Here is a 144,179-nt window from a genome sequence, read left to right on the forward strand (position 1 = left end):
GATAACACACATCAATAACCTTCACATAATATACTGCATGAGAAAATGTCAGTACTTCCTTACCTACGTAATTATATGAAACGATCTACACCTACATCTACATCCATGCTCCGCAAGCTACCTGACAGTGTGTGGCGGAGGGCACTCTGAGTACCTCTATCGGTTCTCCCTTCTATTCCAGTCTCGTATTGTTCATGGAAAGAAAGATTGTCGGTATGCCTCAGTGTGGGCTCTAATACCTCTGATTTTATCCTCATGGTCTCTTCGCGAGATATACGTAGGATGGAGCAATATACTGCTTGACTCCTCGGTGAGGATATGTTCTCGAAACTTCAACAGAAGCCCGTACCGAGCTACTGAGCGTCTCTCCTGCAGAGTCTTCCACTGGAGTTTATCTGTCATCTCCGTAACGCTTTCGTGATTACTAAGTGATCCTGTAACGAAGTGCGCTGCTCTCCGTTGGATCTTCTCTATCTCTTCTATCAACCGTATCTGGTACGGATCCCACAACGGTGAGCAATATTCAAGCAGTGGGCGAACAAGTGTACTGTAACCTACTTCCTTTGTTTTCGGAGTGCATTTCCTTAGGATTCTTACAATGAATCTCAGTCAGGCATCTGCTTTACTGACAATTAATTTTATATGGTCATTCCATTTTAAATCACACCTAATGCCTGTTCCTAGATAATTTATGGAATTAACTGCTTCCAGCTGCTGCCTTGCTATATTGTAGCTAAATGATAAAGGATCTTTCTTTCTATGTATTCGCAGCACATTACACTTGTCTACATTGAGACGATATGCGGTTTAAAAACGTAAAGATGCGAGTGTTCTCGATATTGAGGCTTTGCGATTATATTGCGTCATATTTATGAGTAGTTCAAAACTGCACCAGGTGTAGAAGTATGAAACCGGAATTTGGTTGAAATAATTGCTAATTACACGTTTGTTTGATACTGATAAACAATATTTTATTCAAAATAATCTCCACTACTATTTTCGCATTTGTCCCACCTCTCTGGCAGGCTACGAATGTCATGTTAGAAAACAGTTCTTCTTTCAAAGCGAACCAGTCAGCGAGCCATTTTCGTACATTTTCATACGAACTGAAGCGTTGATCACCTATAGCGTGACCTAGTGAGGCAAGAAGATGATAATCGGACGGAGGCAAGTCTGGAGAATAAGCCACATGCCCTAGTATTTCCCAACTGAACGTCTAGACCGTTTCCCTGACCCCCTTTGCTGGCGTTAGTATGGAGCAATACGCCTATGTGTTGCCTTTCTCCACATTTCAGTCGTTTTTCACGTAATGCTCGATTGCATTCGATCATTTGCTGTTGGTAGCGGTCAGTGTTCAAGTTTTCACTAGGTTTTAGCAGTTTATAATAGAAGACACCCTTTTGATCCCACCAAACACAAGCGATTTGGTCTTGCAGTGGATGTGGATGGTTTGCCTGGATTAACCCATGATTTACAACGCTTAGGAATCCAAAATATTTCCATTTTTCATCACCTCTCATTCCTCGATGAAGGAATGACATTCTTTTTTACCAGGCGAGCAGCATTTCACAAGTGGTCTTTGGTTTTCTTGCTGACCTTCATTCAGTTCATGCGGAACCAATTTTCCCATTTTCTGCACATTTCCCATGGTTCTCTACTGGAGAGAATTGACTTTCTGAGTCACATTCAACTGTTCCGCGAGTTCCTGTTGAGTTTGAGTATCATGTTCACGCAATAAGGCCTGTAATTCGTTGTCTTCGACATTTTCCGGGGTTTTCCCGCGTTCATCGTTTCTCACGTCAAAATCACCTTTGAATTTTTTTACCACTCGAAACACTGTGTTTTCCCAAGAGCATGGTCGCCGAAAGCTTCGACGAGCATTTGATGCGGCTTTGCAGCAGTTTTCTTCAAACGATAACAGAAAACCAATGCTGTCCGCAAATTTTAGTTCGTAGGCACAGAACTCCGTGTGTTTACGGGTTTCAAACAGATACCGATGTGGGTTACTGCTTGTTGACATTCGTCGTCAGCCGTTAATGGAGCAGATGGCGCTGCAGACGCGGTCTCAGGAGCCCTACACTGACAGCTAGTACCAACTATAGGGAAACTACGATTTCGTACTTCTACACCTAGTACACGTCAATACAGAACCACAATTGGAAAGCAAAACTTCGTGTGGGAATTTACGCACCCTACTGTGTTGCCAGTTCATGGAACTGGCTGTTACTTGGTTTTATTTCAGTGATTATAAAATCGAGTAATCGCACACCCTGGGTAGCCAAGTCTACTAGTGAGTACTGATGTGAACTGACAAGGAAATGAATGTTTCGAACAGATTGTACGCAACATGGAGGGAATCTCAATTCTCTTTCAGTGTGGAGCATCCTTGTTTACGACACCAACACGAAAACATGTCATGTGTAGGTTGGTGATCTGTGGGAATGATTACTGTAGGTTGGTGGTCTGTGGGAACGATTATAGCAACGTGTGTTTAAAGTCTGGGTTCAATTCTCACATTAAGCCACCAATTTTAACAAGCACAACCAAACCCGTCGTTTCCTCTGGTAGCGCCAGTTGAACAATGTAGGGTTCCACCGTGATTTCCAATCCCCACGACGTCCCTTCGCTACCTACTGTAGGTGATTCGATGTATGTTGGGTCATGACACAGGCGGAAATCACGCCCACCTGAAATTCTGTCACCAGTAAGATTTCTTACATGAGAGCTTTTTAATTAATCAGCCAGTTGTCATGTAAGGCCAGAGAGCACTTATGTCCTATTTTATGAACTTGAGATGTTGGAAACATTGGTGCTGGGCTGGCATTCAAACTCAGATCTCCCCTTTCGCCAGATTAGACCCCTTTGAGTTGATGCAATTACGCCGTTTTATTGTTTCCTCATGATTACAAAATCCTCAATATCTGCACGAAAGCTGCTTCTTTGGGTTCGAAATCACATCTGGCACAAAGATTCTATAGTATCATTTGAAGCTGTAGTGAGCACACCAAACCGTAGGCGACAAAATTTGAGGTTTTTAATACCTCTCGTACTTATTCAACAATAATGATTGATGCCGGTTGTGGCTCCCAGTCAGACGCAGAACGTTTCGTCATATCATGTCAGGTACAAAAATGCCACTCCAAGTAACTGAAAAAAATAATTAGATATTCAATATCGCTTTGTGTTCTGTCAACAACGACGATAGTGTATGTTTCGACTTGCATTCAGCATACAAATTTTCGTCATGTCTTTGCAGATCAGACATGTGCACATCTTGCCACTGGTGAAATAAACCGGTATTTGACGTCTACTCGTGCCTAGAAATCAGCGACTATAGATACTGGGTTTGAAATCTGGTAAGACAAAACTTCTTGCTCTCGTAATTTCAGTTTCAGTAAACTTGCTACTGGTGACAAATTATGATTTCTAACATTTGATGCTGCTTAGTTAACAATATCGTTAGGTGTTTGGTTCGAATCTACGTCCAGCGCAAAATTGTATCATATACTCGTATATAAATTTAAATCAACACTTGTTTCTTGTGATTGAAATAATAATTTAATATCTTTCGTGATTAATTAACAGGAACAATTGTTGCAGGATCCCAGTGCAGTACAAAAATTTTCGTCATATAATTTCAAGTTGAATCCTGCTTTTTGAGTAATAAATTCAAGTTTACAAGCGTAATTGTCTATGCCACCTCTAATCATCTGTTTTGTGATACTTACATAATCGTGTTATTAATTTTCATCTGGATTGAAATCCTTACACAGCAGTTATCTCTTTTGGGCTCTTGCAGTAACGATTTTGAGTAGTCAAACGAATGTACCGAAAAGAGAGCAGAGGAGCTACAAGACATTTACGTTAGCCGGCCTCTGTGGACGAGCGGTTCTAGGCGCTTCAGTCCTAAACCACGCGGCTGCTGCGGTCGCAGGTTCGAATCCTGCCTCGGGCATGGATATGTGTGATGTTCTTAGGATAGATAGTTTTAAGTAGTTCTAAGTTCTAGGAGATTGATGACCTCAGATGTTAAGTCCCATAGTACTCAGAGCCATTTGAACAGTTACGTTATGTGGGTTCATACAGATCAAGTGAAACGCAGTTCAGGTAGATGGAATACTTTTGAGCTTGTTAGTAAATGTGCAGGCAAACAAATGATAACACTTTCAGAAAAATTAGATGACTTAATGATGAGCAAGAGCTTCACACATCAGGGAAGTCTACAGCGCATTGGTTCATCTCTTGTCTGGGTGCGTACGGTCATGAAAATCTCAAGCTGATTGAAGACCCTTCCTAAAATGCTCCAATCTTTCTCAATTGGGGAGAGTTACAGCAACCTTGCTGGCCAACGTAGGTTTTGTCAAGCACGAACGCAAGCAGTACAAAGTGTCGTTGGGTGCGAGTGGGCATTATTTTGCTGAAATGTGAACCAAGGACGGCTTGTAATGAAGAAGAAAAAAAAAAAAAGAGCGTTGAATACCGTCCAGGTACCGCTGTGCTGTGACGCGGATGATGCCCGAAGGCTTCTTGGTATGAAAATAAGTGGCACAACTAAGCAACATTCCTGGCTGTTGGACCCCTCGGCTGGTGACAGTCAAGTTGGTATTCCAAGGCTGCCTGGGGCATCTCCGGACACCTCTTCGGTCTGTAATCTCGTCGACTGGAGTAGAATTATCGTTAGTGGTGAGTCCTGTTCCGAATTGAAACACTGAGAGAAGCGAAGAACTGTCTGGAGACGTCCCAGACAGCGTTGGGATACCAACATGAATGCCGCCCGCTACATGGCCCAACACCCGGAAGTCATGGTCAGGAGTGCCATTTCTTTTCATAGTAGGATTTCTGCTATTATCGACCGCGGCATACTTACAGCGCAGCTGTACGTCGACGACATTATACGCCCCCTATTGTTGACCATCATGGCAAGATAAAGCACGATAATGCCCGTCCGCACACGGCGAGAATTCCTACTCCTTGGGTTGGGCTCTCGAACCAGCTCGTGATTTTTACAATACAACGCACAAATTGAGAGAATTTGGCGCGATATCTCTCAGAAGGACATCCAAAAACTCTATCAATCAACGCCAGACCGAATAACTCATTGCATAAGGGCCAGAGGTGGACCGAAACTTCATCGTCCTATTTAGCTTGTGCAGCTCTTTCACTTCAATAAATTATCCAATTTTAATGAAGTTGTAGCCATTTGTTTGTCTTTAATTCAAATCACATCTATCGATTTCCATCTCGTTTGGATAATTCCTTCGTAGTGCGTCGTTGTTTATGGTATGTCTTAGAGTGTGTACTGATAAGATTACGAAAGAGTCTCAAGACCGAGCGTCGTGTGTATCTGATGAAGAGGGTGTTTTCTATCCGCAACAAGCCCTAGCTGATTCGTCAGACGACACAGCCACACATGGTGCATCTGTTGCCTATCAAACTTTGCCTCACTCCCCGTTAGTCCTGGCGGGCACCATAGTGATATCATATTTTCTCCGGTGAAGAAACCGGTTCGTTTTAGGCATTTCCAGAATGACGAAGAGATGATTTCGACGAGTAAAAGCAGATTTTTACAACCAAGATCCGCCAAGTCATCTATCAACGCTGAAGATATTTAATGTTGGTAATTAAAACAGTAGGCGTTAGCACATGTGAGAATAAAACCAACAAATAATTGAGGATTTTGATTGCGAAGGCTAATATCGGAATATCAGTTGAATGGATTATGTTGCGGGCCACTTGATGAGACGCAAAAATGTTAAATCTACGACACTGCCCCATTTACTTCTTTCTGTCATCAGTCTCGTATTTAGTTTGATGACAACCCTCATGAAATACTCTTCTGTGCCAGCCCAGTCATTTCAGGGTAGAGCCTGCACACGCCGTCTTCAATTATTTGTTACATATATGCCAATCTCTGCCTTATTCCACAATTTTTGTCCTCTACAGCACCCTCTGATACCACGAAACTTATTTCCGCAAGCCCTAACACAGCTTCTACCACCCTGTCTCTTCTTCTTATCAATGCTCCTCTCCTCGCTGTTCTGCGGAGGACCTTCTCATTTCTTTTGAGTCCATCTCTATTTGAACGTCTTTCTGTAGCACCACGTCTCAAACGTTTTGATTTTCTTCTTTTCCCGTTTTATACCTTTCATAATCCACTTCCTTCCTAACATGCCCTCCAAACGTACATTCTCAAAAATATCTTCCTCACATCAGTTATGTTCTTTTTCGAGGGATGTGCTCCTTGTCTATGCTTGGTTCTTGTACTTTCTTTTCTTCGTCCATAACATATTTTTTGCAGTAGAAATCCTTCACTTCGTCTATTTCCTAGAGCTTCAATCTTGATAAGATTATTGCTGATCTTCTTTCGGCTACTACCTGTTACTTTCGTCTGTCTTCTTATTCTCTCAGTCCGTAGAATGTGATCATTAGATCATTCCAATCGACACGCTCTTAAATTCTTTCTCACTTTCGCCACGAATAGTAATGTCATCAGCGAATCTTTTCATTGATATCGTTTTACCACCAATTTTAATCCCATTTCCGATACCTTCTTTTACTTCTGTCATAGCTTTTTTGATTTATAGACACAAACGTCAGATAACGATATTCGTGCCTCAAACCTTTCTTAATTCCAGAACTTTGTACTACATCTTCCATGATTACCTTTCTCTCTTGTTGATTGTCTTTCCCTGTAGCTTAAACCTTTTTTACCGAGAAACTGGAACTTCTTCCACCCTATTACATTATTGAAAGCTGATTCTAAGCCACCACTGTAAAGTGCAGAGTGAGCACAGTCCTCCAGGTTGCCTTTACAAAGGCCAAATTGGTAGTAATGTAACACATCCATGATTTTTCTTCTTAAGCTTAAGGAAATGGAATTAGAAGACGAAATAAGTGACTCAGAAAACACTCAGTCGACCTGTTCTTCGGCATCGTTCATCAGTCTGGTACGAAGTAGGATTTTGAGGAATATAAAGAGATGATGCAACAAAGAACTGTGCTTTCGTCAGGACATATTTTACTCGGCGCATGCGTGATACGGAGTTACTCAAAACATTGAAGTGGAGATCGCCATTTGGTTGTTATCATGAAGAGATAGAGAGGATCCAACGGAGAGCGGCGCGCTTCGTTACGGGATCGTTTAGTAATCGCGAAAGCGTTACGGAGATGATATATAAACTCCAGTGGAAGACTCTGCAGGAGAGACGCTGAGTAGCTCGGTACGGGCTTTTGTTACAGTTTCGAGAACATACCTTCACCGAAGAGTCAAGCAGTATATTGCTCCCTCCTACGTATATCTCGCGAAGAAACCATGAGAATAAAATCAGAGAGATTATAGCCCACACAGAAGCATACCGACAATCCTTCTTTCCATGAACAATACGAGACTGGAATAGAAGGGGGAACCGATAGAGGTACTCAGGGTACCCTCCGCCACACACCGTCAGGTGGCTTGCGGAGTATGGATGTAGATGTAGACGAAGAGGTTCTTAATTTAGAGAGCTGAAATAGTGCAGTGCGGGGTTGTTCTATCATTCCTTCGCAGTATCGGTAGGTGCCTCTGGCTGGGAGCAACGCTGTTTCTTCAACGGGCTACGTTTCGGCCTCTAGAGGGGAGCCAGGAGATGACAGTGGCTCCGCGGCGGCCAGTATCTCCCTCAGTTACGGGCGCAGTCAGTGAGCTGTCATTAATCGGCTGCGTGTGGCAGGGGCAGTGACTTCGTGGCCAGTGGTACGGTTGTGCGGCAGCTACGTTTAAACCCACAATGCTGGTACGAAGTGCGATTGTAGCTGTTGTTCGGCAAGTGAAGATCACACTGTGAAAAGCTTATTCGACTGGATGGCTTGATATACACTAAAGAGACAAAGAAACTGGCACACTTGCTGCCAGACGACTTGGCATGGACTTGACTAAAACTCACTTCATGAATCCTGCAGGGCTGTCCATAAATCCGAAGAGTACAAGGCGGTGGACATCTCTTCCGAACAGCACATTGAAGGATTCCTAGATATGCTGAGTAAAGTTCATGTCTGGGGAGTCTGGTGGCTATCGGAAGAGTTTAAACTCACAAGAGATTCCGTGGAGCCACTCTGTAGCAATTCTGGACGTCTGCGGTGTCGCATTATCTTGTTGGAACTGCCCAAACCCGTCGTAAGGCACAACGGATATTAATGGATGCAGATGATCAGATAGATTGCTTACGTACGTGTCGCGTGTCACAGTTGTATCTAGACGTATCAGGGGTCCTATATCACTCCAGCTCGACATGCCCCACACCATTACAGAGCCTCCAACAACTTGAACAGTTCCCTACTGACATGCAGGGTCCATGGATTCATGACGTTGTCTCCAAACCACTACACGTCCATCCGCTCGATACAATCTGAAATGAGACTCGTCCCACCAGGCGACATGTTTCCAATCATCAAGAGTCCAATGTTGATGTGCCCAGGCGAGACGTAAAGTTTTATGTCGTGCAGTCATCAAGGGTTCACGAGTGGGCCTTCGGCTCCGAAAGTCCGTATCGATAATGTGTCGTTGAATGTTCCGCACGTTGACACTTGTTGATGTTCAAATGTGTGTGAAATCTTATGGGACTTAACTGTTAAGGTCATCAGTCCCTAAGCTTACACACTACTTAACCTAAATTATCCTAAGGACAAACACACACACCCATGCTCGAGGGAGGACTCGAACCTCCGCCGGGACCGAGACTTGTTGATGGCCCAGCATTGAAATCTGCAGCAACCTGCGGTAGAGTTGCACTTCTGTAACGATGAGCGACTCTCTTAAGTCGTCGTTGGTCCCGTTCTTGCTGGATCTTTTCCCGGCCGCAGCAATGTCGGAGTTTTGATGTTTTACCGTATTTCTGACATTCATTCGTGAAATGTTGGTACGAGAAAATCCCCACTTCATCTCTACCTCGGATATGCTGTGTCCCATCGCTCTTGTGCCGACTATAACACCACGTTCAAACTGACTTAAATCATGATAAACTGGCACTGTAGCACAAGTAACTGATCTAACAACTGCGTCAGACACTTGTTGCCTTATATAGGCGTTCCCGATATTCTGCCTGTTTACATATCTCTGTATTTGAATACGCATGCCTATACCAGTTTCTTTGGCGCTTCAGTGTACAAATGCTCGACACGGGAGATCTGAAATAAAACCTGGATGAGGTATGGTGGCGGGTTTGTTGCCTGTCACTTGGTTCCGATCATTGGGCACAAAGGCTGCCTGTGGATTACGTCCTGTTGGTTCCTGAACAACAGTTATATTGTAGAAACGCCGTCTTGCTTGCAGTCTCTGCTAATTGGACTGCTGTTGACTTACGCACAGACAATCTGAAATTAAGGCGATCATTTGTTCTTCGGTATAACGTCTGTTATGTTGTTATGTGATCCTGTCAGCTGTGGTGCTCGACGTCCTGTTTACCCAGTTTTATCAGAATCACAGTAGGATCTTTGAAACAGTTGCGTCGGGTTATTTATGAAGTGATTTTCTAGCCATTCTCTGTAACTGATCTTGTGGTGTTGGTGGAGCCCCTTGGCAGATTCCTGTAGCGCTGCTTAAGGGGCCCAGCTCAAAATCGTAAACCTTATATGGTTCAAATGGTTCTGAGCACTATGGGACTTAACATTTGAGGTCATCAGTTCCCTAGATCAACTCAGATGTTAAGTCCCATAGTGCTCAGAGACTTTTGAACCATTTTCATCAGTCCCCTAGACTTAGAACTACTTAAACCTAACTAATATAAGGACATGACACACATCCATGCCCGAGACAGGATTCGAACCTGCGACCGCAGCAGTAGCAGCACTGTTCCGGACTGAAGCGCCTCTAAACCTTATATGAAATAGGTGGATACTGTTAGATGGCATTTAAATTTTATGTAAGGCTGTTTACCGTACCTTATGTGTACGATTAGTTCTTTTAACGTCAAATTGTTTAGTTCTGTATTAGTATATTTTAGTAACTTGTAAGATTGTTCATGTGCGTTTCGTGTGTTGCAGGAAGGGGGCCTTGTAATTCTGTCTGTTTACTTTGTGTGTCCACGGTCCCCAGAACAGGATATAAATAACGCCTCTATTGAAACAGGCTATTCACGTGCAACGGAAAAAGATTTATGCTACCCGTAAGCTGTACCGATGAGGTTAAATTAAGGAACCGGGTGCGGCTGATCCTGGCAGAGGTTCGAGTCCTCCCTCGGGCATGGGTGTGTGTGTTTGTCCTTAGGATAATTTAGGTTAATTAGTGTGTAAGCTAAGGGACTGATGACCTTATCATTTAAGTCCCATAAGATTTCACACACATTTGAACAATTTAAGGAACGGGTAAGACTGGAAAGCTGTTTAGTCTAGTGCTGCTAAGCCAAATATGTTTCTTTTCATTCTGCTTACGTTACCATCTAATGGTCCGACATCACAGACAGAATTTTGTGCGCCTTTGTACTATTTCAGGGCATGATTAGTTGAGTTTGGATACCGTTTAATTTTGAGTGTCTATTCTGTAATACATTTTGTGATTGCAAGTGTGTACCGTATGCTTCCAATTTCTTTATTTAATAGAGCCTTGCTGGTCCAGTACTAGTAAATATATTGGCTCCAGCATTTCTATCGACTAGCCACTCTGGATTAAATTTATCAGATAATTAAATTGAGAGTATTGCAGTAAACTTTAATTGTGTCAACAGTCTTTTACGGTCATTTGCCAGCAACTGCGGTTTAAATTTGTACCCATTTGATTATTCTGTTAAATTCCGCCAGCAGCTGTTTTTCTTATGATTTTGTAATGAATACTATTGGCAGTTGTTGCTCAAATTTGTTGTGCCAACAGTTGCTTTTCTTAAGCTGCAACTGCAGATCTTGTTGGCAGAGATGCTTGATAGTGCTGCCATTAATTTGCTTGTGTTAAACCTGCTGGGTGTTGCTCCCATAAAACAGCAAGAGCAAATTTTGCTATGTTTGATTTTTAGTAACTTGCCTTTCGGAATGCATCATTAACATATTCTACAACAGACAGGGAGGTCGTCCTTAGCCGATAGAAATCTACAAGTATCTACCATTAGCTTCAATTTGAGAAACCTGTTTCTAGGAACATGCTTCTAGTACACAGCATTGTATGAAGGTGTATCATAGATTGTGGATAAGCCGAAAAAGAAGAGAAATGTAGCGTCTGAGATGAGATGCTGCAGGAGGATGCTGAAAATTAGATAGCCCTGAAAGTTGTCTGTTATGTTCTGCCAGCCCACCAAATTCGTGGTTCACACGTCTGTTTCTCACGAGCAATCTTTGTTGTTATACTTGCACACACTGATCGATTGTGCGTGTAGTCACTTCCGCTGCTGCTGCAGTGGTTTGTCTTGTCTAAGGTTTGAGGCAAAGGCATGCTCAGCCAATGGAGGAAGATAGCGCGGTTACTATGCGCGTGAATGGCAGGTTCAAAGGAAACAAAGCTTTTCTAAGTGCTGCTCTGTCGAGTTCACTCTGGTGGTTGGTAATGTGTTCTTTCCTTGTTTTCGGTACGTGTGGAAACAAGCGTGGCTGCTTTTAATTACGCTGAGAAGGTTGGATATCGATGTTCGAACGTTCACTTGAATTTTCATACCTCAAGTTCTACTGAGAACAGCGTGAAATGTTTCTCGATGTCTTTCTCGTTGACGGCGAGGTAATATTTTTCTGTAATTACGAACGTAGCAAACTATGTTGGAAAAGAAAAAAATACCTTCGTGTGTTGAAACACTATGATTTGCTGTGTGAGTCTTGCATTTATGATTAATGTGGAGCAGTTGCCACTTTATTTGCATGTTGTATTTGATTCGTAATCGAGATGAGCTAACAGGTTTTCAGTGCCCAAAAGTTTCTTTTATTTTGATAATCTCATAACTATTTTGATAGAGAAGTCTTTGTTACAATTGTGGCTTTTGATACAATGTGTCTTTTAAATTATTAATTATGACGTTAGTTATAAAAGTCCTTGTATCTAATGGCTTTTCAATTATCGTTCGTTAATACAATATGCCTTCGATATCTTCGCACAATTATCCCTTAGCAAATTCAGTATGAAAATATTTATTTTCATAAATATGTGTTTCAAACAGCAGGAAAGTGCAGTTATTTCGTACAATTAAGGCAATGAATTGTGACCTTGTGTCATCAACATGACTGTAATTACAAAAACGATATTTATGATGCATCGAATTTTCATGAGCGAAAGATTGTTCACAATATTGTAGTATGTTCATTACAGGTTCCAGAAAGTAAGTTGTCACCGAGAACTTAAGACCAGCAGTGGCGTTGACAGATTCCATGTAATTTTCCTTAAGGCTTGTGTTTTTAGCCTTACTGTTAAGATGTATTCCGGATTGTAACCAAGAGCATAGCATGGTCCATAAACTTGCTTAACTATTAAGGTGTAATTTAAGAAATGTGTATGAACTGCGGTCTGGTTGACTTTTAATCAGCTTCTGTAGTTATCTTTGTTTGATACCACGCCCTAGTGTCGAGGCTCTGACTACTAGACGAACTCTGGTGCGGCTAATTATGATACGAGTTTTATGTATATAGACGGAAGCGGCGAGGGAACATTTGAACCAAGGGAAATTACAGTATACAGGGGCCGCAGTAAGACTTTGGATCGAGGAGGGAAGCGTGCCAGGGTAATCCTTGCAGTTGTATGAACCGCTGTGACATGGTAGCTTAGTGGCTAACTCACCCTCCAAGTGATCCGGAGATCCAGATTTGATTCTTGGCTTTGGTACAAATTTTCACAGCGCCTCTTCAGTGTATATGTATATAAAATCATACATCTACATCTACATTTATACTCCGCAAGCCACCCAACGGTGTGTGGCGGAGGGCACTTTACGTGCCACTGTCATTACCTCCCTTTCCTGTTCCAGTCGCGTATGGTTCGCGGGAAGAACGACTGCCTGAAAGCCTCCGTGCGCGCTCGAATTTCCCTAATTTTAAATTACGTACAAGTAGGGGGAAGCAATATATTCGATACCTCATCCAGAAACGCGATCTCTTAGACCTGGACAGCAAGCTACACCGCGATGCAGAGCGCCTCTCTTGCAGAGTCTGCTACTTGAGTTTGCTAAACATCTCCGTAACGCTATCACTCTTACCAAATAACCCTGTGACGAAACGCGCCGCTCTTCTTTGGATCTTCTCTATCTCCTCTGTCAACCCGACCTGGTACGGAGCCACCACTGATCAGCAATACTCAAGTATAGGTCGAACCAGTGTTTTGTAAGCCACTTCCTTTGTTGATGGACTACATTTTCTAAGGACTCTCCCAATTAATCTCACCCTGGCACCCGCCTTACCAACAGTTAATTTTATATGATCATTTCACTTCAAATCGTTTCGCACGCATACTCCCAGATATTTTATTACGCCTGTATGAGACCATTTAAGTCTCTGAAATTGTGTCATTTCATCTGTAAAAGACCAGTGACTGTGGAGCTAGAGGAGACAGCGAAACCAGAGCCATGGAGGGATACACAGAGTGCAAAGGCTTGGGGTGCAAGTGACTCAACCAGAGTGTCAACCCTCTTCCCTGCTCAGAAAAGAGGTGGAGCCTTCGAGGGACTAGCAGCACCCCTCGGAGAGGTATGTTGTGTCCTTTGCAGACTCGTGGTTTTACGTTTGTACGAGTATGTGTCTTGCGTTGGGCACTGCCATGTTGAAGGAAGAACGCAGTATCTCCATCTCTGCACTTGTCGTGTGTTTTCTGGGCTTAGTGTATGTGTGGATCGCGGTTCTTGACAAAAGTAATTGCTGTTCGTTCCCTATTGAAGGCATCACTCCAAGAGCAGCTTGTGGAATAAATCATTGCCGATAGTGGTTGGAACATGGCCAGCACTGGATCGCTTTCTAGGAGTGCTAATGTCTTCTAGAATAGAATTACTGCACTAGCAGTGAAGGACTCAGCGAGAGTTTGAGTACTGGTAAGCGCTCACCATGTTCTAAATATCGTTGTAGTAAACGTCTATGAGGACCGCCATTGTGGTTAGAAGATTGTATATTCTTTCCCAGTTTAGTGATTGTTTTGGTTTTCACTTAGTAACACGATGGGAGTACCATTCATTAATTTGAAAGAATGCAGTGTACCAAATGATTTAGATGCTGTTTAGCAATATTTAAATTTGCCCCTGGTTACTGCAGTTCCTTTTTGAGAATTAACCTGATTCACTGTGGGTAGGGAACTGCAGTGCCAGCCACAGGTTACTGCAGACTTGTTTTTTGTAGTTTCTGTAGCTATTCGGTGCAGCTGTTGGTTGAGGCAATGGTAACGTCTAAGGTACTTCTGGCGATTAAGTTGATCATTACAATCAATTCTGGGCTCCTTGTCTTATTAAGCAATAAACATTTTGCGCGGCTTCAATTCTTTGTTTGAGATTAAATGAAGTAAGTGTCAGTCAATTACGACAATCGCTGCTGGTTTCGAGTATTAAAAGATTATATGTACAACCAGGTTTCCTGGTGATTATAAGTGGTTAAAAGCTTTTATCTTGCAGGAGCTATTGCTATGTTCTGAACATAGCACTATTATCTTTATACAAGGTCAAGTTGGCAACCATAGAGATGGCATGTGTAAATGATGCAAGCAGGGGTGCAATCTACCGGTAATTCTGCTATGAAAACTGTCTCTTTTTGTGTAAGAGGCCCCTTACTTCCGCTTATTGTGAAAGTAGTTGGTCCGTTTATGAGATTTTGTTGTTTATCTTTCAAGTGATTATATTCTTGTAAGTTCTGGAATGCCTTTTTTTAAATTGATTGCAGAGGCTTACCTGAATAACTTTTCATACACTCAAGTTAATGATGTTCTGATTCACCCAGGGCGTTACTTAGATTTAAAAAGGTTAATTAAACTGTCATGATTTGGTAGCAAAAGTGAATTAAAGTACTGCCTAAAGAACAAAAGACGTCTGGAAGTTCTAATATTAAGAATCATTGTATTTGGTGTTTAACAAAACAAATTAATTCTTTTAAAACAGTAGTTAAACAGTTCTTGTCTCAGCATATCTCCTACTCAACAAGCTTAGAACTGCCTGTTCGGTCCGAATTTCTCTGCTCAAAAATTTACTAAAAATATGCTGAAGATATAAGAGCAGTTTAGCGGATTGCATATTACCTTCTGTGAAATGGAATCTGTGCACTACTATGTGATAAATAATTTCGAATGCCCAAACAACTGTGGAGCTAAGTAAGTTTACCTGTGTTAAAAGTATTCCTAAAAGCAATCTGTGCTGCAAAATTAATACATAGGTCAATTTGCGCATAGAAAACAGGTCATATTCATCAGGATAAAATTCGGTGGGGATTTCCAGCCCACTCTGTTTGTATTGGGAAGCACAAGAATCTTATGGAGTGATAAGCTAAAAGTTGAGGTTCTCCACTGAATCGATGAGGAAGGAAACATGTGGAACACACAGCAAAGAAGAAAGGACAGGATGACAGTACATGTGTTGCAACATTGGGGAATAGTCCCCATGGTACTACAGGGAGCTGCAGGGGGTAAAAGTAGTATGGGAAAACAGTGACTGGAGAACATCCAACAAATAACTGATGACTTTGCCAGTAAATTGTGCTTTGAGATGAAGGAGAGGAAGTTGTAGCAACCTGTACCCAAGGAATCAGTGAACTAGTGACAAAAAGAGAGGCAGGGAGGGAGGACTGAAGGGGCACTGCAAAGCATGGTGTAGTCGCTGGAAGATGAGTGAAGGGCATACTCACTGAGAGAGTAGCGCCTGGAGTGGGTGTAGGGCATACCCACTGGTCATGTAGTGCCTGGGAGGTGGGTAGGGCATACTCACTATGCCAGTAGTGCCTGAGGGATGGGTGTGAGGTTTGCACAATGTGGAGTAGCACCTGAGACAACTGTAGGGCATACTCACTGCACGTGTAATGCCAGATGGGGTGGGGGGGGGGAGTAGGGCATTCTCACTGTGTACGTAGCGCCTTGGAGACTCGTGTATGGCATGCTCACTGTACATGTTGCGTCTGGTGGGACAGGTGTGAAGTGAACACAATGTGCATATAGCACCTAGGACAAGCATAGGGCATACTCACTGCACATGTAATGCCTGATAGGGGGATACAGTTGTACGGTATACACACTGTGTGTGTAGCCTCTGGGGAACAGGTGTAGGGCATACTCACTGTGCGTGTAGTGCCTGGGGGAAGGGTGTGAGGCATAAACACTGTGCTTGTAGTGCCTGAGGAGATGGGGTAGGGTGTACTTACTGTGTGTGTAGTGCCTGGGGGATGGGTGTGGGGTGTACTCACTGTGTGTGTAGCATCTGGTAAATGGGTCTAGGGCATTCTCACTCTGCATGTAGCGCCTTGGGGACTTGTGTAGCATCTGCTTACTGTGCATGGTGTGCCTGATGGGACAGGTGTGAGGTATACACAATGTGCTTGTAGCAGCTGGGGCATGTGTAGGGCATACTCACTGCATGTGTAATGCTTGATAGGTGGGGGGGGGGGGGGGGGAGGCAGTTGTATACACACTGTGTGTAGTGCCTGGGGGACAGGTGCATGGTGTACTCGCTGTGCATACCTGTAGAATGGGTGTGAGGCATATAAACTGTTCATGTAGTGCCTGGGGGATGTGGTAGGGTGTACCTTCTATGAGTGTAATGCCTGGGGGATGGGTGGGGGTGTACTCAATGTGTGTGTAGCGTCTGGAAAATGGGTGTAGGACGTTCTCACTGTGCATGTAGCACCTTAGGGACTTGTGTAGGGCGTGCTCACTGTACATGTTGTGCCTGGTGGGGCAGGTGTGAGGTATACACAATGTTCATGTAGCAGCGGGGGCACATGTAGGACATTCTCACTGCAAGTGTAATGCTTGATAGTTGGGAGTAGGGGGAGGCAGTTGTAGGGTATACACACTGTGTAGCGCCTGGGGGACAGGTGTAGGATGCACTCATTGTGCATGCCTGGGGGATGGGTGTGAGGCATATAAACAGTGAATGTAGTGCCTGGAGGATGTGGTAGGGTGTACCTTCTCTGAGTGTAGTGCCTGGGAGATGGGTGCAGGGTGTATTCACTGTGAGTGTAGCATCTGGGAAATGGGTGTAGGGTGTTCTCACTGTGCATGTAGGGCCTTGGGGACTTGTTTAGGGCACGCTCACTGAGCATGTCGAGCCTGGTGGGACAGGTGTGGAGCATACTCGCAGCGCCTGGGGGTTAGGCTGCTGGGTGTACTCACTGTGCGTGTACTCGTCGTCGAGCAGCCCCCAGCTGAGGCGCGTCGGCGGCGGCGGCGCCAGCTGCAGCGGTGGCGGCGCCCGCTCGGTGGCCTCCACGCTGGTCTCGGCGCTTTTGAAGTAGACGGGGTCCAGCCGCGCCACGCAGCGCACGCGGTACCGGCCCGCCGCCTCCAGGGGCAGCACCAGCCCCAGCCGCGCTCGCTCCCGTCCGCCGCCCCCGGGTTCCACCTCCGCCGGGTACGGCCTCAGCTGCTGCTCCTGCGCCTGCGCACACCGACGTACCCGAATCAGGCCGCAGCCATTCCCAAGGAGCGCGTTGAGCTGGGACGTGCCGTGTATGTTTAATATGGTAGCTGCGCCATTTACTAATTTTTTTTTTGTGGTTCCCGTTGATACAACTAGCAGTTATGAACCATTTTCGGAACAGCACACTTTGCGGCATTGGAACTGTACACAGTGTCAAGAACCATCTTTGCCCCTTCTCGCGTCCGTCGGCCGTCGTAATTTAATATATTATTATTATTATTTTGATTGTTGCCGACTTACGTGGTGGACCTTTATAAAAAAAGATATTTCATTCAATTTTGATTTACGATTAAGTGCTTTTGTTAAGTCCTCCTTTTCAACAATATTAATCTAAAATTATTTGTTACGTTAATGAATGTTAGACTCGCTGAATCTTAAGACATGAGCATATAAGTTGGACAATGGAATAAACTTTTCATATTAATTTCCTCGGCTAGTCAGCTCACTTTAAATCAAAAAATCTTCAGTCATTGATTACAATTGCGGCCCACACACGCACGAGAGTATTTTTTCTTACCTCCGTCAATCATTGCCTCGTAGTTGGAGGCCTGGCTCTGGCTCTCGGCTATGCTACTGAAAGTAAGAATCTTAAAGCTACGTATTTCTGCAACTTCGTGCTGCTGTGGAGAAAAATAAATATTATGTTAACAGCGGGCGTGTTTTTCGCTTCCGCAAATTTTTTATAAGATAATATCGCCACGTAATGGCGTCGTTGGCTGCATCGGCCGCTGCGATTGTTGAACTATAAAGTACTTGAATGCAGGTTAATTCAAGGAAGGCGGACATGAAATCGGGATCACCTCTTACAAATGAAAAGTACACAATAATATTAAGTAAATAAATTGTCTGCTTAATTAGTACAAATATGCTTACATTTGTCAGCACACGCAAGATGTCCGTCTACACGCAATTAAGACAAGAGAAGAAGTGAAGACGACTACAAAATTAACAAAAGAGCGTACCTTGTCGTCTCTTTAGATCATTTTGTTATTTTTCCCTGCACTCGAAACTTACACAAAGAAATTATTATAATACGGAGAAAAATTTATGTTCGCCTGAGCGGCTAGGGTCCACTTATTATTCAAATTTTAAATGTCTCTTCTTTATAAATATTTGTTTTAAGTCTTTTCTTATCATTTCGCTGGGGACGCTATACCCTCTTCGCTCGTTAAGACTTCACACTTTAAAATCGGTCAATTTTGTATGCATAATAGGGATTAAAATCAATTAAAATTGTACATACAGGGTGATCCATTGATAGCCACCGGGCCAAATATCTCACGAAGTAACCATAAAATGAAAAAAACTACACAGAACGAAACTCGTCTAGCTTGAAGGGGGAAACCAGATGGCGCTATGGTTGGCCCGCTAGATGGCGCTGCCATAAGTGAAACGGATATCAGCTGCGGTTTTTAAAAAATGGGAACCCACATTTTTATTACATGTTCGTGTAGTACATAAAGAAATATGAATGTTTTCGTTGGACCACTTTTTCCGCTTTGTGGGAGATGGCGCTGTAATAGTCACAAACATATGGCCCATCGTGTACCACCGTGGTCTCGGCTCCATTTGACCACGCATGGTATAGTTTAATCAGCGCGGCATGCAAACAGTTTACAGACTTAGCCGATTAGGAAATGCTTCCACCCTTGGCCCTCGAGCTAATAAACATGCCCTTATGGACGTGGACGTCAGATAAATGGCTCGGTTCCGACATTACAACAACGAATGCAGTGGTGTTTTTTTTTTTTTTTTTTTTTTTTTTTTTGCGTTCCCCTACTCGCTTTGTACACTCTCCACTGCTAGTGCTGCCACCTGCCTTCTGAGAGTGGTTGTTCCACGTAAATGTCGGACGTTCGAATGGCTCTGAGCACTATGGCAGTTAACTTCTGAGGTCATCAGTCCCCTAGAACTTAGAACTGCTTAAACCTAACTAACCTAAGGACATCACACACATCCATTCCCGAGGCAGGATTCGAACCTGCGACCGTAGCGGTCCCACAGCTCCAGACTGTGGCGCCTAGAACCGCTCGGCCACTCCGGCCAGCCACACATGAATGTAACTGGACCATGTGGTTGCGAGTCTAGCAACAGCAAACAAACTTCTTTTCAGTTTTATCATTGTCTTTAAAAAATATCAGTCAGTATTAACATCAATATTCGCTTGTACCGATAGACTGTTGTACCGTCAACATTCTGCGAATGAGGAGCCCTAAAATTTAGAAACGAAGTTGAAGAAAAACTGTCAATATCCGAGAGAATACTACTAAAGAAAATTTATAGCCCCGTATATGATTAAAATGACGAGGTGAAGATGCCTGTCATCTCGACTGCTAGTGATACGAGGCCGCTGGGATCCAGCACGGCGTTCCGTATTACCCTCCTGAACCCAACGATTCCATATTCTGCTATCAGTCATTGGATCTCGACCAACGCGAGCAGCAATGTCGCGATACGATAAACCGCAATCGCGATAGGCTATAATCCGACCTTTATCAAAGTCGTAAACGTGATGGTACGCATTTCTCCTCCTTACACGAGGCATCACAACAACGTTTCACCAGGCAACGCCGGTCTACTGCTGGTTGCGTATAAGAAATGGGTTGGAAACTTTCCTCATGTCAGCACGTTGTAGGTGTCGCCACCGGCGCCAACCTAGTGTGAATGCTCTGAAAAGTTAATCTTTTGCATATCACATCAACTTCTTCCTGTCGGTTAAATTTCGCGTCTGTAGCACGTCATCTTCGTGGTGTAGCAATTTTAATGGCCAGTATTGTACAACCTAGAATGACATTGTGCAAGCAGTAGACTTAGTAAGAGGAAGAGATAGCCACCAAGTATCGCGGAGCACTCAGCTAGGATGAACATCAACACAAAAAGGGTAATCACTGTCCGCGACAGAAAGAAATGGAAGAGGGCAGTGGAAGATGTGTATGGTCGATAAGGCATTCTCCCATCTGACTGCGTGCGACGGAAGACACTTTGGTACCACTACCCCCCCCCCCCCCCCATTTACCCTCTCCCTACCCTGATGCATTTGCGAATCAAGCGTAGGAAGGGTCACTGTCGGTAATCCTCAGTATTTCTCGGATTTGTGGGAGGAAGAAATATGTTGGCTAACGCTGCGCGGGATGTACTCTCTCAACACTAAAGTAGTAAACCTCTGTCATGCAAATCACCCCTCTTGCAACGTTTGCCACTAGAGTTTATTAAGCATCCCTGTAACGGTCTAGCGCAAACTAAATGAACCCTTGGCAAAACGCGTCGCTCTTCCTGGAATCTTTTCTATTTCTTCTATCAGGCCTACCTGATGAGAATTCCAGACTGATACTCAAGAATCGATCGAACAAGCGCTTCTAAGCCTTTCCTTCGTGAATGAGCTACCTCTCTTTAACACTCTTCATATGAATTTAAGTCCTGCATCTGCTTCTCCTATTATTTGTTTTATGTAAACATTCTATTTAAGGTCGCTCTGGATGGTTGCTTCTAGATATTATACGGTGACACTACTTGCAGCAGTCATAAATAGTGTAGTTGTCAAGTAGTGGATTTATTTTCCTGTGTATGCGCAGACTTTTACATTCATATACGTTCAGAGCTAACTGCCAGAGCCTGCACCACCCGCCAGCCCTCTGCAGGTCATTCTGCAAATCGATATTGTCTTCTTGCGTTGCTACCTTCATATAGTCGATTGCATCACTTGAGAACTGTCTTAAAGTGCTTCCGACGCCTTCTACAAGACCATTTATAAAGACTAGAAACAGTGTCTGCGTTCGTGGTCTTGGGGTGCAGTCATTAATTCGTAACCGAAAGGTCTTAACCAAATTAGGGCCGAAATTGCAAATCAGCGCTTGCGATCCCTCAACATCGTTCAGCGGGCGTATTATGTCAATGTATACCTTGCGTCCCGCATACCGCATATCGCCCAAACGCTACCCAGTCCGAAACCCTTGGCTCGTAACATTATGGCAGCGCTGGGATACTTCGTCACCGCTGGTATGTTACTGAAGATCAGATACGTATCTCTTACCCTCCCCAAGGAAAAAGGTGGTCTCGGCCTAGTTAACGTCCATGATAGGGCCATTGCCGTCTATGTTAGCTCACACATATGTCTGCTGCGCCGTTGTTCTACGAGCCTCACGAGTCTTCTTCTGACGGCGCTACGACCTGCTTCACTAAGAGCGCCGGTGCCACTACAGGACATCCCACGGCCCCTCTTTTATATAGGACGTTTCTATTTAGAACAAAGTTATTGCAGTGTCGCACTCACGACACCACAAATGGCCAAAACTCGACGCCTATATCATGACATGCTGCAACGCCGCCTCCTAAATGCGGTCGAACTAAAATATCTTGACGCACGGTGGCACGTGGTGTGGAAGACTGTACACGATGCCATGCTTGATTCTGATGTTGTTTCCCAATGGTACGTAGTCGTTAATGGGAAGCTGGTGACGCAAGAACGTCTCTACAATATCCATATGGCAGAATCTCCCAATTGTGTGGGTTGCAATACAGTAGATTCTGACGAGCACCGCCTCAGCTGTGGAGAGGCGGAACCGGTTTGGCACCTTGTGCGGCAGATGCTGGCTTATCTCTTTCGAGTTACGCCGTTATTGTTTTCGGGTGAGACATTTTACCCCACGACTCGAACCAACTCCGTCACCTGGATACGTTGACAAGCGACCCATTACCTCTGTCGTGACGGACGCAAGAATTTCCTTGACTTCTGGCTCTATTTGCAAGAAAGACATCATGATATTTCCGGGCATCCCAGATATCGACAATGCTTTGCAAACTACCTATGGAGTGTCTTTCACAGCCCGCCGTGTAGCTGGAATGTTCCAGGCAGTGGCAGATGAGGTCAGAACGAACTGCAAACGATCGTATATTGAACAATCTTTATCAGTGGGCGCAGTCGCTGGGAAGCCTAACTACGACGTGGTAGCTTTATTTTCATGTTATCTATGATTACTATTTTCGATGGTGTCTTCATTCTGTTTTAGTTTTCCAGGCTTGATTAACTATGACTGTTTGCACATTGATATCTATCTATCTATCTATATATATATATATATATATATATATATATATATATATATATATATATATATATATATATATATATATATATATATATATGTAAGAAAAGTGAGCAGGAGACCTGCTTTCGAATCCAAATAAATACACAAGAACAAAATGAGCAACAAATAAAACATAATAATAGTATTATATCGTTTCCTTTCTCCTTTTATGTTTTAATAAAATGTTCAGAGTTATATTTAATTTTTGTTCGTGGGCGGAACCTGACGTGGTGGCGAACGGCCGTCCTAGTTAGCTTTAGGATGAAAGTGGCGGTGGCACTAGCTTTGCAAAAAAAAAAAAAAAAAAATAAAATAAAATAAAATAAAATAAAATAAAATAAAAAAATGTTTCGGTTAAGGTTCGAATACTGCCGGTGCTTACATTTTTATTAATAATCAGCATTGGCGTCCGAAGACTTGCGGCATAAGAGGTCACCTTCATTCTGCCAACGACTCTGTCAAAGAGGACGGAGGAGCGGAAAAGGTTCAGGGCACTCTCTCGTCCTAGGAGTGCGAAACCACCCCTAAAGCCGGAAGAATCAACGCCATAAGCATGCAAAAAGCAACGGCAACCACTGCATTAAAGACGCATGACGTGTATCCACAGGACATGTGGCCGGTAACTGAAAAATTGTGGAAGGATGTGAACACAAGGAACACGTTTTACAACACTTTGTACAATAGAGGAACTGTTTGGAGATGATGATCGTATCAGGATGACAGTGAACCTTGGTATAAAGTAGCAATACATCCAATGGTTTGTCCACAGTGTGATTCTTGCAATTGACTGGCTTTTCCCAGGGTCACATCCTGATTCCAATGCAACACCTTTTCGGCGAATAAGAACGCCTACTTTGCCCTAGACCCCGGCCCCGAAGTTAGCTAAATACATTTTTCTTTTTGTTCTTGAGAAAGAATTTTCTGCCATTCCTCCGCATACATTCAGCTACCACACTGAAAGTGTCTCCAGCAGAGTTCAAGCAGTCATAAAGGAGAAGCGCGCACACACCCAATGTTATTGGAAAAGACTGACAAGAAGAAGGAATAGGGTGGTAAATGTGTTAAGACATACAGAAAGACCTTCACTAGAGGGAGTGATAGATGTCGTTGGACATCAGTAATCTGCAATTAGTTATTGCAGTCTTTTCACGACGGAGAGGTTCTTCCTGAGATTACTGTATCATTCCACCCATTCCGATCTCCGGGAGGGGACTGGCAATGGGGAGCAATGGGGAGGTTACCATCAGAAAAAGATTGAATTATCAACGAAATAATAACTTTCTACGAGCCGGGGCATGGAATGCCAAAAGCTTAAAAGTGGTAGGGAAACTAGAAAATCTGAAAAGGGAAATACAGAGGCCCAAGCTAGATATTGTAGGGATCATTGGAGTGAAGTGGAAAGAAGGCAAAGACTTCTAGTCAGATGAGTATAGGGTAATATCAACAGCACCAGAAAATGGTATAACGGGAGTAGGCTTCGTTATGAATAGGAAGGAATGGCAGAGAGTGTGTTACTGCCAACATTTCAGTGGTAGGGTTGCGGAAAGAGCAGAAGAAAATGTTACAGGAGAATATGGGATTGGAACAAGGAATGAGAGAGGGGAAAGATTAATTGAGTTCTGAGCTAGTAATAGGGAATACTCTGTTCAAGAATCACAAGAGGAGGAGGTATATTTGGAAAATACCGGGTGAAACGGAAAGATTTCAGTTAGATTACATCATGGTCAGACAGAGATTCCGAAATCAGATACTAGATTGTAAGGCGTACCCAGAAGCCGATATAGACTCAGATCACAACATAGTAGTAATGAAGAGTAGGCTGAAGTTCAAGATATTAGTCAGGAAGAATTAATACGCAAAGAAGTGGGGTACGGAAGTACTAACGAATGACGAGATACGCTTGAAGTTCTCTACGGCTACAGATACAGCAAGAAATAGCTCGGCAGGCAGTACAGTTGAAGAGGAATGCACATCCTTAAAAAGTTCGATAAAAGAAGTTGGGAATGAAAACATTGGTACAAAGAAGGTAACTGCGAAGAAACCATGATAACGTAAAAAATACTTCAACTGATCGATGAATGGAGGAAGCACAAAAATGTTCCGAGAGACTCAGAAATACAGAAATACAAGTCGCTGAGGCATAAAATAAATAGGAAGCGCAGGGAAGCTAAGACGGAATGGCTGCATGAAAAATATGAAGAAATCGACAAAGAAATGATTGTCGATAAGGCTGACTTAGCATACAGTAAAGTCAAAACAAACTTCGCTGACATAAAAGCAAGGGTGATAACATTATGAGTGGATCGGAAACTCCACTGTTAAATGCTGAGGAGAGAGCGAGTAGGTGGAAAGAATAAATTGAAAGCCTCTGTGAGGGGAAAGATTTGTCTGATGTAATAGAAGAAGAAACAGGAGTCGATTTAGAAGAGATAGGGGACGCAGTATTAGAATCAGAATTTAAAAGAGCTTTGGAGGACTTAACATAAAATAAGGCAGAAGAGATAGATAAAATTCCATCAGATTATCTAAAATCATTGGGAGAAGTAGCAACAAAAGGACTATACACGTTGGTGTGTAGAATTTATGAGTCTGACGTCATACCATCTGACTTTCGGAGAAAATCTTCCACACAATTCCGAAGACGGCAAGAGATGACAAGTGCGTGAATTATTGCACAATCAGCTTAATAGCTCATGTATCCAACTTGCTGACAAGAACAATATACAGGAGAATGCTAAAGAAAATTGAGGATTTGCTACATGACGATCGACTTGGCTTTAGGAAAGGTAAAGGCAAGGGAGGGGCAATTCTGACGTTGCGGTTAATAATGGAAGCAAGACTAAAGAAAAATCAAGGCACATTCATAGGTTTTGTCGACCTGGGAAAAACGTTCGATAATGTAAATGGTGCAAGATCTTCGAAATTCTGATAAAAATAGGGGTAAGCTCTAGGGAGAGACCGGTCATATACAATATGTACAACAGCCAAGAGGGAATAATAAGAGAGGACAGCCAAGAACGAAGTGCTCTATAAGACAAGGATGTAGTCTCTCGCCCCTACTGTTCAATCTGTACATCGAGGTAGCAATGATGAAAATAAAAGAAGGATTCAGGAGTGGAATTAAAATTCAGGGTGAAAGGATATCAATTATACGATTCGCCGATGACTTTGCTATCCTGAGTGAAAGTAAAGAAGAATTACATGACCTACTGAATGAAATAAACAATCTAATTAGCAAACAGTATGGACTGAGAGTAAATAGAAGAAAGACGAAGGTAAAACGAAGTAGTAGAAATGAGAACAGCGAGAAACGTAATATCAGGATTGATGGTCACGAAGTAGACGAGGTTAAGGAATTCTGCTACTTAGACAGTAAAATAACCAATGACAGACGGGAGCAAGGAGGACATCAAAAGCAGACCAGCAGTGGCCAGAAGGGCATTCCTGGTCAAGAGAATTCCACTAATGCCAAACATAGGTCTGGAATTGAGGAAGACATTTCTGAGAACGTGCGTATGGAGTACAGCATTTTATGATAATGAAAATCGACTGTGGGAATACCATAACATGAGAATCGAAGCTTTTGAGAAGCGGTGCTACAGACGAATGTTGAAAAGTAGGTGAACCGATAAAATAAAGAATGAAGAGGTTCTGAGCAGAATCGGAGAGGAAAGGAATGTGTGGAAAACATCGATAAGGAGAAGGGACAGGATGACAGGATATGTGTTAAGAAACGAGGGAATGACTTCGATGGTTGTAGAGGGAGCTGTAGAAGGCAAAAACTGTAGAGGAAGTCAGATATTGGAATACATCCAGAAAATAGTAGAGGACGTAGGTTGCACGTGCTACTCTGAGATGAAGAGGTTAGCACAGGAGAGGATTTCGTGGCGGGCAGCATCAAACCAGTCAGAAGACTGATGACCCCCCACAAAAAAGGAACAGTAACGGTCCTATCACACTTCCTAGGGGTACGCCAGATATAATATTTCATCTGTCGACTTTGTTCCGTTCAGAGCGACGTTTTGAGTTTGTCTCCAAGGAAGTCTTGAATCCAGTGGTACAATACCCGGTAAGCTCGTATTTTTTCACTAAACAACAATTTGGAACGGTATGAAATGACTTTATGAAGTCAAGAAACACGGCATCATCCTAAGTGCCGTTGTCTGCAGTGCTGTGAATCTAATGGAGGAACACGAGATCTTTGTTAGTGGAACCCATGGTGATTTTATCGAGGAGATTTTCCGTTCTCCAAAGACGTCATAATTCTATAGCATCCATTTAGTATTATACGGTCATGCAACAAGTATATTTTCACATTGTGTGTTTTCGTTATATGCTGTGTCTGAATCTATCCATCTCCTAAATTTTATTTTATCGCGGTAATTTAACATGTTTGCTGCTCTACACAAGCAATGACACTTCTCACTTAATGTTATGAGCAAAGATTTTCTGTAAGTTGATAGTATCTTCGTAATACTCCATTTCTTACGCACTATAGTTTTTTGTAAACACTAGTCATTTTTTCCCCTACAAAGGGCCAATACGCTGAAAATCGATTGGAAATAAGCGAAAATTAGTAAATGAAAAACGCTGTTTATTTATTTTTCAACCATGAATTAAAATTTGTTACTACTTACAAATACTATTTTACATTATTTGAATAAAATTCATCAAATTCGTTGTTGAAAAATTACAGATATCTAATATTGAATATAGTTATGCAAAGTGTGATATTTTTACTACGTTAGGCAAATATGAAAACGACCAAGCAGATATTTGACCTGAATAATTAAAAACTGCAAATTGTAGATCCAGCATTAATGAGGTACGGATGGGGAACACATTTTTTGGGAACGAATGAATAATTCAGTATCTATTTGATAGAAAGACAGAATATAAAAATAAAATGCAAGTATAGTAGACATGAAATGAAAGATATGATATTAAATATAATGTTATAGGTAATGGCTCGACACGATAGGAATTTCGTCAGACTCCACTAAATATAGGTACATAGTACCACAGAAAAAGCCAGCTGCAGTGTTCTCAGTAACCACGGTTCACTTTTACTAATTGGATGGCAGATGCCGAGTCGTTTCACGAATTTTTGCCGCTTTGAGGGAATCAGCACGCAAACTGTAAATCCCAGACAGAACACTAGTTAAAATTACAATGTCTCGTGGAAGATAAAATACTAAACCTTAAAAACTGTATTTAAGGGAATTTTCATTTACAAGATTTTGTGATATCCTTTTTCAGCCATATGGTAACCCAAATACATTGTTAATTAATGATATAGGATTCATTTATCACAGATTTTCGTACCAATACTTAGTAAATTAATGTCATGTACGTTTTGTCTGCTGTTAAATGAAAGAACACTTATGAAACCAAAGAGAACCCAGCTCTCGCGACCCCTTTTCGTTCCGCTGCCTCCTCCACAAATGAAAAATTTCCCTGTTGTCGGTACTGCGCTCGAAGTGAACTAATGAATTAAACTACGTAGCCATTGCCTTCAACAAAATTTGGTGCGGTCGCCATGAAACGTAACAGGACATAGTCCTAAGTAATTGGAAAACGCCGGCCGGAGTGGCCGTGCTAGGCGCTGCAGTCTCGAACCGAGCGACCGCTATGGTCGCAGGTTCGAATCGTCCCTCGGGCATGGATGTGTGTGACGTGCATAGGTTAGTTAAGTTTAATTAGTTCTAGGTTCTAGGTGACTGATGACCGCAGAAGTTAAGTCGCATAGTGCTCAGAGCCATTTAAACCATTTAATTGGAAAACGTTTCCCATTCGTAGGCAGTGAGGTGTTAATGACAAGCACAAATGGATAATAATAAGCACGCCGGAGTAGTCAGCACCGACGGAATGACGTAACAGGAAAAACAAACAAAGAAAGGCGGAATGCAGAGTTGCACATTGTCTGCACAGATGTTTGATTTTCTACAGACGAGGCAATAACTGTAATAAAGGACACTCTCAATGTAGTAGAGGTTAGCCACGATACGCTTCATCGATGCCACAGCAGTGGTCGCAGAAGATGAACAGCAACTGAACTGGATGCTTAATGATGTGGAACATACGCTTGCTTATATCTATAGTACTCTATAATCGCTAGTCGCAGTTTAACGTTGTTACTAAAATCTCGAGAAGTTCTCGACCGATTTACTTCAGATTTTTACACGATATTTTAACAATGTTCAGAAGGACATAGGCTACGGTTTTTTGAATATATATGGTATATGAATTCATGTGCACCGATCAGCCAGAGAATTATGACCACCGACCTACTATCGATATAAAACCATCCAGGAGATACACTACTGGCCATTAAAATTGCTACACCACGAAGATGATGTGCTAGAGACGCGAAATGTAACCGATAGGAAGAACATGCTATGATATGCAAATGATTAGCTCTTCAGAGAATTCACACTCGGTTGGCTCCGGTGGCGACACCTACAACGTACTGACATGAGGAAAGTTTCCATCCGATATCTCATACACAAAAAGTAGTTGACCGACGTTGCCTGGTGAAACGATGTTGTGATGCCTCGTGTAAGGAGAAGAAATGCGTACCATCACGTTTCCGACTTTGATAAAGGTCGGACTGTAGCCTATCGCGATTGCGGTTTGTCGTATCGCGACATTGCTGCTCGCGTTGGTCGAGATCCAATGACGGTTAGCAGAATATGGAATCTGTGGGTTCAGGAGGGTAATACGGAAGGCCGTGCTGGATTCCGACGGCCTCGTATTACTAGCAGTAGAGTTGACAGTCATCTTATCCACATGGCTGTAACGGATCGTGCAGCCACGTTTCGATCCCTGAGTCAACAGATGGGGACGTTTGTAGACAACAACCATCTGCACGAACAGTTCGACGACGTTTGCAGCAGCATGAACTATCAGCTCGGAGACCGTGGCTGCGATTACCCTTGACGCTGCATCACAGACGGGAAAGCCTGCGAAGGTGTACTCAACCAGAGTGCACGAATGGCAAAACGTCATTTTTTCGGATGAATCCAGGTTCTGTTTACAGCATCATGACGGTCGCATCCGTGTTTGGCGACATCGCGGTGAACGCACATTGGAAGCGTGTATTCGTCATCGCCATACAGGCGTATCACCCGGCGTGATGGTATGGGGTGCCACTGCTTACACGTCTCGGTCACCTCTTGTTCGCACTGACGGCACTTTGAACAGTGGACGTTACATTTCAGATGTGTTACGACCCGTGGCTCTATCCTTCATTCGATCCCTGCGAAACGCTACATTTCAGAAGGATAATGCACAACTGCATGTTGCAGGTCCTGTACGGGCCATTCTGGATACAGAAAATGTTCGACTGCTGCCGTGGCCAGCACATTCCCCAGATCTCTCACCAATTGCAAACGTCTGGTCAATGGTGGCCGAGCAACTGGCTCGTCACAATACGCCAGTCACTACTGATGAACTGTGGTATCGTGTTGAATGTGCATGGGCAGCTGTACCTGTACACGCCATCCAATCTCTATTTGACTCAATGCCCAGGCGTATCAACGCCGTATCAGCCAGAGGTGGTTGGCTTCAAATGGCTCTGAGCACTATGGGACTCAACATCTTAGGTCATATGTCCCCTAGAACTTAGAACTACTTAAACCTAACTAACCTAAGGACATCACACACACCCATGCCCGAGGCAGGATTCGAACCTGCGACCGTAGCAGTCCCGCGGTTCCGGACTGCAGTGCCAGAACCGCTAGACCACCGCGGCCGGCTAGAGGTGGTTGTTCTGGGTACTGATTTCTTAGGCTCTATGCATCGAAATTGCGTGAAAATTAATCACATGTCAGTTTTAGTATAATATATTTGTCCAATGAATACCCGTTTATCATCTGCATTTCTTCTTGGTGTAGCAATTTTAGTGGCCAGTAGTGTACCAGCGTCGCCTGGCGAGGAGTGACTGCTAAACGCACACTCGTTGCATGCAGTATCAGCGAGCATGCTATCCTTGCGTAGAATTGGTAAGATGCGGGAACTATCTCAGTTTGACCGAGGGCACATTGTGCTGCCCAGGTCCATTCGGCTTGAGCATTTCGGAAACTGCACGACTTGTCGGGTGTACGAGGTGGTGCTGTGTGAGTGTCCTCAATACATTGCGAGACCAAGGTGAAAACAAGTCCAGACGTTTCTCATTACAGATGTCGTACGTCGTAGGCTGACCATTCCGGTAAAGCAGGACAGGCAGCGAACTGTGCCGGAACTAATGTCAGACGTCAATGCTGGGCAGAGTACAAGAGTGTCTGAACAGACAGTTCGCCGAATACTGCTAACGATCAGCCTCCGCAGCCGACGATCCATGGATGTGCCAATGTTAACACCGCGACATCGGCAACTACGACTGAAATAGTCATCTTACCATCAGCACTAGACCTTGGTGCAGTGACATAGCGTTGCATATGCAAAGCACCATGACGGCCAAGGAGTATCGTACACTGGTTGCAGATCACATACACCCTTCCATGACGACCACGTTTTGTGACGGCAGTGGCATTTTTCAACAAGATATAACTCCGTGTCACAAGGCCAAGAGTTCACGGGACACAAAATGGCTCTGAGCACTATGGGACTTAACATCTGAGGTCATCAGGCCCCTAGTACTTAGAACTATTTAAACCTAACTAAGCTAAGGACATCACACACATCCATGCCCGAGGCAGGATTCGAACCTGCGGCCGTAGCGGTCGCGCGGTTCCATACTGAAGCGCCTAGAACCGCTCGGCCACAACAGCTGGCACGCGGCCTGGTAAAAAAAATGAAACATTCATAAGACATGATTGCTTGCCAATGTTCGTTTGTACAGTACAGTACCACTGGCAGATATGTAAGAGATTAGAAAATATTCAAATGTGTGTGAATTCCTAAGGGACCAAACTGCTGAGGCCATCTGTCAAAAGACTTACACACTACTTAAACTAATTTAAACTAAATTGTTCGAAGAACAACACAAACACCCATGCCCGAGGGAGGACTCGAAACTCCGACGGGAGGGGCCGCGCAACCCGTGACATGGCCCCTTAAACCGCGCGGCCTCTCCGAGCGGCAAGAGATTAGAGTCGCAGTTCTGTGCAACTTGTATAACGTCCCTCGTTGTATAAGTCTTAAGCGCTGTTACCAGACCTGGCCGCGTAGACGTCAGGAGTAAACAGAGTCAGACAGTCTGTGATCACTGTGAAGCACGCAGAGGGACCATACACTTGTATGGAACAATGTTATCAGCAACAGACCGAGTTTGAAAGGGGACTAATTGTGGGTCTCCATTTGGCAGTTGGTCAAATTGTACAATATCCAGGTTGCTGGGGGATTCGGCAGTGTCGTGGGTCGATGGTGAATTGCATGGGAACGTGAGTCGCTGTCAAGGATCTGGTGGGTTCGTCTGACCACCACAAGATAGCTTGATTGTGTGCTATGCAGATCGTAACCCCTTCACATTTGCACCTGCAGCCCGATACTAAGTAATGGACTCCCTCCAACATCCTGTTCATCATGCACCACTGGTCGAAGACTAGTAGCTCCTAGTCTAGGGAGTTACCGCATATGCGTAGGCTGCTGTTTACACCTCAACACATACGACAGTGAATTGAGTTGTACTATGACTGGGAAGGAAGGACTGCTGATGAACGTGTCCCATTGAGATCAGCGATGAATTGCGGTTTCGCACTGCCCCCCTGGATGACCGCCGTCGGTGATGATGACGGTGACATGAGGAGAGATCCTATTCTTCCAATATTCTGGGGAGGCACAGCAGTGTTGCTCCAGGTATCAGAGTGTGGTGAGCTATCGGGCATGGTTTCGGATCACAATTGGTACTGATCGATGGAACTACAGTGGATCATTGTGATGAGCATTGAGCCATTTGCAAACTGGTAATTCTCATTGTTAGCAAGAAAATCAGTCAACCATCGGGTAAAGTCATGGTTAGCCGTACAGATTTTTAATTCTAGTTACGAGATTAACAACTGTGAGTGTGAAGGAAAATCTCTATTCCAATTATGTTTGTGCGGATGCAATGGCAGATTTTCTCCTTTGTGAGCTGGGGTTTTTTGACGTGGGCTGATATGCCCCGCTGTGTTACGCTCTAAGGACCAGGGAAAACTTGTGGTGAGGTTACTTACTGGGCGAATGAGGTGTTTCGCCCAGCACAAAGTGACAGGTATGCTGCTCGCCCATTTTGTTTTGGCTTGGTGTCGCTCTGACCTTCCTAACAGACTTTTGGTCGTGCTTTACAAATAGTGCACAATGAGAGAGGCCAGCAGGAGGCTAAGAACCTTGACCCGTAGACTTGCTACAGCATATTTATAATGCCCAATCTTTTATAATATAGGTTGCGTAACATTTTAATTGAGTATCTCAGATTTTAGGGGACCAGTTTGTCCCTCAGTTGCGTAAATGATGCTGATAATGAGATACTAGCGTGGTCAACCAGACCGCCAGAAATATTCCTGATAAAACCTGTGTGGAACCAATTTCGACAAAAATTCCATCCAAGGGCTAAAATCCAGGAGATCAAGAGGTCAGATGTGGATACTTGTGGACCATCTTGCCTCAATACAGGATACAGGGCTTTATGACTTTCTTCCCAAATAAATCAGGGCATGTATCCAGGCTAGATGGCATTCAACGTCGTGCTGGTAACTCGGCTCACAGCGCGAAATTGCTTGTAAATTTGGCACAATTTCCTAATCACTGAGTTAGTATAACCAATCAACCCGTAAACCGTCATTTCGGTTTCTCCTCCCTTTCTGCATACTTACTCATTTTTGTCAGAAAGTGTAGAAGTGATGAGAGCAGAAAACTTTTATAAAAAGCAGTGTGTCTGGAACAACTTTAAACAGGTGCGAAACGTTGATAATGGGAACGCAGAAACTAAATGGTTATAAGTCTTTGGAACGAGTAATAAACGTAAAGGTAAAATGAATTCATTGTATGTAGAACTGCAATTTATAAGGAAAGAGAGACTGAAAAAAATCAAGATACGTTTATAGGCTATGTCGACCGAGAGAAAGCGTTCGACAATATAAAATGGGAAATGGGGCGAGAAGTTCGAAAATCTAAAAAAAAAAAAAAAAAATAGGAGTGAGATGCTGGGAAAGGCGGCTAATACGCAGTGTGTACGAAACCCTGGCAGGAACAATAAGACATTATGTCTAGGAACGAAGTGATCGGATTAGAAATGGCGTAAATCAGTGATGCACTCTTTTGCCCCTTCTGTTCAGTCTATGTATCGAAGAAGCAATGACGGAAATAAAAGAATGGTTAAAGGGTGTTACTAAAAGGAAGGGTGAAAGGATCTTAACGATAAAATGGTCTATCCTCCGTGTAAGTGATGAAGAATTACAGGATCTGTTGGATGGAATGAACAGTCTAATGAGTAAAAAATATGGACTGAGAGTGAACCGTTAAGAAACTAAAGTAATGAGAAGCAGCAGAAGTGAGAGTAGAAAGAAACTTGAGATCAGATTTGGTGATCATGAAGCAGACGGAAGTAAGGAAGCAAAATAACCATGACGGGCGAAGCAAACTAACACAGGCAAAAAGGGAATTCCCAGACAAGAGAAGTCTACAGGAAACAAATATAGGACTCAATTTGAGAAAGAAATTTCTGAGAATTTACGTTTGGAGTATATCATTGCATAGTAGTGAATTATGGAGAGTGCGAAAACCGGAACAGAATAGAATGCTGTGCTACGGAAGAAAGTAAGTTAGGTGGACTGAAGAAACAAGGAAAAAGGTGGTTCTCCACAGAGTCAGTGAAGAAAGGATCATATGCATATCACTGACGAGAATAAGAGACAGAATGACATGACACACGTTAAGATATCAGGGAATAACCTCATTGGTATCAGAGGGAGCTGTAAAGGGCAACCAAGTACAATTCTGTGATGAAAAGGTTGTCGCTGGAGAGGCGTTCGTGACGGGCCGCATCAAAGCGGTCAGAAGACTGATGACTCAAAAAGAAAAAGAAATGGAATCTGAAGATGTCCTGCAACGAGCCAACGAGAGAAAATACTGAATGGACAATATGATACTGCTTTCTTTCTGCTTGAGTTGAAATAATGTAACGCTTTTGGGTTTTCCAGTCGAACGAGTGGTGTGTCAGCCATATGTGGGACCACCAGCAACAAAGATCGCAAGGGTCCTGAAGAAATACTATAATACCATAATATTCCGATTGCCGCAGAAGATTAAAGATCTCGTTGGCTCGGCCAAGGATTCAATCCTACTGCGCACCCCTGGGGCCCACAGCATCCAATGACAGAATGAGCTACTGTGTATCGGGCAGAAGCAACGTAACGTCTACCAAGTATGCTTCGAGCACTGCAGGTATGTACGCCTGGGACTGAAAACTAAATCGATGGTCGCTGAGCACAGCCTGAAAGATAACCACTTGTTTGATTTTGAACAGACGAAAGGGCTGTGCCAAAGGATTTAGAGACAGCAGACACGGGTGATGGCTACCAGTGAGGTTCTGCTAGGAACCTGGTAGTGGGCACAGTACTCTGCGAGCGCTCTCAGCCGCAAGACACGCGAGGTGGAGTCGGACTGAGAACACCGGGACTCGAACACAGCCCCGCGTCTGTTTCCCCTCTTCCACCCACCTGTGGCGAGAGGAGGAGTCGGCCTCCCATTTCGGAGCTTATATATGGATATAGACGACAAGAGCTGAGAAGTGCGAGAATTACCGCACAATCAGGTTAACAGCTAACGCGTCCAAGTTGCTGACAAGTATAACGTACAGAAGGATGGAAAAGAAAATTGAAGATGTGCTAGATGACGATCAGTTTGGCTTTAGGAAAGGTGAAGGCACGAGAGAGTCAATTCTGAGGTTGCTGTAAATAATGGAAGCAAAACTAAAGAAAAATCAAGACACGCTCATAGGATGTGTCGACCTGAAAAAAGCGTTCGACAATGTCAAATGGTGCAAGATGTTCGAAATTGTGGGAAAATTTGGGGTAAGCTATAGGGAGAGAGGGGTCATATACAATACGTTCAACAGCTAAGAGAGAAAAATAAGAGTGGACGACCAAGAACAAAGCGCTTGTATTAAAAAGGGTGTAAGACAAGGATGTAGACTTTCGCCCCTACTGTTCTGTTCGATGTAGCAATGATGGAAATGAAAGAAAAATTCAGGAGTGGAATTAAATTTCAATGTCGAGGGATATCAATGATAGGATTCGCTGATGACATTGCTATCCTGAGTGAAAGTGGGGAAGAATTATATGATCTGCTGAACGGAATGAACAGTCTAATGAGTACAGAATAGGGACTGAGAGTAAATCTAATAAATACCAAAGTAATGAGAAGTAGTAGAAATGAGAACAGCGAGAAACTTAACATCTGGATTTATGGTCACGAAGTAGGTGAAGCTGAGGAATTCTGCTACCAAGGCAGTGAAATAAGCAATGACGGACAAGCAAGGAGGTCATCAAAAGCAGACTAGCAATGGCAAAAAGGGCGTTCCTGGCCAAGAGAAGTCTATCAAATATCAGCCTTAATTTGAGGAAGAAATTTCTGAGAACGTACGTCTGGAGTACAGCATTATATGGTAGTGAAACATGGGCTGTGAGAAAACCGGAACACTAGAGAATCGAAGCATTTGAGATGTGGTACTACAGGCGAATGTTGAAAATTAGATGGATTGATAAGGTAAAGAATGAGGAGGTAAAGAATCGGAGATGAGAGGAATATGCGGAAAACACTGACAAGGAGAAGGGACAGGATGATAGGACATCTGCTAAGATATGAGGGAATGACTTCCATGGTACTAGAGGGAGCTGTAGAGGGCAAAAACTGTTGAGGAAGACAGAGATCGAAATACATCCAGCAAATAGATAAGGACGTAGGTGGCAAGATGAAGAGGATAGTACAGAAGAGGAATCCGTGGTGGGCCGCATCAAACCAGTCAGAAGACTGATGACAAAAAAAGAAAGATAATGAAGAGATGGAAGTGGCACTCTTTGATACTTCTCGCTATTTATACGAATTCACTCGAGTGGACGCCCGAGAGCTTTATGTAAATGTATCGAAGAGATTAACAGGATGAGGGCATGGTAGGACGTGAGGCTTCGCTGAAAAGTGTACTCGAAGAGACAGTGGAATAAAAGAGGGACAGATGGACTACCACGTGTGAGTATACAAACGAGATCATGCCGAAACGTAGGTAACGGGTAGCTAGTGTAATAGCAATAGAGAACTGCACCATATCAACCATAGGATTGATGAAGAAATCAGAAATCAATAAATATTTGAAAATACTAGTGTAACAGATTATAAAGATCTTCGGATATACATGGAGACATGCTTTATCACGAACAGTCATATTCCCCAATATTCATATTAGGTACTTTGGTATAGTCCGGTAATGTTGGAACATTACTTGTATTAAAGAGCAATGTTTTCCTCAGCCATCAGGAAGCTGGAAATGCTGTTATGTTATCATGAAGCACAACGCAGACTATAGTGTGTAATGTAATTTTTTATACGAGGTAAACCAAGTAGCTTTTACACCCACCAAATCTTTGTAAACAGTTCTGTGAATTGAAATAATTTTTCTTTCAAAAGAGTGAACCGAATGGGTACGAAATTTGCTATATCGATAACAGCTGTATCTTTTTAATCTAACAATGTACTGTAGAAACTATAGTTTTGTTTTAACGTATATTCCTTATCACTATCGAAGAAATTAAAAGCAAAGACATGATCTTTAAGTATGCAGAATTGATTCCAGCGTTATACACAAAAAAGAGAGTACATATGTGGAAGAGTTGCATTAAGGTATTTACGAGCAGGAGGAAATATCTCATACAGTGATGAAAGAAGTAAAGGCAATCAACGTGAAGACATGTGCGGTACAGTGTCAGAGTCATAGTGTGTGAGTTTTCGATGTCTCCTGTCGCAGTTAGAAATAAGAGACAACATATCGTGATTTCCGAACTAATTGGGGGTAGTGATTACGAAATAATTATTCGAGTGAGCGGACACAATGAGAATTCACTTGTAACGTTGGACTTTGGGAGCAGTATGCAAAGGCTGACAAATGTGAGAATTATCGTACAATCAGCTTGACAGGTCATGCATGGAATCAGATAACAATAATGTTGTTCATAATAATAGTAATGAAAACTGGGTACCTCTTAGATGACGAACATTTTAGTTTAGGAAAGCCGTATACCGCAGAGGAGCAATTCAAACGATCCGTTGGCAACGGAAAAAAGAAAAATGACGCTACTTTTGTACGGTATGTTTATATAGGAAAAGCACTCAACAATGTCGCAAGTGACACAAGACGCAGAAATTTTCAAAAAAATAGATGTACTACACATTCTAAGCAAGGCGAGTCAAAAGTCCTTGGACACCTTATTAAATTGGAAGATTAAAGGGAAAATTGAAATGTGATTATGGGTACACAGGTTTGATGTTGGCCCGCAACTTTTGGAGTGAATGTCATTCATGGCCGCCATCTTGAAATCCGCAATTCTGGATTGGAGCGCACTTTTTGTAAATGGGAAGGGGGTTGTGTGACACATCAGACAACACTCCCTTGAGCTCTGGAATTGAGTGGTGTACTTTGTTTTTGCCTATCTTTGTCTCTACGGAGCTGGTTGGGTCATTAACTTGTAATACTGTGGGTAATGTGTGCTTTGTGTCCATTTTGGCTACAATAATGAGTTCACTATGCTGTTCATAGTAGCGTACCCACACACCTATTTTCTTATTAATTATTAAACCTATACCTGCATAACCCCTATTTTATTTTCTAATCATAGCTCTGTATTCACCCGAGCAGAAGTCCTGTTCCTCCTGCCACCGAAGTTCAGTAATTGCCAATATACCTAATTTTCAACTATCCATTTCTCTTTTTAAATTTTGTAACCTGTCAACGCTCCGATCCGTAGACCGCCGGTTTTGTTTCTCCTGATAATGACGTTCTCCTCAGTAGTCCTCTCCCGGAGAATTGAGTGTTTGCATTTTTACGGCTAGATATTTAAACGACGTGACTGTGCCAAGCAGTATGCTACACTATTCGAACGTTACAGAACTGTTCTTCCTACTCATCTGCGTTAACTTACATTTGTTTACATTTCGTCACACCATTTAGATATTTTGTCTGCGTCATCCTGTTCCTCCTGCACTCACTCAACAACATTTCCCCGCACATTACACCATTATCAGCAAACAGTCGCAGGTTTATTCTGATCCTGTCCGTCAGATCCTTTATACATTCAGAGAAAAAGAGCAGTTCTGTCACACCAACAGTGTCCCGGCACTCCCGACGATTCCTAGGATTATCACTTGCCGTCGAGGAAAACGTACTTATCCTTTCCTTCAGGAGTGCTAGTTCTGCAAGGTTAGCAGGAGAGCTTCTGTAAAGTTTGCAAGGTAGGAGACGAGGTACTGGCAGAAGTAAAGCTGTGAGGACGAGGCGTGAGTCGTGCTTGGGTAGCTCGGTTGGTAGAGCACTTGCCCGCGAAAGGCAATTGTCCCGAGTTCGAGTCTCGGTCCGACACACAGTTTTAATCTGCCAGGAAGTTTCAATTCTGCTGAAGGCAGAAGTTGGCCTGTAGCTTTATGGGTCTGTTCCTTTACCTTTCTGGTACACAGGATTCACCTGCATTTTGTTCCAGTCGCTTTGGACTTAGCGCTGCTTGAGAGATTCGCCATAAATGCAGGGTAAGTACTGGGCCAGTGCCAAAGAGTATTTTCTCTAAAACAGTATTTTGATTACAACCGGACGTGATGAGTTATTTATTTTGAATTCCTGAAGTGGTTTCTGAAAGCCGGATATTCCTCTTTCCATGTCCTCCAAGTTTGTGCGACGGTCAAGCGATAAAATGTGTGTAAGATCTTCGTGCATGAATGAATTTTTCAATGTCAAAGTAATAAATTGTCTTTCCTTTTGCTGTCTTATATTGTTAAACTAGGCTAGTCGATAAGTGACTTAATAGAAACCGTCGACAGCGTAGAGCTTTACGTAAGATCACAATTTTCTCAGATCCTCGAGAAGCTCTTTCGCTACGGTATGACGATGGAAGTTGTACGCTTCACTCATATATCTTATCAGAGACGCACAAATTTCGACTGATTTTTTTGTCTGTCGAAATTTCTCCGTTTTCCTTTTAAAAAGGTACAGAATGCAAAAGAATTCATCTTTTTCAGCACTTTACGACAGTTGTTATTAAACCACAGTGGTTCCTTTCCGTCCTTAATCCAATTCCTAGGCACATAGTTCTCTATAGCGCGATTTACAATCATTTTAATCTTAGCCTACAGCTCCTCTACCATCGTTCGTTAAGACAAGAGTAATTCCTTTGTCTGATCTGCTAGAACGTTATTGTTGCTCATATTTCTTTTGAAACTGTTTAAAACTTGTCTTTCTTTATGTGATGTGGCACTACAAACGAGACTACATTTTTCCAGTTCGTGGGTTTGGAGATGTTTAGTGGGGTCAGAATCACGTAACGAAAGCTTTACGCATATTTTTATTCTATCCAATTCTTTTCCGGAAACTTTTTATACTGGTGACTACTGAAGCCGATTCCCAGTTCTTGATTATTCGCACGTTCTGTAAACTTCAGCTTTTACGTTCGTTCTGAAAGTTGTTGATTGCCTCTTCATTATTCGCACGTTCTGTAAACTTCAGGTTTTACGTTTGTTTTTTATTGTCAAATGGTTTACTAATTATAGTCTTCTGCTTTTTGTGCATGCTATGTGAAATTCCATTAACTTCCTGTCTCGCTTTCCTGTCCAGTAAGCCGAAATCCACTCGCTATAACAGGGCTGATAGTCGGAAGTTCTATAACATCTCGTGTGTTGTCACGCGGTAATGACTGCTATACCATTACTTTATTTCTTGTTTAACCCACACTTTTCATGCAACTTCTACTGTCCTCTTAGAAGCAGCAGTCCCTGATTTTAGTGTGGACACACGCATTTCGGAACGAGATACTTCTGAGTTCACCAACTTTTGAACCAAATATGCTGACGGGCTTTGCTGTTTGTTTCATTAACCCCTTGAAAATAAGGAAAAGTGTTATGTTGCTATATATAGTTATATTAATAAACGGTTTCGTGACAGAAAGTTTTATATTTCATTAATGGAAAAACACACGACTCTGCAATGTTCTGCAATATTCATTATTTTGCAATCAGATTTTCGGCTGTTACGCAATCGTCAGGTACAAAGATAAGTATCTGAGACTGCGAAATTTTTGTGGGAGCTCCGATTGTAAACTAGCGCATCTACAGTGTATGTTAGTTGGTTTCTAAAGGTGGCGATTGCTAAGGTTTGGTTTAGGACTACAACAAGAAGAACTGTTGCAGTAAAAACGCGATGTAAAACGACTAAGCTTTGTGAAAATATGTGAGATATTAAGTAATGAATTACATGAAAATTACAATTGTTTTGAGAACAAAAATAAGGTGAACAATGTATAATGAACTTTATGATTTACTCCAAGCAGTTCACTCAACAAGATAATTTTCTGTTTAACAGGACTCTTACTACAAACAGGTAAAATATTACAAGTGAGACTAAAGAGTTAAGTGAAGCAACTGAAATTATACAAAGTAAAATCTTTAATATGCCAAAAAAATCTAACTACAACCACAGAAATAAAGGGCACATTGGGCATGTAAGTGGGAGTAGAAATTTAGATAATGGTCTGGATGGCATTGCTGGTAGTATACGCAGTTATAAGTGGTGAGTAAGGACACTGTGTCTGATCATTTAGTACTAGGCTCGAACGAATGAGTATGAGATTATTAACTTCCTTTATTTCAAGGTTGTTGGTCTTACTCCTTTTGTTGATGCTATGTAAGACTTCATGTTGCACGTTGTAACTATGGCCTTAAGCAGGTGGTTTGTAAAAGTTGCATCTCCTTCTCTCAGTCTCCTACTCTATGACGTCCCTTCAAGCGCCATGCTACTCATCAGCCGTACTGGCCTATACACAGATTGTCACAATTATAAGAGAATTATACAGTCCATTCGTTGTCAAAGCTGAGGCGCTGTCTTTACGGTAGGGAACGAGGTGTCCAATAGTGTTGTGAACATAAGCTGATGTGTAAAGTTCCTGGATTAAAGATTTGTGGACACATTTAAAAAGACGTTTCCTAAATATGGAACCGCTCACCATTTATAAAGGTCTTAAAGTGGTGTGTCAAGGGCAAGATGTACAAGAATGGAAACCTTTTGTTTTAGAATTTCGTGCGTTATGGAATCCACCTAAACAGGAGTATATACAATACCTGATGTAATTTGTTTGATAGTATTTTGTTCAGTTTGGAAATTGTCATCAACTGTATGGACTGATATCAGTCGTATCACTGAATGAAAGGCAGCATATATATGGGTGACTGTGGTACGAAGTCAGTGGTGGTGGATTCCCTGCAACTTTTGACACAATGAATGTGAGCACTGATATCTATGGTTAGGACTAAATAATTCATCAAGTCACCCCCTAACTCCATTGTGAATATCATACTGTTTTGCTTGAAGTTTACTTTGTATAATTACAGTTGTTCCGCTTAGATCTATTGTCTCCCTCGTAACATTTCACCTGTTGGTAATAGTTGAACCCATTAAGAAGAATATCATCTTGTTCAATCAATCCTTAGGAGTATGTCACCAAAGTTTACTGCATATTGTTCAACTTATGTTTCTTCTCTATACGATTGCTGTAATTATTAAAGGTATAACGTATCACCTAAATCATCTTATCTTAATAGCTTGCATCACATTTTTAATTTAAACCTGAATGAAACATTAACAATTGTCAGTTTTAAAAACCAGCCGAGATATTCTGTAGACACGCTATTTTAAAACATTTGATCCCATAAATATTTCACCATCATCATCATCATCACTTAAGACTCATTATGCCTCTCAGCGTTCAGTCTGGAGCATAGCCCCCCTTATAAAATTCCTCCATGATCCCCTATTCAGTGCTAACATTGGTGCCTCTTCTAATGTTAAACCTATTACTTCAAAATCATTCTTAACCGAATCCAGGTACCTTCTCTTTGGTCTGCCCCGATTCCTCCTACCCTCTACTACTGAACCCATGAGTCTCTTCGGTAACCTTGCTTCTCCCATGCGTGTAACGTGACCCCACCATCTACGCCTGTTCGCCCTGACTGCTACATCTATAGAGTTCATTCCCAGTTTTTCTTTGATTTCCCCATTGTGGACACCCTCCTGCCATTGTTCCCACCTACTAGTACCTGCAATCATACTAGCAACTTTCATATCCGTAACCTCAACCTTGCTGATAAGGTAACCTGAATCCACCCAGCTTTCGCTCCCATACAACAAAGTTGGTCGAAATATTGAACGGTGCACAGATAACTTAGTCTTGGTACTGACTTCCTTCTTGCAGAAGAGACTAGATCGTAGCTGAGCGCTCACTGCATTAGCTTTGCTACACCTCGCTTCCAGTTCTTTCACTATGTTGCCATCCTGTGAGAATATGCATCCTAAGTACTTGAAACCGCCTGTTCTAATTTTGTTCCTACTATTTGGCACTCAATCCGTTTATATTTCTTTCCCGCTGACATTACTTTCGTTTTCGAGATGCTAATCTTCATACCACAGTCCTTACATTTCTGATCTAGCTCTGAATTATTACTTTGCAAACTTTCAATAGAATCTGCCATCACAACTAAGTCATCCGCATATGCAAGACTGCTTATTTTGTGTTCACATATCTTAATCTTACCCAGCCAGTCTATTGTTTTCAATATATGATCCATAAATAATATGAACAACAGCGGAGACAGGTTGCAGCCTTGTCTTACCCCTGAAACTACTCTGAACCATGAACTCAATATACCATCAACTCTAACTGCTGCCTGACTATCCATGTAAAGACCTTTAATTGCTTGCAAAAGTTTGCCTCCTATTCCATAATCTCGTAGAACAGACAATAACTTCCTCCTAGGAAACCGGTCATATGCCTTTTCTAGATCTATAAAGCATGGATATAATTCCCTGTTCCACTCATAACACTTCTCCATTATTTGCCGTAAGCTAAAGATCTGGTCCTGACAACCTCTAAGAGGCCCAAACCCACACTGATTTTCATCCAATTGGTCCTCAACTAATACTCGCACTTTTCTTTCAACAATACCTTAGAAGATTATACCCACAACGCTGATTAAAGAGATACCTCTGCAGTTGTTACAATCTTTTCTGTATCCATGTTTAAAGATTGGTGTGGTTACTGCTTTTTTCCAGCCTGTTGGAACCTGTCCCGACTCCCAGGCCATTTCAGTTATCCTGTGTAGCCATTAAAGACCTGACATTCCACTGTATTTGATGAGTTCCGACTTAATTTCATCCACCCCAGCCGCTTTATTGCACTGCAATCTATTGACCATTCTCTACACTTCCTCAAATGTGATCCTATTTCCATCATCATTCCTATCCCATTCTACCTCGAAATCTGAAACATTACTGATCGAATTTTCACCTACACTGAGCAACTCTTCAAAATATTCCCTCCATCTGCCCAAGGCATCCACAGGATTCACCAGCAGTTCTCCTGACCTGTCCAAAATACTTGTCAGTTCCTTCTTACCTCCCTTTCGAAGACTGCTAATTACACTCCAGAATGGTTTTCCAGCAGCTTGACCCATTGTCTCCAACCTGTTTCCAAAGTCTTCCCAAGATTTCTTCTTGGATGCTGCAATTATCTGTTTGGCTTTGTTTCTTTCTTCAACTTAACTTTCTCTTTCTACCTGAGTTCTAGTATGTAACCATTTTTGATACGCCTTCTTTTTTCTTTTACAGGCTACCTTGACTGTGTCATTCCACCAAGCTGCTTGCTTCATCCTACTTTTACACACTACTGTTCCAAGACATTCTTTAGCCACTTCTAGTACTGTGTCCCTGTACCTTGTCCATTTCTTGTCCATTTCACAGCAAAAAAAAATTATCTTTGTACCACGCTATGTCACAAGAGCCGACAACGGTCTGTAAAATTATAAATGTTGTATATTAACACACAAATGTTTTGCTTTCCTTTCGTTCATAACGTATAAAATACTCTCTGAGGAACAACGGGAAGTTGAGCTTATATATATAGGGAAGACCCAGTGTGCCGTCTCCTGCTATATTTTTGCTTGTGAACGTACTTGAAAAGAGGGCTTAATTTATGTTTGTAATATGTGAATAGCGCTGACATATTTTCATACGAAGTGCCTCGAGTGAATAGAACGAAACAATAATCAGGATTTATCATCTGCGTAGATAATGACTAAGGAAGACAGTATATATATTCTGTTAACCTTCATTTGCCTTATAAAAGAGGAGAGTTTATACCTTTCCGAGTAGTACTGCTGACCTAGCAGGACACGCTCTTCCTACGTTCCATACTAAGAGGTTTGTAGTAAGTCTAATATTGGTTAATTTATATAATAAGTTTTCAGAATACAAAATGTTATTTGCTACTATTGAAACCATCTTTAATTTATAGAAGAACTGTGATGTTTCCTGCAGTTATTAAAAGTTTTATTAGTTAACATCTTACTCTATTGTTGTCCACAATTACGGTCGCCACAACTTCTTTTGTTAATAGCGGCTCTTCCAGCCCAGGTATTATTAAGATAACTAATTTATTTTATGCAGTTGTGAAAGTATTAAGGCATATTTACCATTATTTATGTTTTCTGATGCAAATTTTGCCGTACGGGGCCACTAATGTCGAGTGCGTTATTTTTTTACATCGGGACAATTACAGAGCAGGCTACAACTAAATACAATTAATGCAATGACAATTGACAAACCACTCTGCTGCTAATAAATATACATGCAGTCGAACCCTAAGGTTTCAGTCTCTCAGATAAAAAGAGATCATGTTCGTATATTGTTTTTGCTTTGGTGTGCAGTAACGTATCTGCACGATAACGTAACTTCAGTGAAAGGAAATAATTATAATGAATTAGTTAGAACACCAACGTGTTGGGTGTAATAAGTCTGTGTTAACATTTTTACTATTTAAAAGATTGTAAGAAAATCGGCGATAAAAATAATTAACTATATCCTATTTAAAAGACAATTCCACACAAACATTACAATCACACTACGCACAGACATTATATATACTACATCGGGCGATACATTGATTCCTGCTAAACACGTCTCGCAAAATGACCACAACGAGAACGGCAGAGAAATTAGAGCGTATACGAAGGTTTATCTTTAATAATTCGTTAGTTTAACGCGCTATTCCTGTGTGGAACAGTGATGCAATGTGGCTTGCAGAGTATACGTGCAGATATACAGCTGCGGTGTATCTTTTTTGTTGCCAATGCTGACTCTACCTCTTCACTGTTCGCGTTGTCAGCGAGTCTAGTTCCCACGCAAAGCTCCAGGTTTCTATCCATGTCGTAGCAGTTTTTTCTGACACGTAATGTGTCCCACAGCACCCACTGTAAATGTTTTGTTCGCTGCCTTTGGTCGAAGCAGTGCCTCCGTATCTTCTTTGCTTACTACGGCCAGCCGCGGTGGCCGAGCGGTTCTAGGCACTTCAGACCGGAACCGCGCTGCTGCTACGGTCGCAGGTTCGAATCTTGCCTCGGGTATGGCTACGTGTGATGTCTTTAGGTTAGTTCGGTTAAATTAGTTCTACGTCTAGGGGACTGATGACCTCAGATGATAAGTCCCGTAGTGCTTAGAGCCATTTGAACCATTTTTTTTGCCTACTACGACAGTATAGAATTAGCTGTTCGCAACAACAGCTGTCGGTGACTAAATCCACTTGCAGGCCATATTTGTGTCAAACGACCGACTGCTGAGTCTTCTCTTGCCGGTCTCCTGCTGCTGTAGCTCCAGACATATCAGGAAGCAGTGGACTAGTCGGAAACTCGGACTTAATCGCTCCTTAACCGGATCTGCTGACCGGCTCTCGATGTGACACAGTCATTGCCATTCATAACTTTAATTGTGTTAAAAGGACTTTAGGGCTTGCGGTAATTTGGTATTACACGTCATCTACTAACAATACGTACACAGTCTGCAGGAGGGGGAGTTGAGAAGTTATGTTATTTTATTTCAACGATTACAATACTGAATGAAATTTACAGAGAATTTGCAGTACTAAAATCCTTATCAGTACGACGTTGCAACCCTTCTGGCCTGGATGCATGGACTGTCTCGTTTCAGAAGGACGTTATCAAGGCAATGTATCCTCTCATGAGGAGAGCTGGTCCATAACTGCTCTCACTGGTTGACATCGTGTATGCTGCCATTGGCACTAAATTGGCGTCCGATCTGGTCCCACACACATTCCATATGGCACGGATCTGGGGATATAGCTGGCCATAGACGTACCTCTACATCACACAGAAAGGTCGTAGTGACACGTGCCATGCTTGGACGAGCATTGCCAATCCGAAAAATGACACCACGAATCTGTCGCTTGAGAGGTAACACATGAGGACGTTGGATGTCTGTGAAGTACCGTTTTGCCATCAGAGTTTCCTCAATCACTACCAGCCATGACCGAAATCATACTCAATGGCTCCTCACACAGAGACGGTAAGAGTAACACCGCTTTGCCGCTCCAAACGTTGGAAGAATTGTGACTCTCCAATATTGCCGCCATACTCGCTGCCGATGGTCATCGGGGATAGTGAAGACCCGCAGTAATTGCTGAACAGAATGGGACACCATTCTTCATCAGTCTAGGCTTCCCTGTGTGACACCACTCCAAACGCAGCCGTCTGCGTTGTGGTGTTTACAACAAACTGAACATGGGACGATAATCCAAATGGTTCAAATGGCTCTGAACACTATGGGACTTAACATCTATGGTCATCAGTCCCGTAGAACTTAGAACTATTTAAACCTAACTAACCTAAGGACATCACACAACACCCAGTCATCACGAGGCAGAGAAAATCCCTGACCCCGCCGGAAATCGAACCCGGGAACCCGGGCGTGGGAAGCGAGAGACGATAATCCCACCGTTCGTCTGCTGTTGGTCTCTGGCCAATGGTGCGGGCGACACAGAATGCTGCAGTGGGTCCATTACTTGTTCTCAGATGTAAGAGGCAGATGTGACGAGGTTACGAACTGACTGGTGCAGAAAACGGCCATCATTCCTTGTGGTAGAGAGACTTGGCAGACAAGAAACTTGGGGACGTGTGTGCAGACCAACATCAGACTCCGAATGCTTCATAAATCTCGATACTGCAGGATTCGACCAGCCGGACAAGTTTGAACCCATAATGAGGTCCCTTTCAAACATTTCTTGCGATGGTAACGCAGTCTCATATGAGTACGCGGCATCTCCACGAGATTAACAGTGATCAGTACACCCCTGACGCTTTTCACATACCATATACACTCTACCAGTTCTGGTAACAAAATAAACACGAACAACACTAATGAACGCATGCGGTCTTTGTACCTGTTACAGAGAATTGCTCCTTTCTTCATTTACGTACTGTCTGTTGGCGAGTATGCATATGAAGTTACATTGACACCTGACACTTAGTCTTTTTGGTGTTTCACGTTTCTTGCTAGCAGTGTAGCATTAGTTATGACATTGGTAGTAATTTACTGAGACACTATAGAGCTTTCTATTCTCTCTCGGCAGCAGTTTATTGCATATCCAATATACATTAATCGTACTAAAAAAACGTTAGTGAAGAGTCCATATTAATAATGGGGACATCTGTCCGTGCTAGAAATAGCCACTTCCAAACCACCCCTCCTGCTTGGGAGGGCTCAGCTTTGTACTTTCAAATGGGAACCCTCCATTTTTATTGCATATTCTGAGTCTACTGAGAAAAATACTTACAGTTGACTCAAAGCGTTCTTTTCTATTCGTGGTAGACGGTGTTGTAATCGACAAATGTGAAGTGTGCCTATTTTGGGAATTAAGAACCAACACTTCTGATTCTATAAGTAATTTACAATGTTAATATAAACCGTTGTGTTCTAACAATTGATATTGATGCTGAGACAATAGTAGAGACTTGCAAATGTGATTTTAGAACAGGAACAATAATTCTGGACATTAAAATTTCTGGCAGAAAGGCAACCTGTACGGTAACGTAGTTTTCTCTTCCCTACGGCTTTGATTGTGTTGAGTCCGTAAACCGACAGAATGCTCGATTTCGGATGCCGTCCTCGGGCCCCAGCATCAGCGGTACTGATTTCGGTGTTCCTCATTCCACCCGCCGTAACTCTCGCGCTCATTGCTACGCGGCTACCGGCGGAGTACAAACCAAATCGTTGGTATAAGGCAACATGTCCATGAAGTTATGGTGACAGGCACAACTGACGTGGATACTCACCGAATTGAGGCACCCCCAATGGGAACAGAAAACTATTACATCCTCGTCGCTGTTCCTGGATCAAACTAAAATTTGTTTCGAATCAGACTTAGAGACAGCGAATGATATTGTACTGTAGAATATGTAACACTGCAACGCTAAATAAAATTTTGAACAGGAATATTAATCGTTAGAACACAAAAGATTGAATTTACATCGTAATTCAAATGCAGAATCAGATTCGTCTGCTCTTAATTACAAGAGCAGGCGCCCACGATGTATGTCGATTACCGTGTGATCTACCAAGAATGGAAAACAATGGTTTGAATAAAGTGTATGTATTTTTTTGTCTTAGAATCCGAATATGTAATAAAAATGGGGGGGGGTTTCATTTGGAAATACGGAGATGCCACCTCCCAAGCTGGAGGGGTGGTCAGGAGACTGTTATTTGTAGCACAGACTGATATACCTTTTCCTAATATTACCTTTTATTATAGTTTATTTCTTTTGTACGTTGTGTCATTTTAGAATTATTAATTCGGTTCAAATTAAAACCAACAAGTTATATCTTGAAATTATTTTCTGAATCATAATATAATAAATCCAAGGTGACAGTAGTAACTTACGGTCTTTTAGCTACTGACCCATAATCCCTAATCCTCACGTTTATTTCATGTAACTTATAATGAATAACAGACAATACGACACTAATATGCAGCATCCCAACGTTTTACAATAATGAGGTTCTTCGTCGGATATGGTATCTCGGCGCTGCGTAAAATCCACAAATGTAACATTCCTCAACACAATTCGGGCAATTTTCCTCCTCGGAGACAAATCCCTCAGTTTCTCCGTTTGTTGAAGAAATCGCTAATAGCGCATATACATCTCATGACGACTGTATTACATTAAGCCGACATTACGGATTCGAAAGAGAGGAGACTAGTAAGCTTCAGACACAATTACTCTACAAGAGGTCTCTGTTTCACACTTATTGCACTTACTAAGACACTCATTTCAAAATATTTGATTACACCATTGTAGTTTATTTAGATCTCCAGTTCTGCTCTTCAGATACTTTGTGGATGTTGTTAGGTTTCCGCACTACATGGTTGCTGAATGAGAGCTTCAGTGTTGGGAAGCAATGTTCAGTCCTGCTCGTACTCTGCCAAAAACGTGTCTCTTTGCACAGATGAACTTCTCTTGTATGGTGTACTGTGACATGTTCCTTTGTATGTTGGTGAAGCTTTTCGTGAAATTTTCTCACACAAAGATTTATCACTGGATAACTTCTGAATAGCATCATCCTGTCCTTCTTCCCAATGAAGACAAGTAATAAATAAAAGAAATATCACTGGTTATCAACCCTGTCATCTCCACGTCAGAGATAAGACTTGTGAAAAGGCTTGAGATGCGCTGAAACTCCGGCGACCGGCGTTCTCACGCTGTGCTCCAGAGCTCCACAGCGGATGATTTATGGCGACAGATTTTCAGCTCATAAATCTGACCCAGGGGCTCGGGAGAGTTAGCGTGAAGCCGGACAGTGTGAGGATGCATGGAAGTGAAGGATGCTCTAAAAACATGCTACTCTGCAATCGAAAGCCTTTTTATGTACTTGCGGATCCAGTCTGCAAACCACGGTCTAAGTCTGTGTCTCGCAGATACCTGTCATTCAATTAACCATTCATTATGTTCAGACGTTTATCCGACTCAATGAGAGAATGAGGAGCAGCAGAGATCCAACTTCCCGACAGGTTAAACCTACTGTAACGGTCCCTGCCTCTTGCTAACAAATTATTTAATTAAAGCGAGATATGGATTGTAGCTGCCGTGACACGCTATAACGTCGAACACGCTAAAAAAGCCAGTTGTTCCACGCGATTCCTTGCGTGTGGAGGGTTACATTGACCTGCTACTAAAGAGAAGGTCTAGCACACGCGCAAATTCCCTGGTTCACCATCAAGAGGTTTGCTTACCCTTTGACTTGTTCACTTGCCTCGATGTCCCTGTTGATCTTCTTCTAATCCAGTACTGGTGCCCCTTCACAAACATTCAGTCAATTGTGTGTAATGGAATGGCAAGCGGGAAAACTTCAATACTACTTTAAAATAAAACAAATACGTAATACCATTGTCTGTGTTGTTAGCGAGTACGGTGTAGTGCTCCTTCAGATAAGCTTGCATGTCCAAAGAAACATTGCGTCGTATTTATTAGTAACACAGGCTTTGCTATTTCGCATTTATTCGCCAATACCAGGCCCTCGATTCTTATTAAATATGTCCTTCCTAGACGGGAACATACGTAACGCACGAGTGCAGGTTGTGACGTACGGATGACGACATAAGGAAGTTTGGGTCTGACTGTGGCTCGTGCAGGGATAGCCGAAGCAGTTATGGCGCTCTCTCACATAAAGCCAGAAATCAGGGTTCGAGTACCGGCGTGGCGCAAATTTTCACTGTTGTCATTCAAATATACAGCCGATATCGGTTCATATTCTCAATTGTGAATGCATTGTCTGTATTTAAATGAAAAGTTTCGAAATAGTGGGAGGCCGGCTAGTTTTCGATAAAAAGGAAGGAAAGAAACTGTTTTTACAGACTCTCTACTGTTAATATTTGAATGTACGTTCGCGATATCTGAATATCAATAACAGAGCACCAGTTCAAGCGCAAGAAAATGTCCCCACACTCGCGATACTGCAGAAACGTTCTCCGAGGCCCTTTGAACTGAAATAATAGCTTTTGCGCCAAATCATATTCGATTCACTGTACATTCGTGGTGCCTTTCCGAAAACTATTCCGAGGCTGTGTAGTAAAGGTGTCCCGAGTCTAACGAATGCTTTGACTCAATAAATTCTTCATTGTAATTCCGTCACAGTTGCGTTTTATCAAGCTGGCGACTAGTTTCGAACTACTAAGTTCATTCTGAAGCCAAGCCTATTAAAGCTAAAATACCAAATATTTATAAGAACACATAAAAATAAATGTTAGAAAACATAAAAATACAATATTGTATAAAGAGACAGTCTCGGTTGCAAGGTTTCGCCTTGTTGAGGCTTTCTCGGCGTTTCGAAACGAAAGGTAAAAGCAAGGATGCAAGTATACAAAATTACAAATTAAGTGGCATGGTCTAAGCTGCGCTAAACTTTTAAAAATTATTTTAAAATATTTGAAAAAATCTTATCAACACTCCCTAAAGGCTACCAAAGCATTACATATCACCGTGGTTTGTCAGAACGATGGTAATAAATTGTCAAAGTCCCGGCAGGGTATAGCAGTTGCGAACGGCAGTGTGCCTTAAAATTAGACAGGTCTTTCTCTATGGGGGTTGGAGATAATGGCTGTTTACAAACTTTGCACCGTGCATTACTGAGATTGTAGTATTCAGATTGCTTCCATGTTTTAATTAGCTAGGGTGCCATCTAGTCACTTTAACTTTTTGCCTGTAGGAGCTTCTTCTTACATTCTTACGCTTAGCTCAGTTCAAGTTTTCCGACACTAGCGCCTTCTGTTGGTGTACCGCCCTGTTAACTAGGGCAACATGGCTTGCCTCTTCTGTATAGTTTCAATGTGGCCGTGTAGTAGAGCGTTTAGTCACCTAATATCCAGGTCATTCGATGTAACTGTGGCTCGGCTCTTCATCTCGCCTTTCGATTGTGACTATTTTAAGGTATTTTTCGTTACTTTATTTGTCCGTGCCCTTTCCTCCTCTGTATGTTTGCCTTCATACATTTATCCCCAATTTTTACACTCTATACGTGGTTTTGTTCCAGTGTCTCTTCCATGGCGTTCCTCCTTTAGGTACTTTGTTACCATCTTTCTGAGGAACTTCCCTACCTGCCTGTGATACGTAATGCTTTGATAGCCTTTCATGACTGTTAATTTGCAATTTTTCAGTTTTCAAAATATTTCTTAAAAGTTTAGTGCAGTTTAGAACCATGTCCCCTTACTTTGTAATTTTGCGTAATTGCATCTTTGTCTTTCCTTTTCCTTTAGAAAGTCTGAGGAAAGCCTAACATAGCGAAACGCGTTATGTGTAATAAAAGTAACTTGGCAACTGAGACTATCTGTTTACATGTTATGGACACGGGTCGCCCTACTAATCAGCCCATCATGGAATGGAATAAGCTTTCAAAACAAAAATGCAATTCTTAAAATTTCCTTAGTTGTTCTCAGAACTATAGCATTGGTGACAGGAAGGGCATCCAGCCAGCCTCTGACACTAACATCGTCAAATCCATAGTAACGAGGCCGACCCCGCACTGAAGTGGGACAAAGGCCCAAGGAAATGATGATGATGTTCTTAGAACTATAGCATACCTGCGCTAACTGTGATTGATTAGGCGACAACCAAGTCACACATAGGCAATATAAATTTGACACGTGGTCAAATGGAATGTGAGACAAATTTTAAAACGAAGATGTACTCACAAAGTGCAGCTGAGCTAGACTAAAGACTAGCGCTGAAACGGTTCCACAGGAGACCAACTGATGGCGTTAGTGTCTCATTTACTAATCTTATGCGCACCTACAGCCAATGGTACCTCACATCTCAAATCTACTCTGCTCAGGCGCATCTTTATACAGCGTGTTACAAATCTTGCTTCACGCCTCCAACTGCACACCAACTCCTTTTCTGTGGTGGCTTCCATAAACTCCCCCTCCTGGATGATGCCCTCTCTCTCTCCAATTTTCCCTCCTATCAACTATGATCCTCACCTCCCCCTCCCTCTGTGCTTTTCCGGGACTCCCTCTCTCCCCCCCTCTCCTTCCATCGTATATTTTCTTCACCTACCCATTCCTTGACTCCATTCTCTCCCCCGAGTCTTTTTTCTTTCCCCTCCACTGTCTTCCCCACTACTTTACTCACGTCCGCCCTGCTCCCTCTTTTTCTGTGCCCTCTCCCTCCATCGGCTGCCCCCTTTTTCTTGCTTTTCCTCTCCTGCCCCCTTACCGCCCCCCCCCCCTCACCTGTCCAAGTCCTCCCCCTCCCACCCCCCACTCATAGCCATATGCCTTCATACTCTATAGTGCAGTGTTTTCTGTGGATATTCAGTGTTGTGGGTCCCCTTTTTAAAGTGTTGCGAAAAGAAACAACACTGTCGCCGTGTTTTTTTAATTGAGCCTGTCTATTTCCTAAGTGTTTTAATCAGCAACACTGACCGCTTTGGTTTGTTTATTTTGTGTTTTCTTCACAACTTTTCCACCATGTACCAGTTTTAAACATTCACCGTTTTGTCTCCTCTTTTTATTGTTATATGTTCTCATTATGTTTCTTAACTTTTTCTGTAGTCTGCCCTCGAGGTACAATAAGCAAAAAAAAATCTTACTTCACAAATTACAAGCGACAATGCTTGCTCTATTACAGTGCTCTGTATACACGAAAACAATTACACAACATTCTTATTAAGCTATCTGTCTTAACACAATTCCAAATACGCAGTTTGCATTAATATTTATTTATCACTTACAGTTAATTCGTTTGAATGAGTCTTAATTAAAAACATAGGCTTTGATGTTTATATCCTTACATCGGAATAATAGAAATAATACAAACTTGACATACGTGTTACTCAGGAAAAAGTAACACCGGTCCAAACCAATAATGATCGGGTGTATTTTACCGCTGGCTGCTTAGTAGCTGACTCGTCTTGTTCATAACGCGATCCATGTCCTCGTTCCAGGACGTAGCATCGTAAGCAACTAGCTGTACATTACCATCATAAGTTCGACAAAGCAACACTTCAATACATTAACATACGCTACCGGCATCAGCCGTTCTCCTACGGAACTCACTCCAGCACTAGTTCTTAGTCTGGTTCAACTGCACTTCATCTATACATATAGAATGTGAAATTGATCTGACATTCCATGTAACTACGTATTATGTGTATATTTCCTATGTGTAAACTGACTGTCGCCTAATAGTGCAGTGAAAAAGTGTTGAAATTTTAAGAACTGTAGTTCTTTGTATTCTAACATTCATTTTTATGCTTTCTTATAATATTTTTGTTTTTATCGTTAATAGGCCTGGCTTGAAAACGAACTTGGTAGTTCGAAACTAGTCACCAGCTTTATGAAAAACAATTGTGACAGAATTATAGTAAAGAATTAGTGTTATCAAAGTTGCTGGTCCTGTCCTAACTTCATGTTGGAAGTGTGTATACTTTGACTTGATTTGAACAATATGAAATATCCACACGTTGGAAGTACACTAATGATCAGATGAAACTCAACACCTTGAACTACTACAGATAGGACGTTCATATTCACAGGACATATACATGTTCTGCAGAAATGATTAGGATTTCAAATATGTCGGCCCGCGGGTTTAAAGTCAACAATACCGCCTACCGGCAAAATGTGCTTGCGGCTGTCGTTATCGCTGTAAACCGAAGGTAATGGTAAACTGTGTCTTGAGCACACGTGCAGAATGCCTCGCAGTCGTATTCGCGAAATGCACCTTCAAGTTTGAAAGAGGGAGCATTATTGGTATGAGAGAATTTGATGCAGCCATACGGGAATTTTCTGCTCGTGTGGGACGAATTGTTTTGGCAGTGCAACGGATGTGTGCAGAATGTTTCACGGAAGGCTGTAGGACACGACGAGATCGACACCCCAAGCAAAGGGCACTGGACAGATGGACGGATCTGCAACCCCCTCGGCTCTGCTGAGACACTGCAACACATAGTGACCTATCAGGCGTGACGGTCCGTCGACGTTTATTACGGCGTGGTTTACGTGCGCGTCGTCCACTTCTCCGCCTACCCATGACGAATGTGCCTAAACATGTTAGAAGGCTATGTTGTACGGAACGACGTCACTGCGGACAGGAATGGCATCATACTGTGTTTTCGGAAAAATCCAGGTTCTCTGAAAATGATGGCCGCCTTTTGGTTCTCCGAAGACAGGGGAAGCGGCATCACAGTGACTGCATTCGCACAACAAGTACAGTGCCAACTGCACGCCTTATGCTGTGGGGTGCTGTTGGGCACAACCACAAATCGCAATTTGTGTGTGTGCAGGGTACTATGACCAGGGGACCTACGTGAACGTCATACTGCGACCCGTATCCACACCCCTTCTGCATAGCACCTCATACGCCATTTTTCTGTAAGACAATGTGCTACCACATGCTGCTGCACGAAAACACGCCTTCTTGGTGTCATAGGATGTCAGCATTCTGCCCTGGCTCGTCAGACCACCAGGCTTGTTGCCAATCGAAATTGTGTGGGCTATAGTGAAACGACGGGTGCACTGCTGTGACCCACTGCCAGTCACCACATATGAATTTTGCAACCTGGTGCATTCAGCAAGTGTGGCTACACCGCAGGACACCATTCGCGCGTTATACGCGTTGATGCCATCACGCGTGGATCAAGTTATCAGGGTCCGTGCCGGACCCCATGCCTACTAGGCGACAGCACACAAGCTGAACCGAGATGACTGAAATGCTAATCGTTTCTGCAGAACATATTAATGCTCCTGTCCTGTCAATATGAACGTCCTTTCTGTAATCGCTGAAGGTGTTCTGTTTCTTCTGAACCTGAGTAGACATGTTACCGGCCTAAACACTAGTAGTCGACTGCTTGTGTGAAACACCCGAAAGTTCATTGTAAACTGCTTCGAGAGGAACGTTCAGTATTTCGGACCTGTCTGCATAAGGCGCGTTTCTGATTGGTCAGTGTAACAGGTCAATGATATATAGCACTAAACAAAATTAGAATGAAAAAGTGAACTTGACTTTAGAACTACTGACGTTATATTTAGGAAGCTGTCACTGCGGTTAATGTCGCTAGTCTAGTCGGACTCATATATGAACATATAATATTTAATATTAATAATCAAAGTTATATGGCTGCCGCCTGGACTCGCAGTGTCATTCGCCGTGTTCTCTCTATACTGCAGTACGAAATGGCTCCTTCTCGCGTCTCCTTTCCAGCGCTCCGTGGCCATCTGTCATTTCGTGGGATGGGGCTCCTTAGATATACTTACTGCTTGATGGCGCACAGCAACGTAAGCCGTCCTACATTGTATGATAAAATACAATAAGATATGGATCTACATGGAGCATAAAAACCACATTGTCGGTCACTTTTAATCGAATCCAGGGATTTTGAAATAATCGTCGGAATCCCTCTTAGTGCTCCTACTCAACATACCCTTACCGTAGATCAGTCAGTAACACAGTTTCCCGCATATGTCGCTGATCAGCATTTCATTTCCAGCATTAAAGCAGTTTTAATATGTCAGACAGTTTCATTGCCAGTAAATTGTACACGGCAGAGCGAAACAAATAAACGATGGCCTACAGTTAACTCCTTCGTGAACTACATCGTTTCTTCAATAGGTGCCAGTGAAGTAACGTGTAGAATCGCGTTTATTCAGTTTGGAAAGCAGGGGAGAACCTTTGAAGTTAATATCCGATAAAGGAATCGGCCACGAATAGGGAAGATTCAGAGTTTGGACCCACTGTTTTCATTATTATGGATGTTTTGTAACGGGGAGAACACTGCTGCAGAAATGGAGCTTCGGTCACGAGGGAGAATAACCATTGCCTCCTGGCCGGACAATGATAGCAAGTCGTCTAGTTGATCCAACCTCACGTTCTTGTAAAACGAAGTTCCACCGCACGAATGAGGAGTCTGAGTGGAGCTCCATCACGGCGACTGACGTGTCAGGGCACACCTCGGAAATCACTGTGACCTTCAGATGTGCACCGGACACTTCCAATGACAGTTGCAATTTATTGCCATCGCAATGTACTGAACATGCATACGTCGAGTGGTTATCGTCCAAGGCCTATTGTGATTATCCCGTCAAAACCGGCAGAGGTTTATCGTTGCTTCTCTAGTGTATTTCCGCTCTGCATACTGACGTTTGAAAGAATCTTTAAAATACGTTTGGAGAGGAACTCTGCAGCGTAAGAGCCTTTGGCCTAAAAACGTTTTATCTCAGATATCCTCTTTCCAAGACTGAATCCATTAAGGAAGTATTAATTGATACCTTCCAGTGAGTCAAAAAGTTTATTTACACTCGCTGGATATTGTGTTGTTCCACCTTTGAAGCACAGTACAGCAGCGATCATGCGTGTCATAGATTTGACAAACCCTATGTTGGTGTCCGGATGTATGTAGCATCAGATGGCCACACACGTGTCACACATTTCCCTTGTACTGCAGGCCAGCGGCGCCCGACAACGTCCCAGACGTGTCCCATCGAGTTCATATCAGGCGAGTTTGGTGGCGTAGTCATCAGTGTGTTCACAATCATGCTACCCAAAGAAATGAGCTACGATTCTGGCGTTCGAAAACGGACATTTGATCTGCTCAAAACTGCCATCTTCAAGGATGAAGGGATCCATGTGGTCCACAGTAAGGTTCTCGTAGTCCACACTTGTGACAGTGTGGGGGCACAGATGATAGACTCACAAGCATAATGGTGCAGCAAACGGCCCGAGCGCGTGGTGTGGAGTATGTTCACTTTGAGTACAGCGTATCTATACAGTGCCATTCACGTTATACAACAGGAAACGTGCTTCATCCGACTCGGTGACACGGTTGCGTTGCAGTCTCGATGACCCCGTGTCAACAGAGGAACACACACACTGGTCGTCTGCATAGGCACCTCTCCACAAAAATTTGCACTCAACGGTGTGATGCGCACCTGTGCATTCACTAGCTCTGTAATCAGTTGCCAAGACTGGCCTATTCTGCAACCTATTCTGCTTCACAGAGAAACTAAGCATCTGACCGCCATGTTCTACGCTGACCCGTGTATGTCCAATACCTTGTCACCTGATCGTGGTGTCACTGTCCTTGGTTCTCATTCTACAGTCGCTCACGAAGGTAGCAGACCAATAGTCGACCAGCTACACCCTTTCCAATACGTTCGTTCGCAGGGCAGTGTTACAGGAATTTGCCCTTTTCAAGGTCGTTTTTGCCAGTAAATATTCCCTTATAGGCATTGGAATGGTTTTCTCATTTCTCTGGTTCATTATAGACATTTCCCTCAACGCACCAGTGGTCCAAAATCCTTCCATGATTCCATGAGGCATTCAGTCTCGTGAGTTGTAGTGTTCATAATATTTTCACTCCTCCATATATATATATATATATATATATATATATATATATATATATATATATATATATATATATGTGTGTGTGTGTGTGTGTGTGTGTGTGTGCAGGATGTTTCAGGAAGAATGGTTAGGCTAAGTGCAAAACCAATGAAGCTGATGACACCCATCGACCATCCCACTACCTGCCTATGTGCATTATCAAAATGGGCGCAGAAAATAGCGTTAAATCTCAACCCGCCCTAAACAGACATTGGTCCGAAACATTGAGAAACTCTCCCATCTTTAATGCTAAATGGGACAAATATCAACTTTTCTTCTTCTATAATGAGTCTACTCGTAACGACAGATAAAAATCGAAATTGGACTGAGAACGTAACTGCAATGTCCAAGAAGGCATCTGTATCTCTCCACACTGTACAAAAATTTCAGAAGCTCTTTCCTCTTTACCTGTAAAAGGAACTTACACAAACACTTATATTTCAAGTTAGTGCTTACAGCGATGTTAACCTGCAAGATTTTCTGCCTGGAAACATCACTGCAGCTGGAACTGGTTATAAATACCTCTCTTCGTTACATCTCTTATGTTAGACTCTTTGATCATATTTCACCGTAATATGCCCAGCTGTCCTGGCTGCGTGCAGACAAGCGCAGAGATTTCCATATGCTCTATCTTCTCTAGGAAAGGTAAACCTACGTTTCTCGCATTTGTATACTTACAGAAAGCTTTTGACAATGTTGACAGGAATACTCTCTTTCAAATTCTGAAGGTGACAGGGGTAAAATACAGGGAGCGAAAGGCTATTTACAATTTGTATAGAAACTAGATGGCAGTTATAAGAGTCGAGGGGCCTGAAAGGGAAGCTGTGGTTGGGAAGGGAGAAAGACGGGGTTGTAGCCTCTCCGCGATGTTACTCAATCTATATATTGAGAAAGCAATAAAGGAAACAAAAGAAACATTCGCAGTAGTAATTAAAATCCATGGAGACGAAATAAAAACTTTGGGGTTCGCCGATGACATAGTAATTCTGTGAGAGACAGCAAAGGACCTGGAAGAGCAGCTGAACGGAATGGGCAGTGTCTTAAGAGGAGGATATAAGATGAACATCAACAAAAGGATGAACATCAGCGAGGATAATGGAATGTAGTCAAATTAAATCTGGTGATACTGCGGGAATTAGATTAGGAAATGCGACACTTAAAGCAGTAAAGGAGTTTTGCTATTTGGGGAGCAAAATAACTGATGATGGTCGAAGTAGAGAGGATATAAAATGTAGACTGGCAATAAAAGGCAAGGAAATTGTTTCTGAAGAAGAAAAATGTGTTAACATCGCGTATAGATTTAAGTGTCAGTAAGGCGTTTCTGAAAGTATTTGTTTGTGTATGGAGTGTAGCCATGTATGGAAGTGAAACGTGGACGATCAATAGTTTCGACAAGAAGAGAATAGAAGCATTCTAAATGTGGTGCTACAGAAGAATGCTGAAGATTAGATGGGTAGATCACATAACTAATGAGGAGGTATTGAACAGAATTGGAGAGAACAGAAATTTGTGGCGCATCTTGACTAGAAGAAGGGATCGGTTGGTAGGGCATATTCTGAGGTATCAAGGGATCACCAATTTAATATTGGAGGCCAGCGTGGAGGGTAAAAATCGTAGAGGAAGACCAAGAGATGAATACACTAAACAGATTCCAAAGGATGTAGACTGCAGGGGGTACTGGGAGATGAAGAAGCTTGCACAGGATAGAGTAGCATGGAGAACTGCATCAAACCAGTCTCTGGAGTGAAGACCACAACAACAACAACTATCTTCTCTACCGTTCTATCAACCTACACTGTGCTTCATACCTCTCCTCGATCTGAACGCCCTTGTCTGAGCCGGCTGGTGTGGCCGTGAGGTTCTAGGCGCTTCAGTCTGGAACCGCCTGACTGCAACGGCCGCCGGTTCGAATCCTCCCTCGGGGCATGGATGTGTGTGATGTGCCTAGGTTGGTTAAGTTTAAGTAGTTCTAAGTTCTAGGGGACTGATGACCCTAGATGTTCAGTCCCATAGTTCTCAGAACCATTAGAACCCTTGTCTGAATATCAAGGTTGAAGCGCCCGTTCCCATCAGAATAGAATACTTCTGTCGCATTGCATGGTTCACCCGCTTTCTCGAAGTCCTTCTCGGTAGTAGGAACTCTCGAATAACCTCCTCCATTACGTTTTAGAACTGAATAACATGTCCAGCTCCAGAAGACAGGTACTCACGCATCTACTGAAGCAACAATAATTACTGCCATTGCTCCTGTACGTACTCGTTACCCCTCTCTGTACATCCTTCTCTCCAACCAGAACTTCCTCATTTTCCAGTTTCTTCCTCCTTATATTTCCCTTCCCTATAACTCACTGTATCAGAAAACATCTATTTTGTGTACCTATAAACTGTTTTTCTATCTGACACTATCATAACTGCTATTATTTTCGTTAATATTATTGTTATTATTAGGAGGAACATCAGTAATACACTTACTGCCACTATTACCTTTATTACTTCATGGTCAGTACTATCCACATTGTCACTATAAACAGTTAAATCATCTTAGTTATTTGTCATAGTAAAATTGTAATTTGTTAAACATCTATGATGTAAAAACGATACTGTATGTGTGAAATCCCGCTGCGACATAAGAGAAGACCTGATGGCCCTAGTGAGACAAGAGAAACAACTAAATCAATAAATAAATAAATACGATGTCTTCCGCACTCTCCTATTTAGAAGACATCCATCACGCTTTGTAAACCATACAGATTTAGAAACGTGTCACGAATCTTCTACTGCAACGGCTCACTGACAGCTTACAGGCTCTATGGCAATAGAAATGACAACAGAGGGAGAGTCGATAATGTCAGATTAACACTGATGGATAAATAGCGTGTGCTTGTGGCACTTTGCTTCCTAAATTGATACTGGTAGCTTACATACAAAAATTAAGAGCCTATTGCCAATTGGAGATATTAATCGGTGGTGTACAGTGAATGCGAGTACACTCATGGAGAATAATTAATTAAGAAGGACTTATCGTTGTAATATCAATCTTTAATTGGGCAACGCTACACAATAACTGTGAACTGCTAGAGCATCTAGTTACCTCATTAAAGTGACGCTGACTTCTACCTCCATCTCATGAAGTCAGACATCAGTATTGAGTTTAAATGAATAAACAGTGATGTTGGAAATAAGGGAAGGAAAGCTGGGCTAAAAACCTTGCGGCGTTAATAAAGTGTCAGTTTTGTCTGTTAGGTGGAGAGATAGTGCACGAATTCCGACAGCCTGGCGTCAAGTGTACCGACAACAAACCTTGTCTGCGTTCGGTGACATACGGTTACGTCTTTCCAATCGTGGGAGATGGGAGATGCTCGACCTTTGACAAGGACAAGTTGAGGCTGTTTCTTTTCTTTTTTCAGGCTATCTCACTTTAGTAGGCATCTGGAGTCAGGTGGGTTCGAACTGGTCAACGGAAAAATTTGAACATTGAGGCTACAAGTCCCATAGCTGCCCGCTATTAACCTCTCTGTGCTCAGTCCTAGATTGAGTTTTTCAGCTGTCTCTGTCCGTTTCCATAGACGCCCCCGTGCCGTCATGCGAACATTTTTTCACGATATGAGCCTGTGTCGATCTTACTCCTCCTTACCGTATACTCTATCGTTTCTGTTCAAGTTATGCTCCACATAAAGTGATAGATGTTTTGGCTGTAAGTAGCTTTCCTTTATAATGGGTCTGCGTGCAACGAATTATATTCTTTCATTTAATTTCGATACATCATTTACCAGCTGCTATCTGCTAACTTAAGTATACTGAACACTGTTCTGGTAGGCCAACAATGTGCTCGTTCCTGTACCTGTCCTGTGTACTAATAACAAAACTGTAAAATCATTCTCTCTGAGTGTTTGAACACGCTGGTCTCTAAAAATGCTAGATCAGTTATCATGGAGTTTTCACACGTAATCTGAGCATTGCTTGGGACCACATATCGGCTTTATTAACTAAAACTGGATCACGATAAAAACGATGTAATGTAAACTTTTGTAAATGCGAAAGTGTGTTTGTTATCATTCTGCGACTAAACCAAGGAACGGATTTTGATGAAATCCCTTATAGAAATACACTCCTGGAAATGGAAAAAAGAACACATTGACACCGGTGTGTCAGACCCACCATACTTGCTCCGGACACTGCGAGAGGGCTGTACAAGCAATGATCACACGCACGGCACAGCGGACACACCAGGAACCGCGGTGTTGGCCGTCGAATGGCGCTAGCTGCGCAGCACTTGTGCACCGCCGCCGTCAGTGTCAGCCAGTTTGCCGTGGCATACGGAGCTCCATCGCAGTCTTTAACACTGGTAGCATGCCGCGACAGCGTGGACGTGAACCGTGTGTGCAGTTGACGGACTTTGAGCGAGGGCGTATAGTGGGCATGCGGGAGGCCGGGTGGACGTACCGCCGAATTGCTCAACACGTCCGGCGTGAGGTCTCCACAGTACATCGATGTAGTCGCCAGTGGTCGGCGGAAGGTGCACGTGCCCGTCGACCTGGGACCGGACCCCAGCGACGCACGGATGCACGCCAAGACCGTAGGATCCTACGCAGTGCCGTAGGGGACCGCACCGCCACTTCCCAGCAAATTAGGGACACTGTTGCTCCTGGGGTATCGGCGAGGACCATTCGCAACCGTCTCCATGAAGCTGGGCTACGGTCCCGCACACCGTTAGGCCGTCTTCCGCTCACGCCCCAACATCGTGCATCCCGCCTCCAGTGGTGTCGCGACAGGCGTGAATGGAGGGACGAATGGAGACGTGTCGTCTTCAGCGATGAGAGTCGCTTCTGCCTTGGTGCCAATGATGGTCGTATGCGTGTTTGGCGCCGTGCAGGTGAGCGCCACAATCAGGACTGCATACGACCGAGGCACACAGGGCCAACACCCGGCATCATGGTGTGGGGAGCGATCTCCTACACTGGCCGTACACCACTGGTGATCGTCGAGGGGACACTGAATAGTGCACGGTACATCCAAACCGTCATCGAACCCATCGTTCTACCATTCCTAGACCGGCAAGGGAACTTGCTGTTCCAACAAGGCAATGCACGTCCGCATGTATCCCGTGCCACCCAACGTTCTCTAGAAGGTGTAAGTCAACTACCCTGGCCAGCAAGATCTCCGGATCTGTCCCCCATTGAGCATGTTTGGGACTGGATGAAGCGTCGTCTCACGCGGTCTGCACGTCCAGCACGAACGCTGGTCCAACTGAGGCGCCAGGTGGAAATGGCATGGCAAGCCGTTCCACAGGACTACATCCAGCATCTCTACGATCGTCTCCATGGGAGAATAGCAGCCTGCATTGCTGCGAAAGGTGGATACACACTGTACTAGTGCCGACATTGTGCATGCTCTGTTGCCTGTGTCTATGTGCTTGTGGTTCTGTCAGTGTGATCATGTGATGTATCTGACCCCAGGAATGTGTCAATATAGTTTCCCCTTCCTGGGACAATGAATTCACGGTGTTCTAATTTCAATTTCCAGGAGTGTAGTTTAAAAGCTGTGGAAGTACATTGGCTACTTTAGAAATTGTTTATTACAAGATGTTTATTGATTTGAAGAACAACACGGCATTTAGGGAAAGTATTTACTCTTTGAGAAAGTTATTTACTCTTGGAAAAGGCTGTTTAGCCTCCGTCTTTTGAAAATTCTCATATTATTAAGAATTCTTTTATTGATTGGTGTGATCCACAAAAGTCGGTTCAACATCATTAATAACATGCATCTATAACGCTCAGTGTGTTTAATCCATACTTCCATATTATAATGTAACATGTACGAAAGCAACTTTGTTACGTTGTTACGACTAAACCGTCGATGGTACTTGGTGTCGAAATGCCTTGAACACTCAGAAAGGATAAATGCAACTTTAGAAAGTAAAAGTAAGAAAAGGTGCCACCTAAACGTGTGAAGTAGGGGATGGAACACCTTTCCTTTCCATCAGAGAGCACAAAGCATGTTAACATATTATTAAATTTGTTGCATACTGTACACATTGTATAATTTATAGGTACTTCAATAGAGCAGCACATTGATGCACTCTTCTGCCTACGCGCACCCACATATACTACTGGGCAGCAATACTGTGTGTGAAATGCGTAGCCATGCATTTGTGTAGGTGGATGTGGTGGTAAGCGGGAGGAGTGGGGGGGGGGGGAGGGGGGGAAATCATGAGCTACATCCACTGGACCAGGCGGACACGTGGGGGCAGCTGACATTATTGCGTTTACGATAGCTTACTTACTCACCATCATTCAACTGCTGATAAGTGCGTGCACCTGCAGGTCACAGCTAGATTCATAATAAACTCGTTGCACTTTTTTCGCCAATAAATAAATATTTTTATTGTTTTGAGCAATGGTGGAGGGAGAGACATCCCTTAAATCCTACAGTCCATATAAAAAAAGAAATATTCAATTGGCAAAAGTACAGGACACGGACTACTCCTGTCAGTGGGCAAAGAAGTCTGAAGAGGTTGTGTGAGGGTATATTATACAATGAAGCTCCAAAGACATTGTTATAGGCATGCATATTCAAATACAGAGATATGTAAACAGGCAGAATACAGCACTGCGGTCGGCAACTCCTATATTAGACAATCGGCTACGTCTTTACACGCCAAGCAGTGTCTGGCGCAATTGTTAGATATGTTACTGCTGCCACAGTGGCAGGTTATCAAGATGTGAGTTTGAATGTGGCCTTACAGTCGGCCCTGTGCGACGATAAACAGCAGCTCTGAGGCAGGGATGAAGTGGGGATTTTCCTGTACGACCATTTCACGAGTGTACCGTGAACATCAGGAATCCGCTAAAACATCAACTCTCCGACATCACTTCACCCGGAAAAAGATCCTGCAAGAATCGGACTAACGATGACTGAAGAGAATCGTTCAGCGTAACAGAAGTGCAACCCCTCCGCAGATTGCTGCAGATTTCAATGCTGGGCCATCAACAAATGTCAGCGTGCAAACAATTCAATGAAACATCATCGATATGGGCTTTCGCAGCCGAAGGATCACTCATATACCCTTGATGACTGCACGACACAAAGCTTTACGTCTATCCTGGGCCCACCAACACCGACAGTAGATTGTTAATGACTGGAAACATGTTGCCTTGTTGCCTGGTCAGGCGAGTCTCGTTTCAAATTGTATCGAAGAGATGGATGTGTACAGGTATGAAGACAACTTCATGAATCTATGGACCGTGCATGTAATAAGGGGACTGTTCAAGCTGGTGGATGATCTGTAATGGTATGGGACGTGTACAATTGGAGTGAAATTGGACCCCTGATACGTCTAGATACGACTCAGACAGGTGACATATACATAAGCATTCTGTCTGATCACCTGCATCGATTCAAGTCCGTTGTGCATTCCGACGGACCTGGGCAACTCCAACAGGACAATGTGACACCCCACACGGCCAGAATTGCTACAGAGTAGCTCCAGGAATGCTCTTTTGAGTTTAAACACCTCCGCTGGACACCAAACTTCCAGACATGAACATTATTGAGCTTAAAATGGCTCTGAGCACTATGCGACTTAACTTCTGAGGTCATCGGTCGCCTAGAACTTAGAACTAATTAAACCTAACTAACCTGAGGACATGACACACATCCATGCCCGAGGGACGATTCGAACCTGCGACCGTAGCGGTCGCTCGGTTCCAGACTGTAGCGCCTAGAACCACACGGCCACTCCGGCCGGCTATTGAGCTTATCTGGGATGCTTTGCAACGTGCTTTGCAGTAGAGATTTCCACCCCTTCGTACTTTTACGGATCTATGGACGACCCTGCAGGATTTATGGTGTCAGTTCCCTCTGATACTTCGTCAGACTTTAGTCGAGTCCTTGCTACGTCGTCTTGCGGGACTTCTGCGTGCTCAGGAGGGTCCTTCACGATATTAGGCAGTAGTGACAGTTTCTTTGGCTCTCCAGTGTATAAGTAACCCCTTTTTGTATGAATTAATTTCACATGCACAGCAACATCTAGCTGAAACCATATTTTTCGGCATCAGTTACCCTAAGTCCAATCGGCTCTCAGGAAAATCTATGGTAAATGTTGCACTTGGACACGGAAGCGTACACACCGTGTAACCTCCCCCTCACTTATCGACCTTAGTGACAGTGAAAATTTAAACATCGTCTATCTGATGGAAATTTTGGAAAAGCAATCGTCACCGAAGTTAATCTGTCGGTAAAGAGGGAGGAAAGGGTTACATCTAAATGAAAGGAAAAGTGCAAATAAAATTGGTGAAATTAATTTTGAAAAAGGGTAAAGTTAATAAAGAGAGTAAATGTGCGGTCGTTACATTAACAGTTAACTGGAGTTAATTAGATACTTGAGATTTGGGGAAAATTACGGTCACCAGTCCTATGTACAACTACGAAAATAACTGAAAAAGAATGGTTAATGCCCATATAATTAGCACTAAGAGCGTGGCAACTGAAGGTTGACACGTGTTGAGTGCAAGCCGAATGTTTGTCGGAAGTAATAAATTTCGCTACACTCTGACTTAATTTGGCAAAAGAATTAATAAAACCGGAAAACTGAAAGTTAAATTAGTGACTGAAATTAATAGTGAACTTTACTTCTGAAGCACTACGCAATTAAATAAAATAATTATAGGCTTGGGCTACCTCAACAATCATCTCAAAAACTGCATGAATCTACGCAATTTAGAAATAAGAGATTTGACTTTGAACTTGAATTAAATGACTTTGAACAATTACCAATAGTAAAATTTAGCACGTACCAAGCTGAGCTGCAGTCACACGTAAGCTAAAATATGGTAACAAAATTCGCACTCTTAATTTTCTCTTGTGTGACCCAAGTATTGTAGCCAGATATGAATAATTTAACTGGACTTTGAAATGAAAGCAGTGAAATGGAATGATATTACTTTAATGCTGTCGTTTGAATTTCAATGACACTCGAGTACATTTTGGAAAAGGAAGGGACTCTGTTTGGTAATGAAACTGGGATGATGGGCAACAAAGGTTCTTGCTAAATTGGCTGTATTTTAGTGATTCAAATGGAACAGTTTGAAAAGCTGAGGTCTGACATACAGTTCTAAAACTTAACGTGCTTTCAGTCTTCCTTGTTGGTTGACTGAAGGTTTGAAGTCGTCGATCGAGGCGGTAGCGACAATCACTTATTGTCGGCCGTCAGTGTTGCCGAAGCTGTATGTTGGCGCCTTTTTCTCGACACGGTGACCAGGCGAAACGGCCTCTTGATGTGCGCCAGATAATGCTTCCCGTCCGCGACATCGTGCCAGAGACTGTCATAGCAAGTCGAGCGCAATTATATGCTGCCAAACCCCGAAAGCGCGTCAACTCGCGGGAGCGTCACTCAACACACCTGCTCCACCGCCCTACTGCAGCCAGTCTCTGCTCTGCCCGCGCTCCACGCAGCAGAGTTAACACTACTAAATATCCTGAACACTTTGGTTCTCCACACGACCTATCGATGGAATCGTTCGATAGCATAGTTTTTCCTAGGCAAGAGCTAGCGTATAAATGCAAATAATATTTACAAAACAAACCAATTATACATCGACATAATGCATAAAAAAACAATTACAATATATATAGCCACAGAAATGTCATATCTTCAGGTAAAAAATTAAGGAAAAGGTTTATAGTACAATAGATGGAAATAGGAAGATATGCATTTCCGGCGTTACAAAGTCACAAGATGCAAAAGTTATAGTAACCTCAAAATCGGTTAATATCACGAATACTGAAAGATTAATAAAAGTGGTAAATACCAACTTACAGGGATGAGCGAGCACTCATTAAAAACGTTTCTTCATAGCAGATCGAGTGCCGTAGTCATATGTTAAGATTCATAAATAATGAAGCCCCTAAAGAGCAATAAACAGAGTTTGAGGGAAATTTTTTTATAAAATTCAATAGAAAATTCATGACGTAAAGAACGACACTATATAATAATTTTGGTGGCATCACACGTATTTTAAACTAGTTAAGTTATACTATACACTTCACTTGCAATAGTTTTCATTGTTTGCAAATTATTGTTAACATTTATCGCCCATAATTAATTAATTATTAAAGATATGAAGATTTTGAGCAGCGCAATGTGTAGATCGCTATAGATTACATGTAAAAACGGTGCTATATGCAGTTCTATGTTAAAAATTTGCAGCACAGATGTCAACAAACAAATCTGCGCTAAGTGGTGATATTTTGCAAAAACTAAAACTTGATTTACGGGTGATAGCATAATCCTAGAAATTAACGTACCATGGTAAATAAGATGTACGTTTAGGGCGGTTCTGATGGTGTACTTATTTCCGTCGAGGGATGTACGTATCAAAATTTGTAACCTTCACTGGTGAGATTGGTACTTAAATAACCAGGGGATGGGCATCCGAGCCTATATAAGCGAGTGGCAATCCTGGCCAGTGGTCAGTCGTTTTGGAGGGTGGGTGGCGAGCAAGCCACTTGAGGCTGGCCCATGTGGTCGTTTGAATAAGAATTTTTCGTACCGATCTATATCGACAGAGAGTATTGTTTAATAGTGCAAGTGTGCAAGCATTTACTTGTTGAACTGGAAGTGCCACGATTATTTGTGTGAGTGCGATTTACGAGGTATACATCGTCGTAGGGCAACATGTGGTTAACTGCGATTTCGCGCCAAAACTGTCAGAACATGAGAACAGTGGGACTTGTGGTTCTGTTCGAATTGATTGAATAACTTTCGATCATAGCAGCCAACATTACTGCTATTGGGAGCTCGGAGTAACATAATTATTAAAGTAAAACTATAAACCGTCTCACCAATGATAATTCCATTGTGTGAGAGAAAAGGACAACGCCAATAAATAGTGATTGAACTGTGTCGTGAAAAACTGATTTTAATATAATATTCGCCTAATTCTTGTTCCCTTGCACAAACAAAAAAAATTCAAATGTGTGTGAAATCTTATTGGACTTAACAGCTAAGGTCATCAGTTCCTAAGCTTACACACTACTTAAATTATCCTAAGGACAAACACACACAAACCCATGCCCGAGGGAGGACTCGAACCTCCGCCGGGACCAAGCGCACAGTCCATAACTACAGCGCCTTAGACCGCTCGGCTAGTCCCGCGCGGCTAGCACAAACAGTACTTATGTCTGAGTGAATAATTAATTCAGAGCTATAACAAATACGCGGGTGTGGAAGTGTAATAATGCACTAAATGTGGAAATCATCCCCTGAGACTCACGTGAGAGCCAAAATCTGCAACAACATTTTGTATAACCAACGTCTGTATACGCACATTCGTGTGAAAACGCTGCAACCGCACTTCTTCTTCTTTATTTACCGCCCTGTCGCAACAGCAACATCTACCTGAAATAATATTTTTCGGCATCAGTGACCCCAAAGTCCAATCGGCTGTCACGAAAATCGATGCTAAATGTTACAATGGCACACCGAAGCATACACACCAGTCAAATGTGGCAGAACTACTGTGCATCGTCCACCACCGGCCTTCTTAATTGCACGCCAGTACAGTATCCATTACAGGGTGGTGTTAGCTTTGTTCCGGTGTCAAGCTACAGTGCTCGCGTGTTATCTCACACCACGTGTCCAGTTAAAAGATGGATTGCGTCGACCGCACGCCCCGCGTACGTGCGCCTGCTGGGGCTTCCCGTGTAGTTCGCCGTTGCCCGGCAACGCGACGACGCGCGCGCGCCGGGCCGTCCTCCGCGTGACCGGCGCAGAGCCTCGGGACTCGCGGCCGACTTCCGGTTTCCGGCGTCCGGCTCGGCGCGGCTCGGCGCGCGCAGTGACAGCGTCGCGTGCGCTATCGCCGCCATCGGCCGCCCCGGCCGGGAAACCATTACGCACGTCACCAGCCGGCCCGCCGAGCCGTAACGAGCACCGTTATAAATGCTACGCAGATATCTCCGCCCTAATTTTCCACGTTTACAATCCGCGCGTGCCGCCGCCGCCTAAAAAGAAGCGAGCACCCCGTAGATGCGGAGATAAGCCTCGTGGAGTGTATAGCTTCGTGCTTATCAGCGACGGAATGACCAGAGGGAAGCACATCATATAAATATGGCTCGGCCCTGTTGCTCCATTCTCGTGAGTAGCTGCTGACAAGAACGGCAGAGTGACTGCAAGGCAATTATGAGCCGTCACCTCTACGGGCTTAAGCCGTCGGCACACGGAGCGTGCATCCGAACGTTGAGCGTTGAGCGTGCCCATCTTCTGACGTCATAGCGTGGAGTCTTTCCCAACGTGCAGAGCGTGGAGTCTTACCGAACGTGCAGAGCAGTATCTGGCGTGTCAGATATCCTGAGCGTGCGTCTGAGCGTTGACCAATGAGTGGGCACAACGCCACCTACGTCACACGCACGCTGTCTCCCTTCAGTATAGAGTTGTAAGACGCCGTATTGGCATTCATTTCAAGCTTATATGTACATATGCCATTTCCGGGCACCAGCAAATTGAGAATCACTGGAAAACCAGTTGTTAACTGTGTTCAAATGGTTCAAATGGCTCTGAGCACTATGGGACTTAACTTCTAAGGTCATCAGTCCCCTAGAACTTAGAACAACTTAAACCTAACCAACCTAAGGACATCACACACATCCATGCCCGAGGCAGGATCCGAACCTGCGACCGTAGCGGTCGCGCGGTTCCAGACTGTAGCACCTAGAGGCGGCCGCGGTGGTCTAGCGGTTCTAGGCGCGCAGTCCGGAACCGCGCGACTGCTACGGTCGCAGGTTCGAATCCTGCCTCGGGCATGGATGTGTGTGATGTCCTTAGGTTAGTTAGGTTTAAGTTGTTCTAAGTTCTAGGGGACTGATGACCTTAGAAGTTAAGTCCCATAGTGCTCAGAGCCATTTGTAGCGCCTAGAACCGTTCGGCCACCCCGGCCGGCGTTAACTGTGTAACTTGCGTGCTATGAGAGTAGGCTATTTGAAGGCAGCGACACACTGAAGATCCTCCCAAAACGCATTGTTCTTGGTCAACTTGTTATAATTAAATTTCAATTAGTAACATATCTACGATTAAGATTTTCAGCAAGGGTAAAATAATATGATTATACGTTATAGGAGTGTTGTGGGTTTAGCGTAACGACCAAACACAACGATCAATAACGAACAAAAAAAAAAAAAAAAAAAAAAGCGTAATGAGTAGCGTCGCTGTCCTGTACTGAGTTGTCCGTTGGGGCCATGGTTCGCGTCTTGACGCTTCTGAATTTTTTCCCCTAACATTCACGTTTTTATTAGGTTCTGATACTTTATTATTAGTTTAATATAAGTATATACTATAATATTTGATGTTGCGTAAATGTAAGTTCACCTTTTTTCGAGGGGTGACTTTATTCGATTGGTTTAATCTACAGGACAGCTTGCGCTACTTGTATAAAGATGTTTTGCTCCTTTTTCTTTTACGCTTCGTAATTCACATGCTCCAAAGATTCTGCTACTGACCTTGGGGTTTTACTAAAATGTGGGAACGATGAAATAATGTTTAACTTACACGGAGAAGTATTCCAAATTTGTACCACACTGTTTGCAATGGAACTTTTATAAGCCTGTGTCCTTATTGATTGGACATGGTACTTTCCTTTTCGTGGACGATGGAGGACATGTGCGTTTTAATAGAGCTAACGTGGGAATTTTACGCGCGCCCGTTGAGTAAACAGTGTGGTTTACGAACTAGAAACATCCCTCAACTGCCGCTGGAGTGCATTGCGATCGCGTGTACCACGTTGGGGCCCACGTACTGTATGAACAAGTCGCATCGTTCCTGAGCATTCAGCAGCACGTTGAACTTGGCACGCTCAACGTTAACGTTCGACAGCACGGTCCGTGTGCCGACGGCTTTAGAAGAGGGCAGTCAACTGAAGACACAATTAGTATGACGGTATCGCTAGCGACGGGAACATGAGCAAAGCACTGCATATTTTTATGATTGACGGTACAGTTTTTTTACTATTTGACAACAGTGACGAATTCGTAGATTTTATAATATGACGTCAATGATTTATACCCCTAGTATCATATTGCAGGCAACGGCCTTGCCGCAGTGGATACGTCAGTTCCCGTGAGATCACCAAAGTTAAGCGCTGTCGGGCGTGGTCGGCGCTTGGATGCGTGACCATCCAGGCCGCCATGCGCTGTTGCCTTTTTTCTGGGTGTACTCAGCTTCGTGATGCCAATTGAGGAGCTACCGAATAGTAGCGGTTTCGGTCAGGACCACCATCTTACGACCGGTAGAGCGGTGTGCTGACCCCACGACCCTCCAATCCGCATCCTCCACCATGGATGACACGGCGGTCGGATGGTTTCGATAGGCCACTCGTGGGCTGAAGACGGAGTGAGTGAGTATCATGTTGTACCGGTTATTGTGAACCGCATAATGGTCTATGGACTGGAACTAGTTATTCAGTAACATAATTTTACCATCAGCTCTTGACGCTACATCATGACGTTCTTCAAAGACCCGCCCCGTAGAAAATGTGGCCCGAAGATGTCGACACAGCCGGGGCTAGACTCAGTGGCGGTTGTCTGTTGGCTTCTTCCTGCTCAGGCTGTCGCTAGATGGAGATACGGTCGAAACGAACCCCTCCTAGTCACCACCGCCCTGACTGGCCTAAGCTGGCTGAGACACACCCACCTGGCCAGCAGCGTAAAACAACCATCAGCCACCGCATGTCACGTACCACTGCCGACCATGGAGGACCTTGAAACTACTGGGGCAGAAGCAGGAGCTACCGCCGCACTGTCCTCCAGACGCCACTATTCGCCACCATGGACCACGAAATCTGTACTTCACCACAGCCATGGAAGTAGGAATCAGCATGGGTTTCGAAAAGGATGATCGTGTGAAATCCAGCTCGCGCTCTTCGTCCACCAGACTCAGAGGGCCATAGACACGGGTCCCCTGTTAGATGCTGTGTTTCTTGACTTCCGCAAGGCGTTCGATACAGTTCCCCACAGTCGTTTAATGAACAAAGTAAGAGCATATGGACTATCAGACCAATCTTGTGATTGGATTGAAGAGTTCCTATATAACAGAACGCAGCAAGTCATTCTCAATGGAGAGAAGTCTTCCGAAGTAAGAGTGATTTCAGGTGTGCCGCAGGGGAGTGTCGTAGGACCGTTGCTATTCACAATACACATAAATGATCTTGTGGATAACATCGGAAGTTCACTGAAGCTTTTTACGGATGATGCTATAGTATATCGACAGGTCGTAACAATGGAAAATTGTACTGAAATGCAGGAGGATCTGCAGCGAAGTGACGCATGGTGCAGGGAATTGCAATTGAATCTCAATGTTGATAAGTGTAATGTGCTGCGAATACATAGAAAGAAAGATCCCTTATCTTTTAGCTACAAAATAGCAGGTCAGCAACTGGAAGCAGTTAATTCGATAAATTATCTAGGATTACACATTAGGAGTGATTTAAAATGGAATGATCATATAAAATTGATCGTCGGTAAAGCAGATGACAGACTGAGATTCATTGGAAGAATCCTAAGGAAATGCAATCCGAAAACAAAGGAAGTTGGTTACAGTACGCTTGTTCGCCCACTGCTTGAATACTGCTTAGCAGTGTGGGATCCGTACCAGATAGGGTTGATAGAAGAGATAGAGAAGATCCAACGGAGAGCAGCGCGCTTCGTTACAGTATCATTTAGTAATCGCGAAAGCGTCACGGAGATGACAGATAAACTCCAGTGGAAGATTCTGCAGGAGAGACGCTCAGTAGCTCTTGTTGAAGTTTCGAGAACATACCTTCACCGAGGAGTCAAGCAATATATTGCTCCCTCCTACGTATATCTCGCGAAGAGACCATGAGGATAAAATCAGAGAGATTAGAGCCCACGCAGACGCATACCGACAATCCTTCCTTCCACGAACAATACGATACTGGAATAGAAGGGAGAAGCGATAGAGGTACTCAAGGTACCCTGCGCCACACACCGTCAGGTGACTTGCGGAGTATGGATGTAGATGTAGAAGTTGGAAGACATAGGTCGGCGACGTCCACACAATCAGACAAGGGTGTACTCTTGTAATTCCTATAGTTCGTTGGAGTAATAGACAGTTTACCTGCACGCCGTCCATCTTGACGAAACCATCTTCCCCTGTAAACAGACTCCTATAGCTGTTGACAAACCACCAAACCAAGTGCTCCAGTGGGAGATCCATTGCCGTCTTGCCATCTAGAGAAACGTTCTTTTCGCAACACTTATTGCACCCCAAACTCATTACACTGTCAAGTTCACGTTTTTCTGCCTCTGTCAAGTCCAAATTCTGTAACTCGTCCATGTTACTCATTTATTTACAAATGGTTAGAAATTGTTTTCTTCTGTTATACTTATTACAGTTTTCATTGTTTAATTCATAAATATATATACGTAGCGTTTCCCCAGTGGCTTCACTTGCATACATGCTCGACACATTCAACGAATACATCTTCTTGTCTCTGTTCCCATCTCTTCTTCTCTCTGTCTGTCCACTTCATCCTCTCATCTCTTTACCTCTCTCTCCTCCTCATCACTCTCTCTCTCTGCCCTCATCTCCACGTCCCCCTGTCTTCTTCCACTTCTCTCAACACATCTCTGCCATATATTCCTTCTCCATCTCTCTGCTCATATCCTCCTCTGTCTCTCTCATTCCATCTCCTCCTCCAAATCTTTCATCTCCACTAGCCTCCCACCCTCTACACAACCCACAGGCATTATATGTGTCCTCCCCTCTCCTTGCCCATTCTCCTACTCTCACTTTGTCTGTGCCTTACTCTATGCCAGCCACTGTGGCAGAGCAGTTCTAGGTGCTTCAGTCCGGAACCATGCGACTTCTAGAGTCCCACGTTCGAATCCTGCTTCGGGCATAGATGAGTGTGATGTCCTTAGGTTAGTTAGGTTTAATTAGTTCTAAGTTCTAGGGTACTGATGACCTCAGATGTTAAGCCCCATAGTGCTCAGAGCCATTTGAATCATTTGAACCCTCCTCTATCCATCTGAAGCTGTCCCCAGCTACATAAGTTTATGGTCACATGTAGGCAACACAGTACAGTTCAATAAAGCAGGCTGATACTACTCCCACAACATACCTGTCTTGCAGGGCAGGCTGTATTTCAGGGTATGGAAAGACATTTGTTTCACCTGACTTGTAGGCTGCCCTGCAGAACAGGTTGATTTGGCAGCTTGACATATAGAGTATGCCTGATACACACAACATGTCTGCCATGCAACTTATAAAATAAAGACAGGGAAAACCGCGATATTTTGCATATCTCTGCTCATTGTCAAGAGAGAATGTCATAAATCCAATATTTCTGATACTCATGAGGCCTGATGTTTCTCTTCAAAATTCGGCTGAAATCGATTCAGATGTTTGAGGGGTGATACTGGACAAACACATATACATTCCTCTGCTTTGTATATGTAACATATTAATGAACTCCATATGAGATGTATGATCTCTTATGATGTATGCCAAATGTTATGTCAATATGATGAATGCACCTTTATGATTTACAAATAAATAAATAATTTTATGAATGCAGCATATTCTTTGAAAACTCGGTTTGGATGAGTGGTTTATGTTCACCAGTTCAATGACACCGTGAGATAGAATGTCTGCCTGCTTAACTGAGTGGTGACATGCTTGCTTCCCATGCAATGAGCCTGGGTTAGATTCCCGGCCTGGTTAGAGATTTTCTCCTCTCATGGACTGGGTTTTGTGTTGTCCTCATCATCATTTCATCCACGTCACCAGCACGCAAGTCGCCCAGTGTGTTTTCGACTGAACAGGACTTGCACTCAGCAGCCCAAATTCCCCAGATGGGGCCTCCTGGCCAACATTGACAAATGCTCATTTCATTTCATGGGACAGAATAGGCAGATGCATGGTACCGAAATGTTCAGCATTTTTGGATCTGGCCAATCATCTTCTGTAACTATAATTGCTATGTAATACAATAAATTGTATTTTCAGTTCTTTCAAGATCTGGCCAGCAATAGCTATGAAAAAGGGAAACAATATTTGAGACCAACCAACATCTGTGTAAAACAAATATGTTTTTATACAAATACCAAGATAATTCAATAATTATCAATTGGAATCCATCAAACCTTCTGAAAGTGGGACCTGGCCTGAAAATGATTGGCTTGCTGGCACACATACAGAGAGAAAGAGAAACAAAGAGAGAAGTTATTGTGACATAATTGGTGTAGGCTTCCTAATGGTACCTGCATAAAACACTTTACATCTCCCTCACTATTTCGTCCAGTATCCAACCCCCAACCAACTTCCTCATTCCTTGTACTACTTATGTTCTATATCCTGATGCACAAATAATTTTCCTCTGAAGGTAAGGTACGCCAGTCCATGGCACAACCATGGGCACTCATGGACTCTCCTAGGACAACCTGGTTATGGAAAATGTGAAGGAAACCTTCCTAGCCTCCCTAAACTCCTGACCTGGAGCCTTGGTCAAATTTACTGATATTCTCATTACGTGGACCAAGGGCGAAGACATCCTGTCCATCTTGTCCTTATTCCTTCTCACCCTCAACACCTTCTCACCTATTTACTTCACCTGGTCCTCCCCAGCCCTACACGTCACCTTCTTGGTCATTTACCTCCACGTCTCTGAAGGCTCCATGCACAGTTACATTAACATTAAACCCACTAACCACCAACGGTACCCACATTTCTACCGCTGTCATCCCTTCCACAACAAAAAAGGTCCTCTCATACAGCCTGGCCCCCAGTGAACAGTGTAATGTTAACGTTTAGTATAACATGCACGCCGGCCGGGGTGGCCGAGCGGTTCTAGGCACTACAGTCTGGAACCGCGCGACCGCTACGGTCGCAGGTTCGAATCCTGCCTCGGGCAGGGACTTGTGTGATGTTTTTAGGTTAGTTAGGTTTAAGTAGTTCTAAGTTCTATGTTATGGAACTATGTGACCCGTGGTCTAGGAGTAGCGTCTTTGATTCATAATGAAAAACGTCTTCGGTCCCGGACTCGATCCCCGCCACTGCATAAATTTTGATAAATAATCAGCATTGGCGGCCGAAGACTTCCGGCATAAGAAGTCAGTCTCATTCTGCCAACGGCCTTGTCAAAGAGGGCGGAGGAGCGGATATACGTTCAGGGCACTCTCTTGTCCTAGGGGTGGGAAATTGCCTCTAAGGGCGAAAGAATCAGCAATGACCAACGACATGAGGATGCAGAAGGCAATGGAAACCACTGCATTAAAGACACGTAACGTGTATCCACAGGACATGTGACCTGTAAATGAAGAAGTATCATGATGATCTCTCCATTGGCAAAAGAATCCGGAATAGTCCCCCATTCAGATCTCCGGGTGGGGACTGTCAAGAGGGATGTTACCATGAGAAAAAGATTGAATAATCAACGAAAGGATAACGTTCTACGAGTCGGGGCGTGGAATGTCAGAAGCTTGAACGTGGTAGGGAAACTAGAAAATCTGAAAAGGGAAATGCAAAGGCTCAATCTAGATATATTAGGGGTCAGTGAAGTGAAGTGGAAGGAAGACAAGGATTTCTGGTCAGATGAGTATCGGGTAATATCAACAGCAGCAGAAAATGGTATAACAGGTGTAGGATTCGTTACGAATAGGAAGGTAGGGCTGAGGGTATGTTACTGTGAACAGTTCAGTGACCGGGTTGTTCTAATCAGAATCCACAGCAGACCAACACCGACAACGATAGTTCAGGTATACATGCCGACGTCGCAAGCTGACGATGAACAGATAGAGAAAGTGTATGAGGATATTGAAAGGGTAATGCAGTATGTAAAGGGGGACGAAAATCTAATAGTTATGGGCGACTGGAATGCAGCTGTAGGGGAAGGAGTAGAAGAAAAGGTTACAGGAGAACATGGGCTTGGGACAAGGAATGAAAGAGGAGAAAGACTAACTGAGTTCTGTAACAAGTTTCACCTAGTAGTAGCGAATACCCTGTACAAGAATCACAAGAGGAGGAGGTATACTTGGAAAAGGCTGGGAGATACGGGAAGATTTCAATTAGATTACATCATGGTCAGACAGAGATTCCGAAATCAGATACTGAATTGTAAGGCGTACCCAGGAGCAAATATAGACTCAGATCACAATATAGTAGTGATGAAGAGTAGGCTGAAGTTCAAGACATTAGTCAGGAAGAATCAATACGCAAAGAAGTGGGATACGGAAGTACTAAGGAATGACGAGATACGTTTGAAATTGTCTAAAGCTATAGATACAGCAATAAGGAATAGCGCAATAGGCAGTACAATTGAAGATGAATGGACATCTCCAAAAAGGCCCATCACAGAAGTTGGGAAGGAAAACATAGGTACAAAGAAGGTAGCTGCGAAGAAACCATGGGTAACAGAAGAAATACTTCAGTTGATTGATGAAAGGAGGAAGTACAAACATGTTCCGGGAAAGTCAGGTATACAGAAATACAAGTCGCTGAGGATTGAAATAAATAGGAAGTGCAGGGAAGCTAAGACGAAATGGCTGCAGGAAAAATGTGAAGACATCGAAAAACATATGATTGTCGGAAGGACAGTTTCAGCATACAGAAAAGTCAAAACAACATTTGGTGACATTAAAAGCAACGGTGGTAACATTAAGAGTGAAACGGAAATCCGACTGTTAAATGCAGAGGAGAGAGCAGATAGGTGGAAAGAATAAATTGAAAGCCTCTATGAGGGTGAAGATTTGTCTGATGTGATAGAAGAAGAAACAGGAGTCGATTTAGAAGAGATAGGGGATCCAGTATTAGAATCGGAATTTAAAAGAGCTTTGGAGGACTTACGGTCAAATATGGCAGAGTGGATAGATAACATTCAATCAGATTTTCTAAAATAATTGAGGGAAGTGGCAACAAAACGACTATTCACGTTGGTGTGTAGCATATATGAGTCTGGCGGAATACCATCTGACTTTCGGAAAAGCATCATCCACACAATTCCGAAGACGGCAAGAGCTGACAAGAGCGAGAATTATCGCGCAATCAGCTTAACAGCTCATGCATCGAAACTGCTTACAAGAATAATATACAGAAGAATGGAAAAGAAAATTGAGAATGCGCTAGGTGACGATCAGTTTGGCTTTAGGAAAAGTAAAGGGACGAGAGAGGCAATTCTGACGTTACGGCTAATAATGGAAGCAAGGCTAAAGAAAAATCAAGACACTTTCATAGGATTTGTCGACCTGGAAAAAGCGTTCGACAATATAAAATGGTGCAAGCTGTTCGAGATTCTGAAAAAAGTAGGGGTAAGCTATAGGGAGAGACGGGTCATATACAATATGTACAACAACCAAGAGGGAATAATAAGAGTGGACCATCAAGAACGAAGTACTCGTATTAAGAAGGGTGTAAGACAAGGCTGTAGCCTTTCGCCCCTGCTCTTCAATCTGTACATCGAGGAAGCAATGATGGAAATAAAAGAAAGGTTCAGGAGTGGAATTAAAATACAGGGTGAAAGGATATCAATGATACGGTTCGCTGATGACATTGCTATCCTGAGTGAAAGTGAAGAAGAATTAAATGATCTGCTGAACGGAATGAACAGTCTAATGAGTACACAGTATGGTTTGAGAGTAAATCGGAGAAAGACGAAGGTAATGAGAAGTAGTAGAAATGAGAACAGCGAGAAACTTAACTTCAGGATTGATGGTCATGAAGTCAATGAAGTTAAGGAATTCTGCTACCTAGGCAGTAAAATAACCTGACGGACGGAGCAAAGAGGACATCAAAAGCAGACTCGCTATGGCAAAAAAGGCATTTCTGACCAAGAGAAGTCTACTAATATCAAATACCGGCCTTAATTTGAGGAAGAAATTTCTGAGGATGTACGTCTGGAGTACAGCATTGTATGGTAGTGAAAAATGGACTGTGGGAAAACCGGAACAGAAGAGAATCGAAGCATTTGAGATGTGGTGCTATAGACGAATGTTGAAAATTATGTGGACTGATAAGGTAAGGTATGAGGAGGTTCTACACAGAATCTGAGAGGAAAGGAATATGTGGAAAACACTGATAAGGAGAAGGGACACGATGATAGCATATCTGCTAAGACATGAGGGAATGACTTCCATGGCACTAGAGGGAGCTGTAGAGGGTAAAAACTGTAGAGGAAGACAGAGATTGGAATACGTCAAGCAAATAATTGAGGACGTAGGTTGCAAGTGCTGCTCTGAGACGAAGAGGTTAGCACAAGAAAGGAATTCGTGGCGGGCCGATCAAACCAGTCAGTAGACTGATGACCAAAAAAAAAAAAAAAAGAAAGTTCTAGGGGACTGATGACCTCAGAACTTAAGACCCATAGTGCTCAGAGCCATTAGAACCATTTTATAACATGCTCAATTTCAGAGGTTGCTTCAAAGCCAGAGCCATCTGCATCCTTTCCTCCACCATCAGCTTCTATGAACTGAGTAATTGAGATTGACCCTTGCGAAACATCCATCGCTCCTATTACAGTCCTGGCTCCCCAACTGCGAACGTCACGAGCATTATTGGCAGGGCCCTCCAACAATCTTGGTGTTTTGACCATATAGCGTGCAATTGGACAGAATATAGTGCCATATCCCTCAGGAAGGTATCCAATAATTCTATCAACCAGTGCCAAGCCGAATAACTGATTTCATAAGCGTCAGAAGTTGACAAATGGTTAAATAGCTGCTAAATTTGAGAAAGTCTATCACTTGAATAAATCATCCACTTCTTATGAAATTGTTATCATTTCTTAGTCTGGACATGTACGCGACATCGACCGATATCCTCCCCATTTGCTTAAGTTCTTTGTTGTGCGTTTTTTTTTTTGTTTTTGTTATGTCTTTGACTGCATGCATGACTGTCTCGACTCACTGATTCTGCTTTTCAGAAAGTGGTGTCCATTTACTCCAGAGGTATTTATATTTTGTCAGAACTTTCTTACAAAATTATGCATGTATGTATGTATGTATTTATACACGTTCAACATTCCCTCCTAAGCTATTAGAACGATTTCAGCCGAACCTGGTACACATATTGCTTGCTATCTCAAAAGACATACTGTGACGTTAAGAACCACCTACGACTCACGGTGAAGAGGAAGCGCCGGCCTGTGTGGCCGTGCGGTTCTAGGCACTTCAGTCTGGAACCGCGTGACCGCTACGGTCGCAGGTTCGAGTCCTGCCTCAGGCATGGATGTGTGTGATGTCCTTAGGTTAGTTAGGTTCAAGTAGTTCTAAGTTCTAGGGCATTGATGAACACAGATGTTAAGTCCAATAGTGCTCAGAGCCATTTGAACCATTTTTGAAAAGGAAGCGTAACGCTCTACTCGTAAGTACGCAGAATATGTCGATCCAGTATTTGAGCATGGAAGTACTTAGCTACTAGCGACAAACTTTAAACATCATTTCAAGCCTGAACGAAACTTTTTCTCGCTGCGTCCCGCACAAAATGATGACAGGAAGAAAGCTTATCGCTTACTTCATTTTCGCCGTTCATTTAGTAAAACTACCGGATGAGGGATGACGTTTTATTTTATTACTTTATTATTATTAACTCTTTTTGCAACGAATTCTGCTGACAGTAGCCACATATATCACCGAATGTACCTGAAAAATTAAATCATTTTACGACACGTAGTTCAGGACATTAGACGTCGTAAACATTGAGGTGCGTGAAAAACTGCTGCATCATGCATTACGTCTTGATTTCTTACTTGCTTTCTACTATCTCCGTTCCTAATATATTTCGTAGACAGTATGCACATGTGCCACTGAATGTACCTGAAAAATAATAGTAATAATAGTAGTGTTGGCGTATAGTTCAGGAGCTATGATGCACGAATAATGATTGCATGAGAAGGTAGGTTCTCTTAACACGGGGAGTCAGCTAGTCTTGATCATGATGATCAGTTGATACTATTCTGGTGTTTGATAAAGGGGGCTCTGAACGACTTCCAACAAACTTTAAGCACAATTTCAAACTTATTCTAAACTTTCCTCTATTGCGTGCTTAACATCAAATATTTAATACTAGTAATCAAATGTTTGACTCTGTTTTATGTGGGTTAGCTCGATTATTTTAAGAATCGTGGGTTTACTGGTGACTTACTACCTGGAAAGAAGCGCTACGCGGTTAAGGACCACCTGCATCTCATAGGGGTGGGAATAAAAAGGGGCTGACATTAAAGCATAGCTCACGACTACATGGATCATTTTTATCGACTTTGTTGGGTACATGATATTTTATTTCACAGGTTGGAATACTTCTTCAGTTGTAAGGTTTCTTTTACTTTTCATTAGTTAAAACACGCCCGGTTTCGGGTTCTTACATGGCCATCATCAGGCCTTATACTGAAAATAAACAGGTTACCGGGGCTAACACTGGTTTTTACACGCGGTAATAGACATGAAAAGCAAAAAAGAAGTACCATATAACATTTTAGAAAACAGCGGACGAGCTAGGTGCGGTAGAAAATAAGTCAATGGCATAGTGACACCAGAAAATACTATGAACGACTGCCTGGGTAAAGAAATATGCAATTAACATCAGCACACGTACACTCTGTGCTGTGACCCCGGGCGTCGCGGTGGACGAGCAGAGGACACGCTGAAACACCAGCGAGCACAGAGCACGGAGTACCGTACACGAATGGAGAAGCAAACTGGTAATTCAGAGGGGCAAAAGTACTGCCAACTGATGACTGGAAGAACAAAGCGGGGCCATCTATCTCGGTCTTTCAGAATTAGAATAAGTCATTTACATTCAAAATAAAAGAAAACCATTACATAGAATGTTACATGAAAGCGTTAAAGGTACAGTATGAGTGGCAAAGGACATACAGCCGAGTCCCGCTAATCCGAACACCGGTAATCCGAATGGTCGGTTAATCCGAACATGAAAACTATTAGTCTAAGTATGGAAAACTGTGTGGTAAACTGCTGCACGTACACACTATTTTAATTTACACAGTACAGGAAACATGAGTTAGAAAAATTCGCAAGAGAACATTAGGTTTAAACAATGCATAACAATGAAAGAAAAGCTGTCAAACTTACTAAAATACAGCGGACATTTTATCCCTACTTTTTAGATGACAAAAACTCAGTCTTGTTGAAACTTCCTGGCAGATTAAAACTGTGTGCCCGACCGAGACTCGAACTCGGGACCTTTGCCTTTCGCGGGAAAATGCTCTACCAACTGAGCTACCGAAGCACGACTGACGTCCGGTAGTTTGGAAGGTAGGAGACGAGATACTGGCAGAAGTAAAGCTGTGGGGTACCGGACGGCAGTCGTGCTTCGGTAGCTCAGTTGGTAGAGCACTTGCCCGCGAAAGGCAAAAGTCCCGAGTTCGAGTCTCGGTCGGGCACACAGTTTTAATCTTCCAGGAAGTTTCATATCAGCGCACACTCCGCTGCAGAGTGAAAATCTCATTCAGTCATTGTTTTTTGGCGTAATGAAGACTGTCCGTTATAAGATGCATTGTTGCTCCATCGTCTCATAAACATCAAACCAGCAGGTGTAGCAGTGGACTGTTGCTCCGAATAACCGACTGCAAAGTCAAGGGCTTCTGCTGCGTCACTGTGTGGCAGTAGCTCTCCTTTGTCACTTCCATCACCGCAGTCCACTCCTTCCTGGTCTTGAGGGACAGCAGCGTCAGTGAGGTTCTCCACGCATGCCGCATCCGCTGCAATCCACTCATCTAGGTCTCCTTCACTTGCCTCTTCACATCCAGGGATTGTCTGTATCATTTGTAGTAGATTTTTCTCCTCATTTTCAACTAGGTTGTCCTGAAATTTGAAAGGTGTCTGTAGTTTTCTCCACAATTGTCTCAGAGTATTTTCTGAAATATTCTGCCATGCCTCAGCGGCCCAAAACGCAACATGCTTCACATTGATCTTTTTTATTTTGTCCACTAAAGGAATGCTATTATCTTGGATCATCACTCTTAAAAAATATTTACTGTAAATAAGTTTTAATGTTTGCAGTACGCCCTGGTCCTTCGACAGTACACGTAGTGTAACATTCGTCAGCAAAAACTTCGCCACAATTTCTCCATCACATAATTCCGCAGTGCTGGAGTGAGATGGCGAGTCATCAATCAAAAGGATTGCACGGGGAGACAAATGATTTTTCTTAGAAAACCGTCGAACAGAGGTAAACACTGGCCTTTGAACAGTTTACCGTCCATCCATGCTTTCTTCTGGTTGCGATAATATACGTGCAGGGACTTGATGCTGCAGTTTCTAAAAGCTCTGGGCCTAGCAGATTTGCCGATCAGCATTAAAGGCAGCTTGTGATTACCAGCTGCGTTGCTGCACGCTAATAAAGTCACACGATCATTGCACATATTAAAACCAGGGCCATGGTCTTCTGCTTTTGATGCCAGGTTTTTGTTGGCAATGTCCTAAAATCAGCGTCATAAATTTTGTTGGGCAGAAGACTTTCCGTCTCTTATAATTTTTTAAAACTCCCCCAAGTATTCCTTCGCTGCATCACGGTCAGAAGAAAGCGCCTCTCCAGTAATTGTTAGCTGACGGATTCCATGTAGTTTTTTGAATCTGTCCAAGCAACCCTTACTTGTACTAAAAGACTCATCACCATTATTTAACTTGTTCAGGTAAACAGCCTTCTCCTGAACCACTGCTCCACGCAAAAGAGTTCCCCTTTCTCTTTCCTGCGTAAACCAAAGGAAAAGAGCTTCATCCACTTTATAGCACTGGTACCGTTTCAAAGTTTGTCGAATTTCGAGTGTTTTTCCCGAAGACGTTGCACAGGACTGTTCAAGCTTCACTCGGTTCTTCTCCCAACCACAAATGGTTGCTTAACCAACACCCAGTTCCATTGCCAGTTTAGATACATTCTCAGCGTTGTCTATCCACTTCAAAGCATTTATTTCTTCTTTGAGAGTTAACGTTTTACGTTTCCGCTTACTCATGACGAAAATACGTACACCACTACAACTGAACGTACACGTGCCAGCGATCGATAACTAACACAACCAAGCGGTTTGCTAGCCAACTGACAGTGTACTGACCTCAGGCACTGCAAAGGTCTCAACAATACACAACAACAAGGGCAGGGAGTGAGAGTGAGACATTGTTCCCACACTTGTTCCCATTTGTTACCATGGTATACCTACTTATATCATTGGTATACTTCATTCTAGAATCTCGTAACCGTAAATCCGGCTAATCCGAACAAATTGGTAATCCGAACAACGTCCGGTCCCAATTAGTTCGGATTAATGGGACTCTCCTATGTTGTGTCCTGGTGTCCATTGCATATTTCTCTACTCAGACAGTCGTCCGTAGTACTGTCTGGTGTCAATTTGCCATTGACTTACGTTTTCCTTACCCTAGCCCGATCGCTCTTTTATAAAATTTTATATGGGGAACTGCTTTTTCGTTTTTCTTTGTGTACTGCTGTGTGTAAAATCTATTATTAACTCCGGTCTCTTGTCTGTTTTCAGTACAAGACCTAAGGGGCACGTAAGAGCCCGAAACTGGGCGTGTCTTAACTACTGAAAGATAAAAAGAGCCTTACAACTGAAGGGGTATTTCCAACCTGTGCTATAATGCTCAGTTGCTGATGTTTCTTTGGCAAGACTTTTTTTTTTTTTGCTTAAAAATTGTGTGGGAGATTTTTCACTACCAGTAGGGGTTGTTTGATACCGAGGGTGACGTGAAAATGTTCGAAAATTAGCTGCTGCTATTTATTTCCTGCTTTAGTTGACATGAATCGCTTTGAATGTATGACCTGCAATTTGTCTCTTATTTATGGTGTTCAGTGTGTCAGCCAGGTCACGAAAACGACCAGGGCACCGACCCAATATCTTCAACGAGTTTCGGGATCTAAGACCAAACCACACGGCTGAATACCTCAAGTACGTTCAACATCCTCCCTGGAATCATATGATCTGAAACAGCGGACAGTAGAATATAGTGTGCAGATACGAGTGTGTCACATACATGTTCATCGTCGCCTCCTAAGCTCCAGAATCTATTTTAGCCTAACTTGGTACAAATATTACTTATTATCTGTAAAGAAATACTGTGGGTGTAAACCAACGCCGGCCGCGGTGGTCTAGCGGTTCTAGGCGCGCAGTCCGGAACCGCGCGACTGCTACGGTCGCAGGTTCGAATCCTGCCTCGGGCATGGATGTGTGTGATGTCCTTAGGTTAGTTAGGTTTAAGTCGTTCTAAGTTCTAGGGGACTGATGACCACAGTAGTCAAGTCCCATAGTGCTCAGAGCCATTTGAACCATTTTTTTTTTTTTTGTAAACCAACAGCCTCCATTGGGGTGGGAGTAGAGGTTGATAACGGAGTAATGGACAGAGATGTGGAGGGGGTGGCAGAAGAAGAGGTGGACAGATAGAGGAAGGGACCAAGAAAAGTATCGTAAGTATCTACATACTTGTAAACTGGTAGTCGATTCGTCCTTGAATATCTTCTGCGACGGTAAGGCATGGCTGTGTGTACAGTGCGGTTGCCTCGAGTCGAATGAACATGCTGTTGCCTCACGAGCGAGACTGGGCCCCCTAAAGCGGATGTGGCTACTAATAAGAGCGCCCCAGCCAATCAGCGGCGACCGGAAGGGCGTCGCCGCACCGGATGTAATGTTTTTCGCAGCGGATCGCGCTCTGTTAAAACTAGAGCGCGATCCTGCGCGGCAGCCTCGTCAGCGACCAAGTCCGTTTTCAAGGTCACCCGCCTTGTGCGGCGTTATGTAACAGCTGCACACAGCAGTCGATTCCTGATATATGGAGGATGGATAGAGAGGGGGGGGAGAAGGAGGTGGATAGTGGGGGAAGAGATGGACAGAGGGGCAAGCAGGAGATAGACAGGGTATGTGATGAGGAAGACATAAGCTGAAAGAAGAGGAAGAAGGATATGGAATGATAGAAGATTGGAATAAATATACACCCACTCGATGCAGAGTTTCTCAGGTTGTAAAATCATAAGTACCACAGGAACAAAAGGAACTGGGTAAAGAAAAGTCGCCACTGGGAAAAATAACGTTAGTGATAAAAACTCATGACAAGCACTGTGCGATTGAAAAGGATTGATAAACAAATAATAATAATAATAATAATAACTAATATCGCCTATTTTTGAAATTCGACTAATTGTGTTTGATAAACAAATAATAATAATAATAATAATAATAACTAGTATCGCCTATTGTTGAAATTCGACTAATTGTGTTAATAAAGCAACCTAAGGCAACTTTTTAACGCAGTTAATTGGAATTTATTCCTATGGAGATTCTTAGTTTTTACCTATCATAAAGTATAGCAATGCATAACATAATGGACGACTATATGTAGAAGCTATTGCTACAGAGCTGTGAAAAACAATGCCCTGTACTTCAAAGTGATGCACTTCAAGTAAAAATTCTCAGAACTGACGACAGAAAATGATGCACTTTGGCTACGAATATTACTCAAATAACGAACACCTCTTTACTTGCTCGATAGTTTAAAGTGAGTCCTTCATACTGTACATTCGTAAGTTTCTTTTCCGCTAAATGTGACAAATTAACAGTCCCTCCCTTATGAAAACACAATGAGAATCACGTAAAGTAAGCTGAGATGCTGAATCAGCACTGTCAATTCGTCAAACTGTAATTATAGATCTCAAAATTATTTGCAGTTAAATTCAGTGCACATTTGAATATATCTTTTGAAACACTGAGCGAGGTAGAACAGAGGTTAGCACAGTGGACTTCCATTCGGGAGGACGACGGCTAAGATCCGCGTCTGCTATCCAGACTTTTTCCCGTGATTTCCCTAATTAGCTCCAGGCAAATGCCGGGATGGTTCATTTGAAAGAGCCCGGCACCTTTTCTTCCCCGATCCTTGAAACATTTCGAGTTTGTTGTCCATCTCTGATGGCTTCGATGTCGATGAGACGTTAAACTGTAATATTTCTCGCTTCATTCAAAACAACAGTGGGATTATCATTATGAGTGTTCAAATTTTTCGTATTACTTTGCACAACATGATCGACCTAGCAGCTGTCGCATGGTAGCTGCCTGCTAAGCGTGTGTTACTGCATATTAACCCTGTAAGCATGAATGGCCTAGAATGTGAATTTATGAAACTCTACTACTTTCTTTTATCATTTCTTGATCGTTTAGAACAGAAAGCGCCCTAAAACCGTCTTTTGTTTGTTTCGCGGCCGTTAGCCACTAGTCACCTGAATCAGCAGTTGTCTTGTGACAGCCAGAGCGACAGCACCAGCAGCAGCGAGTACTGTTTGTATAAAGCGTTTATTTTGCATTTTGTTTACGACCTTCCACTAAGGAAGGGGTTCTATTTGTGTTTATCTGCTCTGCATAGTAACTAACAGTTCTTGATAAAACTTTACGTAGTTTTCGTGTTAGATTTCTTAGTGTTTTCTTGATCGTTTAGAACAGAAAGCGCCCTAAAACCGTCTTTTGTTTGTTTCGCGGCCGTTAGCCACTAGTCACCTGAATCAGCAGTTGTCTTGTGACAGCCAGAGCGACAGCACCAGCAGCAGCGAGTACTGTTTGTATAAAGCGTTTTTGTACTTATTTGCTGCGCTTAGCTTTTAAATAGTTTTTCTGGGAAAACCTAGCATAGTTTTCGCGTCTCGTATTTCAGTGAGTGTTTCTTGATTATCAGAGTAGCTCATCAGAAGGTTATCTTGGGAATTTGTCACCGTATAGAGTAGGGTAAACATAGTCATGTGTAGGGGCTGTGGTTGTTGTGAGCGGACGCAAGGAGAATTGGCCACTCTTCGGGGGCAGGTGGAGGCTTTGTCTGTTAGGCTCATCGAGCTCGAGGCGCAGGCGTCGGCTCGTAGTGGCGTTGGGGCAACTGTGGTGAGACCTATGCCTACTTCGGTGGCCTTGGAATCACATGGAACCCCTGATGTCGCTGCGTCTTCCGGCAGTGAGCATCTTACCGGTCAGCCATCACTCCAGGGTGAATGGCGGACAGTGGTGGGCTCGCGCGTGCCTGGCCGAAAGGCGAAGGTGGGATTTGGCCGCATGGCAGCTGCCTTACCCCTTTCCAACAGGTACGGGGTGCTTCCTAGTGGTGATGACATCGTTTCCGAGCCACCACAGGATGCCTCGCCTGTTGGGCCAGTGGCCGATTCTCCGGCAAGGTCCCGACAGTCACAGAGGGCGGGCCTATTAGTTATAGGGAGCTCCAACGTTAGGCGGGTTATGGAGCCCCTCAGGAAAATAGCGGGTAGGTCGGGGAAGAATGCCAGTGTGCACTCGGTGTGCTTGCCGGGGGGTCTCGTCCGTAATGTGGAGGAGGCCCTTCCGGCAGCTATTGAACGCACTGGGTGTGACCGGCTGCAGATAGTAGCACATGTCGGAACGAATGACGCCTGCCGCTTGGGTTCTGAGGCCATCCTTGGTTCCTTCCGGCGGCTGGCTGATTTGGTGAAGACAACCAGCATCGCACGCGGAGTGCAAGCTGAGCTTAATATCTGCAGCATAGTGCCCAGAGTCGATCGCGGTCCTCTGGTTTGGAGCCGTGTGGAGGGTCTAAACCAGAGGCTCATACGACTCTGCGACTATAATGGTTGCAAATTCATCGACCTCCGTTATTGGGTGGAGAACTGTAGGGCCCCCCTAGACAGGTCAGGCGTGCACTACACACCGGAAGCAGCTACTAGGGTAGCAGAGTACGTGTGGCGTGCACACGGGGGTTTTTTAGGTTAGAGGGACCCCCCCTTGGGCGAAACGATAAAATACCTGACGGCTTACCAGAGAGGACATTATCATCGTTGATAAAGAATGTCCGTCCTCAGAGACCAAAAACAGGAAAAGTTAACGTAATATTGGTAAACTGCAGGAGTATCCAGGGCAAGGTTCCTGAATTAGTATCTCTTATTGAAGGAAATAGTGCGCATATAGTATTAGGAACGGAAAGTTGGTTAAAACCGGAAGTGAACAGTAACGAAATCCTAGACACAGAATGGAATATATACCGCAAGGATAGGATAAACGCCAATGGTGGAGGAGTATTTATAGCAGTAAAGAATTCAATAATATCCAGTGAAGTTATTAGCGAATGCGAATGTGAAATAATCTGGGTTAAGTTAAGTATCAAAGGTGGGTCAGATATGATAGTCGGATGCTTCTATAGACCACCTGCATCAGCAACCGTAGTAGTTGAGCGCCTCAGAGAGAACCTGCAGAACGTCGTGAAGAAGTTTCGTGATCATACTATTGTAATAGGGGGAGACTTCAATCTACCAGGTATAGAATGGGATAGTCACACAATCAGAACTGGAGCCAGGGACAGAGACTCTTGTGACATTATCCTGACTGCCTTGTCCGAGAATTACTTCGAGCAGATAGTTAGAGAACCAACTCGTGAAGCTAACGTTTTAGACCTCATAGCAACAAATAGACCGGAACTTTTCGACTCCGTGAATGTAGAAGAGGGTATCAGTGATCATAAGTCAGTGGTTGCATCAATGACTACAAGTGTAATAAGAAATGCCAAGAAAGGAAGGAAAATATATTTGCTTAACAAGAGTGATAGGGCACAAATCGCAGAATATCTGAGTGACCACCATCAAACGTTCATTTCTGAGGAAGAGGATGTGGAACAAAAATGGAAAAAATTCAGAAACATCGTCCAGTACGCCTTAGATAAGTTCGTACCGACTAAGGTCCAAAGCGAGGGGAAAGATCCACCGTGGTATAACAATCATGTACGAAAGGTACTACGGAAACAAAGAAAGCTTCATCATAGGTTTAAGAGTAGTCGAATCATAGCTGATAAGGAAAAGCTGAACAAAGCGAAAAAGAGCGTAAAGAGAGCAATGAGAGAAGCATTCAACGAATTCGAACATAAAACATTGGCAAACAATCTAAACAAGAACCCTAAAAAGTTTTGGTCATATGTAAAATCGGTAAGCGGATCTAAATCCCCTATTCAGTCACTCGTTGACCACGATGGAACCGAAACAGAGGACGACCGAAGAAAGGCAGAAATACTGAATTCAGTGTTCCGAAACTGTTTCACTGCGGAAAATCGTAACACGGTCCCTGACTTCAGCCGTCGCACGGACGCCAAAATGGAAAATATTGAAATAAACGATATCGGAATTGAAAAACAACTGCTATCACTTAGTAGCGGAAAAGCATCCGGACCAGACGAGATACCCTTAAGATTCTACAGTGATTATGCTAAAGAACTTGCCCCCTTTCTATCAGCAATTTATCGTAGATCGCTGGAAGAACGTAAAGTACCTAGCGACTGGAAGAAAGCGCAGGTCGTTCCCATTTTCAAGAAGGGTCATAAATCAGATGCGAATAATTATAGGCCTATTTCGCTTACGTCAATCTGTTGTAGAATAATGGAACATGTTTTGTGTTCTCGTATTATGACGTTCTTAGATAATACAAATCTCCTTCATCATAACCAACATGGATTCCGCAAACAGAGATCATGTGAAACTCAGCTCGCCCTATTTGCCCAAGAAATTCACAGTGCCGTAGACACTGGCGAGCAGATTGATGCCGTATTCCTGGACTTCAGGAAGGCATTTGATACGGTTCCGCACTTACGTTTAGTGAAAAAAATACGAGCTTACGGAATATCGGACCAGGTTTGTGATTGGATTCAGGATTTCCTAGAAGAAAGAACACAACATGTCATTCTTAACGGTTCAAAATCTGCAGATGTAGAGGTAATTTCGGGAGTACCACAGAGAAGCGTGATAGGACCTTTATTGTTTACAATATACATAAATGACTTAGTTGACAACATCGGTAGCTCCGTGAGGCTATTTGCAGATGACACGGTTGTCTACAAGAAAGTAGCAACATCAGAAGACTCGTACGTACTCCAGGAGGACCTGCAGAGGATTAATGCATGGTGCGACAGCTGGCAGCTTTCCCTAAACGTAGATAAATGTAATAAATGTAATATAATGCGCATACATAGGGGCAGAAATCCATTCCAGTACGATTATGCCATAGGTGGTAAATCATTGGAAGCGGTAACGACCGTAAAATACTTAGGAGTTACTATCCGGAGCGATCTGAAGTGGAATGATCACATAAAACAAATAGTGGGAAAAGCGGGCGCCAGGTTGAGATTCATATGAAGAATTCTAAGAAAATGTGACTCATCGACGAAAGAAGTAGCTTACAAAACGCTTGTTCGTCCGATTCTTGAGTATTGCTCATCATTATGGGACCCTTACCAGGTTGGATTAATAGAAGAGATAGACATGATCCAGCGAAAAGCAGCGCGATTCGTCATGGGGACATTTAGTCAGCGCGAGAGCGTTACGGAGATGCTGAACAAGCTCCAGTGGCGGACACTTCAAGAAAGGCGTTACGCAATACGGAGAGGTTTATTATCGAAATTACGAGAGAGCACATTCCGGGAAGAGATGGGCAACATATTACTACCGCCCACATATATCTCGCGTAATGATCACAACGAAAAGATCCGAGAAATTAGAGCAAATACGGAGACTTACAAGCAGTCGTTCTTTCCACGCACAATTCGTGAATGGAACAGGGAAGGGGGGATCAGATAGTGGTACAATAAGTACCCTCCGCCACACACCGTAAGGTGGCTCGCGGAGTATAGATGTAGATGTAGATGTAGATAGGATCTGTTGGATAGGCAGGGCAGAAATTAGCAGCACTTCAATTTTCAACGTTCACTTACAGGAGATTTTCGTGTGTGATAGAGAAGTATCATGAGAGTGACGGTCTTCTACCACTCTTAACGCTTATTTACACACATGAATTTTTCTCCGTGAGCATTTATGGAAGTAACTTATTACATGTGTTTCAATGGCCTCCTTGTATAATTAATACCAAAATTCGTTACTTCAATTTTCGTGTTCATCATTACTATTATGACAATACCAATCACTGCCATAAATATTTTTCGTTGAGTTTCCTACATAAATCACTTTATTGACTCTAAACCTACATCCAAACTCTGAAACCACCTCACAATTTGTGGGGAATGGTACTTCGTGTACGACTACAAGAACTCAGATTCCTGTTCGGATCACCGGTACATATTCGAACATTATGAAGTACCTCAAAGAAAACGATTTACTGACACACAGTTATAGATTCAGAAAATATCGTTCATACGAAACGCAACTAGCTATTTATATTCATGAAGTAATGATTGCTATCGACAGGGGATGTCAAATTGATTCCATATTTCTAGATTTCCAGAAGGCTTTCGACACCGGTCCTCACAAGTGTCTTCTAACGAAACTGCGTGCCTATGGAATATCGTCATTGTGCGACTGGATTTTTGATTTCCTGTCAGAAATGTCACAGTTCTTAGTAACAGACGAAAAGTCATCGAGTAAAACAGAAGTACAGAAGTAATATCCGGCATTCCCCAAGGAAGTGCTATTGGCCCTCTATTGTTCCTGATCTATGTTAACGATATAAGAGACAAACTTAGTAGCCCTCTTAGATTGTTTTGCAAAAAAATGGTTGAAATGGCTCTGAGCACTATGGGACTTAACTTCTGAGGACATCGGTCCCCTAGAACTTAGAACTACTTAAACCTAATTAACCTAAGGACAACACACACATCCATGCCCGAGGCAGGATTCGAATCTGCGACCATAGCGATCGCGCGGCTGCAGCGATTGTTTGCAGATGATGCTGTCATTTAGCATCTTGTACAGCCATTAGATGACCAAAACGAATTGCAAAATGATTTAAATAAGATATCTGTATAGTGTGAAAAGCGACAATTGACCCTGAATAAAGAAAAGTGTGAAGGTATTCAGATGAGTAACAAAAGAAATCCACTAAATTTCGATTACGTGATGAGTCACACAAATCTGAAGGCAGTAAATTCAACTAAATACTTAGGGATTACTATTACAAATAACCTAAACTGGAACGATCACGTAGATAAGTTTGTGGGTAGAGCAAACCAAAGACTGCGATTCGTTGGCAGAAGATTTAAAACGTGCAAGTGGTCTACTAAAGAGACTGCTTACACCACAATATTCCGCCCTGTTGTGGAGTATTGCTGTGCGATGTGTGATGTGCATCAGGTGCAACTGACGGATGACATCGAAAAAGTACTAAGAAGAGCAGCTCGTTTTGTATCATCGAGAAATAGGGGAGATAGTGCCACAGACATGATACACGAACTGGAGTGGCTATCATTAAAAAAAAGGTGTTTTTCGTTGCAATGGGATCTTCTCATGAAATTTCAATCACCATTTATCTCCTCCGATTGCGAAAACATTGTGTTGGCACACACCTACACGGGGAGAAATGATCATCACGATAAAATAAGAGAAACCAGAAAAATTTAAGAGCTCATTTTTCCCGCGCGCCTTTTGAGAGTGTAATAGTAGAGAGGCAGCTTGAATGTGGTTCATGGAACCCTCTGCCATGCACTAAATTGTGAATAGCAGAGTAATCATGTAGATGTAGGTGTATGGGAAGAAGGGTTCTCATAAAACCATTTTATGAACAGAAATTTCGATCATTTTTCGTCATAATAATTTCTCTGGATGTAGTTGCAGTACGTAATCTCTATATTGTTGATATTAGATAAAAAATATTACATTTGGGTTATATTTATGATTTTGTGGGTTTTCCGTCGTGTCATTTTATGTGATACAGGATGATTCACGTGTGACGCAGTCGCTGTGTCTGGCGTTGCTCGGGAACCAACATCCCGTAGTCAGAGTCCAGTTGCCACACGGTGTTGCGACCAGTGGTGTACATGTCCCGCTTTTAACCCGCCCATGCTTGCCCGGTGGCAAGGCGGGCAGGCCGCCGCGCGTTGTCAACAGAACGGGCGGGCTGCTTCACTCCCAGCCAAGCCAAACAGAACCCAACCCGGGCAGGCTGCGGGAAACTTGCTTGCATGCCCATATTACTGCTGAGCTGCGCTACGCAGCCGTTTAGTCTGCGCAAGTCATTGTCGTATTATAAACGTTAATTAAAAGTTTCTATTTTACCTGCGCCATGTCAAAAAATATTGGGTTTTTATTTGTACATTCTTCCTTTAAGCGTAGATTTCGGACTTATTATCTATATAAATAAAAATGAATTGCCAAATGTGTTGATAAGCGTAAAACTCGAGAACGGCTGGACCAATTCCGCTAATTTATTTATTTATTTATTTTTCTGTGTTCGTAATTCTCAGGACAAGGTTTTTATGAAATGAAATTTTTGGAAAATCGACCGAAAAATTGGAAAATTTGAGAAAAACTGAAAGTGCCTTTTAATTGTGTCCGTGTGTTTGTATTGCATACAATCATGATACAATTTTGTAAACTATACCTTCAAACCAAGAGGAAGGTCACCGGCCGGCCGAAGTGGCCGTGCGGTTAAAGGCGCTGCAGTCTGGAACCGCAAGACCGCTACGGTCGCAGGTTCGAATCCTGCTTCGGGCATGGATGTTTGTGATGTCCTTAGGCTAGTTAGGTTTAACTAGTTCTAAGTTCTAGAGGACTAATGACCTCAGCAGTCGAGTCCCATAGTGCTCAGAGCAATTTGAACCATTTTTTTGAAGGAAGGTCACAGTCTACTTAAAATTCGTAGGGTGCATGGCAGAGGTTACTTTACCTAACGGAATTCGAGAAATTGTACGTTTTTATTCCGATCTTGATGAAATCTGGCACACTTGATTTTCAAATCAGGATTAAGGGCGCTGTCTGCTTAAAATTCTGAATGGTGCATGGTGGAGGGTACTTTGCTTGCGCACTTCTACACCAACCTACAGTTTTATTCTGATCTTGAGGAAAGTTTGCACACTTGACCATCAAGAGTAACATCACTGTCTACATAATATTTCGGGCAGTGCATGGAATAGAGTACCTTACAAAAGATTTTGACATCGTTTGCGGGTTACCATGATATCCTTCTCCCTCTATACTGCTAAATGGTCTCAGGTCCTTAGCACACATTTCGATGCACTTTTCGGCCACTTAATCTTTGTCCTCTTTCAAGATATTTACGGAGTGAGGGAACTGCTTATCAAATTTGCACACACATGTCGTAACATACTCGAGATTCCCGAATAAGTACTTAAGAGCTTTTTGCATAGTTTGCATTGAGACACACCTACCGATTTAATTGAAGCGGCCTCATAAACACACGAAAACGTTTCCCATGCGGCACTTGTGCTCTGTTTCGTTACCAGCATGTATTCGCCAGTTGTCAATTTTTTTTTTAATCTCACTAAAGTTCGACCTATTCATTGTGCTGCCCCCACCGTTGCGATAAATGAACTGCGGGCTAACTACCTGGCTACTCTAGTCACGGTAGCTTGACAGCGCAACGTGTTGTCAGGCACAGCAAGCTGAGCGTGTCCCGTGAAGCTTGGCAGGCCTGCAGGAACCCTGGTAGCCCGGGCTTGCGGGGGCCCAAGTCGGTTGCGTTACCCACTATGCCTCAGTACACGCGCACTCTCGTGTTTACGTCGCGGCAGGCTGACCTGCATAAATGGTTGCAGAGGAGCTAGGGGCAAGCAGGCTGCAAGGGGAATTTGTACACCTCTAGTTGCGACCCATTGCTCAGACGTCGTGGCAGGTGGTGTATTGTTGGATTATTGCCGAGGGAAGACTACACGAATTAAAAACGACCTTGAAAAGGGTTCTGGCGTAACCAAAAGCGCCCACACGAAGATGAAGAACGCAAGACCAGAGAAGGCGGTGAGGCGTGGTCAGCCAACAGCACGCTGACCTGCGTCACCACGAAAAGAGCGGCATCTAGCCGAAGTGAATAGAAGCACCGCTGCTGCCACCCTCGGCCGGACACTAGTGGACAGTATACGGACAGCATTAGCACAGCCTAGGAGAGATTACTGCGATTGCAGATATTAGTGATCCACAAACTGTGTGTTAAACTTGTATTAACATTATACAGGGTGGTCCATTGATCGTGACCAGGCCAAATATCTCACGAAAAAAGCGTCAAAAGAAAAAACTACAAAGAACGAAACTCGTCTAGCTTGAAGGGGGAAACCACATGGCGCTATGGTTGGCCGGCTAGATGGTGCTGCCATAGGTCAAACGGATATCAACTGCGTTTTTTAAAAATATGAACCCCCATTTTTTATTACATTTTCGTGTACTACGTAAAGAAATATGAATGTTTTAGTTTGACCACTTTGATCGCTTTTTGATAGATGGCGTTGTAATAGTCAGAAACATATGGCTCACAATTTTAGACGAACAGTTGGTAACAGGTAGGTTTTCGAAATTAAAGTACAGAACGTCGGTACGTTTGAACATTTTATTTCGGATGTTCCAATGTGATACATGTACCTTTGTGAACTTAACCATTTCTGAGAACGCATGCTGTTATAGCGTGATTACCTGTAAATACCACATTAATACAATAAATGCTCCAAATTATGTCCGTCAAACACAATGAATTTGGCAATACGTGTAACGACATTCCTCTCAACAGCGAGTAGTTCGCCTTCCCTAATGTTAGCACATGCATTGACAATGCGCTGACGCATGTCATCAGGTGTTGTCGGTGCATCACGATAGCAAAATGTCCTTCAATTCTCCACACAGAAAGAAATCCGGGGACGTCAGATCCGGTGAACGTGAGGGCCCTGGTATGGTGCTTCGACGACCAATCCACCTGTCATGAAATACGCTATTCAATACCGCTTCAACCGCACACGAGCTATGTGCCGGACATTCATCATGTTGGAAGTACATCGCCATTCTGTCATGCAATGAAACATCATGTAGTAACATGGTTCAAATGGCTTTGAGCACTATGGGACTCAACATCTGTGGTCATAAGTTCCCTAGAACTTAGAACTACTCAAACCTAACTAACCTAAGGACATCACACACATCCATGCCCGAGGCAGGATTCGAACCTGCGACCGTAGCAGTCGCGCGGTTCCTGACTGAGCGCCTAGAACCGCTAGAACACCGCGGCCGGCAAAGTAACATCAGTAGTACATTACGTAGGCGCCGGCTGAAGTGGCCGTGCGGTTCTAGGAACTACAGCCTGGAGCCGAGCGACCGCTACGGTCGCAGGTTCGAATCCTACCTCGGGCATGGATGTGTGTGATGTCCTTAGGTTTAATTAGTTTTAAGTTCTAGGCGACTGATTACCTCAGAAGTTAAGTCGCATGGTGCTCAGAGCCATTTTTGAACCATTACGTAGGAAATCAGCATACACTGCACCATTTAGATTGCCATCGATAAAATGGGAGCCAATTATCCTTCCTCCCATAATGCTGCACCATACATTAACCCGCCAAGTGTTCCACTTGTCGCAGCCATCGTGGATTTTCCGTTGTGCAATGGTGCACATTAATACGGTTTACGTTACCGCTGTTGGTGAATGACGCTTCTTCGCTTAATAGAACGCGTGCAAAAAATCCCTCATTGTCCTGTAATTTCTCTTGTGCCCATTGGCAGAACTGACACGACGTTCAAAGTAGTCGCCATGCAATTCTTGGTGCACAGAAATACGGTACGGGTGGAATCGATGTTCATGTAGCATTCTCAACATTGGCGTTTTTGAGATTCCCGATTCTCGCGCAATTTGTCTGCTACTTATGTGCGGATTAACCGCGACAGCAGCTAAAACACCTACTTAGGCATCATCATTTGTTGCAGGTCGTGGCCGAAGTTTCACATGTGGCTGAACACTACCTGTTTCTTTAAATAACGTAATTACCCGGCGAACGGTCCGGACACTTGGATACCGAGCAACATAAATAACACAAGCCCGATAGGCATTTTGGTCACAGTAGCATACATCAACACGATATCGTCACTTTCTGCAATTGGTAGATTGCACGGGTAATGTATCACGAAGCAAATACCGTCCACACTGGCGGAATGTTACATGATACCACGTACTTATACGTTCGTGACTATTACAGCGCCATCTATCACAAAGCGAAAAAAGTTGTCCAACTAAAAGATTCATATTTATTTACGTATTTCGCCAATATGTAATAAAAATGGGGTTCCTACTTTAAAAAACGCAGTTGATATCCGTTTGACATATGGCAGCGCCATCTAGTGGGCCAATCATAGCGTTATTTGGTTTCTCCCCTTCAAGCAAAACGAGTCTCGTTTTTTGTAGTTTTTTCGTTTGATGCTTATTTTGTGAGATATTTGTCCCGGTCACTGTTAATGGACCACCCTGTATATAGCAAAGGACTCGGATTTATGTTTCATGTCACCTATCACTTGCGACACCATTGTTTTGCAAAGTTAACTACTGTGAATCTGCTTTATTGAAATAAAACTATCAATGTTATTTGCTTGAACTGTTGTATACCATTCCGAGAATGCAGCATTCCTTAGGCACCCTATACGAGACGAGTGGGGAAGACCCCAGACAAAGAAATTCAAAAAAGAAAAAAAAATTAGGTTGCGTCATTCAGCACTTGAAATAGGAGAGTCAGAAGCAACTATTCACAGAGCTATGCACGAACTCAAGCTCCAACTATACTGTGCTGGAGATACTTTCAGTGTGGTAGTTGAATGTATGTGGAGTGACTGCAGCACATACAGAGTAGGTAGTGATGTTTGGCACCAAGGTCTAGGGCGAAGTAAGCAGTCTAACTTACCCCATATGTTTTTCATTGGATTCAAGTTGGGACCCTGGGCAGGGTCGTCTATTTCAGGAATCTCACTTCGGACACACCATTGGATCACATACGCTACTTTATTTCAAGGTGTACTGTCATCGTGATACAATCATAGCCTCGAAACGGTTCCTCTGCTTGTGGAGTACACAGTGTTGTAAAATCTATCGATTATGTTCATATCCTTCCACATTGAAGTCCTTCTTCTTAAGTGCAATAAGGAGACTAAACTATCTCTCTCTCTCCCTCCTTTTCTTTTTCTTTTTTTTTTTCAATTGTTGTCAGTCTTCTGGCTGTTTCGACACAGCCCGCCACGAACTCCTCTCCTGCGCTCGCTAACATCTTTATCTGAGAGTAGTACTTGCAGCCTGCATCCTCAATTGTTTGTTGAATCTTTATGTTCCCCTACGATTTCTTGCCCTCCATCACTCCCTCTAGTGAAGGTTATTCTGCATGTCTTAATACATTTAATTCCTGTCCCTTCATCTTGTCAGTGTTTTTCACATAGTCCTTTCTTTGCTGATTCTGCTGACAACTTAAACACGAAAAAAATACAAAAATAAAAAAACACGATACTGTAACAGCATCTCCTCCGTATGTCAGTGTTAGTGTTATACATGATGACAGGTAACGTTTTCACTTCATTCGCAAACCGAAACCCTCACGTCTGTTTCCTGCAGAGGATAGCGTGATTCATCGCCCCTAATCACTCCTTTCCAGTGATCCAACATGTAGTAGCTCGCGGCCTTGCGGTAGCGTTCTCGCTTGCTGCGCATTGGGTCACGTGTTCGATTCCCAGCGGGGTAAGGGGATTTTCCCTTGCTTGAGATGACTGGTTGTTGTTGTGTTGTCATCATCATCATTATTCACCCTTTTTTACGGTCGGAGGCAGGCTATGGCAAACCACCTCCGCTAGGACCTTGCCTAGTAAGCGGAGCGGGTCTTCCACAGCGTTCCCTATGCTCCTCGGTGTATGGGACCTCATCATCAACAACGTGTAGTAGCCTTGCTCTTTATACCACCCCAAGCGTTCGTTTTTCTGGCAGCACTCTGGATGTCACGAGTTATTCCTTCAGCAGATTTAATGCGACTTTTTTTGACCACCTTCCGTAATGCTAGACGGTCCCTGTCCATTAGTAAATGAGGTCTACCTGGACTTGGTACATGTGTGGTTGTTCCATCCGTTTCCACTTCACAATCACAACACCAACGGTCGACTAGGGCCGCTTTAGGAGAGATGAAATTTTCTTGATGGATTTGTTGTTCAGCTGACGTCCAATAACTACTCCACGCTGGAGGACTCATCAGCGAACCGTTCTGCTGTTACTGCGTGTCACTGACAACACAATATTGTCTGCCTCATTTTATACTGGTGGGTCCGCCTCTTGTGACGTCTAGTGATCATTCTCGCAATAGATGTGGTGTCCGGACACTTTTGATTAGTCTGTATCCTGTATACTTGCTGCCCTACAGATCGTAATTATTTGGACTAGATGTCATATTTCAGAACTGGGAAGAGTTGTTGGTGAATGTATTTTTATTAGCAACCAGTTTAGGTCATCTGCTGATCTTGAGATATCAAAATATTTATTTTCAACAATCTGTACGGCAAAATTTTTACTGTGGTAGCAAACAAATAAAAGCCAATCTCTTTTTCTGTTGATTGTACGAAGTATATTAGCACTGGCAGCTGTGACTCGGGGTGGTTTTTATTTTATTTTTCACCACAGTAAGAACGGTACCATACAGGCAGAAGCAAGTTATTTTATGACAGTTAAAGCTGACCAAATGTTTGAAACCGGCAGTTCATTAAGAATTACTTTTTAACAGTTGCTGGGGATTTTTAAATATGACTCTTTTTCAAACATCTGAACTGGTCGGTAGATGCAATAACATTCCGTTGTAAGTTTTCAGTTTGTCGACAGCTCTGTGAAAAGATGATACTCACACATTAAACAAAGATTATTAACTATGCAACAATGTTATTGGACGACTCTACATCTACATCTACATCTACATTGATACTCCGCAAGCCACCCAACGGTGTGTGGCGGAGGGCACTTTACGTGCCACTGTCATTACCTCCCTTTCCTGTTCCAGTCGCGTATGGTTCGCGGGAAGAACGACTGTCTGAAAGCCTCCGTGCGCGCTCTAATCTCTCTAATTTTACATTCGTGATCTCCTCGGGAAGTATAAGTAGGGGGAAGCAATATATTCGATACCTCATCCAGAAACGCACCCTCTCGAAACCTGGCGAGCAAGCTACACCGCGATGCAGAGCGCCTCTCTGGCAGAGTCTGCCATTTGAGTTTATTAAACATCTCCGTAACGCTATCACGGTTACCAAATAACCCAGTGACGAAACGCGCCGCTCTTCTTTGGATCTTCTCTATCTCCTCCGTCAACCCGACCTGGTACGGATCCCACACTGATGAGCAATACTCAAGTATAGGTCGAACGAGTGTTTTGTAAGCCACCTCCTTTGTTGATGGACTACATTTTCTAAGCACTCTCCCAATGAATCTCAACCTGGTACCCGCCTTACCAACAATTAATTTTATATGATCATTCCACTTCAAATCGTTCCGTACGCATACTCCCAGATATTTTACAGAAGTAACTGCTACCAGTGTTTGTTCCGCTATCATATAATCATACAATAAAGGATCCTTCTTTCTATGTATTCGCAATACATTACATTTGTCTATGTTAAGGGTCAATTGCCACTCCCTGCACCAAGTGCCTATCCGCTGCAGATCTTCCTGTATTTCGCTACAATTTTCTAATGCAGCAACTTCTCTGTATACTACAGCATCATCCGCGAAAAGCCGCATGGAACTTCCGACACTATCTACTAAGTCATTTATATATATTGTGAAAAGCAATGGTCCCATAACACTCCCCTGTGGCACGCCAGAGGTTACTTTAACGTCTGTAGACGTCTCTCCATTGATAACAACATGCTGTGTTCTGTTTGCTAAAAACTCTTCAATCCAGCCACACAGCTGGTCTGATATTCCGTAGGCTCTTACTTTGTTTATCAGGCGACAGTAGGGAACTGTATCGAACGCCTTCCGGAAGTCAAGAAAAATAGCATCTACCTGGGAGCCTGTATCTAATATTTTCTGGGTCTCATGAACAAATAAGGCGAGTTGGGTCTCACACGATCGCTGTTTCCGGAATCCATGTTGATTCCTACATAGTAGATTCTGGGTTTCCAGAAATGACATGATACGCGAGCAAAAAACATGTTCTAAAATTCTACAAGAGATCGACTCTCCAACGTCGCTGACAACCCGTCCAGTTTATTTTCGGCACGCGACCTGCCAATGTGTTTTAGCCGTCGTGTCGGACCGTCATGCGATGGTCGGAGAGAGTTTAAGTGGATGTTGATCCCCGCACAGTGCTGAAGACAAAGTGCATATATTATGTGAAATACCCAGTATAATGAAATATTGTTGAATATCCTATCGTAAGTCGTGTGAACTGTAACCATTTTTCACAAAATCGTAGAACACTTCAGTTCGTACATCCACGCGACGAAAAATATGTTTCAAATGCACATGTGTCAGGCTGAGTCCTCTGGAGCGTTCCTGACAATAAATAAACAACGAAGCTAAACATGGTATAATCCCCTCAATTGGTTGTGTAACATAGAAACCACTTGATATCGTCTCGTTGTCTTTCTTCATGAGCTGAATTAATTCAAAGTTCTCGGGTTTACACCTTCTGGTTATGACGAGAATGACACCGAAACGCGTCCCCGTTCCGGCGAACGTATTCGGCTGCAAACCGAAGAGCTTTGTATTAGTAGAATCCATTAACAGTCTATAACTTTTTTGGTGTGCTATGAAAATCAGTGATCTGAGTTTCATATAACGGCGCCACATAGGCGGACGCCTAGAACTGTTAATTGAAAATCCTCTTGGATTCACCTGCAGTGAAGATGTTCGTAGCAGGAGCCGCTGTTTCCTGTACATTTGAGATTAATGAATTTCCTAACACCACCTTACGCCTGCAGCTTCCGATTCCTCTGAAGCTCGAACCTTATTTCTGCCTGCTCTCCAAGAAGTATCTCGTGAGAAACTGGAGAATAAGCGTAGGCAGAAATTGGAATTCCAAAATTACTATCCCTTTTACTGCTAGCGAGATGTGGTAAAAAACCTCAGAAACAGCAGAATTTCTCGGGAAATTCGACGTTCGCGTTCTTTTGTATTCTGCCAGAATTCATAAAATTGTTAAAGGTAATCTTCGGGAGCTGATAAAAATGCAAATGTCGAAAGCGGATTTTCCTTACGAGATAAAGGGAATATGTGATATATCTAAATGCAGCGTAAGAGGATTTGAATTTGGCCCCTCCAGCACGTGAAGTCGACTATTGACTTTCAACAGCGGCGGCCTTTGAGGGAGCGCAAAGCTCTCCTGACGCAGCAGTGTTTGTTAGACACGGCAGAATAGTACGGGGAACTCTTTCAATTGGCTTAACTAGAGCCCGGTAAGAGCTGTCGCAGATACATGTTGCCAGTGACGTCCCTAGGAAACTGTAGTTCTTGGCAACTCGGAGGGAATATCTTGAGGAAAGTCAATTTTCTATGTAGGCTATTTTGTTTATGAAATAAACAGCATCATATTTTCAGCACATGAGTGTGGAAATAGCAAGATGTAATGTAATGGCGACCCTCATTACGGGCACAAGTTCTCAGTGACTTTACAGCCATATGTACAAAAGGCTGTCAGAGATAATGATCTCGCCACTTTGCTTCAATAGATCAGTTGTAAGCCGGTCGGAGTGGCCGAGCGGTGCTAGGCGCTACAGTTTGGAACCGCACTACCGCTACGGTCGCAGGTTCGAATCCTGCCTCGGACATGGATGTGTGTGATGTCCTTAGGTTAGTTAGGTTTAAGTAGTTTTCAGCTCTAGGGGACTGATGACAAAAGAAGTTAAATCTCATAGTGCTCAGAGCCATTTTTTGAGATCAGTTGTAAACATCGCAGCCGTTTGACGCAAGGCAACTTCTTTTACCGCTACATGCTAACTAAGGACCACCGGAATTCTATTATTTATTTCTCTTCTGTCACCTTCCTCTTATTTTCTCAGAGGTAACTTTTCCCCCCCTATCTTTCCACTTGAAAACAGTTGTTTTTCTGTTTGCTTTAGCTTCCTGAAATCGTTTAAATTTCTTTGCTTCTTGACTGAATTTGTCTCATTTGAGTAAGGTCTCATGCTGAATCTGCATTGGTCCTGTTTTTCTTTCCTTCTCCCTCCCCCTCCCCCCCCCCCCCTCCGACTGTGCTCCAGTTTTGGAAGACTACGCTGGTCCTTTTCGTCAACCTCTTTTTCCTTCATTCTCTCTACATGTCCACAGAATGTAAACTCTTTTCCTAATATCATCTATTATTTGAAAGCAGGAGGTGTATATTTCCTTATTTAGTCTCAAAGCCCAATTTTCCTCTTTGTTCTTGATTAAACATAATATTTATCGCAGGGTTCTTCTTTCTATCTTTTTCCAATTCCTCTACCGTTTTGTATCTGGATAAAAGTAGTGTTTCCGACACATGGACGATTTCCGGTTTTATAAAACTATTGTAATGCCTTAACATCGTCAGAGAAATATTTTTTTAATTTACAGGTTTCTGATTCCATGTATGCTCCTTTCAGTTTTTCGGTCCTAATTTTATCTGCTTCTTTTTCGCTTTTATGTTAACATGTTATTAAATCTTTATTTTTATTTCCTGAATTTTCCTATCTTCTCCAGGGTTTCAAGGACTGAGCCTCTATCAATTGAATCATATTCCCTTTTAAAATCAACAAATATTAGCACTAGCTTTTTATTTGATATTTTCATATAGCATATAGATAATTACTGTTTTAAGACACATAATTTGCGATGGTCACTATCTCTTACTCCAAAACCTGATACTCTCCAATTTTTTTGTCTATTCGAGGGCTTAATATGTTCAAAAGAGCTTTCGATAAGATTTTATATTATGAGGGTAGTAACGAAATTACATTTACTGGAAACAAAACGTTTAAAAATGGTTCAAATGGCTCTCAGCACTATGCGACTTAACATCTGTGGTCATCAGCCCCCTATTCTTAGAACTACGTAAACCAAGCTAACCTAAGGACATCACACAGATCCATGCCCCAGGCATGATTCGAACCTGCAAACGTTGCAGCCGCGTGGTTCCGGACTGAAGCGCCTAGAACCGCTCGGCCACCCCGGCCGGCTACAGAACTTTTAAACGGGTATTAAGTTGTCCCAGATTATAAATGTAAATCCTTGTTGGCTGAGATAACCCACTGAATGTTTTCTGTGGCCTTTCTGAGAGGGTGTGCTTCCTCCGCGCCCACTGGCCCCTTTTCTTGCGGATGTGCGGGTGTTGTGCCATCGAGTGTCGATGAAAAGAGTTACAGAACATTTGTAAAGAATATCCGAGAGCTATTCGTTTATTAAGGTCCGATTGGGATCGAAATGCAAACAGCAGTGAAAATCAAAAACTTCCAACTACATCTGTACACAGTCGCTGCTTCGACTTGGACATTCGTCGTAGCGTTATACCAATACTCCTCTACTTTTGTCAGCTGCCTGTGCTTTCCGCCAATGATCTACTCTGGTCTATAGTTGACTGTCGGAGCGAAAATATTGCCTTCATAACCAGTGGTTAATGTGAGCAGAAATGAAATTCAGAGGGTGCCAAGTCCAGACTGTGTGATTGGGGTAAAACACATCCCATCAAAAAGGTTGCAGGAGCGTCTTCACCGCACCTGCAATGACCGGCCGAGAACTGTCATGAAGAAAAAAATGCAAGACAGTTGCGTTACGTGATCTGCATGGAATCACGCGAAATCTCTCAGCAGGTACTCACACGTGCTGGGAAACACTATTCTCTTCGCATCTCTACATGTTCACTTGTCGCTCAGAAGTGAAAAGACCGATGTGACGCGATAGACGGGAATACTAGAGACACTACAGAACACATCTGCGCAAAGCTTCAAATGTTTGTCACTGTGGTTGCCACTTCGCGAACGATTCGACCATAATAAACGAATAGCCCTTGTAATTTTAAAATTTATACCTCAAAATCATGTCATTTAAGGGCAGACACGAAATAAATGCAAAGACTGTTTTTGGTGATTAATATGTAGAACAGTTCCAACATTTTCAGTATTTAGGCTGTGATATCTCGTACGATTATGATAGAGATATAAATAATAAATTAGATACCATTCGAAGAACACCGAAAACGTTTTGGACCGAAACGCAAGTGGAACTGTATAAGTTGATGATAATGACAGTTATTCCATGTGGAAGTGAAACGTGGGTATTAGAACAGGAAGACCACATCCGTATACAAGCACTAAAACGATATTTCTCTGTGTATGTCTGCAAACACACACAAACTCTTTCATCCAAACCTATAGTGTGCTTCCCGTTGACGCATAACCATGAAATTTGGCAAGAAGTAAAGTTTCACAGTACAACAAAAGGCGAAAAAATCCGAAAATTGTTAATTTATATCACTCGAAAGAAAAATTTTGTCATTTGTTGTCAGACTGTCTGTCCAACTGTCTGTCCTTCCGTGCGTCTGTTAAGACCCATTTTTCTCAGGAATGGGTAGGTGTACCAAGTTGACATTTAAGTCACATATCAAAACCTATGGTTCCTTGGCCGCGTTATAAACGGTAGCTTCTAAGCCAATGCAGTAAAAAAATACGGCCGTTTACGTCACATATTTTGATATAGCAAACTCACTGATCAAAATGTGTAGCGTACTTCTCGTCGGCGTAGAATCATGAAAAATGTAGCTGGAAGCACGGCTTCACAGTACAAGTAAAGTCAAAAGTCCCTCATTGTTAATTTGTAATTATATCACACGAAATATTTCTTTTTCTTATTTGTCGTCCAACTGTCTGTCACTCCGTCTCAGAAAGGGGTTGACACACCAAGTTGAAATTTTTGTTGTATACTGAGGTATATTGTCCTTTGCTAGTGTAAAACGGTTAAGCTTCTAAGCCAATGCGGTCAAAAGATACGGTCATTTATGTCACATATTTTAGCACTCGCAAACTCACCCAATAAAACGTATAGGCAGCTTCATTTTGACATAGAATAATGAAATTTTGCAAGGAGCAAGGTTTCAGAATACAGGTAAAGGAAAAAGGAACTAGAAAACTGCTTACTTACAAGTACATCACACGATAGACATATTGCTTTCGTCATCTGCTATCCGACTTCAGACTTAAAATTAAAACAATCTCGAAAAACTTGAAATCCCTGGCAAGGGCACCGATACCTGGGGCAAGTGGATGGGGGAGGGAGGGAGGAGGGATGGGGGAGAGGACAGGCACGCCCCCACCCTAGCTCTCAGGGAGAGTAAAAAATAAATTGTAGTCAGATGTTTTTCTTTCAACAAAATAATTTAAAATTCGCTATTATGGGGGTTTATAGAATTGCTGGAATTGCAAGTTTTTTATGGTTACTTAAAGTCACTATTCGTCTTCGAAAATATTGGTCCCGCCACCCAGATTTAAACTATCATATAGGCGCCCTTGGTTCCTGGAACCAATATCTTCCAATATTTTGCATATCGGCGTATTACAGACAAAAATCGTCGAGGTTCTCGTTTCCCGGAATTAGTAAACCGTCGATACACGTAATTAAATCTGTATGGAAACCACAGTGCGTGAGGCCTACTCATAATGGCCAGTTTTCCCGAAGCACTTGGCCATGTGTTGCTCCCACTTGCGTCTCTTTCATTTCTGTCCATGTCCTTATTATAGCACAAATATGAGGAAGAGGGCAATGACAAGTAGAAGTTGTCCCCTTCTCAGAAAGGTCTACACTGCCCAAATCCACAGCACTATCAGTCAGTAAGCTGACTGTTCCACTGTCTACAGAAAGATATCGTCATTGGACGATCGTACAGAAACACACAAAAGGTTGCACAAAAAAAAAAAAAAAAAAAAAAAAATATGGTTCAAATGGCTCTGAGCACTATGGGACTTAACATCTATGGTCATCAGTCCTCTAGAACTTAGAACTACTTAAACCTAACTAACCTAAGGACGGCACACAACACCCAGTCATCAGGAGGCAGAGAAAATCCCTGACCCCGCCGGGAATCTAACCCTGGAACCCGGGCGTGGGAAGCGAGAACGCTACCGCACGACGACGAGCTGCCGACTTGTTGCACAAAATATGTAGTTGGTGTATTGATAGATAACTCTCAATAAATATGTGTACAACAAAGGGATAAAGAGCGGTTACAACATTAATATCGAAAACCTGAGGCACGTCCCATCGTTTACGTCCTGTAGGGGTAACAAGCGCCATATGAAACACGATAAACCAATAAAATATGTTTATCAGGGCAGTGTTAAGGAGAGGTGAGCCACAGAGTGGTGTGGAAACTATCGTCTCAGGAAAGCTGGGCAGGAGCAGAAATGATTAGCGTACGTGTTAACACAGTAAATAGAAGATTTATTTAACTTGTATTTCTCCAAGCGTACAAAGGTGCACAACAAATATTACAGTAAGAAATACAGTCCAGCTCTCAACGTGAACAAGGGAGAGACTCTCTGAACTAAAGCAGAGATGATGGTGTCAGGGTAGCGACTAGGCAGCGTTAGGGTAGCGTCACGTAGTGAAAAGGGTTCAAGTGCGAGTTAGTCTGGCTGCCGCCAACGGCTGCTCTACACCACTGCGGCAGAGGGTCTTCGAGGTACCGAGACACTTGTCGCGTGGCTCAGCGTGCGCGCACCATTGGGTCCGCCAAATCCTGTGCCGTTGTTGTCAGCGTCAGATGGAAACTTGCAATTCCAATATCTGCTGCATGAAGCTCGTGGGGTGGTATCAATATGTGATACTACATCCTGGAAGAAAGGTGACTTTCCTCGGTATGACATGTTGGGTATATTTAGAGATTACGTTTTCGAAGAAGACATTCTTGGTGCATTCATCGTACATCACGTGTAGGGATCGTGAGAATAAGATACAATGGATTAAGGTAACTCACTGGGGCATATTGACAAGCAGTTCATAGAACGACGTATCACGACAAAAGTTGGTAACTCAAGACGCCATCACAAGGAAAGTGAGTCGAAGCCAAATGCACCAACGAATAGGAGACATAGACCCTCCTGATATTCCCTTTCGCCGCCGCAGTGGGAAAGGTACTTATGTCTGAGCGCAGTGCCGCTGAGCCCAGTCTCTATGTAATCAGTGACAAATTGTAATAAACGCTTGTGACAATAGTACCGTGGTAATACAGATCCGGATGTTTGACAATAGAACAGTTGTACTAAACTTTATATCAGTTAAGAAAATAAACTCTGATGTGAAACTATCTCTAAGTGGTTCGAATGGCTCTAAGCACTATGGGACTTAACATCTGTGGTCATCAGTCCCCTAGACTTAGAATTCCTTAAACTTAACTAACCTAAGGACATCACACACATCCATGGCCGGGGTAGGATTCGCACCTGCGACCGTAGCAGCCGCGTGGTTCCGGACTGAAGCGCCTAGAACCGCTCGGCCACCGCGGCCGGCAAACTATCTCTAAAGAAGTGCTAAATGTTATAAATGTCAGTAAGCGCATCCATTTCATGTCATCTATGTGAACACTACTTGTTTCCTAAATTAAATATTTACCATATTCATGTTTTAATAAGCTAATGATATTTTGTGCTCGTGTTGTAGTATCTGCTTCATCTCTTCCTCAACTAGACTAGCTACAATACGTCACTGGTAGCACTATGGCGTTTACTGTAGATTTTTTTTGCAGTGTACAGAAAAGCGAGTGTATTACAAGACAAGCAGTTCTCACTTTCCGTTGAAGTTAGCTTCTACACCACCGTAATCAAGAGAGAATAACTCTCAATAAAAAGTTATCTGGCTTCCAACCACGTCAAATAATTAAAGTTCCAAGCAGAACTTGGCCATCGTCACGTCATACGACTGCCAGTGCGCTACTGATATGCCCCTTGTACACTGTATCTGCCGACTGTGACGTCACTGGTGCACGCGCCATCGCCATGTACGGGCGTGTGCTGACTCGCCGCTCGATGCACCTGCTTCAACCGCGCGATCGCTGGATCCCATACCGCGCTGAACTACAAGCCAACGTCTCTATTTAGTGTGTTATCGCTGATCTTTATTTCAACTTTTTCTTCCTTTAATGAATGTATTATCTCTGTAGATAGTAATGCTCCTCTTCGGCGCTGCATATATTCCATGATTTGTTCTTAGTCGTTATTGTGAAGTGAGTTGCATTCAAGGACACATCCACATACGAAAATATGAAGTTTAACGTACTTGATTACCTTGAGATTTACTTTGTTGTCTACGGGTGCATGACAACCACCGAATGTTTTCTTCTCGTACAGAGGTAATAAACTTGTAATTTCCAAGAAACGGTGCAAATGGAAGTCGCAACCTCACAAAAACCGATATATATACCGAACGCTCGTCTCTCGAAGTTGAAAACTGGATATGGTTTACTGCTTTGACAACGGAACGTTGCATGACAGTAAAATGTCGCGCGAAACTTTTAGAAGTCCTGAGTGAATCTAGTGCAACGTCCACATCGAATTCTCTTACGTGAAAGAATATGATTTCCTGTGTAAGTGATTCTGTAAAATAGCTAGAATTCTGATCTTAATAGCGATTGCATCCGAAACACGGTCCAATGATTTGCGTTCACTGTGACTCGGAAAATTCTGTGACGCCGTCGAAGAGGACAATGAACGTCAATTTTCCTTTCCGGCTCATGTGTAAGAAATGTAACAGAAGTAGTATAAAAAAGCACACATGGTTTGACAGTACAAAATTAAATATTGACCAGAGGATTACACGTGTTGGGTGCTGTGTACGTAACGTTACGTTGGAAGAGACTGTGTCCGACTGCGAACGTTCCGTGACTGTTACGGTTTTTGTAGAGAGGTGTGTTATGTTATTGTTACTAAAGGTAGTGTACTCATTGATGGAAAAAAATAATTGTAGAAGTAGATGAATCTCACATCGGAACCCGCAAGTATGCAAGAACGCGATTGTAATTCTTCAGGCTTTCCCAGCGATCTAATGACATCTTTGGTTGCCGGGAGTTCTACCGGATATCAGCGTCGTACTTGCACGACATTTCAGTAGCGTAACTCGTTACCTTCATGAGTTGCGACCAGAGACAGTCTCAGGTCGCACCTGATGAAGGTAACGAGTTACGCTACCGAAATGTCGTGCAAGTACGACGCTGATATCCGGTAGAACACCCGGCAACCCAAGATGTCCAGTGTCCAAGGTGTCCAGTGGAAGACTCTGCAGGAGAGACGCTTAGTAGCTCGGTACGGGCTTTTGTTAAAGTTTCGAGAACATACCTTCTCCGAAGAGTCAAGCAGTATATTGCTCCCTCCTACGTATATCTCGCGAAGAGACCATGACGATAAAGTCTGAGAGATTAGAGCCCACACAGAAGCATACCGACAATCCTTCTTTCCACGAACGATACGAGACTGGAATAGAAGGGAGAACCGATAGAGGTACTCAGGGTACCCTCCGCCACACACCGTCAGGTGGCTTGCGGAGTATGGATGTTAGATGTAGATGTAGATGTCAAAATCACGTTTACTTAAGTAAGAATTAAATGAATTACATCTATGTTCTTTGGAGAATCGACCGGACATCAAGAAAGAGGTTCATTTTACGTGTGTATTCTATGGGATAGGAAACGTTAATACCTCTCATTAAACATTTCGTTTTACCAGGGCCGCGCGGAGTGGCAGCGTGGTTTGAGGTGCCATGTCCCGGATTGCGCGACCCCTCCCGCCGGAGGTTCGAGTCCTCCCTCGGGCATGAGTGTGTGTGCTGTTCTTAGCATAAGTAAGTTTAAGTAGTGTGTAAGTCTAGGGACCGATGATCTCAGCAGTTTGGTCCCTTGCGAATTCACACATATTTGAACATTTTTTACCAGGTACTAAAGCGATCACTGATGGTTGCAGTTCATACAAAAAATTGAAAACTGAGAGAATTGATCATGAATCAGTCAATCATTCTATAGAATTTGTATAACCCGACGACTCTTCTGCGCAGACACAGAATACTGGGCGTCTGTTAAGAAAGAGGCATGTCGCGGGGATCGAGTTGAATTGTACATATTTCAGTTTTGTATATTTTCACAACTTGCAACTATCTGGAAAACCTATATCCTCTGAGACTCTGCCAGTTTTCCTAAAAGACACGTCAAGAGTGTATTATGGGTACGGAAGAAATAGGAATGTCGCCCGTTATCTAGGCAGCACACGTTGTTGTGCACTATGGCGATGTGTCTGGTCATTAATGTATGTGGCACTGCTCACTTTGTTAATAAATTCCCGTGAGAAAAAAAAAACGCTGTTATTGTCTATTTGTAATGGCTGTCCGTTTTCAATACGTTCGTCTTTTGCCGTCTCTCCTGTAAAAACATCGAGGGTCGAGCGTTCGATATACACTCCTGGAAATGGAAAAAAGAACACATTGACACCGGTGTGTCAGACCCACCATACTTGCTCCGGACACTGCGAGAGGGCTGTACAAGCAATGATCACACGCACGGCACAGCAGACACACCAGGAACCGCGGTGTTGGCCGTCGAATGGCGCTAGCTGCGCAGCATTTGTGCACCGCCGCCGTCAGTGTCAGCCAGTTTGCCGTGGCATACGGAGCTCCATCTCAGTCTTTAACACTGGTAACATGCCGCGACAGCGTGGACGTGAACCGTATGTGCAGTTGACGGACTTTGGGCGAGGGCGTATAGTGGGCATGCGGGAGGCCGGGTGGATGTACCGCCGAATTGCTCAACACGTGGGGCGTGAGGTCTCCACAGTACATCGATGTTGTCGCCAGTGGTCGGCGGAAGGTGCACGTGCCCGTCGACCTGGGACCGGACCGCAGCGACGCACGGATGCACGCCAAGACCGTAGGATCCTACGCAGTGCCGTAGGGGACCGCACCGCCACTTCCCAGCAAATTAGGGACACTGTTGCTCCTGGGGTATCGGCGAGGACCATTCGCAACCGTCTCCATGAAGCTGGGCTACGGTCCCGCACACCGTTAGGCCCTCTTCCGCTCACGCCCCAACATCGTGCAGCCGCCTCCAGTGGTGTCGCGACAGGCGTGAATGGAGGGACGAATGGAGACGTGTCGTCTTCAGCGATGAGAGTCGCTTCTGCCTTGGTGCCAATGATGGTCGTATGCGGGTTTGGCGCCGTGCAGGTGAGCGCCACAATCAGGACTGCATACGACCGAGGCACACATGGCCAACACCCGGCATCATGGTGTGGGGAGCGATCTCCTACACTGGCCGTACTCCACTGGTGATCGTCGAGGGGACACTGAATAGTGCACGGTACATCCAAACCGTCATCGAACCCATCGTTCTGCCATTCCTAGACCGGCAAGGGAACTTGCTGTTCCAACAGGACAGTGCACGTCCGCATGTATCCCGTGGCACCCAACGTGCTCTAGAAGGTGTAAGTCAACTACCCTGGCCAGCAAGATCTCCGGATCTGTCCCCCATTGAGCATGTTTGGGACTGGATGAAGCGTCGTCTCACGCGGTCTGCACGTCCAGCACGAACGCTGGTCCAACTGAGGCGCCAGGTGGAAATGGCATGGCAAGCCATTCCACAGGACTACATCCAGCATCTCTACGATCGTCTCCATGGGAGAATAGCAGCCTGCATTGCTGCGAAAGGTGGATATACACTGTACTAGTGCCGACATTGTGCATGCCCTGTTGCCTGTGTCTATGTGCCTGTGGTTCTGTCAGTGTGATCATGTGATGTATCTGACCCCAGGAATGTGTCAATAAAGTTTCCCCTTCCTGGGACAATGAATTCACGGTGTTCTTATTTCAATTTCCAGGAGTGTATATCGCTCTCAGTAAAGGCGCTAATTCGATATGCTAGCGCAAGGCGGCTATTTCGATGTGCAAAAATTGAAAATTACCGATTAACTGATTAAAACATTCTGAAAATCGAGTAATTCTCGAAACACAGAGTGAAGTAAAGCATCTGAACTTTTAAACATTTGTATTCTTCTATATTTCCGTATTAGGACGGTCCGCTTTTGAACATACAAAACAAAAGATATACCAGCTTTCATCAATCTCACGAAAAGACTCTCTTTTCCGTTTAACACCATCTCCCATAAAGTCATCACACACTAAACAACAGAGACACGAAGAGTTCAAATTTTGAAACAGGTAATCGCTTGTACATATTTAGCGGAATTAATATATATATATATATATATCTGTATTTACAAAACTCTGCTTTAGAACTTCAAAATTACTTTAATTACTTGGAATTACAGCCTACAGGAAAATTAAAGAGACCTTTGCAGAAAAGAGAGCCACTTGTATGAATATCAAGAGCACAGATGGAAACCCTGTTCTAAGCAAAGAAGGGAAAGCAGAAAGGTGGAAGGAGTATATAGAGGGTCTACACAAGGGCGATGTACTTGAGGACAATATTATGGAAATGGAAGAGGATGTAGATGAAGATGAAATGGGAGATACGATACTGCGTGAAGAGTTTGACAAAGCACTCAAAGACATGAGTCGAAACAATGCCCCGGGAGTAGACAACATTCCATAAGAACTACTGACGGCCTTGGGAGAGCCAGTCCTGACAAAACTCTACCATCTGGTGAGCAAGATGTATGAGACAGGCGAAATACCCTCAGATTTCAAGAAGAATATAATAATTCCAATCCCAAAGAAAGCAGGTGTTGACAGATGTGAAAATTACCGAACTATCAGTTTAATAAGTCACAGCTGCAAAATACTAACGCGAATTCTTTACAGACGCATGGAAAAAGTAGTAGAAGCCGACCTCGGGGAAGATCTGTTTGGATTCCGCAGAAATATTGGAACACGTGAGGCTATACTGACTCTACGACTTACCTTAGAAAATAGATTAAGGAAAGGCAAACCTACATTTCTAGCATTTGTAGACTTAGAGAAAGCTTTTGACAGTGTTGACTGGAATATTCTGTTTCAAATTATGAAGGTGGCAGCGGTAAAGTATAGGGAGGCAAAGGGTATTTACAATTTGTACAGAAAGCAGATGGCAGTAACAAGAGTCGAGGGGCACGAAAGGGAAGCAACGGTTCGGAAGGGAGTGAGACAGGGTTGTAGCCTGTCCCCAATGTTATTCAATCTGTATATTGAGCAAGCAGTAAAGGAAACAAAAGAAAAATTCGGAGGAGGTATTAAAGTCCACGGAGAAGAAATAAAAACATAGAGGTTCGCTGATGACATTGTAATTCTGTCAGAGACAGCAAGGATTTGGGAGACCTGTTGAACGAAATGGACAGTGTCTTGTAAGGAGGATATAAGATGAACATCAACAAAAGCAAAACGAGGATAATGGAATGTAGTCGCATTAAGTCGGGTGATGCTGAGGGAATTAGATTAGGAAATTAGACACTTAATATTTTGGGAGCAAAATAACTGATGATGGTCGAAGTAGAGAGGATATGGCAAGGAAAGCGTTTCTGAAGAAGAGAAATTTGTTAACATCGAGTATAGGTTTAAGAGTCAGGAACTCGTTTCTGAAAGTATTTGTATGGAGTATAGCCATGTATGGAAGTGAAACGTGGACGATAAATAGTTTGGACAAGAAGAGAATAGAATCTTTCGAAATGTGGTGCTACAGAAGAATGCTGAAGGTTAGACGGGTAGATCACATAACTAATGAGGAGGTATTGAACAGAATTGTGGAGAAGAGGAGTTTGTGGCACAACTTGACAAGAAGAAGGGACCGGTTGGTAGGACATGTTCTGAGGCATCAAGGGATCACCAGTTGACTATTGGAGGTCAGCGTGGAGGGTAAAAATCGTAGAGGGAGACCAAGAGATGAATACACTAAGCAGATTCAGAAGGATGTAGGTTGCAGTAAGTACTGGGAGATGAAGAAGCTTGCACAGGATAGAATAGCATGGAGAGCTGCATCAAACCAGTCTCAGGACTGAAGACGACAACAACAACAACAACTTGGAATATAAATATTTAGCCCAGAAATAATTAATTTTTATCGCCCCTTTTTTATATAAGTTCTCCTTTTTCTAAACAATGGTATTTGTACCCGCTAGCATCGTAGGAGTCCAAGTGTAGCATTGGCTAGATTAAATTACAGTACACAAATTCCGTTTGACTGTTACAGAAATTTAAATTTTCTACCCGTAATATTAAATGATTAAGAAGTCCGAAGCATATCATACAGCTCACATTTCCTTTCACGTGAGCGGAGTATATACGCGTGTGGGGCTTCTTTTGGGTAGCAAACACCTCATAACCGCGCTCTCGCTAATTATGTATTACTTTCATCTCGTTGAGAGAAAAGGAAGCGTCTAGGATCTTCGCTTGAGCTCTGCAGGTGGTGATGAATTTCAGTGGTGAAGTTTTAGACCATTCTTACGGCTATAATACGTCGATTGTGTTCCACCAGACAATAACAACAGTGCATTTTGCTTCGTAATTAGTGAAAATGAAAGGTGACTTTCACTGAGAATAATGGAAGCCGCGTATTACGATGGTCCTAGTCATGTCAGTACGACGCCAGGAAATCCGTGGCAGCTCACCCGGCTGATCACAATAACCCAAGCCGTTCCAGCGGATATCTCCACGTTGTTTTCCTTGGAGTTAAAGCCATAGTGAAACGTTATAATCTGACTTTCTTTAAACTTTGGCGAACAAAAAGTACAGTTAGGCCACCACACAGGAATAGCGCACTGATGCGAGAATAACATCACTTTTCAGTTCTTCCGTTATGCAGGGCTCTTATAGAAATATTACTTCATTAAAGTTATTTTAAATGTGAACTCATAATGCACGTAGGCTAGCAGACTTAATGACTGATGTCATTTTTGTGTTTTAAACACAAATTGAATTGACAGAGAGAAATTACTTAGTACTGCTCTAACTCACATACTTGAGCTCATGTACTTCAGTGGCTTTCAATATACTTACTATCCAATGAGCCACGCATAGTCAACCATGGAGCTTAGGTCAAGAGTATGTCCCGTATCTGATCTTAGGCAGTGCAACTAGTTCTGGAAGTCATGTTATAATTAGACCCCACATTTTTTATCCGTACTGCTAAGATTTCTTTCCCAGTTACTTGAAACTTTCTGATCACATCCAATGATTAACCTTTCACCTAGTTCTTGGACAATTTTTGAGGTATTACGAAAAACACAACTGCGAAAAAATAGAGCTGTTGATAAGGGTCCCACTTCAAACTTTCAAACTTTCATTCTAAAAATCAATACACTTTTAACAAATAAATTGTAATTATATGATTGTACAATATAGAAAACTATCTGAAGACTGGTTTAAAGAATTTTGAAAAATAAGTTATTTACTTAAATGACACACATGTCAGTATCACAGATATCACATTCATTGTGGGTTCATATTTCAAAGAGGGTACAAGGAACTCAAAGACCGCCACTACAGTCTTCCACTGACATTCCATTGCTAAAAGAGGTAAGCAGTGCTATAATAGACAAGGGAGCTAGCGCCAGATATGGTTTCAGGAACGGACTGATCCCCATCTGTGTCGGAATGATATGACTATTCCTTTGTGAGAGACAAGTAATTTCGTTTGGCAGGAGTCTTATCTAAGTTTTTTATTCTGTTCCTCGTTGATCGTTCACTACTGCTGGCATCCATTCTCTTACGCACTAGTTCCTACTCGTATCACGGCATAAGTTTACATTTATATATTTCTTCTGTGCAAATCCATATGATTTTCGCTCTTCTTCGTGCGTCTACTAATCTAAGTTTGTAAGGAGACTATGTTATCAAGGCAGCCCTTAAGGACATCGAGCTTCTATTTGTTATCATTTCCTTGGGCTTCAGGGTTTACCGAACGTCACATCGTAAAACAACTACTTGATGTTTCTTTTCTGAAAGTAATCTGTAGGGACCAGCTTCTCCTAAAACCTTACCACGCTGCAAAATATTGTGGTTCGAATTACTCGGCATGTCGACTGACGGACTTGTCAATTTTACCTTCTGAGCAGCTGTAACATTAGATTCATATTAATGAAAAGTAATCCATCGATTTGCTGAAGACTTTTCTCATGTATTTCTGTCATTTTTCCCCAAGAGAAAGCAAAATTAGCATTAAAGAAAAGTCTGTCGATAGGAACAGTAAATTTCTGTTACTTTGAAATCACTGGCAAAATTAATACATTCTGAAAAACTAATTAAGCCTTCCCAAATGCCTAAATGTCATCTGGTCCTTTGCACTATCATTAGAGGCGTACATTGTCGCATATTTTCACTGTAGTAGTGATAGATATGTTTTAACCCAGTTTTGGATCCTAAGCATTGTAACAGGGGATAGGGGAGACTCATTATGGTATGTGGCTATAAAGAGGAGAATTTGCTTTTTAGGCTTGGTCTTCTTAATAAATTTATGAAACTGCTCTGTAATTAGATTTTCTTTAATACTCCCATAATAACAGCATTTTCGAATAACACCATTCATTAATAAATCTACCAGATTTTTTACTAGATAGATCATCAGACACTACGCAAAAGGTTCTCTGGATCTTATGCAATACACAACCTTGAGAGTCAACCTCTCAGCGGCATTCACGTTACTGACCCGGCGTCTGCCTCTGAGCTATCCGTCAATCGAGTGGTCCTGATTTACCCGATAGATTTGCCTGTTTCATTTACATTAACTCTACGCTTCTGTGGATCAGACATGTTTATCAAGGATATTTAAAAATGCGTCTTGGTCTTTGTTAATGACCCTAATGAACTCATTAGAACGAGAAAGTGAAGTTGCTGCTGTTCTAAGAATAAACAAAACACTTCTGCGTCGCTTCATGAAATGCTCGAAGAAGGCCCATCCTGTAACCAGTTAATGGATGTGGGATTTCATTTTTCTCATATTAATGGAATACGAAACGCTGCACATTGTCCCTAACCGGCCAGAGTGGCCGAGCGGTTAAAGGCGCTACAGTCTGGAACCGCACGACCGCTACGTCCGCAGGTTCGAATCCTGCCCCGGGCATGGATGTGTATGATGTCCTTAGGTTAGTTAGGTTTAAGTAGTTCTAAGTTCTAGGGGACTTATGACCACAGCAGTTGAGTCCCATAGCCATTGCACATTGTCTCTTGAGGGACCATTGTATTTAGACTGCGTTATAGTTCATTTTAAATGGTTAATTTTAAGTAGATGTGGATGTAGTTAGCGTATTTATTGTCTTTTGATACACCATACCCTCTGTCCTGTGATTTAGTTTTGTACATACGTTGTAATGTGTTGTTTGCTTCTACGTTAGTCTTTCACTTTATTTCTCCATTGTTCTTCCTGCTGCTACCAACGTCGCAAATGATGTAGTTTTGTCATGTCAGTTAATTCTGTGGAGCGCTTTTGTTTCGTGATTGCGGTTTCCAGGTTTGAGTGATAAACACTGAGGCCGACAAGTCAGTTGTAGATGGTAATAAAGTCAGAACCCACTGGATGTCATATTCACGGTGTTAGAGAACATCACAGAAAAAGTAGTTGAACTACAACAAAACTGTTCTATCACCTTAACTCAGTTAACCACCACGACAGTTCAGTTATTTGAGATAAAACAGTGCGATGCTGCCATCTTTAGTGTATCTGGCTGGCGAAGTTAATCTGCAAAGATACGGACGCAGGTCACCGTCAGTCTCACCGAAGTGAAAAACACATGTTATGAGAAATTTGCCAGGTTGGAATCAGAAGTAACCGCAAACATGGTGGTGCGCGCCACACGGATGGATAATTAATAATGAAACCAATTAAATGAATGAACTAATTAAATAAATGAAATGATAATGAAAAGGAGTCGTACATGAACGCACAGCAGGATACGTGTTGGCAACCAAGCAGTACACAATAGTGTGCACGAGGTGTCTCCAAGGCAACACGAAAGTGTCCTTGCGTTCACGCCACACCATCGGGTACGACTACTACGTTTCCGATATAGCGATTGGATACACCGCGGCCTACGTTGGGTCTAACACGGAGCAATGTGGCTCATTTTCCGTAGCAGCAGTTTACATGGAGGACAAATTGACAGATGAGCAGTGTTGTAGTGCGTTGCGCACAAAAAATGGTTCAAATGGCTCTGAGCACTATGGGACTTAACATCCGAGGTCATCAATCCCCTAGACTTAGAACTACTTAAACCTAAGGACATCACACACAACCATGCCCGAGGCAGGATTCGAACCTGCGACCGTAGCGGTCACGCGGTTCCAGACCGTAGCGCCTAGAACCCCTCGGCCATCCCGGCCGGCCGTTGCGCACATACTTCCCCCCTTACGTTCAGCGTGCACTCACAGGGCTATTGTCCGGAGGTCAATTTGTCGATAGTTTGAGGTCGTCGGACGTCATAGGAGAGTTTGTAGGAGAGTAGACGAGGCACGGAAGCACCGAGGATACTCTAAATTAGGAGGCGGAATTGGCAAAATACGGATGCCAGAAGAGAGGAAAGAAACAGGTGAAAGTGTGAGCGACACCATGGTGCACTTCAGCGTGACGAAGATCGGAATGAACCACCGGATTACAGACATATTGTCAATGTGTAACCTCCCCACAACATAAATTCAGTAACCTGGTGATAATACAATGTAACTAACCTCTCAATTAAATTTTCGCTCACTTATAACTTTTTTCAATAATTGACTGTGAATTTAACCTGGTAAATTTTGGACGTCAGCAGTGCTGCGTCATGGCCCTGGAAGATCATTCTGAATAAAAAAAGAAAAATTCTTACCTCAATGAAATCGCCGGATAACGCATATATATCTGCTCTTACAATAAATATTTCTGGCACATCCCTGTGCAATGCTGGCCGATAGATTTGTCATTTATGAAAGGAAACTACTGATTCTTCTTTTGCAATAATCGGGATGATCATGGATTGGAGAAATTAGTAAATTCTTTAAATTGAAATGAATGGTTGTTTAAAGTTACTTTTTATGAGAAAGATTATTATTGGGAGATTTTTACAACATTTACATGGGACTTGAGATAACAGTACTACATATGCGCGAGGCTGCTTTTTACCTTATACAATAATGCTCAGGCTCCGGTATCGCTGCACCACGACCGGCCGAGCCAACACGATACACCAGACCTGCAGTCAACACTGCTCTCTGGTCAGAGATTCTTTTATACCTTGCATATTGCGAGCAGCGCGTGAGAAACACATCGAAATTACATCTGCTCGGACCTCTTACAAGTGCGTTCAGGAGTCGAATAGTGAGAGAGGGCACAAAGGTACAGTGTAACGCCAACACCGGCGCCAGCCAAGGTATTAGTGCCCAAGATCGAGGAGATACGAGGAAAAATCAACTGAAGCACACACCGGTAATGACAATTATACATTCTGATATACGTACCTTACACTACTTTTCCACATGGTCACCACACCGGTTCACACTTTTGTCCCATCGCAGCAGTAGATTTAGATACCCCTGCAGAAGAATTCACCCGGCTAGCTATGGAACCACCGTCACACTGCTGCCTTGGCCTTGGCGAATCTCTGTCCCGCCAGGAAGTTTTTCAGTGATCCGAAAACGTGTAAATCACTAGAGGCGAGATCTGGACTATATGGTGGGTGGTCCAGAATCTCCCAGTGAAACGCCGGAAGTTTCTCGGCAGTTCTGATTGCCACATGTGGTCTCGCATTGTCGTGGAGCAGAATCACGTTTTCCACATGGAGAATCCGTCGGTGCTCTCGTCTAATGGCATCCCTGAGACGTACAGTGTGTAACAATAACTGTCGGCATTGATGGTTGCACCTTGTGGCATGAAATCCAGCAGGATAGGTCCACGGGTATCCCAGAAGGCCGTTAATATCACTATCCCAACAGACGGCGCAGAGCAAACTTTTTTTTTTTTTGTCGCAAGCGTACGTGGATGTTTTCACACTAGGCTGTGCTGTTTGGATTCCGAGGTGAAATACAGTATCCACATTTTATCGCCATTAACAATGTGTTCCGGGAAACCTTGACCCTCCTTGGAGTGCCGTTCCACGTGATTAAGTGAAGATAGCATTCGCTTGACTTTCATCATATCATCTAGCTATTTAGGCACTCACCTACATGAAATCTTCCAGTACCCTATGAATCCATGAAAGATGTCGTAAGCACTCCCAAGCGATATGCCAAGCTCCCGGGAAATGCCGGTGATGCGTACTCGCCGATCGGCTTTCACTACTGCATACACGCGGGAAACGTTGTCAGTGAGAGGCGAACAAGGCCTCCCCGACTGCTCGTTGTCAAGCAGGACATCATGGCCGTTGCCGGTCTGACACCAACAACAACTCACAGTTTTGAAAGCGAGACAGTTTTCTCCATATGCGGCCGGCATTTCCCTGTAGATAACGACGGGTTTTCGTCCCCTGCTCCATAGAAAATCAACTACACTTCGTTGGTCTAACGGCATGGACGTGTGAAGCACAAGAGGCAACTTTACCAAATGACAGCAGCTCTGTGCAGCGTAGCTACCGTCAGATAAGGCCGGCACGAACTAAGAAAGATCCAGCGCTGGGAGTGAATGTGTTGATTTCGCATTTATATCCGTAATTTGTCTATAAAAATAGGGGAAAGATTTTCTGATTTGCCCTCGTACATTGCCAAGACAATGAGTTTTCACAGGTGACGGCTGACTGGAAAAGGTACATGACATACGCAACGTGAAGTATTGATTATCGAAAGCGCAAGACGACAATAATCTGCACTGTGATTACCCGCAGATGCAGGGCAAAGTGATCACTGTCCCGTCGTCGACATCAAATACACTCCTGGAAATTGAAATAAGAACACCGTGAATTCATTGTCCCAGAAAGGGGAAACTTTATTGACACATTCCTGGGGTCAGATACATCACATGATCACACTGACAGAACCACAGGCACATAGACTCAGGCAACAGAGCATGCACAATGTCGGCACTAGTACAGTGTATATCCACCTTTCGCAGCAATGCAGGCTGCTATTCTCCCATGGAGACAATCGTAGAGATGCTGGATGTAGTCCTGTGGAACGGCTTGCCATGCCATTTCCACCTGGCGCCTCAGCTGGACCAGCGTTCGTGCTGGACGTGCAGACCGCGTGAGACGACGCTTTATCCAGTCCCAAACATGCCCAATGGGGGACAGATCCGGAGATCTTGCTGGCCAGGGTAGTTGACTTACACCTTCTAGAGCACGTTGGGTGGCACGGGATACATGCGGACGTGCATTGTCCTGTTGGAACAGCAAGTTCCCTTGCCGGTCTAGGAATGGTAGAACGATGGGTTCGATGACGGTTTGGATGTACCGTGCACTATTCAGTGTCCCCTCGACGATCACCAGTGGTGTACGGCCAGTGTAGGAGATCGCTCCCCACACCATGATGCCGGGTGTTGGTCCTGTGTGCCTCGGTCGTATGCAGTCCTGATTGTGGCGCTCACCTGCACGGCGCCAAACACGCATACGACCATCATTGGCACCAAGGCAGAAGCGACTCTCATCGCTGAAGACGACACGTCTTCATTCGTCCCTCCATTCACGCCTGTCGCGACACCACTGGAGGCGGGCTGCACGATGTTGGGGCGTGAGCGGAAGACGGCCTAACGGTGTGCGGGACCGTTGCCCAGCTTCATGGAGAAGGTTGCGAATGGTCCTCGCCGATACCCCAGGAGCAACAGTGTCCCTAATTTGCTGGGAAGTGGCGGTGCGGTCCCCTACGGCACTGCGTAGGATCCTACGGTCTTGGCGTGCATCCGTGCGTCGCTGCGGTCCGGTCCCAGGTCGACGGGCACGTGCACCTTCCGCCGACCACTGGCGACAACATCGATGTACTGTGGAGACCTCACGCCCCACGTGTTGAGCAATTTGGCGGTACGTCCACCCAGCCTCCCGCATGCCCACTATACGCCCTCGCTCAAAGTCCGTCAATTGCACATACGGTTCACGTCCACGCTGTCGCGGCATGCTACCAGTGTTAAAGACTGCGATGGAGCTCCGTATGCCACGGCAAACTGGCTGACACTGACGGCGGCGGTGCACAAATGCTGCGCAGCTAGCGCCATTCGACGGCCAACACCGCGGTTCCTGGTGTGTCCGCTGTGCCGTGCGTGTGATCATTGCTTGTACAGCCCTCTCGCAGTGTCCGGAGCAAGTATGGTGGGTCTGACACACCGGTGTCAATGTGTTCTTTTTTCCATTTCCAGGAGTGTATAAAGAATTCATGGGCATTCCTAGCCTCTAGTTCGGAAGTTATGACGCTTCGAAGTTACTTACACGAAACTGGTGGACAGTGGCAGTAAATTACACGAAATAAACGTTGAAGGCACTGGACTGAGTCCCCCGTTTGGAGCCAAAAGAAGCGGGTGAAAATACGGGTGTTGCTGTCCCAAATCGACGGATGAAGCGATTTTCAAGTGAACGAAGTTATTATTGCTGAGTAGTCGCTACGACATACTCTCTGCAGTGACATGGTCCAGGACTGGATGGTCGGTAAAAGGCACCAAGGGCAAATTTAATACAGTAATGTGAATAGAGGACAAAGAAATTTTTATATATGGTCCATTTATTTCTTAATTTATTACACTATATAAAAGGGCATAAAGGCAAGGTCACAGAAGATCGTTGTAAAGTTTACTGCTATCTCCGATGTTATTATGTAGTGATGTAGCACTCCGTACTCATTGCTGATTTCTATAATCTTCGAAGACAAGAGCACTTTTTCTCTGGAGGGAGCACTGGCTTGCTATTTATCATCAACAATGACGCAGCGTTACAGCCCCAACACATAATTCCACCTCTTCACGCTTCTGACGCTGATAATACATAACAGTTTAGAAGAGTAGTTGGGTTTAAGAAATTTAGGGAAAAGTTGTACAAAACGTGGAATTTTTTTCTGCTATGGGGAATTCCAGTATTCCATTTGAGTCCATAGACGTATCACTGCATTGCACTAAACAGATATTTGAACGTTTGCAGGAACAGTTGAATTTAGTGAAACTAATCATCTATTTGTTGCTGTTTATAGGTCCTCTAACTCTGACTTCAGAGCATTTCTGCTCAAGCTATAGAGCGTTCTTGATTCACTTTGTAGGAAGTACAAGAAATTAGTTATATGCGGTGACTTCAATGTAAATTTTGCATACGATGGTGCAAGAAAAAGGATGATGGTAGATCTTCTAAATTCATATGATGTGATGCAGACTGTGACTTTTCCAACTAGGGTGCGAGTGAACAGTAGCACAGCCATAGACAATATTTTTATTCATTTTTCATTGCTAGATCGGTATTCTGTTAGTAAAAGCGTGAATTGTCTTTCAGACCATGATGCACCCATTTTAACACTAAAAGGCTTTTGTACTCAAACAAATCTCACATGTAATTACAAACTATGGATGAAAGTTAATCCAACAGCAACAGAGAGTTTTTTAAACCTTGTCAGGTAACAAGAGTGGCAGGATGTTTATAGTGTTGATAACGTAGATGATAAATATAATGTTTTCCTTAACACATTTCTCATGCTCTTTGAGAGTTACTTTCCATTAGAACTTTCAAAACTGGGTACTAGCAGTAATAGGCAGCCCGGGTGCCTGACTAGTGGGATAAGGATATGATGTAGAGCAAAGCGGGAATCATATCAAACTGTTAGAAGTAGTCACAATCACGCTACAGTATCCCATTAGAAACAGTTTTGTAAGGTGCTTAAAATGATATTAGGAAGGCAAAGAGAATGCGGTATGCAAATAGAATACCTAATTCACAGGATAAAAATAAAACCATAGGGTCAGTTGTGAAGGAAGTGTGTGGTCAGCACCACAAAGTCGACGATATAAAGTCTGTTGTTAGTAAAAATATTTCTGTTACTGATAAAGCAGATATATGTACAGTATTTAACAATCATTTTCTGGGCACTGCTGGTGAATTAAATAAAAATTTAGTTTCTACATGGAATCGTATAAATTTCTTGGCAATGCCTTTACGAAATTGATGTCTCAAATATTCCTCTGTGATCCAAAAGGGGGAGATTGAGTCAATAATTAAATAGGTGAAGACTAATGACTCTCATGTTTATGATGGAGTGCCGAGCAGAATATTAAAGTACTGTGCTGCACATGTTAGCCCTATATTTAGCCATGTTTGTAATTTTTCCTTTGGGAATGGTCGGTTTTCTGAACGATTAAAATACTCAGTAGTAAATCCGCTTTTTAAAAACGAAGAAGGAGTAATGTAGACAATTTTACACCTATTTCTATGCTATCAGCGTCTGCTAAGATTATTCAAAAAGCTGTGTATGTGCGGATAATTAACCATTTTCTATCACATGACTTACTATCAGTTCGGCTTTAGAAGTCGTTTAACAACTGAAAATGCTATATTCTCTCTTCTCTGTGAGGTACTGGATGGGATAAATAAAAGATTTCGAATGCTAAGCATATTTTTTTGATTTTACTCAGGCATTCGAGTTTTTTGATCACAAAATATTGCTCCAGAAGTTGGACCATTACAGAAACGGGGGGTAGCTCACAACTGGTTCATTTCTTACTTTAGCAACAGGTAGCCAAATGTCATTATTCACAATGTTGAGAAAGGCTGTGATGTGGGCTTTGGGTGGGGTACAGTCAAGTGTGGGGCGCCTCAGGGATCAGTGTTGGGACCACTTCTGTTCCTTATTTATTAAATGATATGCCCTCTAGTACTAAGAGTAACACTAAAATATTTCTGTTTGCTGATGACACTAGCTTGATAATGAATGACGTTGTGTGCAACATTGGCTCGGTTTCAGATAGTGCAGTTCCTGACCTAAGTTAGTGGCTTGTAGAAAATAAACTAACGTTTAATCACAATAAGACTCAGTTCTTACAGTTTTTAACATACAAATTCAACAAAACCTGACGTTTTAATTCCGCAGAATGGGCATATAATTAGTGAAACTGAACAGTTCAAATTTCTAGTTGTTCAGACAGATAGTAAACTGTCGTAAAAAGCCCACGTTCAGGACCTTGTTGAAATATTTAATGCTGCCAATATTACTAATCGAACGGTACCTGAAGTGAGTGATCGCTCGACACGATAATTAGTTTACGTTGCTTATTTTCATTCGCTTATGTTATATGGCATTATACAGGGTGAGCACAAAGTCTTGCCCTGATTATAACAATTTATTACAGAATAACCATTTGACTTAATAATTTACATTTGATGCTGTTATATAAGTTACTGTTACTAGTTTTTCTTAAGACGACTTACGTTAGTAAACCTCAACGTGAGCTCCCTTGGTAGCTCTGTGAATGTCGAGGTGGTATTCCAGTTCCCGCCAGGTATTTCGTAACATGTGTTCTGTCACAGTACCCACAGCAACTTGTATCCTGGCCTTCAGTTCGTCGACGTCAACAACTGGTGTGACGAAGACTCTGTCCTTGATACAGCCCCAGAAAAAAAGTCAAGAGGCGTAATGTCTGGAGAGCGGGTTGGCCAGGGTGTTGGAACGTTCCCTCCAGTCCACCGATCCGGAAATGTTTCATCCTGGAAATCACGCACTATCAAAGCTAAGAGGAGGGCGGGCGGGTGGGGAGAGGGGGGGGGGGTGCTCCATCTTGCTGAAGAAGTATCCATGGTTGATACTCTTCTAACTGTGGGGCAATGAACTGTTGCAAAACGTCTAAGTAAATGTTTGCGGTAACGGATTTTTCCGCGAAGGAAAACGGCCCAAAAGCCTTGTTATGCACGAGGCCGCACCAAACATACATTTTTTCGCTGTCTCGCTGTAACTGTACAGTAGCATGTGGAGACTCTGAACCCCATACACGAATATTATGCCTATTTACCATTCCAATTATATGAAAGGTGGATCCATCGGTAAGGCGTATGCGATTTAAGTAATCGTTGGTGCCATCAATCCTGTCGAGAATCTCAGTTCCAAATTCAGCACGTGTCAGCAAATTATTCCTTTGCAAGGCCTGCACAATTTGCACTTTGTAAGCATGCAACCTAAGCCTTTCGTGAAGAATCTTCACCACACTTGCTTGCGGTATTTGAAATTCACGTGATGCTTTATGAGTTGGGTTAGATGGACTCCGTTGTAACGATTGCCGTACACACTCAAAGGTTGCATCACTCACACGGGGCCTGCCACTTCCAGGACGATCTTCAACGTTGCCTGTTTCATTAAACTTTGCATACCATCGCTTTATTGATTTAACGTCAGGAGGGCTGCGTCCATAAGAAGCCCGAAATTTACGCTGAACACTGATGGGCGATTTCGTTTCGTGAAACTAAAGCACACATTGCGCTTTCTCCTGCTTAGACGCCATTTCGACAGCAACAAACGTGACCTAACAGACCGCGTCGGTGTTATGGAGCACTAGCGCCATATATTGGTCACAACAGCTAGTAACACTAACCTATGTAACGGCATCAAATGTAACTTATTATGTCAAACGGCTAATCTGTTAGAAATGATTATAATCGGGGCAAAACTTTGTGCTCGCCCTGTATTTTGGGGTAACTCTTCCCATTCTAAAAGGATATTTTTGACTCAGAAACGGGCGGTTCTAGCAATAAGGGGTGAAAGTTCACGAACCTCTTGCCGACCCCTGTTCACGAGTCTGGGTATTTTGACATCGATCACTCAGTACATATATTCCTTATTGTCATTTCTTGTTAGTAATATGAACTTATACCCAGATATAATCAGCTTTGAATCAGTTAACACTAGGCGGAAATCAAACCTGCATTCGGATCTGACTTCCTTAATTCTTGTGCAGAAAAGTGTGCAATGCACAGCTGCTTCCATTTTCAGAAAGCTACCACTCGAATTAAAAAATCTTAGTAGTAATCCACACGCTTTCAAATCGAAACCGAGGAGATTCTTCTTAGGTCACTCCATCTATTTTGTCGAGGAGTTCCTAAGAAAATTAAGTTGATTCTTGTTGTATTCTTGATTGCGTTTACTTAAACCTTATTTGGACTGACTTTTTTCGGTTTCATAAACTTTTTATTTTTATATGTTATTACTTTTATGTAGTAATTTTATGTAGTGACACGTTCCATGACCTTGGAGATTTGCTCCTCAATTTAGTCCTACGGAACTTTATGTGTAAATAAATAAATAAATAAATATGGAGACGCTGCGCTGAGTTCAGCGAGAGTCGTTGTTGAGGTTACGTATGTAGATGGCACGAAAAATGGCCGGAAGATGCTGATAGAGGCTAAAATTATTAGTCGAAAGTATTACATTGCGACGTAGGATAAAAGTGCTGCAGAGATTCGGTTTATTCACGAAAAAACCTTCCTGTTTATTTATTAAATTTGTGGAAGAAAATGGTTCAAATGGCTCTGAGCACTATGGGACTTCACATCTGAGGTCATCAGTCCCCTAGAACTTAGAATTACTTAATTCTAACTAACCTAAGAACATCACACACATCCATGCACGAGGCAGGATTCGAACCTTCAACCGTAGCAGTCGCTCGGTTCCAGACTGAAGCGCCTAGAACCGCTCGGCCACCGCGACCGGCAAATTTGTGGAAAAAACAGCATCGGTTTTGTTAATCAGTAAGTTACATGGCGGTACATATTGCTACCAGAAAAGATATGAAAAGGCTTCCGTGATCAGTGATTACTAATTAATTTGTTATGGAAACGCAATACAGCAATGGCTACATGAACATGAATGTGAAATAAGATTATCTGTTGGTACAAGAGTGGTTTAGCCTAGGCGTTCTTGGGGGGCGTGTTACTTGCTAAAAAGATACTAAGATTATGTGTAATTAGTTATTTCAAGTTGACATTCCCTTCAGTTTTTAAACTGAGAATATTTTGCAGGCGTTGGAGAGACGTATTCGTATTAGGCACATGGTCAGGTTTATTTAATAACGAAGAGTATTCTCTATGTAAAGCTCCCACGATTAATTTCGATATTCGCTAAAATAGCTGAAACTACGGTAAAAGTAGCTTTACACAGTCCTAAGTGCATAGCTGACGAAGAGGCATCTAACGATCATGTTGCTACTTTTCGTGGCTTAGAGACCCTCGCACATGTACTTGGAAGGTACAGAGTGCCACAGCCGTTGATGGGTACTCTCACTTGCCAGTCCATATCTGCCATGAGCGTATGAAGAACTCGCGTCAGGGAGAATGCGCTAGTACACGGCCAGAGTCCGCAATCGAACCTCGAGCTGACGGAACGACCTGTAAGTGCACCACGATGACTGACGCCGGAACCGAAGTCACGGTAACAGGGACAATGATGAGGGCAGAGAGCGTCACAGAGATCGCAGTGTGGCAGAGAGACACCGACTCAGTTTGTCCATGAGAATACTGTGATTCACACAATCCAAAGCCTTCGATAGATCGCAGGAAACAGCGACTGGTCATATTTTGTTATTTAGTGCTACTAATAGTTGGTGAATGATTGTGTAAATGTCCATTATAATTATCCGGGCTGTTATGCCGTGGTCGGTTGATGAATTCTTTATCAATCCCCAACGTTTCGTTCCTGCCTGCGGAGGACATCTACAAGGGGGTCTGTAGCTCGATGGAAGGTCCAACACACACACTGGCTCGCTACTGGCTGTGGGTGTGTTGGACTTTCCATCGAGCTACAGACCCCCTTGAAGAAGTCCTCCGCAGGCGAGGACGAAACGTTGGGAATTGACACTGAATTCATCAACCGGCCACGTCATAACAGCGCGGATGGACATGACATTTCCGGCCGTGAAAGTCTACATGATTGTGTAAATGGCATTGAATTTCAAACTGTGATTGACAGAGGGTATTATTGTTGATCGAGTGGAAATCTACCCTAGAATATTTGACCTCTAAAACTTTGGCATATGATGCCAGTAGTGAAGTGTGTGAGTGGTAATTTACATCTGTCCTCTCATCTTTCTTATACAGGAGTTTAACAACGGCATATTTCAATATCTCTGGAAACATGCCCCGAGTTAGTGACGCATTACATATTTCAGGAAAGGTGGTTCTTACCATATGGGATCAAGTCCTTTATACTCCACTGGAAACACTATTAAATTGATATGACCTTTTATTTATGAGACAACAAATGGTTTTCTTAACATCACAGGAGAAGCGGATGAGTTACTAGTTCAAAATGTTAATTTGGTCTTGAATTATCTGTTCCTACATCATCTACGACACTATATTATGAAATGCGTATCTTTTATCTGTGACTGACCCTTAATAGCCCTCACACTTATATTAATAGTTCTATTATCGTCTTCTTTTTCTTATTTTCCTGCCTGGGTTTACTATCTTCCATATATCTATGAGTCACTTGTCGGATTTTCTGATTTCTGACATAATACACAAGGACCCTCATTTGTTAATAACACTTCTTAACAATGTTGAGTAATTCTTGTAGCGTGTAACCACTGATGGCTCTACACTTGTTGTTTCTAACAGATACATTTTCTTATTGCTATCAGAAGATACTTTGATCCCTGTGGTGGTCCATGACTTTTTACATGAATGTTTAGTGTCTTGTCTGATTATCTTATGCACAAAGCCACTTTCACATGATTATATGAATTTAAGCGTGGAATGAATCGTATTTGACGTCAGAATTGATTCATTATATCCATCGCTGGTCTGTCTTATAAACTATTGTAATTAACCGTACTCTAACTGATCTCCACTGAGGAGTCTCTACTTCATCAGGCAGTTTCTTATTTATCCAAACTAACTGTGCAATATGATCAAATAGAGCATTTGTTATTGTGTCTATACAAATATCCGAAAACGTTCTGCATCACCTCGGATCTTAGAGTTCGGGAGCTTGTGCAGAATATTGCAAAAGAGATCAACGTGAACATCGTTTCCGACCTTCTTATTACTCATGAAAACTACACATTGCATGTTGTATCACCATACAGTGAGACTTTCAGAGGTGGTGGTCCAGATTGCTGTACACACCGGTACCTCTAATACCCAGTAGTACGTCCTCTATCATTGATGCATGCCTATTTTCGTCGAGGCATACTATCCACAAGTTCATCAATGCACTGTTGGTCTAGATTGTCCCACTTCTCAACGGCGATTCGGCGTAGATGCCTCAGAGTGGTTGATGGGTCACGTTGTCCATAAACAGCCATTTTCAATCTATCCCAGGCATGTTCGGTAGGGTTAATATCTGGAGAACATGCTGGCCACTCTAGTCGAGAGATGTTCCTACCCTGAAGGAAGTCATTCACAAGATGTGCACACACAATAGGGGCGCGAATTGTCGTGCATAAAGACGAATTGCTCGCCAATATACTACTGATATGGTTGCACTATCGTTCAGAGGATGGCATTCACGTATCGTACAGCCGTTACGCCGCCTTCCATGACCACAACCAGCGTACGTCGGCCCCACATAATGCCACCCCAAAACAGCAGGGAACCTCCACCTTGCTGCACTCGCTGGACAGCGTGTTTAAGGCGTTCTACCTGACCGGTTGCCTCCAAACACGTCTCCGACGACTCTCTGGTTGAAGGCTTATGCAACATTCATTGGTGAAGAGAACGTGATGCCAATCCTGAGCGATCCACTCGGCATGTTGCTGGGCCCACCTGTACCGCACTGCATGGTGTCGTGGTTGCAAAGATGGACCTGGCCGTGGACGTCGGGAGTGAAGTTCGGCTTCTTGCAGCCTATTGCGCACAGTTTGAGTCGTAACACGACGTCCTGTGGCTGCACGAAAACCACTATTCAACATGGTGGCGTTGTTGTCAGGGTTCCTCCGAGACATAACCCATAGGTAGCGGTAATCCACTGCAATAGTAGCCTTTGGGCGGCCTGAACGAGGCATGTCATCGACAGCTCCTGTCTCTCTGTAATTCCTTCATGTCCGAACAACATCACCTTGGTTCACTGCGAGACGCCTGGACACCTCCCTTGTTGACAGCCCTTCCTGGCACATAGTAACAATGCGGACGCGATCTAATCACGCTATTGACCGTCTAGGCATAGCTAAACTACAGACAACACGAGCCGTGTACCTTCTTCCTGGTGGAATGACTACAACTCATCGGCTGTCGGTCCCCCTCCGTCTAATAGGCACTGCTCATGCATGGTTGTTTACATCTTTGGGCATGTTTAGTGACACCTCTGAACAGACAAAGGGACTGTGTCTATGATACAATATCCTCAGTTAACGTCTAGTTTCAGAAGTTCTGGGAACCGGGGTGATCCAAAACTTTTTTTGTTGTGTGTATTTATTTTTTTCTTTTAAGTTTTATCATCAAAGAAAACATTATCAGTTACAGTCATACAGTCTCTAACAACCGGAAATTTAATTGCTTAGATCAAATTATGGAATACAAATAAAATTTCCAGATCACTTGCCCTACTAGAATCCTTTACAAAATCTTCATTGAAATAAAAGCAGACTATTACCTGCTTGATGCTGTCTGGCAGAGAGCATAATAGGGAATCCAAATCCTCATAAACATTTCTAATTTCCTCAGTACGGAGTTTATATAAGTTACAATTAAAAGTGAACTATTTTCCGTATTAATTCACAAGCACATATTTCTGTGTGCTGATCACTGCAGAATCTAATTATTTCAAAGATTCTGTAGTTGTGTTCTGTCGTAATATGTACAACAGTTTCTCGTTTCTCCACATTATCGCTTCATGTGTAACATGATGGAGTGTAATGTTTCAAATTTAACTTATCTAACGCTATGGTTAAATGATTATACAAATGTTATTGTGGGATTCAAGGCAACATTTGGGGAACGTGTGGTACATAGTTTAGAGTACTGAGTTGTTACCAGTCCCACCCTATCCAAGCTGGTCTACGTTAGTTTAGTGATGTATGTCAAGGATATTTGATGATTTATATAAGTAATGCTCTCGTTGTCACCCACTTTGGGTCCTTATATTTCTTTGATAAATATTGTTTGTCACGTGATTCTTGTTTTACGAAAAGTTGTTTCTGTGTGTCTGGTGCGTGTGTCATATTTTCCTTTGTGACTGGACGACCTGATCACTGCGGTTTATGTCTCAGGTGTGTTATTTATATACTGTTGATCCTTATATGCTATGTTTTATGTAGATCACATCATCGTATTTAATGAATCATTAAGGATAGTCTTTGTATCAAATGTGTCCTGGGCCTGATGATATCTCAGCACAACGGAAAGCAGTGTCACTTTCCTGCAGAAGCCACAAAACTCCTCAGTTGAGTGTAATACTTTTTATTTTAAATTAAGTAGTCAAAGGTTTTTTATTAACACGAATTATGCGTGATGTACCTAGTGGGCATAGACGGACCACATTTTAGGACTCTCAAACTTCTCTACCAAAATAAATGAGGGTTACGCCAAGGAGCAATGTAATATTTTGACACAAGAGTTCTATTTAAACAGTACTGGGATATTTTGAAACTTTCCCGAGAACCACAGCTAATGGTCAGATATGGTTTCACTGAAATATTTGCTTCACTCAAAAAGGTGCGTTCCACTTATAGACAGAGATTTTTGTTAAGCTTTTAGTCTTCTCAGCGGTTCAGGAATACAGAAAAACACCTGAAGGAATTCTCAGCAGTTTTCGCAAGGAACACCAGCATGTAAGCAACTAGGGAATTTGCGGTTGACAGTACCAGTTGCCACAATGGAAAATGACATGAGAACGGTGCGGGAGTTTCTCTAGTAATACGGTAGCAACCACCCAAGAAACAAGGTGGAGAGTTTAGCACTTTCACGATGACTGACAGCCATGTTTACCCAATGCCAATCAATCACTAGGTGACACTGAAAAATGATCCTATCGATGAAAAAAAGATGATAAGATGGGAAATTTAGTCTCCTGACGGAAAAAGTGGAGGAGTAGGTATGGCCACGAGATCAGTTTGTTTAGATACATCAGCCTGCCGATCTTTTGGATTAGGAGTCAGAAATGAGTCAGATGATTCTGGCAGGAGTTTGACAGTTCGCACGCTGTTTCACATGAAATGTTCTGGAACTGGCTTCCAGAGGTATGTCAGCCTATCTTCTATTAGTTTTCATACTCTGAGCTAGATTTCTCCATTCATCCCGGTATCTATTGTCACGTTCTGACACCCTCATTTTCCATTCCATGTCGGCTGGTCTTACGTATGACCAATGTTTGACACATCGGTTCGTCTGATCTGCACCAACATTCAAATATGGAACTGACACAGCTCTGCGGGCTGGTTAATATCGGGAACAGACTCTTCGAGAGCGTAGGGAACCATTGAATATCTTCACCTCGTTAGGATTATAGTTCCGCTTGGCTGCTGTGCAGAGCTTTTATCTGGAGAATATGCGGAAATAGGGACAAGTTAACTTGTTCAGACCGCCACTTGCAAAGGCACGAGAATGTTAGAGCCACTGAGTGTGAAGCAACGGCCCCGAGGCAACACAGGAAAATCGGCCGGAGATCGGCGAGGTGAGGTGTGGCTAATACGCTCCCACTACATACCGGATTACTGCGTCATGCTTTACCCAGCCAAACCGGCCCTGATTTTGTTTTATATTGATGATTTATAAAATAATATAACAAACTCAAACGGTTCCCTGTTTTTAATTTTGAATTTGTTACATTTTGACCTTCAGCGTGGGGCCACGTCTATTCATTTTGAATTTTTACCACTTCTTGGTGCCCAGCGTGGGTTCATTATTCATCAGATTTAATAGATTGCAATATTGTAGAGGAGCTCTTTGCGTTCCCAAACAATTTCAGAGCCGAGAATACAGCAGTCTGAAGAACCAGTGGTGATGGTCTGCAAACATGAAGCTAGTCACTATCAAAAAGTCTTGGGCTCTTCACTCAGCTATCTCTCTAACTTGTGCTCTCTCGTGGAGTTCATGTTTAATAATAGACTTACAGTCAAAAGGAACAAATATATTCGCTCACTGATTTACACTTCGGTAACACTATTTTAACCGTTGAATAGGACGTTGTTCAGTATCTCGAAGGCTTGGTTTTAAATAGATTTTTTAAGGAAAAAGAGTGATAACCCCAAATTACTATAGGAAAGTAGTATCAGTCATTGAAAAGTAATATATACTTGTTGTATATACTATTGTACATTTTTCTTACTTACTTTAGTCTTCTATTTTGCTACTTAAATTCTGCTCCCTGTATTCTTTAAATTATGGTTTGACGCCTTCAGAGAATAAAAAGCTTTGACACAATGTGCGACCGAAATCTCTTTAATTAAATAATTAAGCACTCTTGCTTCACAATGATATTTGCTGTTTGTTGTCTGACTCATAACATTTTATTTAAATCTACTGATGTGTTAATTTCTAATGTACTGCATAAAGTAAGCTTTTGTTGCATTTGAGATATGGCTCGAATCCTTTGTTAAGGAATCTTTCTATTCTAGAAAAGGAAGGAAAAATCAAAAATTAATTACCATCTGGTCATAAGTATTTCATTAGCAATGGAGTGTTGGATAAGTTAGATAAAATGGGACAGAGAACTGGCCAATTATTTTTCAGTGGAACCACCACAGCGTTGGCTGTAAACGAGCCCAGTATCTGGAATAGTGTCAGCGCACTCCGTGGCTCATCGTTGCATATAATAGTTTTATCAGTAACTGACAATAATTATGCTTATTAACATGCAGAAAACTATTGGATCTGACAGTTTTAAAATTGGCTGTATGAGTACGCGGCATTGTCCAGATATTTCCTGTTAATCCATCTTCCTCTCTATGTACTTCTCCTCCATCCTTCCTCTCTGTCTAACGTCTCCTGCCCACTTTTTCTTCCGACCTCCTCCAACCCACCGCCCTCCCCTCTCTGTCCAGCTGTTCCTCTTCCCTCTCCCCGTCCATCTGCTCGTCCCCCATCTCTATGTCCATTTCCTGTTCCATCTCTGTCCATCCGTTCTTTCTCCCTCTGTCCATATTGTCTTCACCATCTCTCTCCACCTCCCACTCTCTCTGCCCATCCCCTCCACCCCCTTTATTCGTCAATCTCCTTCTCGCCTCTCTCTGTCAATCTCCTCGTCCAACTGTCACTATCCAGCTCTTTTTTCCACTCTATGTCAGTCTGTCTCCTCCTCTCCCTTCACTGTCGACCTTACCACCCCCACCCCAATAGCACGTTCCTGTTTCTTAGCCCCACTCTACTTCTTTCTAGATAGTACGTAATATGAATAGAAAGTTTGGTACAAGTCAATCAGGGGATTTAAGTGGAGGTTTTTACCCATGGCTTTCCCTGTATGCACGCATACCAGTTACATTTCACATACCTTTAAGATACTTCGCACACAAATCAGAATTCATATTTCACCTGTATCTCTAGTGAATTTCGCCCTGTAGCACACAGTGATGTGTTTTTCTAGGTATATTCATAGGCATATATGAATATTGGCTATAAAATCTTTTGCAAATAGAGTTAGTAGTGAAGAAGTAATAAATTAAAGACCATATCTGGTGTGACAGTTTTACTACATGAAAAGCGAAAATATAGTAACCTATGAAGTTCCTTCCTTGCACCATTTCGTGAAGAGGGGTCAGCGAAAAACAGTCTCGTAAAGGTGTGAAATTATGTGTAAGGTTTGCTTGCAATTCACTATGTACTCTCATTCTCACGTAGTAGGTGAATACAGTTCGGCTGTTTGCGGGTGATGAACTACACTTCTTTTTCATCGGCACCCCACCCATTTGAGAAGTACTTGGTTTCTACCCCACATTGGTTCTTTATCGACAGTAAGTCGTATTTCTGGCAAGCTTGAGAGAAATCGATCGATTGGTCTAAGGGGAGATATGGAATACGAGGGTTGTCCAGAAAATAAGTTCCGATCGGTCGCGAAATGGAAACCACAGTGAAAACCAGAAACCTCTTTATTTGTAACTGTTAGGTACACCTTCCACCTACTTCTCTACATAGTCGCCGCTCCAATTTCGAGTTTTGTCGCAGTGTTGTATCAACTTTCCAGTATTTTCGTCATAGAAAGCAGCCGCCGGTGCTTTCGGCCAGTTATCTGCTCTTGCCTGCTGCTTATTGTCTGTGGAAAAATTTTGTCTCCATAGCCAGCGGTTCTTACGATCAGAGAGGAGACTCAGGGGGAGCCAATTAGGGACTGTATTGTGGGTGATCAAACACTTCTCATAGGAAGCGCAGCAGGAGCGTCTTCATTGCCCCTGCAGTGCGCGCCCGAGAATTGGCATAAAGAAGGAAATTCTCTACAGTTGTGTTATGTGGGCTGCATGACACAGGCGAAATCTCTAACCAGGCCCCCATACTTGGCGGGAGACGCTATTCCCTACGCATTTTTACGTGCTCACTCTTCACTCAAACCTGAAAAGAGCGACGCGACACGATCTACGGGCATACTAGAGACACTGCCCAACACATGTATGCAAAGCTTTACCGAATTTTCCCAGTGGTTTTCATTCTGCGACCGATGGGAACTTACTTTCTGGACAACTCTCGTATAAGTCTCGCACACACGTCCAATTTTGGAGTAGGCATCTATATGTTAGTTTCTGCACACTCTGATTCCTGTTATGAACTGTTGTGGATATCTTCTAATTCTTCCTTATACATAGGAGTTAAATATTATATATGAAAAGAGAGTGCTGCTCAAATTTTCAAAACATAAGGACTAGATAATGACAGATACCATATAATGAAATCGTTGGTACACGAACTCATCATCTGAGGCCTTATACCCACTTGGTTTTTTAATTTTTTAAAATTTTTTTAGTGTTCCGTACCTCAGTCGGCAAAAACGGAATCCTTATAGGATAAATTGGTTGTCTGTCCGCCCGTCTGTCTGTCTATCCGCAGTTGAAAGCCCTGTTTCTCAGGGACGGGTAGACATATCAAGTTGAAATTTACGTAGTATATTAGGGTCTACCATCTGTAGGCGATGTCGAAAAGCGGAGCCTCCATGTCAATGCTGTCAACAGACACGGCCATTTATGTGACATTACTTTACACTCGCAAACTCAGTCATCAAATCTGCACGTTTCTTCACGGTGACCTACAACCATGAAATTTGCCAAGAAGAAAGGTTTCACAAGCTGTGATCCGAAACTGTATAATAAACTTCATTTGCTTCACGTCTATGGTCACAAACTTGTGGTCCTCAGATTACCAGCGTCGGTCAGCAATGACCATTTTCAGATCGGCAGCAAAATATGGGAGAAATCACAAATAAATCTAACAGATTGTCTACAGCTTCTTATAAAAACATGTTGTAATATACTGGAGCCATATTGGGTCGTCAAATGCTAAAAACAAAATCAGTGCCAGTATCGTCACACATGTATAAATAATGGTGTACACAAGAGTCATCTTCTGAGCAGCACAACTTTTCTAAACAAATTCCCGTACAGTGGCCTCAAAATGTTTTGTGTTGCAAGTTCGCCAGATGTCGCTATTGTAGACGTACACATATTCCTCACTGATTATGGCACGATGGAAAATAAAAAGTCGGATACAATCAGTAGTCCGTAGTTGGCTTATAAGGTATAAAAATCGTTACAGTAAGATGTGCAATGAAGTAAAAAGCGAAATATGTTAGATTGTTAAAAAGGAAAAAGTTAAGAGACAGTAGTTGACATGCGCTGAAGTGGAAATGTTTTAGATAATGACATAAATAGTAAACAGCTTTTCGTGTACGCAGAATAATATCAAAATTACAAAATAGCTATAAAAGTCGCACATAATCAGCGCCCTCTGTTCGTGCTAACGCCAAAACACCGCATAAGCGAGAAGTGGTTAGAGGACCATGACCTCCAGCGGTCCCATTGTCCCCTGCGGCACGCCATTCCCAGAGAAGGATGATAAAACATAGTACGAGTACACGATTAGGATTATCTAGTTAATGAAGTATATTATACAGACAGAGATGGGACAAGAAAGCGTTAGATTTACATGCACAACGTGAGAAAATGAAGTATGTAAGGCACTCTATACCATGTGAAACCATAAGCAAGATATATAAAACAGAGGCGTTCAGTGATTGTGTCTTAAACTTACTAGTTCAATTCTTTTTAAATTTGCGTATTCTTAAGAGTGTAAATGTTTTACTATTTTAAGGATTTATGAGAATTCCTGGACGATAAGTAATAGTTTTCCTATTCCCTAGTATGTTACGCTAGGTAATAGTTTATATAGGTCAAGTGCAGTACTGTTTAGGAACACGCAAAACGATTTCTTATGTTACTTTTACAGTGTAGCGTTTCTGTTTAGCTTAGAGGACGTAAGAAAGCTGTGCTTCTGTAGAAGAGGGCCAATGGAGTATTTGAAACCCTCTTCCCAAATATAGCTTATTCCTTGCGCATAACACCAATTGAGTCACAGATCATAACTTCCTCATCATGTAAACTAATTTATAATGTCATAAGACTTAACCTCTGATAGACTAGAAGTAGATTTGAAATTTTAGCTTACATATTGACGTTTAGTTAGATTTTTTGCGATTCTACACCACCAAATTTCATTGATCAAGTAGCAGCGGCAGTGTTTTCTTCTTGATCCAGAAAATGAACCAATACAGTGATTTCAGGTGCCAATGCACGAGTGTTCCTTACATTCAATTAATTCCTTTGAACTATAAGCATCTGTCTGAATTAGTAAATTTACACCGAAGTTGGCAGGTATATTAAGAAACATGTAGAAAATTTGCAGATGGTATTTCCTCAGAGGATATAGTATCATGTATTTTAAAAGTACTTCTGAGAGAAACAGAACTGTGTTCTGCTTAACACAGCGGATCAAATTGTATCACTGAAAGAGCACTAGCGTAAAGCAGAGAGTCTTAAATGATGCTTCTCAAATTTTCAGAAGGCCGAGATAATGAGACATTCTGAGGTAATTAGATAGTCACATTTCTTTCACTCCTTATAATGCAGTACCTTAAAAATTTAAGAATTCGACTTTGGCAGTTCAGCTTACTACTATCGTCGTCTCTCCATTAACGTTATGTAGTTAAGTTACAATGTAGGTGGCCTATCGGACATTGCCTAAAGTTGGGTAGGCATGTCATTAATAGGAATATATTTCGAAACATTAACATACACAGCCCGACAAAAATTAAAGCCTCCAGAAGACGCTGTCCTATGTCAATTTAACGTCTTACACAAACATTCGGTACGGGGGATTATAAATGATTAGAAATGCAATTCTCTGTGACAGGCTGGACACCAGACTGAGCTGTTGCTATTCTCATCTGCTGTTACCACTAGGCCAGGTAAAGTACGTAAGGAGTGTGAAGACATCAGATGGGGAGTGGTTACATGAAGATGGAGATGCAGCTTACTCGTCTGACACAGCATTACCAGCACCTGACGGAGTTTGAAAGGGGCTACGTTGGGGATCCACATTTGGCCGGCTCTTTGAATAGTGCAATATCCAGTCTCGTGTGGCATTCGGATGTGACAGTGGCTCGATGTAGGAATGCGTGGGAACCTGAGGGCAGGCTTATCCGTCGTCCAGGTTCCGGTAGACCACGTCTAACCAACGTAAGAGACGATCATCGCATAGTGCGCCAGACACCTTATAACCCGTTCACATCCGTGCCCATCTTCTGAAATCGGGTGATGGTCCCTGCAACATTGTTCGGAGATTACCAGTAGATGGACTCGTGAATTACCGTCGCATGCTTGGACTGCCATTAACACCACAACACAACCTGTTTCATTTAGAGTGGAGTCGTGACATCTGGTCAATGGCTTTCCATTGTGTTCGAGAAAAGAATCGGCGTTCTGTCCTACCTCAGCTTCAATCTGGAACCGCGCTACCACTACGGTCGCAGGTTCGAATCCTGCCTCGGGCATGGATGTGTGTGATGACGTTAGGTTTGGACAGATGACCATAGATGTTAAGTCTCATAGTGCTCAGAGCCATTTTTTGTCGTTGGGTTGGTTAAGTTTAAGTAGTTCTAAGCTCTAGAGGACTGATGACCTAAGATGTTAAGTCCCATAGTGCTCAGAACCATTTGATGATGGGCTGTGTGCTAGCTGCTTGCTGACTTCAACACCGAGGCGCTGCCAACCTGAAGTATATCACAGCCGTGGACCGCCATTACTGCCTTCCGGAACATCATGGATGAAGGGTAGACTAGTGTGCTGCCCGCACTCCTCCCACAGAGTGTTAATTGTGGATTAAGTGCGTGCCGTGATCCCCACACCATCCAGGTGTGGTGTATTCGCGCAGCCCACTGACCTACTTCGTGAACGTCTGCAGCCGTCTTGATCGATCCATGGTGGACGACCAGCACCTATTCATCACGATAATCGACATCCTGGACGACAGTGGCGGTTACTCTCACCTAAGGACACGACAGGCTATCTACGAGAGTGGTGAGATGTAAGGGCAGCACAGTGTTCTGGGCGACCGCGCCCCTGCGCGTCTCCAAGCTGCTGCCCGCACGACGAAACTCACTGACGGTATGGCTGCACTTCTTCTCAGCTCGCGCGTCAGCCACCGTACGATGTACTGAGGCAGCAT

This window comes from Schistocerca serialis, chromosome 9 (assembly GCF_023864345.2).
Source record: "Schistocerca serialis cubense isolate TAMUIC-IGC-003099 chromosome 9, iqSchSeri2.2, whole genome shotgun sequence".
In the NCBI taxonomy this organism is placed as follows: Eukaryota; Metazoa; Arthropoda; class Insecta; order Orthoptera; family Acrididae; genus Schistocerca; species Schistocerca serialis.